This window comes from Oncorhynchus clarkii, unplaced genomic scaffold (assembly GCF_045791955.1).
Source record: "Oncorhynchus clarkii lewisi isolate Uvic-CL-2024 unplaced genomic scaffold, UVic_Ocla_1.0 unplaced_contig_545_pilon_pilon, whole genome shotgun sequence".
Lineage (NCBI taxonomy): Eukaryota > Metazoa > Chordata > Actinopteri > Salmoniformes > Salmonidae > Oncorhynchus > Oncorhynchus clarkii.
Window position 1 is genome coordinate 45,720 of NW_027260875.1, and position 144,179 is coordinate 189,898.

Sequence of the window (144,179 nt, forward strand, 5' to 3'; positions counted from 1 at the left end):
AGTCACTTTGCCTTTCTGACAAGTATAGATAGATAGACGTATAAGTGTACAATACATTAAGGACACCCCTCCCCCTTTTGCCCTCAGAACAGCCTCAATTCATCAGGGCATGGACTCTACAAGGTGTCGAAAGCGTTCCACAGGAATGCTGGCCCATGTTGACTCCACTGCTTCCCACAGTGGTGTCAAGTTGGCTGAATGTCCTTTGGGTGGTGGACCATTTTTGATACACAGGAAACTGTTGAGCATAAAAAACCCAGCAGCGTTGCAGTTCTAGATTTTTAAAAAGCGGTGTGCCTGGCACATACTACCATACCCCGTTCAAAGGCACTTAAATATTTAGTCTTGCCCATTCCCCCTCTGAATAACACACAATCCATGTCTCAACTGTCTCAATGTTTTGTCCATGATGTTGTGTACACTCAGTGTAGATTAAAAAACATGAGCTGGCGCACACCCAGAAAAAATAGTGTGTGTGGAGGTGCTGACTAACGGCGAATAAACTATAAACTATCAAAATAAAGAAAGTAGCACACTCCATGTATAAACTCCCAGCAATTGAATGGGGTTTTACCAGCGTTTCGGCATCACAGACCCTGAGGAAGGCACAGTGATGCCCAAACATTGGTAAATACCCATTAAATTGCTGGGAGTTTATATGTGCGACTTCCTTTATTTTGATAGTTTACACTCAGTATAGATAGACATAGATAGCAACATACTTAATATCCCAGAAAAAGGTTCAGGAACAGTATAGTTATCACGTGATAATGTCAGTCATTCTATCACATGGAGTTCTTTTCAAACAGTGCTATTCAGTCGGGGAAAATGTTTTGTTGGGGAGTAAATGTTTTTATTGGTTCTCTTCATTTTGAGATAAACATTTAAAGGATTGAAGGTTATGTTTTATGTGAAAATAAGAATTTGCAGATTTTAAGGTTGTGTCATTAGATTTGGGGTTGTCAGAAATTCTGGTGAAAAAAATGGGGTTCTCGCCGAAGAAGTTTGAATACCAGTTTTAAACCAAGAAACGGTGTGTTCAGCGCTCGTGTCAGTGAGGAGAAACACGGGACAACTACAGGGAAATGGTAGTTAAATGTCAAGTGCAGTACCATGTCTACGGATTGCGGTTTGTTTAAATCCCGGCCTTAGCTATTCAAGAGGACTAAACTACTACCTCAGCGTGGAAGGCTTTTGGAAAACCAGCCTCTTGACTGAACCCTGTGATTGAGCGGGTGACACTCCCGCCACGAGGAGCCATAGCTCCAGATAAGTGGGTGGGTGGGGGTAGGCTTCTCCTGGAGTCCCTCGCGGTGCTGAGTGTGTGAGTGTGAGGGAGTTGTCTCGGCTTGTCCCCACTTGTCTCCACTGCGTGCCTCGACATTCACTGGCCGCTCTAATCCAGGACCCCTGCTGCTGCGTTGCCTTTCAGCCCGGCCGTAATCCACTGGCTGCTATTGGCATCCCACTGAGATATTAAATCAGACACACGCAGTCCCAGAGTGTCTAACTGGGCTCTCCATTCTCCAAGCAGTGGCTGTGACACTGAAAGTTTAAACAAGCCACAGAGTAAATGCTCAGACACACCAATAGCATCTGCTGGCTCAGAGTACTTAGCACCTCTGAATGTAATTTGCGAAACGAGTGGGCACCAATTTTAACTTGTAGAATCGCGTGAAAAATGACGTCTACAGCAGGTGGTCCCTAAAACACAGCGGGCTGAACGATCTGAAGATAAACGGTAGATCCACATTTGGTGAGATGTGTGAGAGCCTTAAAAGCGCTCGGCTAACAGTTCTCTTTGGTTGTCTTACCTGGGTTAATTTCAGTGGTGCAGGTTCTAGTGGATTACAGTGAGCAATAAGAAATCAATCTCTACCTTTTTTGATGAGTGCAACAACTCCTTTTTTAACTTGAATGAGTCTGTTTGGACGTTCTACTCCTTTTTAACTTGAATGAGTCTGTTTGGTCGTTCTACTCCTTTTTAACTTGAATGAGTCTGTTTGGACGTTCTACTCCTTTTTAACTTGAATGAGTCTGTTTGGACGTTCTACTCCTTTTTAACTTGACTGAGTCTGTTTGGACGTTCTACTCCTTTTTAACTTGAATTAGTATGTTTGGACGTTCTACTCCTTTTTAACTTGAATGAGTCTGTTTGGACGTTCTACTCCTTTTTAACTTGAATGAGTCTGTTTGGACGTTCTACTCCTTTTTAACTTGACTGAGTCTGTTTGGACGTTCTACTCCTTTTTAACTTGAATGAGTCTGTTTGGTCGTTCTACTCCTTTTTAACTTGACTGAGTCTGTTTGGTCGTTCTACTCCTTTTTAACTTGACTGAGTCTGTTTGGACGTTTTACTCCTTTTTAACTTGAATGAGTCTGTTTGGACGTTCTACTCCTTTTTAACTTGACTGAGTCTGTTAGGACGTTCTACTCCTTTTTAACTTGACTGAGTCTGTTTGGTCGTTCTACTCCTTTTTAACTTGAATGAGTCTGTTTGGACGTTCTACTCCTTTTTAACTTGACTGAGTCTGTTTGGTCGTTCTACTCCTTTTTAACTTGAATGAGTCTGTTTGGACGAACTTGACTGAGTCTGTTTGGTCGTTCTACTCCTTTTTAACTTGAATTAGTCTGTTTGGTCGTTCTACTCCTTTTTAACTTGAATTAGTCTGTTTGGACGTTCTACTCCTTTTTAACTTGAATGAGTCTGTTTGGTCGTTCTACTCCTTTTTTAACTTGACTGAGTCCGTTTGGACGTTTTTTCTTGGTAAACCATTCTCAAGGTTCTAGCATCTGTTGGTACTTTCAACAACAGGAATGTGGTTTCTATTGATTTTGATATTTCGCTGTGTATAGGCTATTGTTGAATGATGAGCCTGATATTCTTTACCTCTTGCCTGTCATCTTGGGGAACCATGGCTCTTCCATTCACTTTAGTAGGAATTTATATTCTGGCCAAAATAAATCAGGACTGCTATATGATTTACATCCTACCAACATACATAATCTGGGGGAAATAAATCTCTTACATTCATTTTTAGTGTGCATTTCTTAGCTTGTCCCAAAAAAAGAAAGCCTTATAGTTCTATGTGGTTAAACCAAGCAACATGTCTCTTGGTTGGCTGTCTATGTGGTTATACCCAACAACATGTCTATTGGTTGGCTGTCTATGTGGTTATACCCAGCAACATGTATCTTGGTTGGCTGTCTATGTGGTTATACCCAACAACATGTCTCTTGGTTGGCTGTCTATGTGGTTATACCCAGCAACATGTCTCTTGGTTGGCTGTCTATGTGGTTATACCCAACAACATGTCTCTTGGTTGGCTGTCTATGTGGTTATACCCAACAACATGTCTCTTGGTTGGCTGTCTATGTGGTTATACCCAGCAACATGTCTCTTGGTTGGCTGTCTATGTGGTTATACCCAACAACATGTCTCTTGGTTGGCTGTCTATGTGGTTATACCCAGCAACATGTCTCTTGGTTGGCTGTCTATGTGGTTATACCCAACAACATGTTTCTTGGTTGGCTATCTATGTTGTTATACCCAACAACATGTCTCTTGGTTGGCTGTCTATGTGGTTATACCCAGCAACATGTCTCTTGGTTGGCTGTCTATGTGGTTATACCCAGCAACATGTCTCTTGGTTGGCTGTCTATGTGGTTATACCCAGCAACATGTCTCTTGGTTGGCTGTCTATGTGGTTATACCCAACAACATGTCTCTTGGTTGGCTGTCTATGTGGTTATACCCAGCAACATGTCTCTTGGTTGGCTGTCTATGATACAGGCCAGGGGCATGATGATCCATCCATCAGGACACGCCTTATTTTCCCACAGTGCAGCTGTCTGCCCTCAGAGGGTGAAGGGCGCCCTAGGGGCATGACTTCAGAGCTGCGGTGGTGGTGCAGGGAGGGTTCATATGGCATGAAACTCTGGATGTGGAGGGGTACCACATACTGCACAACACCATGCCCAGATGGAGTACTCACTACAGGAGTACTCACTCACTGGCCTCCTGGGCTTTTCAAGCATGACAGTCGAGGTTTTACTGAGAATGGTGAGACAAACAAAAAAATGTAGTCATCGGCAGTCCTGTGGGCGAAAACAGCTCGTTGATGAGAGGTCGAAGGAGAACGGCAAGAATCGCGCAAGCTAACAGGCGGGCCACAAACAGACAAATAATGGCGCAGTACAACAGTGGTGTGCAGAACGGCATCTTCAAACGCACAACTCGTCAGTCCTCGTCACGGATGGGCTATTACAGCAGACAACCACACCGGGTTCCACTCCTACCAGCTAAAAACAAGAAGCGGGCCACCAACACTGGATAATTGAGGAGTGGAAAAACATTGCCTGATCCGCCGAATCCCAGTTACTGTTGCGTCATGCTGACAGCAGAGTCAGGATTTTGCGTAAGCAGCGTGAGTCCCCGGCCCCATCCTGCCTGGTGTCAACGGTACAGGCTGGTGGCGGTGGTGTAATGGTGTGGGGAATGTTTTCCTGGCACATGTTAGGTCCCTTGATACCAATTGAGCAACATTTCCATGACCTGAAGAATTCAGGCTGTTCTGGAGGCAAAGGGGGGTCTGACCCAGTACTAGATTGGTGTACCTAATAAACTGAGTACATCTACAGTGCATAATGTATGCTTGCAGACTAAACCTTCATTGACACTCTTAGTTGACTGTCTAAGGCAAGCTTCCTAAAGGCTATGTTCCAACTAGCACGCTGTACTAGCAAAGCACACTACTAAAGTTCCCAATAGACTCCTCTACAGTTGAAGTTGGATGTTTACATACACTTAGGTTGGAGTCATTAAAACTTGTTTTTCAATCACTCCACAAATGTCTTGTTAACAAAATACAGTTTTGGCAAGTCGGTTAGGACATCTCCTTTGTGCATGACACAAATAATTCATCCAACAATTGTTACCAGACAGATTATTTCACTTATAATTCACTGTATCACAATTCCAGTGGGTCAGAAGTTAACATACACTAAGTTGACTGTGCCTTTAAATAGCTTGGAAAATTCCAGAAAATTGGCTTTAGAAGCTTCTGATAGGCTAATTGACATCATTTGAGTCAATTGGAGGTGTACCTGTGGATGTATTTCAAGGCCTACTATCAAACTCAATGCCTCTTTGCTTGACATCATGGGCAACTCAAAAGAAATCATCCAAGACCTCAGAAAAAAAATTGTAGACCTCCACAAGTCTGGTTCATCCTTGGGAGCAATTTCCAAACGCCTGAAGGTACCACATTCATCTGTACAAACAATAGCACGCAAGTATAAACACCATGGGACCACGCAGCCGTCATACCGCTCAGGAAGGAGATGCATTCTGTCTCCTAAAGATGAACGTACTTTGGTGTGAAAAGTGCAAATCAATCCCAGAACAACAGCAAAGGACCTTGTGAAGATGCTGGAGGAAACAGGTACAAAAGTATCTATATCCACAGTAAAACGAGTCCTATATCGACATAACCTGAAAGGCCGCTCAGCAAGGAAGAAGCCACTGCTCCAAAACCGCCATAAAAAGGTCAGACTACGGTTGGCAACTGCATATCGTACTTTTTGAAGAAATGTCCTCTGGTCTGATGAAACAAAAATAGAACTGTTTGCCCATAATGACCATCGTTATGTTTGGATGAAAAAGGGAGAGGCTTGCAAGCCGAAGAACACCATCCCAACCGTGAAGCACGGGGGTGGCAGCATCATGTTGTGGGGGTGCTTTGCTGCAGGAGGGACTGGTGCACTTCACAAAAATAGATGGCATCATTAGGCAGGAAAATTATGTGGATATATTGAAGCAACATCTCAAGACATCAGTTAAAGCTTGGTCGCAAATGGGTCTTCCAAATGGACAATGACCCCAAGCATACTTCCAAAGTTGTGGCAAAATGGTTTCAGCACAACAAAGTCAAGGTATTGGAGTGGCCATCACAAAGCCCTGACATCAACCCTATAGACAATTTGTGGAAAGAACTGAAAAAGTGTGTGCGAGCAAGGAGGCCTACAAACCTGACTCTGTTACACCAGCTCTGTCAGGAAGAATGGGCCAAAAATCACCCAAATTATTGTGGGAAGCCTGTGGAAGGCTACCCAAAACTTTGACCCAAATTAAACAATTTAAAGGCAATGCTACTAAATACAAATTCAGTGTATGTAAACTTCTGACCCACTGGGAATGTGATGAAAGAAATAAAAGCTGAAAGAAATAATTCTCTCTACTATAATTCTGACATTTCACATTCTTAAAATAAAGTGGTGATCCTAACTAACCTAAGACAGGGAATTTTTACTAGGATTAAATGTCAGCAATTGTGAAAAACTGAGTTTAAATATATTTGGTTAAGGTGTATGTAAACTTCCGACTTGAAATGTATGTGGACTTTTAGGGTGGACATTGGGACTGAGCCTTATTGTGTGACTGGACCAGAGAAAGACTGCAGCTCAGTGATGGGCTAGACCATTAAAGTACCCGTGTCAAACCTGTGGTTCCAAACCAGGAAGAGCTGTACAGCACCAACTGTTGCCTCACACAGCTGTCCAAGCTATCCACATCTGGCCAAGCATGCAGGCAGGACAAAACTATGCACAGCGCTAGGCAGAATGCTCTGTGTATACACACACTCACAACTACAAAAGCACACACAGACAAATGTGTGCACACACAGACACTAACAAGAGCATGCACACACACACACACACACTATTGAGGTGTGAGACCTTGGAATAGGATCACCACCACAGAGATACACAGCTGGACATCAGTGGATATCTGGCCTGTGGCCAGACTGACCGACTAACTGACTGCCTCACAGAGAGCAGCAATGAATACTGTAGTGAGTGGGAAAATCATTACCATGCTGGCTAACCATGCTGCTGTCTGATGAAAACCGCTAACCCTCAGGAGAACTGATCTCAGTCATCTCTCAGTCTGTCGCTCATCAGCTGATTGGTTACACAGAGTGTGTGTGTGTGTGTGTGTGTGTGTGTGTGTGTGTGTGTGTGTGTGTGTGTGTGTGTGTGTGTGTGTGTGTGTGTGTGTGTGTGTGTGTGTGTGTGTGTGTGTGTGTGTGTGTGTGTGTTAGAGGTCGACCGATTAATCGGAATGGCAGATTAATTAGGACCAATTTCAAGTTTTCATAACAATCAGAAATCGGTATTTTTGGACACCGATAAGTCAATTAAGAACACATTCTTTTTTTCAATGGCGGCCTAGGAACGGTGGGTTAACTGCAGAATGACAGATTTGTACCTTGTCAGCTCGGGGTTTCAAGAACCGTGGCTTTTGTGGAGCGATGGGTAACGCTGCATCGAGGGTGGCTGTTGTCGATATGTTCCTGGTTCGAGCCCAGGTAGGAGCGAGGAGAGGGATGGAAGCTATACTGTTACACTGGCAATACTAAAGTGCCTATAAGAACATCCAATAGTCAAAGGTATATGAAATACAAATGGTATAGAGAGAAATAGTCCTATAATTCCTATAATAACTACAACTTAAAACTTCTTACCTGGGAATATTGAAGACTCATGTTAAAAGGAACCACCAGCTTTCATATGTTCTCATGTTCTGAGCAAGGAACTGAAACGTTAGCTTTCTTACATGGCACATAATGCACTTTTACTTTCTTCTCCAACACTTTGTTTTTGCATTATTTAAACCAAATTGAACGTTTCATTATTTGTTTGAGGCTAAATTGATTTTATTGATGTATTATATCAAGTTAAAATAAGTGTTCATTCAGTATTGTTGTAATTGTCATTATTACAAATAAAAGTTTAAAATCGGCCGATTAATCGGTATCGGCTTTTTTTTTGGGTCCTCCAATAATCGGTATCGGCGTTGAAAAATCTAGTGTGTGTGTGTGTGTGTGTGTGTGTGTGTGTGTGTGTGTGCGTTTGTGTGTTCCTGTTTGGATGTGCATGCGTTCATGCGTATGTGTGTTTTTCTGTGTCTTCATGTGTGTGAACACATGCACGTGCCTGTGTCTATGTAGATGTGAAGAGCACCTGGAATATGGCCCTCACACATAGTCTCATAGTTCACAGCAGTATTATGGATGAAATAGTGGACAGGGGGCTTGGATGGGAGGCAACTCTCTAGGAGAGTCAATATCCCCTTCTCTTCCTGTTCTTCTTCCCCAAAACCTCCAGTGGGCCCCCAGCCAGACCTCCCTCCAGTGAGTCTCATATATGTATATATATATACACAGTAGGCTACACACACACACTTAAGAAACATATTCAAAAACACCAACCCCTTGAAAACATTCAAACTTTCATCCAGCCCCCAACCAACCCCCTCCAATCCAACCCCCCTCAGAAAGTAAGAGTGTGCCTGAGTTCATAATGTAATGTTTTATAATGATCAGGCCTCCTCATGGGTTGGTTAACTGTATTCTGCCTTGGCAGGCCTTCGCCCTTTTCCCCTGGCCTCATCTGGGACAATGGGAGGCAGCCAATCGGGAGAGGCTCTGTCCCAAACCTGCTCCCCAGCTCCAAATGTGCACACCATTAGGCGCAGGGACAGAGCAATTGCTTAATTGGAGGAAAATAGCCTCTTTATCCAGGCTTCTGCCCACACAGATCATCTGCTGCCCCATTGCCCAGTACAGTGTAGCTGTCCTGGTCTGCTATTGGTTTGGGTGCTTGGCCCTTGAGAGCAACTCTGAATTATGTTTTGTTAAATTGGGAACTGGCAACATAACAATGGTGATATTTCATGACAGTGCCGTTATTGGATCCCAGTGTTGTTTGTTCACCTGCTGTTATGAGAGAACATTGAGTCTTTAGGGTTTGCAATAGCATGTTTTTGTTTAAGGCTTTGAATATTGATAATGTATCACGGTAAACTGATGTAATGGTAGAAATAATACCGATAGTGTTCTGCTTCTGGTTCTGAATCTGACTCCATTCCATCATCGCGCAGAACTGAAATCCTTGACATGCCCCGCGCATATGGCTTCACTATTTGAGCCGACGCAACCCCACAAGGAGAGTAAGGCCTCGCTTGTCATGCGCGCTCTGAAAATGTGTTTCTGGGGGAATTCTACTTTTTGTTGGGTGTGACTGTCAAGCAGACATGTCGTGTCCCTATGAATATGAGGAATGACACGGTGTCTTTGTAAATCACAGACGCTGGCGATGCACGTAGGCCTACGCCATGGCCAGTGTATAAAGATATGACAGGCAGTCCAGGGAGAGCGGCGGCGGCTCTGGACAACGGAGCAGGGCTGGCGCACCACTGTGGACTCAGAAATTAGGTCAGTCCGCCCTGTCCTCCTTGAACTCTGCCCATTTCACATTTCACCGACTATCTCGGACACACAAGACCACATTTACAAACATCAAATATACCATACGGGAACGAACTGCCCGTGCAAATTATGTAACGCCTATATATCATCCAGTGTAACAATATCCCGACACACAGAGAAGGATAGAGGGAAGGATATAGGGGAGTTGTAGGCTGAAGGCAACGGGTTTACCTTGGGGGAAAATCCCGTGGATATGGCCGAGATGTCTTCGATGTATTCCCTCTCCGGCAACAAACTTTCCACTCCGTATGTTTGTGCAAAAGCCTCCCGATGACAATTTCCCCTTGCAATTCTGTAATGTTGTCCTCGTTCAAAGCACTAAAGGAAGCTGACACGTCTAAATACAATAGTATGTGTCGAGTGAGGCGGTCCGTTCCCAGACCATTGGTTTGAAAAAGAAAATGGAAAATGGAATAAAACGAAGACGATAAGACTCTTTCACAAGCAATACGAGATAATAGTATAGTGTTGATGTCAGTTACCGGGGATGAGATCATTTCTCGTCGCCAGAAACCCGTTCATTTTAGGCTAAACACCCTAAACTGTATCCATAGTCTAAACTGTTCCGTTTTGGAAAATTAAGATCACTGGTTGTAAAATGTGCATAAAAATTACGCGTTCGGTTTCGTCTTGGATTCAAAGTGCATCGCTTAATGGCAACGCTGGTCAATTAGGGTGTTCAATGGGTGGTCGTTCTCCAGGGAGTAGGCTATAGGAGGGGTGCGCTGGGAGATACAGAGCCGAGAGATGTCGCGGGGGGGGGGGGGGTCTTCTTCGCTCGTTATGTTTCCAGATGCCGACTCCCTGTGGTTACAAACGGAGGTGTTGTCCTTATAGCTTTATATTCTTCTATTTCTCCGTGTCTCTCACTCTCCCTCTTGCTCTTTTCTGTTCTCGCCTATTTAGTCCTCAAGGAGACGTGTTTGGTAAGGTGGTCTCCCCGCGTCCGTCTGAGAGGACCCGAGCCAGCCCGTGATCTCCCTCTCCTCGCGCGCAGCAGACTAGCCCCGGCTCTGCCAGCTCAGCGCATGCTTGCTGCTCCGCCCATCCACCATGGGCAGTCAGTTCTCGGCTCCTCTCAAAATAAGTCTCTTTCCTTCCCCGCGGAACATACCGTTTTCTTTAACCCGCTTTAACTCTTACAATGAACCATACAGAAAATCATAAGGGATATGTATGTGTTAGGAGACAATTGGTTTGCATGTTTTAACGCATCTGTGTTACTGGACACGTCTCTGTTTTCCCAAGTTTAAACAGGAAATTGCTGAGCTTCTTTAAAAAAAACTCCTTGCCACATATTTGGTGTTCATATTTAACCCGTTAACTTCTTTATATTCAACAAACGTGTTTCTAGTTGTTTTGGTGTCTTATAAGTGACATCTGCTTATTTTCTATTCATTCGCGTTCAGTTTATTAGAGATGATAGGAGAAAATAGTACTATTGTAAATATACCTATATAAATGTCTATCTTTTTGTCTATTGTTATTCAATTACTAAATTAATTTAGGAAATGACAGGGACCAATCAATGTACTTAGGCTACCTACCAAGTCAATGAATTCCTAATGCAATAGGTGGCACATACCTAGGCCCATAGCCCTAATAATTATTGCAGTGCACCATTAGGTATAGCCCACTTGTGTTGCTTAGGGAGAACTCCGATACACTGCCTCGGAGTACCAAAAACCCCAGAGCAATTATGGTGTTTCAGGTAAGTGCGTAACCAGTAACATTGTTTTACCTCATCCAACCACCAGAGGTCGTGTCAGTAACAGTAAATTGTGAATTTTGACTCTCCAATCTGGTCATGAGCTACAAAGTGAGCAGGCTTTTGTTCCAGCCCATCATTAATACGCCATATTATCTTGACGAGTAGTTAATAATAATACATGTTTAATTGTCATATGCAGTGAAATTGGTTGTTTTACAGGGTCATACATAGTGGTACAGCGCCCATGGAGCAAATTAGATTTAACTGCCTTGCTCAAGAGCACATTGACAGATTTCTGATTTTTCACCTTGTCGGCGTGGGTATTCGAACCAGCGATCTTTCGGTTACTCACCCAACACTCTAACCGCTAGGCTACCTGCCGCCCAGTTGTGTCTGGTGTTTTAGTGCTGGGTTGCACATATGTCTAGCTCTCCCAAGACTATGACTAATGATCAAGTCCAACATAACTTCATAATTGATCATGTAAATTGTGCATGATATTGGGTGAATACGTCTGTCTCCGGGAACATATGGGTTAATATGTCTGGGGCATACGTTAAGTAACGAGGAAGTTATGCAACACCTGTGTTGTGTACAGAACTCTTTGGACCTATAGTGGCTGGTACCCAAACATGTTACCTTCATAGGCAAATACACTCACACTAAAGTACACAAATACACTCACACTAAAGTACACAAATACACTCACACTAAAGTACACAAATACACTCACACTAAAGTACACAAATACACTCACACTAAAGTACACAAATACACTCACACTAAAGTACACAAATACACTCACACTAAAGTACACAAATACACTCACACTAAAGTACACAAATACACTCACACTAAAGTACACAAATACACTCACACTAAAGTGCACAAATACACTCACACTAAAGTACACAAATACACTCACACTAAAGTGCACAAATACACTCACACTAAAGTACACAAATACACTCACACTAAAGTACACAAATACACTCACACTAAAGTACACAAATACACTCACACTAAAGTACACAAATACACTCACACTAAAGTACACAAATACACTCACACTAAAGTACACAAATACACTCACACTAAAGTACACAAATACACTCACACTAAAGTACACAAATACACTCACACTAAAGTACACAAATACACTCACACTAAAGTACACAAATACACTCACACTAAAGTACACAAATACACTCACACTAAAGTACACAAATACACTCACACTAAAGTACACAAATACACTCACACTAAAGTACACAAATACACTCACACTAAAGTACACAAATAGACTCACACTAAAGTACACAAATACACTCAAACTAAAGTACACAAATAGACTCACACTAAAGTACACAAATACACTCACACTAAAGTACACAAATACACTCACACTAAAGTACACAAATACACTCACACTAAAGTACACAAATACACTCCCACTAAAGTACACAAATAAACATAGCCTATATTAATGTGTAAATAATTATTATTGATGAAAACAGCCATGCAAACAGGTTATTTAAGGTGAAGGGTAAGTCATGTGTAGCACCACAGCCACCAGACAGACAGTTATCACATAACTCTAAACATAATGGCAGGTCGACAACATTACTTGACTGTATAGCCTTTAAGTGTAGGTCTACGTGCATAAATCAGCTTGCATGAACCTGTTATATTAGAAACTTTAAAGTAGATATATGCAAAATACTTGTAACAGATTACATTATAACATATAACAATAGCCCCCAAGCAACATGTTCACGCACATATTATGTTCATGTTAGACTGAAGGGTATGAACATGACACTTAACTAATTTATTATATTCCTGTTCAACTGTGTTGCCTTCGTCCTTTTGTGGTATTATGCCAGTGTCCCTGGCTGTCCTTCGGGGCCTGTGTGTGTGTGTGTGTGTGTGTGTGTGTGTGTGTGTGTGTATGTGTGTGTGTGTGTATGTGTGTACTGGAGGAGAAGTGTAGCCCTATGAGCAATGATGACTGGTGCAAAAATATGTAATAACAGATTCATTGCCACCTTTACCGATGTACAGTATGTTAGATTTGTTGCAGAGGTTTTTTTTCCTGTAAAACGAATCCAGTTGTTCATTTGTTTTATGACTAGGAAGACTACTGAATAAACACTGTTGGGAATGCTCAGATTCAGGTGTGAAGGGCAGAATCAGAAATGAGACTCGAGGCATGGGTTTAGGCTCTTAATGGTTAACCATATTAGTGATGTAATAGGCTACTTTGCTTATAATTATGTGTATAGGCTATGCAACTAACAATGTTCTCTGACATAATGCAAAATGCTCTAATCTTTCCTGCCCTCCATTTATTACAGGTATGTTATTCAGACCATTCAGATCATATGGGCACAATATTAAAGTTACATAGGAATGTGGAATAGCCTCCCTAGATGATGTCTCTTTAGTAGCTGAAAATAGTTGTGTATTGTCAATGTCATCTGCAATACTGTGTATGTTGCATGGTGCATCACGCTGCAGGACATGCGCCAGGTCTTCCTTTTCCATGGCAGGATCTAACCTGACCACCCAGTGAGCTCCTTTAGCCTAGAAGCAAAACCAGCTGACTGCAGGCTTTCATTTTTTTTGTCAATGAATCTAGGTCCAGCCTATCTATGATGTCATATAAAGACTATTAATCGCTAATAGCATAGGAAAAGCAATAGCTGGGGCGTGTCAATAAGTAGCTAAATGATCCTGTGCTAAACTTGCGGAGTGCCTGCAGTTTTGGGAGAAAGATGGCGCTATACTATAACGCCGTAATAGCCTGGCATGCAACATTGTACACAGCAACAGCAGCAAGTGTAACAATTGTTGCAGCAGCGACTGATCAGCCGTGAAATTTACCAACATTGTAACATTGCTACACACGCTTATACTACACACATTTCCGGGTGCAAGGGTACTGCTCCCATTTTGTGGCTCGAGTTCTGTTCTGCTCGCACAGCACGCACCAACAAGGCAGGAGTGGCGATTAGGTAACTCTCCTCTCCTACACCCAAAATGGTGAACACATTCAGCTGTTCAATGTCAGCCTCTTTCTCTCGGCGCTGTTTCCCTTCGCTCCTCTCCCCACTCGAGTCCCCCACAGTTTGTTGCTGTTTTTGTGAGCCCTGCCAACTCGTCAGCTGATCCCGCTTGTTCGCTTCATAGTGAGAGGAGACCAGTACCCCTACATCAGACTGGTTTCCTCCGCTCTTTCGCTAACATTTTGAAAAACATCGTAGATTTAAAATAATTAAGTGACGCATGCAAAAAAAATAATGTTTTTCCTAATTTACGTGGAAAATCCTCACAAAATAGATAATGTCATAATAACTGTAGATTAGGCTACTAGGATTCGAGATATAGCATCAGTGATCGGTATCACTCAATGGAAACATTTCTACATTTGTGGCTATCATTTAATCAACCAGACTCGTGCCTCGCCCCCTCCAGTGTAGATTTAAATAATCCTTTGTTTACATGATGCAGTCCCTCTGTCCGCGGAAGGAGGCTTTTGGTAGTGCTGTGTGATTCCTACCAGCTGTTTCCCGCCTTGAAAGACATCCGATCAGCTGCAACTACACACATACACGTACATGCAGAAGGAAAGAGAGAGAGATTGAGAGCGCCGCACAACGAGGGAACCCTATCAGCTGGAAGTAGAGTAACGTTTAGAACTCAGACTGCTCTGCTACTACATAAGGAATTTTCCGAATTATGAAATTATTCTAGATTTATGAGCAAGGGAATTTGCACCTGAAACTGAAACATATTTTGTGCGTTAATTCATTTGAACCGGGGGACACACAACTGGAGAGGAAAGCATGGAGTATTTCATGGTACCAGCACAGAAGGTGCCCTCCTTGCAACATTTTAGGAAAACGGAGAAGGAAGTGATTGGGGGTCTTTGTAGGTGTGTGTGCACTTTTACTATTTCGCCTTATTGTATACGATAACAATTTGTTTATCTCTGCTGGTGGTGCGCATTTAGCGACTGTGGCGTGGCAACATGCTTGATTTGATCTGTATGTTATTGTGTACTGTACACGACCCACTGTCAAAGAGCGAGACAATTACCTTTATTGAATATCGATTAAGTACTCATATTAGGTAGAAGACGATTCAGTACATTCATATGTAACTTAATTTTACCGTTACTTTAGCTAAATCTAGACATTTAGTAGCTAACAAACATACCCCACGTGGTTACATGCACACCACGCTGCTGCTCTGTTCCGAGAGATCCCTGGCTATTTTGATATTTTCCCAACGGTTACGTTATGTTTTGGATAAGTATACTCATTTACATATGAGCAAGAGAGGTAGTACATGTATAACAAAGGTGTCGCACCTTTGTTATGAATGTTTCGTTCACGTCCTAGGGTGTACTGTTTGCCCAGTTCGTTGGGGAGCGCGCTGAAGTTATTGTGGGTAGTGCGGCCATGCTTGTGCTAAAGTGGTGAGGGATCTGTCGTAGTCTTCCCTCCAGTAACTTAACATTTCCGGATAATTTATGTAAAATTCACGGTGAAAGTTTAAGTAATCGCATTTGTGCAACGAAATCACAGTTTCGCTGGTATTCTTGGCCACATTTTGGTGCACTCTAGTACCGTATGCACTGCGTCTTTTCTCCCGCAGCTCAGCAATGCCGCCGCATGTAGAGGAAGCAGTCGCATTGTTGTAATGGCGGAGGACTTGATGAGTGGTTTTGAACGCAGCAGTGTGGCGGCGCGATGCATTCTAAAACAGATTGGACCGTATGAAATTGATTGTGTCGCCGCGAGGCATTCCGCAACCGATTGAGAAATTAGTAGTGGTCTTTTTATTAGGGGGTGTGTATAGTGGAAGGCCAGTCGATGCATTTGCAACCTTTAGTAGACAGGGAGGCGGAGATGAAGGATAAAGTGTGGTCTGCGCACGTGGTCTGGGACATGTAGTTCTATTTTCCAAGTGTGTAATTTTGCATAAAATTGTCCAAGCAACACTCAATTATAGTCTTTGATGTGCACACTTGGCCATAATACATTATCAAACATTATTTCTCACTTACAAATGTGTATTTATTATGATAATACTTGAATGTTTATTATGTTAATGTTGCTATAATTTGGGGACCCTGTTTAAAGCAACTCATCTAATATACTGTTCCTAGTCTGTCAAGCTATGGTGGTTGTATTTGTGACTGGGTTCGCTATTCGCTACCACCCAGTCGTGATTTGGCAGAGGCTGTGTTTGCTGGCTGGTTTCTGGGTTGTAAGGAAACAGCAGACACGGTCTCTCTCCCCATCTGTGTCTGCACAATTGTTCCCTGTGTTTGCTCTGAGGCAGCTGAGTCAGTACTGATAAGAGCCTTGCTACTAGAAAGCTTCCCATTAGATACAGAGGATGTGGAAGTTCAATTAGACATTTCCCATCCCAAATGGAATCTGTGTGGGAGCCATGCTGAACAAATCAGGATGACAAACGCTTTTATGGTTGGAATTCTCACAGGCTGTGTTCCGTGGGTGTTATAAGAAAACAGCATCAAAGCCTGTTCTGCACTTTCATGCTGTTTTCTCGAGGCACAGTCAACATGGTAGTAGGAAGCATGGCACATGACATGGTTGTTACTGTATTTTTAGCATTGAAATTGACCATCACAATGGTTCTGTTTTGAAAGCTCAACAAAGCTTTGTTTTCTGGCTTGTTTTGATAGTTCATACATAGCTGCGCTGTTGCTCACAGTAGGTTCATTCATGTTTTGAATTTATACTCCATTCAAAACTGACCAGTAGAGGTCAACTTGAAGATCTCGCTTGATATCTACTCTGTGGACCTTTGACCCCTATTGTGTAACCTTACGACCTCTTCTCTTCCTCCCCCCCAGCCTGGCGAACATTCCTCTGACCCCCGAGACGGCGCGCGACCAGGAGCGGCGAATCCGCCGGGAGATCGCCAACAGCAACGAGCGGCGGCGCATGCAGAGCATCAACTCCGGCTTCCAATCGCTCAAGACGCTCATCCCCCACAGCGACGGAGAGAAACTCAGCAAGGTGGGTCCGAGGGAGGAAAGGAAGGGAGAGAAACTCAGCAAGGTAGGTCAGACTTTGACTTGTTTATTAGACAATAACAAATTAAAACCGTGTAGCAAACTACAACATGCATTAATGAAATTATAAGAGGACACAATAAAGGCAGAAAGGTCCACCACACATTGTGGTCAAGGAAATGGAGGGGGAACATTTAGCAAGGTCAGATAGGAGGGAGTTGGAGAGCGAGATCATACAGACATGGAGATTGGGTTAGTAGGTTAGTCTAGAGAGATCAGACAGACAGGGATATTGGGTTAGTAGGTTAGTCTAGAAAGATCAGACAGACAGGGATATTGGGTTAGTAGGTTAGTCTAGAGAGATCAGACAGACATGGATATTGGGTTAGTAGGTTAGTCTAGAGCATGGGTGTCAAACTCTGGCCCGTGGGCCAAATTTGGCCCGCGGGGTAATTATATTTGGCCCGCGAGACAATACCAAATTACTACTAGAGCTGGCCCGCCGGTATTATACAGCACATTCACCACTAATACTACGAATCCCATAATGCTCTGCTGTTTTCGCGCGCCAATCAGGACAGGACCCAGAAACGCTCTCTCCTCTGTGACAGTAGTCATAGCAACATAGACGCTACAACTGTTAGTGAGCTAACCCTTCCCAAAAATGGCGAAAAGAAAGGCAGAAAACAGGAGCTTTCTGGACAAGTGGGAGGCAGAATATCTGTTTACATATGTAAAAGACAAACCTGTTTGTCTTGTTTGTGGAGTCAACGTGGCTGTAAGTAAGGAGTACAACATTAGACGACACTATGAAACGAAACACCATGACAAATACAAGGACCTGGACATGACTCAAAGGAGCCAGAAAGTAGAGGAGATGAAAAGAAGTTTGGTTTCACAACAGAATATGTTTAAAAAAGCCACATCACAAAGCGAGGCTGCTGTAAAGGCTAGTTATATAGTGGCAGCAGAGATCGCAAAATCAGCCCGGCCCTTTAATGAGGGAGAGTTCATGAAAAAGTGCAGCATGATGAAGGTTTGTGACCTCGTATGCCCAGAGAAAAAACAAGCATTTTCAAACGTGAGCCTGAGCAGGAACACAGTAGCTGATCGCACATGTGATCTTGCCACCAATCTGTATGACCAGCTGATGGAAAAGGGAAAAGATTTTGTTGCGTTCTCCCTCGCTGTGGATGAGAGCTGCGACGCATCTGATACTGCTCAGCTGTCAGTCTTCATCCGTGGAGTGGACTCAAATCTGTGTGTTACGGAGGAGCTATTAGGATTCAAATCAATGCATGGCACAACCACAGGAAAGGAAATCTTTGAGGAGGTTTCCAAATGTGTAACTGAAATAAAGCTGCCGTGGGATAAACTCGTTGGATTAACGACAGATGGTGCGCCAGCGATGTGCGGTAAAAAGAGTGGACTGGTGGGCATGGTTCGGGAGAAGATGCGGGAAGAGAACTGTGCAGGTGAGCTAACTGTTTACCACTGCATCATACATCAGGAAGCACTGTGTGCCAAAGCCCTAAAGATGGAACATGTTATGACCACAGTAACACAGGTAGTTAACATTATAAGAGCCAAAGGTCTAAATCACTGCCAGTTTAAATCTTTTCTGGAGGAGTGTGGTTCGGAATACGCAGACTGAGGTATCACACAGAGGTGAGATGGCTAAGCAGAGGAAAAGTACTGAACAGATGTTTCGAGCTGCGTGAGGAAATATGTCAATTCCTGGAAACCGAAGGGAAGGATACAGCAGAGCTCCGGGAGCAAATGTTCCTGTGTGAGCTGGCCTTTCTCTGTGACATCTCGAGCCATCTCGATGCGCTGAACCTGCAGCTTCAGGGGCGGGGGCGCATCATCACAGACATGTACGCTGCAGTGAGGGCCTTCAAAACTAAACTGTGCCTGTGGGAGAATCAGATGCTGCAAGGAAACCCTTGCCATTTTCCCTGCTGCCAATCCATAAAAGCGCAGATCTCTACCGCCGTGTTCCCATGCGCACAGTTTGCTGAAAAACTCAGTGTTCTCGCCGCTGAGTTTAGCCGGCGATTTGCCGACTTCGATGCCCAGAAATGCAAGTTTGAACTGCTTAGTAATCCCTTCGCAGTTGATGTGGAAAATGCACCAACCAACATCCAAATGGAGCTGATTGAACTCCAGTGCAACGACACGCTGAAGTCAAAGTATGATGCTGTGGGCGCCGCACAGTTTCCACGGTTCATCCCTGACACAATGCCTCAGCTCCGCACCCAAGATGCTCTCCATGTTCGGCAGCACTTATCTATGCGAGCAACTTTTCTCCTCGATGAAGATGACCAAAACAACTCACAGGAGACGTCTGACTGATGAACATCTTCGCTCGATACTGAGGATTTCTTCAGCTCAGAGCTTGAGCCCAGACATTGATGAACTAGCATCCAAGAAGAGATGCCAGGTATCTGGCTTGGGCACATCAGATTAGACCAGTGTGCAATAATTAACGTTTTCTTTATGCACTTTTTCTTGCTACAAGGCATGGGCTTGAATGGTTGATTGATTTATTATCATTTTATTTGTAAAATTATTAGCCAGTGGAAAAAGTTTATTTTGGTATTTAAATCAGAAGGCTGCAAATAGAAAAGAGGCATACAATTTTTATTTACATTTTATTTATTTAATAAATGAATGCCATTGATGTGTTTTTTAATTTGAAATTCGATTTTGCATGTCTCCACTATTAAATTATATATTGTATGGTAATAAGCGATGCTTGTTCCATATTCAATGACCTCTTACTTCTACCCCCTCCTTTTTCGAACATTCTGTTAAAAATCGCGCAACTTTTCAGCGTCCTGCTACTCATGCCAGGAATATAGTATATGCATATGATTAGTATGTGTGGATAGAAAACACTCTGAAGTTTCTAAAACTGGTTAAATCACGGCTGTGACTATAACAGATTGTGTGTTTCATTGAAAAACGCAAGAAAAACTGCTCTCTGAAAGCTAAAAATAATTTCCATAAGTCACTTCCACGAGTTGTTAAAAGAGGACAAAATTTCATATCGACCTGCATGCAATTCATACAAATTCCACACGATGTCGCCATTGTCGTCATTTTCAAATCCATCTATCTGGCATCCGTTTCTTCCAGTCTTCACCCGGATGTTGTTAATGAAGACATTGGTAGCCATTGATTTGCAAACGAGGAGCTATTGAATATACATCGCCCTGTAATCATTTTGATAGATTATAAACGTTTACTAATACCTAAAGTTGGATTACAAAAGGATTTCGAAGTGTTTTGTGAAAGTTTATCGTCGACTTTTTTAATTTTAAAAAATTACGCAGCGTTTAAAAACAATGTTTTTTTCTGAATGACACAGCTTCCATACAAAGCTATTTTGGGTATATATGGACCGATTTAAACGAAAAAAAGACCCAATAGTGATGTTTATGGGGCATATAGGAGTGCCAAGAAAGAAGCTCGTCAAAGGTAATGAATGTTTTATATTTTATTTCTGCGTTTTGGGTAGCGCCGGCTACCGCAAAATCTGTTGTTTACGTGTCGTGCTGGTATTTTGGGGGGTGCATGCTATCAGATAATAGCTTCTCATGCTTTCGCCGAAAAGCATTTTAAAAATCTGACTTGCTGGCTAGGTTCACAACGAGTGTAGCTTTAATTCAATACCCTGCTTGTGAATTTTGATCAAGGTTTGAGTTGTAACGAGTACATTTAGCATTTAGCGTAGCGCATTTGCATTTCCAGGTGCCTACTTGAGACGTCTGCGTCTCAAGTAGCATCAAGAAGTTAAAGCAAAACTTGTTTGGGTCCATATTAAAAGGTTAATTTGTTCAATGTTGGCCCGTGACTTTGTTCAGGTTTTACATTTTGGCCCACTGGGTATTTGAGTTTGACACCCCTGGTCTAGAGAGATCAGACAGACATGGATATTGGGTTAGTAGGTTAGTCTAGAGAGATCAGACAGACAGGGATATTGGGTTAGTAGGTTAGTCTAGAGAGATCAGACAGACAGGGAGATTGGGTTAGTAGGTTAAAGTCTAGAACAGTGGTTCCCAAACTTTTTATAGTCCCATACCCCTTCAAACAGTCAACCTCCAGCTGTTTAGCACCAGGGTCAGCACACTCTCAAATGTTTTTTTTCTCCATCATTGTAATAAGCCTGCCACACACACACACTATACAATGCGTTTATTAAACATAAGAATGTGGGAAGTGGCAAATAACTCTTATAGGACCAGAGAACAAATAATAATATAATAATAATCAATCATTTTGCTCTTTATTTGGCCATCTTACATATAAAATATTTTTTGTTCGTCGGAAATTGTGAATAACTCACCGCAGGTTAATGAGAAGGGTGTGCTTGAAGGATGCACATAATTCTGCAACGTTGGGTTGTAATAAGAGAGAGAGCCTTAAATAATTTTCCACACACAGTCTGTGCCTGTATTTAGTTTTCATGCTAGTAAGGGCCAAGAATCCACTCTCACATAGGTACGTGGTTGCAAAGGACATCAGTGTTTTAACAGAGCGACTCCTGGCTTGGTGATACTCTGAGCGCAGCCTAATCCAGAAATCTAGCAGTGGCTTCTGATTAAATTAAATTTTCATAGAACCGCTTGTTGCAATTTCGATGAGGCTCTCTTGTTCAGATATCAGTAAGTGGACTGGAGGAAGGGCATTAAAGGGATAACGAATCCAGTTGTTTGGGTCATCCGTTTCAGGAAAGTACCTGTGTAATTGTGCACCCAACTCACTCAGGTGCTTCGCGATATCACATTTGACATTGTCCGTAAGCTTGAGTTCATTTGCAAACAAAAAATCATACAATGATGGAAAGACCTGTGTGTTGTCCTTGTTAATGCAGACAGAGAAGATCTCCAACTTCTTAATCATAGCGTAATTTTTCTCCCGCACATTGATAGTTGCGGAGAGTCCCTGTAATCCTAGATTCAGATTATTCAGGTGAGAAAAGACATCACCTAGATAGGCCAGTCGTGTGAGAAACTCGTCATCATGCAAGCAGCCAGACAAGTGACTATTATGTTCAGTAAAGAAAACTTTAAGCTCGTCTCTCAATTTTAAAAAGTGTCAATACTTTGCCCCTTGATAAGCAGCGCACCTCTGTATGTTGTAAAAGCGTTACATGGTCGCTGCCCATATCTTTGCATAATGCAGAAAATACACAAGAGTTCGGGGGTCTTGCTTTAATGAAGTTAACCATTTTCACTGTAGTGTCCAAAACGTCTTTCAAGCTGTCAGGCATTCCCTTGGCAGCAAGAGCCTCTCGGGGGATGCTGCAATGTACCCAAGTGGCGTCGGGAGCAACTGCTTGCACACGCATTACCACTCCACTGTGTCTCCCTGTCATGGCTTTTGCTCCATCAGTACAGATACCAACACATCTTAGCCTAAGTCCATTAGATGTCACAAAGCTATTCAGTACTTTAAACACATCTTCTCCTGTTTTCCTGGTTTGCAGAAGAGGATGTCTTCCTTAATTGACTCCCCATAAATGTAACAGACCAGGAGCTGTGCCAGGCCCGCCACATCTGTTGACTCATCCAGCTGTAACGCATAGAATTCACTGTATGTATGCGAAGCAGTGATTGTTTCAAAACATCTGCCAGGTGCTTCGTGAAACAGTGTTGTTTGATGAAGACATTGTCTGTTTTTTTTGGCCTTTTCCCCCAGCATTGTCCCAGCCATATCCGCGGCAGCAGGAAGAATGAAGTCCTCTACAATAGTCTGGGGCTTGCCTGTCCTAGCGACTCTCACTCTCTTTTTTTGTTGTTGAATATTTACCCCTTTTTCTCCCCAATTTCGTGGTATCCAATTGTTGTAGTAGCTACTATCTTGTCTCATCGCTACAACTCCCGTACGGGCTCGGGAGAGACGAAGGTTGAAAGTCATGCGTCCTCCGATGCACAACCCAACCAGCAATTGCTTCTTAACACCTCCAACCTGGAAGCCAGCCGCACCAGAGGAAACATTGTGCACCTGGCAACCTTGGCTAGGGCGCACTGCGCCCGGCCCGCCACAGGAGTTGCTGGTGCGCGATGAGGCAAGGACATCCCTACCGACCAATCCCTCCCTAACCCGGACGACGCTAGGCCAATTGTGCGTCGCCCCACAGACCTCCCGGTCGCGGCCGGTTACGACAGAGCCTGGGCGCGAACCCAGGGACTCTGATGGCACAGCTGGCGCTGCAGTACAGCGCCCTTAACCACTGCACCACCCGGGAGGCCCGCCACTCTCACTCTCAGCTCACCATATAAGACTCTTCTAGCCCCTTCTAATTAATGGTATCAGTTGCGAAGCAGTGATTGCACACGCATTATACACGTCTTACTACTCAAAAGTTGTCTATTCTCGCTCAAAAAACTCCTGTGGCTTATTTGTCAAATTGACATGTTTTGTTTCTAAATAGATTGAGGGTTTCATCGAGTTGTGAGATACTTTATCACATATAACACACTGTGGCTGAGGAAAGGCACTACTCCCAATTTAAGTGAACCCCAAATCAATGTAGTTTGATGGTCCAATGTCCCTGTCTGTTGTTCGGTGCTTTCCCGGGTAAGGAGTCCGTAGCTTTTCATCTGCATCAGATTCACAACTGTCAGTGTCCATGCTAGCTGGGCTACAACAAATGTAGAATTACTGATGCTAGCATTGGATGTGCTCGTGGAAGCAGAACAACTTGTCGTCGACAGGTGCAGGTGTAGTACTGCTGGTAGTAGCAGTACTACCAGTAGAGCTGGTATGTGTCTCTATGGCCACAGGCCTTACTTTTTTTAAACCATTTATCAATTTTGGAGCAAACCTAATGAGCAGCAGCTACTTTTGGCTACATACGTACCGTTAGTTTAATTCCCGTGAGGGAGTAACGGTTAATGTGATTGGATGTTAATTATTTGACTAGGCTACCTGTATTTGACATTGTTTTGTTATTTCACTGATGGCTTAATTTTATTTTTGGCAGTGAAGCGAGGCTACTCAGACGAGAGAGAAAACCTCAGCTAAATGTATAGCCCCGGTGGAAAATGGGATGTTTGAAAATGCGGGGGGGAAAATTGTCAAAAATTGGTGAATCACATTTTTATTTGGCGTACCCCAGTTTGGGAATACCTGGTCTAGAGAGGTCAGACAGACAGACAGACAGGGAGATTAAGATAGTAGGTTCAAGTCTAGAGAGATCAGTCAGACAGAGAGATTAAGATACTAGGTTCAAGTCTAGGGAGATCGGTCAGGTATATTGGGATAGTAGGTTCAAGTCAAAAGATTAGTCACACAGACAGGGATATTGGGTTAGTGGGTTCGCCTAGAGAGATCAGACAGGGATAGTGAGACAGTAGGTTAAAGTTAGAGATCAGACAGACAGGGAGATTGGGTTAGTGGGTTCGTCTAGAGAGATCAGACAGGGATAGTGGGACAGCAGGTTACAGTCTATAGAGATCAGATAGACAGGGAGATTGGGTTAGTAGGTTCGTCTAGAGCACATATGTCAGAGTCAAGGCCCGCGGGCCACATCCGGCCCGCAAGAAGGTTTTTTACGGCCCCTGGGATGATCTTGATTTATTATTAGAACCGGCCCGCAGCAAGCCGGCAGCCCGCAGATCTTTTACACGCACCAATACTACATTTCCCACAATGCAAAGGTGACGCACCGAGCAGTAGGCTGCTTCATTTCAATATTTATTGGCACAGCAGTCGTCAGCATCACAGTAAAATTAACTTTCAGATACCCATCAAAAATGGCAAAACGGAAGGTGGATACTGAGAACCGGGGGTTTCAAACAAGGTGGGAGTCGGAGTATATGTTCACGAAGGTAGCTGGAAAACCTGTGTGTCTTCTGTGTGGAGAAAGTGTGGCGGTACTGAAAGAGTATAATCTGAGACGACATTATGAAACGAAACACGCGGACAAAAACAAGAATATGGACATGGAACAAAGGCTACAAAAGGCAGAGGAATTAAAACGAGGCCTCAAATCTCGACAGGCTCTGTTCAAAAAAGCCAAATCACAAGGCCAGGCTGCTGTCAAGGCCAGTTTTATTTTGGCAGAAGAGATCGCTAAATCAGCCCGGCCATTTACGGAGGGGGATTTCATCAAAAACTGCATGATTAAAGTTTGTGACGAAGTTTGCCCAGAAAAAAGGCAACTCTTTTTAAATGTGAGTCTGAGCAGAAACACCATTGCCGAGAGAGTAGACCAGTTGTCCATCAATCTAAAAGAGCAGCTTGTGAAAAAGGGAAAAGATTTTATTGCATATTCCTTGGCTGTGGATGAGAGCACCGACATTTCTGACATTGCCCAGTTGTCAATTTTCATCCGCGGAGTGGACTCCAACCTAAGCGTGACAGAGGAGTTTTTGGCTTTACGTCCTATGCATGGCACAACTACGGGGCATGATTTGTATGAAGAGGTGTCAAGATGCGTAAATGAGATGGAGCTGCCTTGGGAAAAACTTGTGGGTTTGACAACCGACGGAGCACCTGCGATGTGTGGACACAGGAGCGGACTGGTGGCGAAGATACGGGAAAAGATGCAAGAGGAAAACGCGACAGGTGAGCTGACAGCTTATCATTGTATCATACACCAGGAAGCGTTGTGCGGTAAAGCCTTGAAAATGGAGCATGTAATGAGCATCATCACGCGCACAGTTAACTTTATCAGAGCCAAAGGTTTGAATCACCGCCAGTTCAAGGCATTTCTGACGGAGTTAGAAACGGAGCATGGTGATTTGCCTTATCACACAGAGGTGCGATGGCTAAGCCAGGGAAAGGTGCTTCAAAGATGTTTCGAGCTTCGTGAGGAGATTTGTCTGTTCTTGGACAGCAAAGGGAAAGACACAACACAACTCCGAGACGAAATGTTTCTGTGTGAAATGGCTTTTCTGTGTGACATTACGAGTCATCTGAATGCAATAAACTTGCAGCTGCAGGGTCGGGATCGTGTCATCTCTGATATGTACAGTACAGTGAAGGCATTTAAAACCAAACTGACTCTGTGGGAGACGCAGATGCGGAAAGAAAATTTGAGCCACTTTCCCAGCTGCCAGACCATGAAAGAGAAGCTCTCTACCAGTGCGTTCCCGAGCACACAGTTGGCTGATAAAATAGGTATGCTTGCCGCTGACTTTCGACGCCGATTTGCTGACTTTGAAGCACAAAAAAGCAGGTTGGAACTGCTCGGTAACCCATTTGCTGTTGACGTGGAAAGCTCACCACCAAACCTCCAAATGGAGTTGATTGACCTCCAATGCAATGATGCACTGAGGGCAAAATATGCGGCAGTGGGTGCTGCGGAGTTCGCCCGTTTCCTCCCCGGCACAATGCCCCAGCTGCGCATCCAGGCTGCTCAAACGTTGTCTATGTTTGGCAGCACATACCTGTGTGAACAACTGTTTTCTTTGATGAACCTGAACAAAACTGCTGAACACCTCCACTCAATTCTGAGGATTTCTTCAGCTCAGAGCCTTACCCCGAACATTGATGAACTTGTGGAAAAGATGGGACACCACCAAGTATCACCCTCAACCTCAAACAAGTGAACATTACTGTGCAATCACATATTTAGAGTTTTTACTCAGTTCAAGTTTAAAAGTTAAAATTTAATATTTGTTTTCACTGCATGTTACTTCTCCTTAAACAAAGTGTTGTTTTTGATTAATAGATTTTTGCACTTTATTTTTTTGTATTTCAATCCAATTATATTTTAAAAATATTTCAGTTGAGTGGATGATAGAAAATTGCTATTATTGTTTTTTCTTTGAAGTAAATTTAGCCCACTTTTGCTAAAATAGAAAATATAGTCTACTGATGGTGCCTTGAATACCGGTTTCTTTCATTTAATGTTCATGTTATGGGGATATTTATATAAAGGAAATTTGTCTTTTGTGTCTGTTGAAAATTAAAGATTACTGACAGAGCCATAAGAAAATATTGCTTTATTTATCTGATCATATTGTAATATATTTGTTAGGTTTTCAGTAGGTTCAATTAGGTTCACTAGACTATATGCGTCATTTAAAAATTTTTCAATGAACATTCGAACAGTCCGGCCCTCGTCTTGTAGCTGATTTTTTTATTTGGCCCTCCGTCCATTTGACTTTGACACCCCTGGTCTAGAGAGATCAGACAGGGATAGTGGGACATTAGGTTAAAGTCTATAGAGATCAGTCAGACAGACGGGGATATTGCCATGTCTGTTCAACTCCCAGTACATATGATTCTAGATATGTACAGTGCTGCTTGAAAGAATGCGAACCCTACAGGCTGGTCATTTATTTTGCTATAAAATATTAAAATAAACATATTAACCCCATTTCGTAATACAGACATTCCAGGTAAATGACAGAAACAAAAAAAATATATATTTTCATTGTTTATTTAACAAAAGTGGTTTATTTAACAGAAACTCAGATTTGATGTGTGCTCAAATATGTAAGCCCCTTCAGTCAATAGTTATTAGCAGCGATAACTTGGAGTAACTGTCTCCTATAGCCAGTGATCAGTCTCTGACGTCTGTTTTGAGGGATTTTTGCCCACTCCTTCTTACAGAACTCAGCCAATTGAGTGAGGTTTGAGGGGTGTCTGGCATGACCTGTCCGCTTCAGGTCCTGCCACAGCATCTCGGTTGGATTTAGGTCAGGAATCCAAAACACAAATCTTCTTTCCCCTGAGCTATTATTTGGTAGATTTACTTTACTGCTTTGGATCTTTGTCTTGTTGGAAAACCCACTTTCGGCCCAGCTTTAGCTCCTTGACTGATGGCATGACGTTCTGTTCAAGAATCTCCTGGTTTACCTCAGAATTTATGGTTCCCTTAGTGATGTGGAGTCGTCCCGGTTCAGAGGAGTAAAAACAGCCCCAGATCTTGACATTCCCATCACCATGCTTGACGTTTGGATAAGGTTATTTTGGTGGTAGACAGTGTTGGGTTTTCGCCAAACATAGCAGTGTTGATTGTGACTCATCGGTCCAGAGAATAGACTTCCAGAAACCTTCAGGTTTCTCCAGGTGGTCTCTGGCAAAGTTAAGACGGGCAGTTTGGTTCTTTTTTGACAGCAGAGGCTTCTTCCTAGCAACCCTCCCATGAATGGCATTTGGATTCAGTGTTCTTCTTATTGTTGAAGCAGGCACATTTACCTGAGATGCAGCAAGGGAGGTCTGCAAATCTCTAGATGTTATATTTGGGTTGGTTTTTACCAGATTTATTATTGTTCTTGTGGCTCTTGGGGATATTTTGGAAGGGCGTCCACTTCAAGGCCGAGTTGCTGTGATGTTAAATGCTCTCCATTTGTAAACAGTGGACTGATGGAGCTCACGTCTTTTTGAGACGATTTTATAACCTTCCCCCGACTGATGTGCTCTCAATACCCACGTCCTGATGTCCTCTGAGATCTCCTTTCCTCTCAGCATGGCGTGCTTTGCCTTCACCTGGTTGGGTAACACCAAACTGACCAGGTTTCTTATCTCTATTTGTCAGAGTCCCGCCCAAACGCTTACCTAACGATCTCTCCTTTGATTGGGTCATTTGGTACCAAATTATTTTACCCACCTGATTCTACATACCTACTTGATTTAACCTTTAACTTGTGGTTCTCTTATTTTTACACCTGCACTAATTCCTTTTTAATGTTGTTTTTCTACTACAAGCATCATTTCCTCTACACCAACATATGGTTTTGGTAAATATAAACCTGTTATGTCAGATCAAACAGACTGGTTCTGATTAAATGAAGATTTGATGGTAAAAACTAAACACATCTGTAATTGAACAAGGGGCTCACTAACTTTCAAGCAGACCTGTAACACCTACTGATGGGTTGATAGACAAGTCTTCCCTTTGAAGTTGTACAGGCTCTTGTTGCTCCTACAGCACCAGTAAAGAGGCTCTTGTTGCTGCTACAGCACCAGTAAAGAGGCTCTTGTTGCTGCTACAGCACCAGTCAAGAGGTTCTAGTTGCTGCTACAGCACCAGTTAAGAGGTTCTTGTTGCTACTACAGCACCAGTCAAGAGGTTCTATTTGCTGCTACAGCACCAGTCAAGAGGCTCTTGTTGCTGCTACAGCACCAGTCAAGAGGTTCTATTTGCTGCTACAGCACCAGTCAAGAGGTTCTATTTGCTGCTACAGCACCAGTCAAGAGGTTCTATTTGCTGCTACAGCACCAGTCAAGAGGCTCTAGTTGCTGCTACAGCACCAGTCAAGAGGTTCTTGTTGCTGCTACAGCACCAGTCAAGAGGTTCTATTTGCTGCTACAGCACCAGTCAAGAGGCTCTTGTTGCTGCTACAGCACCAGTCAAGAGGTTCTATTTGCTGCTACAGCACCAGTCAAGAGGTTCTATTTGCTGCTACAGCACCAGTCAAGAGGCTCTTGTTGCTGCTACAGCACCAGTCAAGAGGTTCTATTTGCTGCTACAGCACCAGTCAAGAGGTTCTTGTTGCTGCTACAGCACCAGCCAAGAGGTTCTAGTTGCTGCTACAGCACCAGTCAAGAGGTTCTTGTTGCTGCTACAGCACCAGCCAAGAGGTTCTAGTTGCTGCTACAGCACCAGTCAAGAGGCTCTTGTTGCTGCTACAGCACCAGCCAAGAGGCTCTTGTTACTGCTATGTAACATTTTGTCGTAGTTATAACAGTTTTCACTCCTCTACAGGCGGCCATCTTGCAGCAGACAGCAGAGTACATCTTCGCTCTGGAGCAGGAGAAGACACGGCTACTGCAACAGAACAGCCAGCTCAAACGCTTCATTCAGGTGAGACACCGTCATCATTTGGTGTCACTACTACAACCCCCCCCCCCCCCCCCCCCCCCCCCATTAAGTTTAGATACGCAGTTGTTCCTTCCAGCACGTGGCTCTTTAGACACACTACTGTGCTCAGAATCATTACTTTGTTTTTTAACAATAGTAATCTGGCCTCAGTAGATGAGAAATGTTCTACTATTCTCAGCTCTTAAAATTCAGTTTACTTTCCTGTGTCCATTCCTTAGTTCATAGACTGTTCATCAAACACAATGGAAGGACTCACCCGTCGTAGTCCAAATCAACCCTATCTTAGTCCTCCATGACTTACTCTCCCTCCCTCTCTTGCTCCAAAAGGAGTTCAGCGGCTCCTCCCCAAAGAGGAGGCGCGGGGCGGAGGAGAAGGATGAAGGGATCGGTTCCCCAGACATTTTGGAGGAGGAGAAGACGGATGACCTGCGGAGGGAGATGGTGGAGCTGAGACAGCAGCTGGACAAGGAGCGCTCTGTCCGCATGATGCTGGAGGAGCATTTGAGACAGGAGGAGGTAGGAACAGAGACACACAACCACAAGTAATTGTCAGGAACCTCCGTATTCAGGGTTTGCACAGCGTGTTTGTTTGAAGTGATTGAAGTACTTGAATTTGGAGCTCAGAAAATCAAGTACTGGAAAACCTTGAGTTGAAAATCAGTCGTTTCCTCAATTTGGTCATTAAAAAGTCCCTGAAAATAGGCTATTTATAAACTCTCCTGCTCCAATATAATTATCCAATGATTTTTATTTCTGATCCGTTTCTGTGAGAGTTTCCCAGCGTTTCAATGGACGGGTGTTGGGCCAGTTTGTTGAGGTCAACAGCATATTGACTTCAACTTGGCGTTCCATGACAAAGGAAACAGGTTTTTGTTGTTGCTTTCTCGTTTGAAAAACATGACACAAAACTAGAGGTCGACCGACTATGATTTTTCAACGCCGATACCGATATTGGAGGACCAAAAAAGCCGATACTGATTAATCAGCCGATTAATCAGCCGATACACTGCTCAAAAAAATAAAGGGAACACTAAAATAACACATCCTAGATCTGAATTAATGAAATATTCTTATTAAATACTTTTTCTTTACATAGTTGAATGTGCTGACAACAAAATCACACAAAAATTATCAATGGATATCAAATTTATCAACCCATGGAGGTATGGATTTGGAGTCACACTCAAAATTAAAGTGGAAAACCACACTACAGGCTGATCCAACTTTGATGTAATGTCCTTAAAACAAGTCAAAATGAGGCTCCGTAGTGTGTGTGGCCTCCACGTGCCTGTATGACCTCCCTACAACGCCTGGGCATGCTCCTGATGAGGTGGCGGATGGTCTCCTGAGGGATCTCCTCCTCAACCTGGACTAAAGCATCCGCCAACTCCTGGACAGTCTGTGGTGCAACGTGGCGTTGGTGGATGGAGCGAGACATCATGTCCCAGATGTGCTCAATTGGATTCAGGTCTGGGGAACGGGCGGGCCAGTCCATAGCACCAATGCCTTCCTCTTGCAGGAACTGCTGACACACTCCAGCCACATGAGGTCTAGCATTGTCTTGCATTAGGAGGAACCCAGGGCCAACCGCACCAGCATATGGTCTCACAAGGGGTCTGAGGATCTCATCTCGGTACCTAATGGCAGTCAGGCTACCTCTGACGAGCACATGGAGGGCTGTGCGGCCCCCCAAAGAAATGCCACCCCACACCATGACTGACCCATCGCCAAACCGGTCATGCTGGAGGATGTTGCAGGCAGCAGAACGTTCTCCACGGCGTCTCCAGACTGTCACGTCTGTCACATGTGCTCAGTGTGAACCTGCTTTCATCTGTGAAGAGCACAGGGCGCCAGTGGTGAATTTGCCAATCTTGGTGTTCTCTGGCATCCCTAAGTCTAAATATTGCTGTTACAATTCTGGCAAGTTAATTATGGTCTTTGTTAGGAATAAATGGACTTCACAAGAGAAGTGACACAATCTCCCTAGTTCAAATGAAATTCATGTTAATTTGGCATCCCTAAGTCTAAATATTGCTGTTACATTGTACAATCTTCAATGTTATGTCATAATTATTTACAATTCTGGCTAGTTAATTATGGTCTTTGCTAGGAATAAATGGACTTCACACAGTTCGCAACGAGCCAGGCGGCCCAAACTGCTGCATAAACCCGGACTCTGCTTGCATGGAACGCAAGAGAAGTGACACAATTTCTCTAGTTAAAATGAAATTCATGTTAGCAGGCAATATTAACTAAATATGCAGGTTTAAAAATATATACTTGTGTATTGATTTTAAGGAAGGCATTGATATTTATGGTTAGGTACACATTGGTGCAACGACAGTGCTTTTTTCGCGAATGCGCTTGTTAAATCATCACCCATTTGGTGAAGTAGGCTGTGATTCGATGATAAATTAACAGGCACCGCATCGATTAGATGCAACGCAGGACAAGCTAGATAAACTAGTAATATCATCAACCATGTGTAGTTAGCTAGTGACTATGTTAAGATTGATTGTATTTTATAAGATACGTTTAATGCTAGCGAGCAACTTACCTTGGCTTCTTGCTGCACTCACGTAACAGGTAGTCAGCCTGTCACGCAGTGTCCTCTTGAGTGCAATGTAATTGGCCATAATCGGTGTCCAAAATGGCGAGGGTGAGATTAATGCTACTGTTAGCCTACATAGCGAGGGTGAGATTAATGCTACTGGTAGCCTACATGGACAGGGTGAGATTAGTGCTACTGGTAGTCTACATGGACAGGGTGAGATTAATGCTACTGGTAGTCTACACGGACAGGGTAAGATTAATGTTATTGTTAGCCTACATGGACAGGGTGAGATTAATGCTACTGGTAGCCTACATGGACAGGGTGAGATTAATGCTACTGGTAGTCTACATGGACAGGGTGAGATTAATGCTACGGGTAGTCTACATGGACAGGGTGAGATTAATGCTACTGGTAGCCTACCATGACAGGGTGAGATTAATGCTACTGGTAGCCTACACGGACAGGGTGAGATTAATGCTACTGTTAGCCTACACGGACAGGGTGAGATTAATGCTACTGTTAGCCTACATGGACAGGGTGAGATTAATGCTATAGTCTACATGGACAGGGTGAGATTAATGCCTACATGGACAGGGTGAGATTAATGCTACTGGTAGCCTTCATGGACAGGGTGAGATTAATGCTACTGGTAGCCTACACGGACAGGGTGAGATTAATGCTACTGTTAGCCTACACGGACAGGGTGAGATTAATGCTACTGTTAGCCTACATGGACAGGGAGATATTAATGCTACTGGTAGTCTACATGGACAGGGTGAGATTAATGCTACTGTTAGCCTACATGGACAGGGTGAGATTAATGCTACTGGTAGCCTACATGGACAGGGAGAGATTAATGCTACTGGTAGCCTACACGGACAGGGTGAGATTAATGCTACTGTTAGCCTACATGGACAAGGTGAGATTAATGCTACTGGTAGCCTACATGGACAGGGTGAGATTAATGCTACTGGTAGCCTACATGGACAGGGTGAGATTAATGCTACTGGTAGCCTACATGGACAGGGTGAGATTAATGCTACTGGTAGTCTACACGGACAGGGTGAGATTAATGCTACTGGTAGCCTACATGGACAGGGTGAGATTAATGCTACTGGTAGCCTACACGGACAGGGTGAGATTAATGCTACTGGTAGCCTACATGGTCAGGGTGAGATTAATGCTACTGGTAGCCTACACGGACAGGCTTTATCAGTGTGCTTGCATCGCCAACATCTCCGGTAGGCTGTCAAATTCAGTCTATTTGAATGCCAATGCATAGTACCATTGGGAAGGCCTATAAAATGCACCTCATGTTTTAGCATGATAGTACACAGCCTCATGTCCCAAGGATCTGTACACAATTTCTGGAAGCTGAAACTGTGCCAGTTCTTCTATGGCCCGCATACTCACCTCATACTCACCAGATGTGTCACCCATTGAGCATGTTTGGGATGCTCTGGGTGGACGTGTACGACAGCATGTTCCAATTCCCGCCAATATCTAGCAACTTCGCACAGCCATTGTAGAGGAGTGGGGCAACATTCCATAGGCCACAATCAACTGCCTGAGCAAGGAGATGTGTCACGCTGCATGAGGCAAATGGTGGTCACACCAGATACTGACTGGTTTTCTGATCCACGCCCCTTCTTTTTCCCCCAACATATTTATATCTGTATCCCCAATCATGTGAAATCCATAAGTTAGGGCCTAATTAATTTATCTCAGTTGACTGATTTCCTTATACTCAATAAAGTCTTTGTAATTGTTGCATGTTGCGTTTATATTTATGTTCAGTATATAAAGACCAATCCAAGGCTTTAATGACCATACTCATTAGCAATGTTGCGCAGAGATAATAGATATGACGGTGCATATTCAGTAATGGCCGTGTTATTGTCTCCAGTCTGAGTCCTACCTCTGTTAACCACTCAGGTCTGCTGTGTTGTGGTTGGTGGTACTCAGCCTGAACATGTGTTAGGAACTCACTCCGAGCAGCAGGAGAGAGCCAGCACCCCAGCCCACAGCCCACAGGTGAGAGAAAGAGACTGAGAGACATACAATCACACTCGCATATCAACACACACACTACTGATGTGACATACATTATTGTCTCCAGAGGCGTCAGGAAGACTCTAAATCGCCACAGTGGAAACGCATCAACACAGTACCCGTCTGAGAGTAACATATAGCTGAGCTCAGGGTTTACCGCGGTCAACAGCTCTGACACATTTACAGCCGACTCTCCATTACTGGCGCACAGATCACTACGTTTCAGTCACATCCTTGAGAGCCCGGGAATCATTCTAGTCCCATATTTTTGTTGTTATTGCTTTTTCCTGATTCTGTTTTGCTTTCAAAATCACACATTTTTTAATAGAAAAACTACACAACTGGATGTTGTAAGTCCACAATAATACTTAGACCACACCAGGAGACAACTTTTGAGGTGTGGAAAAAGAAAGGTTGATTTTGGGTTGTAGTTACCCTTTAATTGAGCTGCACACCAGCTAGAGACTGTTGTTTGGGTAGCAATGTCTCTGTAGCGCTCATTTGATGGCAGAGTTACAAAACAGACGTCCCCTCGATTGATGCAAATAATCATAATATAGGCCACTTTTTATGGTTCCCAAGGTTTTTGGGAACCATTTCTATCTACCAGAAGACGGTTGTCATTACATTAGCATCACCACTAGCGGCTACACGAAGTGGTAGACAAACGTGCGCACACAGACGGGCGTTCCTGTGCTATTGGAAGGAAAATACGAATCACTGATGCATTTTGTTCATTTTATATGGCCCTAGAAATCCCGTCTCTGCGGTGACGGTCTCTCCCTCCCTCACGGGGGCATCTCAGGTTGAATAGGGAACAGCATGATGACAGTGTCACTCAGGCTGGAGAGGAACATAGTAAGGTGTATGGTAGTTGTATTGTTGTTCACCAGAGGGCAGCAGAAGCCCCTAGGAAAGGGTTGTTGGGAAGATGAGTGCTGGTGTATTTTCATGTTATTAAATAATAACGCTGGGATATAATCTGTTGTTAGTCATCATGTGGCGTTTTAGGATGACTGAACCAAATGTCTTGCTCTTTCTAAAAATTCACTTTTCACTGAGTGCGAGTGTCAACCAGTGTGTTTTCGGGGATCGGTTTGGGCAAGGAGAGGTGCAGAATCACTCATCTTGATCCCATGAATACAGTGCATTCAGAAAGTATTCAGACCCCTTGACCGTTTCCACATTTTGTTAAGTTACAGCCTTATTCTAAAATGGATAAAATGTATTATTTTACTCATCAATCTACACACAATATCCAATATGGACATAACGAAAAAGGTTTTTAGACATTTTAGCAAATGTATTCAAAATAAACAACTGAAATATTATATTTACATAACTATTCAGACCCTTTACTCAGTGCTTTGTTGAAGCATGTGTTTTTTCTTTGTCATTGTGGGGTATTATGTGTAGAGGGGGGGGCAATGTAATCACTTTTAGAACACGGCTTTAACATAACAGAAATGTGGAAAAAGTCAAAGGGTCTGAATACACTGTAGTTATTTGGGATGCAAGGTGATTTGTAATTCTGTGTAGTCTGACTCTACTGTAGTCAATTTCTAACATGCGCAATGTATATCTGTGTGACCTCTTCATCCTCCTGTCCCTCCAGGTGCTGGCCCCCAGGTCGTCCCCCGCCCCCACCCACCACCCCACGGTCATCGTCCCAGCCCCCGCACCAGCCCCACCTCCCCATCACGTCACCGTGGTAACCATGGGCCCGGCCTCTGTCATCAACACAGCCTCCACGTCTCGCCAGAACCTGGACACCATTGTGCAGGTGAGCCAAAGAAGAACACTAGTGGAGAAATTGTAGTTGTATCAAACCCAGGGAGAAAAAACTGCGCTCTCTGAATTTATGCAACTGTTATCTTTGGTATGTTGCAGATAGATTTTTCTTCTGTCAGTTTGTAAAACACTTGGTAGTTCTATGGAAAGTGTCCATAAAAAGTGGCAATTGTCAGTGCATTTCCACATGTGAACACCAGATGGTGGTGTAGTCACTGCGTCTGCCACTGCTGTTTTTCACTCACTCTCTGCTTCCCTCCATATCTGTCTCTCCCTCCCTCCATCTCCAGGCCATCCAGCACATTGAGAGCATCCAGGAGAGGGTGGGGGAGGAGGAACAGCGCCGGGCGGTGATCGTCACCCAGGGACGCGCCCTCACAGACACAGCGGGGTCCGACACGGCGTCCGACAGCGAGTGGCCAGAGGACTGCTCACTGCCCTGAGGCCTCCCATCACACACAGGGGCCACGAGAGGGGGCCCTGTACAACACCCACAATACTCTGATTATATGGCCATTTATTAGGTTGGATAGACGGATCAGACTCACACACACACTGAACTAGGATAGTCTACTGTAACTGGATAATTACACATACACACTGAACTAGGATAGTCTACTGTAACTGGATAATTACACATACACACTTCTTTCTGTCTCCCTTTTCTGCTTTCTTTCTTTTTCTCAAACCGGACAAAAAACATCAGTAGAAAGGTGATGAGTTGACCTGACAGTTCAACATAGCTCAAGCGGCCAACAGCCTTCCAATCGGTCACGAAACACCCATTAAACCCACTCCCTCTCTGGGTCTAGCTCCTCCAGAGGGCTGCCTGAGGATGGAAGTGTCACACCCAGGTCCAGCCCGGTCCCTTGGCTCAGTTGTCCAATGGAGACTCTTTCTCACCTTCTCCAAAACAAACTAAGCAACTTCTGCCCAGCGAGCAGGAGAGCACGCCTGGACAGGACAGGTGTACCCCAACCAGCAGCACAGCCGTCCCAGGTGACCCCACACCCCCCATACTAGAGATAATTTCTACAAGAAATCCTCTACTTCCTGTATCTCTTCACCATATTTCTGCCCAGGGGAATCTCCCCTGAGCAATGAGACACTGAGCATTCAAAGACTCATTCTGAATCAGTTCCAACACACCTTTTGGCTCCCTAGTAAGAGAAAATGTTGTCGTTTTTCTGTTGTACTTTACAAAGAATTTGTAAGAGTTTGCGTTACAGGTTTTCATTTTGATCTTGTGTTGTGCTCGGGGGCTCTGGTCGATAAATCACAGGGATTGAACTGAAACGTGACCATATTGACGCAGCTAGAGGTCTGTTCATTTCAGTGGTGCTGTTAGGAGACAAAGCTAAAGCTAAGCTTACTATGGAAAGAGGAGGAGTGCACTTCCGGTTCCCTCTTTCTCTTTCTGTGCCATCACACTTTTTACTGGGCTGGGTTCCCAGTAGACATTTATATAGGTGACACTCTCCCCTAATTAGTAGTACAGATGAAAACCTGTAACAGCGATTCACCCTTTCGTGTGTTGCTTCTGACATTTTGGCATCTAGCTTGTTGAATAAGCTAATCGATGAGTACGTCTTGAGTTTTAAAAGCCTTTGTGTGTTTTTGCTGTTGTACACAGGGTAGGCTGGTGTATCCAGCTCCACGCTGTAATTAGGTGGGTTGTGTCCGGGGTTAGGAAAGCCCTGTATTTGGGACAGGCCTCTGTTTGATATTGTAGGAGAACACACACACCCCCCTGTGCAATTAATGGTCCCAGATCTGATAAAGCTCCTCCCATCATCTGATAAAGCTCCTCCCATCATTTGTCCTTGATTTTTGGAAACGTCTCTCTGATGTTTAGATCCTTAACTGCCAATGATATTGGTTAACTGTGCATTTCACTCTGTTTCCACTAATAGGAACACGCGTCCTGGGGGGGGGGTCAGGTATCTCTGGTATCACCATACTACTCGGCATCGTGATACTTGGCGTGGTATCACGTCATTAGTAAAATATTGATATTGTGACAACCCCACACTGAAAATAGGCACATTTTCTTGCGGTTTCCACAGATTTCTAGCGTGTCACCGTGCAAAACAAAAATGTTTTGGCTCCTTTGTGCCCTGACCAGTTAGCATCCCTGGCTATTGTCTGTTTTTATTGTATCATTCTCTCTGTAAAGTCTGTCTATGATGGTTCTGTTGAGCCCCGACCAGTTAGCATCCCTGGCTATTGTCTGTTTTTATTGTATCATTCTCTCTGTAAAGTCTGTCTATGATGGTTCTGTTGAGCCCCGACCAGTTAGCATCCCTGGCTATTGTCTGTTTTTATTGTATCATTCTCTCTGTAAAGTCTGTCTATGATGGTTCTGTTGTGCCCCAGATAGGACAGTGGTTTTACAGGGATCACAGACACTTTTTCAAAAGCCTGAGTTTTCCCAGGCTGACCTGATTGAAACCTTGTTGTTTTGGGGGTTCTCCTATCCCGTGGAGTGAGGGGGGAATGCAGACACACATGTACAGTCATGGTGGGTTCGAGAGACCCAGATTCTGTGCAGATTGTCAGATCCTTACAATACTTACAGAAATTGTTGAGAATAAGCCCACCTGGATTGCACCCAGGATAACACGCTGCCTGGGGTGTGTGGAGAGAGAGAGAGAGAGGGGCAGTGGTTTGCCATAACACAGCTTCTAATGTGCAGGGTAGGCAATGTGAGGCCAGCCTTAACACAACCCTGGAGTCAGAGCGAGAAAGAGGTAGAGGCTGGCCACACCTATATAGAGAACGCCTGAACACTGTTCAATAGGATTGATACTGTAAACCTTTATGTCCAGAACCTCCCAATATAAATACACACTTGGTGGCTTATGCTTTGTTTTAGTGTGCTGCGGTTTCCAAAAGGAGATGTGGATGCATTGTTTTTAGACATTCCAGAAGATTCCACCAGTACCTTTAACATCTCTAACTGGCACTTTTCAAGAGCAAAAATCAACGGTTTTGTCCGAGGTTATTTTTGGCCACAATACGGCCAATCGCAGAGGAATCGTTTTTAATGTAAAATGATTTGATGGCAAATTGTATTGATTTGTTGATTGTCCCTTATGTCTTCCCTTTGAGTGTAGAGGGAGTCCTTTTACTGCTGGTCAGATGAGACGCATCTCCCTCCTATCCTTCCTTCTTGGTATTTACAGTGGATTCACACTGGCCACGTTCAAGGCCACTTCATTGCAGTCGCATGCCAGAACCTCACAATGCCTGGATAGGTGTTTTTGTATCAGCTTACCACAAAATGACACCGCCAACTGATGGCGGACTGGAAAGTCAGTGAGGTGGCACGCAGCCATAGGTTGCTGCATGCACTGTGACTGTAATGTAGTCAGCCTGGAACGCAACCACTGTGTTCACCCAGGAAAAAAAACAACTTAGCCATGTTGAGTTCCATTATTTGGAAATGGTCTGTGATTCTTGAGGTGTGCCCTCTATAAACCTTATAATCTGGATCGATAGGGGCAGTCCTCTGATCCAGTCCTATTGATTGCTGAAGAAAATGTTGTTGTTTTTGTTTGGTTACGCTTTATGCTATGTCCGTAGTAGCCCCTTTCAGTACCTGTGTTCAAACATGTTCTCTGCTGATGCCAAGCACTGTCCCATAGATGTTTTGTGTATCTTCTATACGATATCTCTGTTAGATACATAACAGATTGCCTGTGAGGTGGGCAGGGGTCAGGGAGGGGGTCAGTGAATGGGGGGGGTTACGGTTCTAAAGCACTTACTGTACTATAAATGGGAGAGGGTTCCTCTTATTTTTCTGAAAGGGGGCCTCTCCTCGGCTGAAGCTCTTGATATGTTGTGAGACTAAAACCACACAGCTGTGTATTTCCCCTTTTCCCTGTGTCTGACCCGGTCATATACCCTGGGTGTATTCATTAGGCACCAAACGGAAGAAAATGGACTGAAACAGGGAGATACTACCTGACCTTGCCCAATAAGAAACAGTTGTTTTAATTTTCCATTGCTACGGTGTGCCCTAGTGAATACAACCCCTGTCCCATGTCTGTCTGTCCCTCATCTCTTTGTCTGTCTGTAGTCAACACAAGACTCTCATCCTGTCTTCCCTCTCCATCACTCACGCCCTCCACTCCTCCCCAGCTCCTCTTTATCTGTTGTCTTGTGTTTTGTTGGACAGTCAGTCCACACGGTCGTTGAGAAGCTATTATATTTAGAGGTTTTTTTAAGAAGAAACTTGTGGGTGGATAAAGAAGAGGCTTGTGCCTTTTGTAAAGACAGAATAATAAAGTTTGTACTTCATTTTTTACAAGTTGGTCTCGTTTCTGTTTATCACTATCACTTTGTGTAGCTAGCACATTAGCATTTAAGAGCAGTTTAACTGTTACATATCTGATTTTAAATGTATTACATTTTTACGGCAGTGCAATTTCTATGACACCGGTGATGTAACAGTGGGGCAAAAAAGTATTTAGTCAGCCACCAATTGTGCAAGTTCTCCCTCTTAAAAAGATGAGAGAGGCCTGTAATTTTGACAGACAAAATGAGGGAAAAAAATCTAGAAAATCACATTGTAGGATTTCTAATTTATTTGCAAATTATGGTGGAAAATAAGTATTTGGTTAATAACAAAAGTTTATCTCAATACTTTGTTATATACCCTTTGTTGGCAATGACAGAGGTCAAACGTTTTCTGTAAGTCTTCACAAGGTTTTCACACATTTGCTGGTATTTTGGCCCATTCCTCCATGCAGATCTCCTCTAGAGCAGTGATGTTTTGGGGCTGTTGCTGGGCGACTTTCAACTCCCTCCAAAGATTTTCTATGGGGTTGAGATCTGGAGACTGGCTAGGCCACTCCAGGACCTTGAAATGCTTCTTACGAAGCCACTCCTTCGTTGCCCGGGCGGTGTGTTTGGGATCATTGTCATGCTGAAAGACCCATCTTGCTGATGGAAGGAGGTTTTCACTCAAAATCTCACGATACATGGCCCCATTCATTCTTTCCTTTACACGGATCAGTCGTCCTGGTCCCTTTGCAGAAAAACAGCCCCAAAGCATGATGTTTCCACCCCCATGCTTCACAGTAGGTATGGTGTTCTTTGGATGCAACTCGGCATTCTTTGTCCTCCAAACACAACGAGTTGAGTTTTTACCAAAAAGTTATATTAGAGGAGATCTGCATGAAGGAATGGGCCAAAATACCAGCAACAGTGTGTGAAAACCTTGTGAAGACTTACAGAAAACGTTTGACCTCTGTCATTGCCAACAAAGGGTATATAACAAAGTATTGAGATAAACTTTTGTTATTGACCAAATACTTATTTTACACCATAATTTGCAAATAAATTCATTAAAAATCCTACACTGTGATTTTCTGGATTTTTTTCTCTCATTTTGTCTGTCATAGTTGAAGTGTACATATGATGAAAATTACAGGCCTCTCATCTTTTTAAGTGGGAAAACTTGCACAATTGTTGGCTGACTAAATACTTTTTTGCCCCAATGTATAGCAAAGGGTTAAAAAGGGTTGTGTTCTGTAGTCATGAAAGAGGTTTTATTGAACGTGGCCCAGGTTCTCGCTCTCCTTCCTTCCCTCCTGTTGGTTCACTCCAGCTCTCTGGTTTATGTACATGTGTCCCTTTTGTGATTGGTTGTCGTGCCAGAAGCCCCCTGGGCAGACCCACAGTCAGGCTGGTCTGGTGCTAAATAAAGATGGCCCACCGTCACCATCGGCGTCTGTGACAGTTTGCAGCACTAGTGACTCCAGTAGGTGGCATGTCACTGTCCTCTAGTACTTCAGTGTCTATGCAGTGTTCATTTTCAGTCTCTCTCTGTCTCATTCCCTCACTCGTTCTTTCTCGGCCTGTCTAGCTCACAGGTTCACACCAGATATGTGATCGCCATTCAAAAATGTCCCATTGGAATTCTGGAATGGTAAGTGTTCTGGTGCCCAGACCCACTCAGAATCATGCCCCCATGATGGTACTGCAGGGATAGTGACAGTCGCCATGTTATGACAGGCACTATCCATGCTGTCTGGGTGGAAATTAGCAGCTGTCAAATGGCAGATTTGATTGTCAAAAGAAAAGATTCTCAATGACGCCATTGTTTGCTCAAGCTATAATTTAAGCTCTAGAAGTTTCTGAATCTAGATGTTTCTGAAACTACAAGTTCTCAAACCAAGGGACACCTTTTGACATCAGTGCTCTGCAGGATTGGAGTCTATTTCAATTCAAGAAGTACACTGAAATTCCTATTCTCAATGTTTTTCAATTAGGAAAATGTGGAATTGGAATTTAGTTCACCTCCTGGAATTGAAAGGGAATTGGATCACAATCCTGGTGCTCTGTTATTCAGAGATATTCTAGGTAGGGCTAGGAGTTTTTCTTATCACTTGACCTAATTGGACCTCAACATGTACCTGGTCTGACTGGGCCCCAACATGTACCTGGCCTGATTGGGCCCCAACATGTACCTGGTCTGACTGGGCCCCAACATGTGCCTGGTCTGACTGGGCTCCAACATGTACCTTGTCTGATTGGGCCCCAACATGTACCTGGTCTGACTGGGCCCCAACATGTACCTGGTCTGACTGGGCCCCAACATGTACCTGGTCTGACTGGGCCCCAACATCTACCTGTTCTGCCTGGGCCCCAACATGTACCTGGTCTGACTGGGCCTCAACATGTACCTGGTCTGACTGGGCCCCAACATGTACCTGGTCTGACTGGGCCCCAACATGTACCTGTTCTGACTGGGCTCCAACATGTACCTGGTCTGACTGGGTCTCAACATGTACCTGGATTGCTAGGTCACATATTCAGGGAAACTCCTGGTCATTAGAATACACACAAAATACACACTGGTCTGAATACACACAAAACAATCAGCACATTCTAGACTGGGGTAGTGTCAAGTCAACACAGCAGGAGGTGGAGAATGTTCACAATGACTAAGGTTGTGTTTCTCTGCACAGATGTTGCTGGAGCATGCCAGAACTTACAATGCCTGGATAGGTATTTTATGTTCTAGCAATCTCGTGTGTGACGGCACAGTCTGACGTGGCACACAACCATTGGTTGATGCATGCAACATCTGAGCAGGGGAACACGACATAAATAAACATGATAGTACCAGACTGTGAAGTTGGAGCTAGTCTCTTGTGACAGACTTGACTTCAACTGTTTTATTCCATGGTGAGCAGAGGTCATCCATGAATGATCTCCACCTCCACCATTTTGTTTGCTTCTTTCCATGAATACTTATGTTCTTCCATCTAGGTGTTCCTTGGTCTTCCACGGTTTATTTTGTCCAGTGGTTTCCTTGTCAGGGACCAGGGTCTGGTGAAGATGGATGTTCCTAGTGGTCGATCCAGCCACATTATCTGCATTTTATTTGGATACAACAACAAAAATGTTTTTGTTTATATTTGGCCAATGTATCCCCAGAATGATCCATGGACGTGTTTGGTCTTGAAACAAACAAATAACATGAATTGATTGATTAGGTTCCGAGATTATGTTGCGGAGCACATGCACATGGTCGCGGAGGCACAGAATGTACAGACCATGTGTAAACGAGACAGATCTGAGTCTGGAGAACATGAACATCATACACACCGAGAGGTGAGAACAAAAGTCACCCATAAGAAGGACAGTATCCTGGCATAGATATGGCCCGAAGGGACATGGGGAAATGGCGAGTTTGTTGAGGTAGTTAAGTAGCTAGGTTCAGTCAATTAACCATGCTTAGCTCCTCTCCAGTCACGGCCATCCATGCAACCAGAGCCAGTCTTCTCTTTGGGGTCGGAGGTCATCCTCTCTGGATACTATATTTATGGAGGAACTGCAGGGAGGAACCCGAGTGTGCCTCTTAGAACAACCGGCACTATAGTGCACTGCAGGGCCAGGACAGGAACGTATCCTGCCTACATGAATGGCTAGACCCCTGTCTCTTCCCAACTCTACCCCCAGCCACAGACTCACAATGTTGTTCACCTGCTGCGGCTCGACACCAGTGAAGTAAGTAACTAACCACCTGTGGAGATCTACTTTACAACACACATCTGATGGGTGCTGTGTGTCTTTGTTTTAGGGGGAGAAACAACCTCTTCATTTTTGTGTAAATTATGGCATTAATGTAGTGTGGGATAGCCAGGGACTAAATTTCTATCAGCATGTTAAATGTGCAACCAGAGGGAAAAAAACTCTGGACCACCTTTACTCAACACATAGAGACACATACAAAGCTCTCACTCACCCTCCATTTGGCAAATCTGACCATAATTCTATCCTCCTGATTCCTGCTTACAAGCAAAAATTAAAGCAGGAAGCACCAGTGACTCAGTCAATACTAAGGTGGTCAGATGAAGCAGATGCTAAACTACATGGAACATGACATCACAGACTGGAACATGTTCCGGGATTCCTCCGATGGCATTGAGGAGTACACCACATCGGTCACTGGCTTTATCAATAAGTGCATCGAGGATGTCACCGCCACAGTGACTACGTACATACCCCAACCAGAAGCCATGGATTGCAGGCAACATCCCCACTGAGCTGAAGGCTAGAGCTGCCGCTTTCATGGAGCGGGACTCTAAACCGGAAGCTTATTAGAAATTCCGCTATGCCCTCCGACGAACCATCAATACAGGACTAAGATCGAATCATACTACACAGGCTCTGACGCTCGTCGGATGTCGGATGTCGGAGACCATGTGTGGGGTTGCTTCTCAGCCAAGGGAGTGGGCTCACTCACAATTTTACCTAAGAACACAACCATCAATAAAGAATGGTACCAGCACATCCTCTGAGAGCAACTTCTCCCAACCATCCAGGAACAGTTTGGTGACGAACAATGCCTTTTCCTGCATGATGGACCACCACTTAATCCCATTGAGAACTTGTGGTCAATCCTCAAGAGGCGGGTGGACAAACAAAAACCCACAAATTCTGACAAACTCCAAGCATTGATTATGCAAGAATGGGCTGCCATCAGTCAGGATGTGGCCCAGACGTTAATTGACAGCATGCCAGGGCGGATTGCAGAGGTCTTGAAAAAGAAGGGTCAACACTGCAAATATTGACTCTTTGCATCAACTTCATGTAATTGTCAATAAAAGCCTTTGACACTTGTGAAATGCTTGTAATTATACTTCAGTATTCCATAGTAACATCTGACAAAAATATCTAAAGACACTGAAGCAACAAACTTTGTGAAAATTAATATTTGTGTCATTCTTAAAACTTTTGGTCACAACTGTATGTTCACTTCGAGGAGGTCAGAGACCTTGCCGTTTGGTGCCAGAACAACAACCTCTCCCTCAACGTGATCAAGACAAAGGAGGTGTTTGTGGACTACAGAAAAAAAATGCCCCCATTCTCATCAACGGGGCTGCAGTGGAGCGGGTAGAGAGCTTCAAGTTCCTTGGTGTCCACATCACCAACAAACTAACATGGTCCAAGCACACCAAGACAGTCGCAAAGAGGGTACGACAAAGCTACTCCCCCTCAGGAGACTGAAAAGATTTGGCATGGGTCCTCAGAATCTCAAAAGGTTCTACAGCTGCACCATCGAGAGCATCCTGGTTGCATCAATGACAGGTATGGCAACTGCTCGGCCTTTGACCGCAAGGCACTACAGAGGGTAGTGTGAACGGCCAGTACATCACTGGGGCCAAGCTTCCTGCCATCCAGAGGAAGTCCCTAAAAATTGTCAAAGGCTCCAGCCACCCTAGTCATAGACTGTTCTCTCTGCTACTGCACGGCAAGCGGTACCGGAGCGCCACGTCTAGGTCCAAGAGGCTTCTAAACAGCTCCTACCCCCAAGCCATAAGACTCCTGAACACCTAATCAAATAGCTACCCAGACTATTTGCATTGCCCCCCCTCCCACCTTACACCGCTGCTACCCTCTGTTGTTATCATCTATGCATAGTCACTTTATAACTCTACCTACATTACCTCAACTAACCAGTTCCCCCGCACATTGACTTTGTTCCGGTACCCCCCTGTATATAGTCTCGTTATTGTTATTTTACTGCTGCTCTTTAATTACTTGTTACTTTTATTTCTTATTCTTATCTGTATTTTTTTTAACTGCATTGTTGGTTAGTGGCTTGTAAGTAAGCATTTCACTGTAAGTTGTTGTATTTGACACGTGACAAATAACATTTGATTTGATATGTTAGTTGTCTACTACCTCTGCCCAATGCCTGGTGGTGTTCAGAGTAGAGCACTCACACTCTGTAAGTCTCCGCTCTATTTAACAGGGAGGGTGAATGTGTACCCTATGTCCTCAAGAAAGAGATGTCCCTGTGTAAGACACGTTCATGCATTTCCTCCCGTGATACAACAAGTCCATGTAACCAGCACCAAACTACCATGGTCAAACTAAAGCCCACCATCTTCTCCAGTTTCAGAAGGCATTGTACTGTACAGTACAGAGCAAAAATGAAATCCATTTTCGGGCTTTAATCAATTTTTAAGTACCATTTTTTTTTTACCATATTTGAGGATTAATTTGCGGTTAGACATTAATTCCGACTGAGTTGTTGTAAGATTATTTTCACCACAGTGTCTGGTTCACTGTGATAAAATACTAAGCCCCCATCACGCTGTTTTGGAGAGCCAGGGTGACTGTGGTCTTGCTGTGGCAGCCAACACACACACACACACACACACACACAAACACACACACAGCCATAAACAAAGAAGACCCATACACACACACACACGCACACACAGTCAAGCTCTGTCACATTTATGATTGATAACCCCCAAACATGGCATCCAAATGGACATAATTCTTTATTTTTAACAGACCTAGAGTGAGTTCGACAGCTAATTTCAACGCCAGAATCAACCTCGTTAAATGAAAATGATTTATTGTGAATAGTTTGTGTAGTAAAAGTGATACAACTGTCACAGATACAGTACTTGCTAATTGCATTCTGTTGTTGACAAGGCGTTGCTGCTTGTTCTGTTTTCATGTTGATCAGATAATGGGTGTAATTTGTGAATACGGTTTATCGTAATTATTATTTTAATTATCCCTAAATCCTAAAAGATCATCATTTGCTCAGTGGGTATAGAATGTAAATGAGTTGATTTTACCACTCATTCAACCATATGAATGTATCAGCAGTCCCAGTTTGTACAGAATCTAATATTACATGCCATTTTAATCCATATACCATTGTATAATATAATTGAGAAATGATTTGACAAGGAAATGCTAAACCTCTGTCCCTATGTGTTGACCTCAGTGCCCAAACTGCCTGTCTATCTAAACGAGAGACAGTCAGCTGCCGCTACGCTCAAGGCCCCGTGTGGCAGCTCTGACGCCCGTGATGCCTGCCACACACACACCCTCCACCCAACGGCCCTCTCTCTTTCTCGCTCTGTCCCGCCCCCTGTGCTACCTCATACCCTTTGACTTTCTTACCTTGGTATATATAGTCAGTGAGGCTATCAGAGTTCTCCTGGCAGCCATCATGAAGGGTATAGTCTCAATCTGCTGCTTCTTCAGCCTGCTTGTCCTGGCCTTAGCAGGTAAGGGGCCTCACACCTCATCTACTGTTTTATATGTTTATGTGGATGTCGATATGAATAGATGTTGTATGGGTGTGTGTTTATAGGCTTATTAGTGCTTTTGGTCATTGGAAGACTACAGTGCTGGACTGTACATGTCCTGGGGTACAGCTCATGTATCAAATGTATGAGATGTGGCATGGTTGGGTTGGATGTCTTGGCTGTCTGCATGCTTTCATAGTCCAGTCAATTTACTGGCTTGTAGACACACACACTGGATCCATTTTTACTGATCCAACATACTTTATTTTTATTCAAACTGGGAAAGTCTGAGATCTCTATATCGATACTTCCAGACATTCTTTTCAGTGGACTAAACTGTCTTACTCTTCGGGCTTTTAGCAACTATGCAGATAGATTGTTCTGTCAGTCAGTGGTGTGGGTTTATAGGGACAGAGAAGGTACTGTAGAAATGTAGATTTTGTATATTTTTTAGTGTTGTAGTTTAAGCCAGGACGTGCAGGGGTCCTTCAAACAGTGGCGGTCACCTGGACGCAGGCATGAGCATAGACACCCGTGTCCCTCTCTCTCTACTACCCTGCAGCACTATTTAAAAAGGTTTCAAATTAAATGTGGTAGAATGCTGGGTTCAATCAGGACATAATATTTTAAGGTCTCATCTTTTTAGAAAAACACATTTTAAAATGGTGCCAACTTGGCACATCTTGTTGTCTCTTGTTATTTTTACTGTGTGTGCATATATTTCTTATTTAAACCTCATCGAGATCTTTATTGGTCATACACACACACACACACACAGTCGGTGTGACTTTAATAAACCAGAAGCTTTTGGCGTGGTGACGGTGTGTCAGCTGTCCTAAAGCATGGCACCAGCTGATGGAACGTCTCAGACTGTACTAGAGAGAAGAACTTGTATTCCCTCACTGTATCACTCTCTCGCTTTCTTTGATTCTTTTCTCTCTCTCTCTTTCCCTTTCTTGGAATGTCTCTCCCTCCCCTCTCTGTCCTTGCTGACAAGTAGATGTTGTAGGGACATGTTTGATACTTGTATCTATTGACTGATTAGCTTTACATTTTACTGGATGATTCATATATAATACATACTTGTATTTTCAAGTGATTCCATGTATTGTCCATAGCTTTATCTGCCTTTGTGATTAAATAAAATGCCCAGATTACATCCAGATCAGTCTCTCTCCAGAAATGTGGTGGAGGGATCTCTCTAAAGTAAAACCGTTTCTTCCTGTTACCCTTGTCTGTCCTTGGGCTCCGCTCAGCACCAGGGCAACATGCTTTCCTATCCCAATCCCAGCCTGCTGTCAGATGTCTAGGATTGGAAGGCAGGCGTCCCGTAACCGGACACCGTCCACTATAGGTCCCCCATCCCTCCCCCCGGCCCCCTTCCACCCCTCCCCAGACCCAGCACTACCCTTTAGCCACATTGCCTTCACAGCTGCTGTCACCCCAATGACAATTTATTCCCAGCAGCTGGCCTTATAGGGACATGCATTATCGAGTCAGGCGGGGCCGGAGGAGGGAGGAGGCCGGAGCAGGAGCACACAGACCCTGCTAGAGGTTCTGACTAGAGGGACTACAGCTACGGCTGAAAGTTAATTTTCGTAACAGGTTAGGAGAATTTATACAGCAGGTTAGGAGAATTAGCGTGGCAGGTTAGGAGACTTAGGTTAAGGTTAGGAAAAGGGTTAGGGTTAGTTAAAATGGTCTCCTAACCTGCTACTGAAAGTAACTTCCGGTTGTAGCTATACTCCCTCTAGTCACAACCCCTGCTAGCTTAGCTTGGGCCTAGTCTGGTCCAGCAGCGTGGGTGGCTAGCTATGTAGCGTTGAATAGCAAAGCAAGGTGGCTAATGCTAGCAGAGGAGGCTGGTGGGACGAGCTATAGGAGGGGTTCATTGTAATGGCTGGAAAGGGAATGTCTGTGTTTGATACCGTTCCATTTATCCCATTCCAGCTATTACAATGAGCCCGTTCTCCTATAGCTAGGTTTGTTAGTGTGTAACACTGATTCCATGGAGCGCTACTGTAGGGTGATGTTGTTGTTCCTGTGGATGGCTTGTTCATATGAGTGGAGAAGGACTGACAGGAAGTTCCCCTGGGCTAATGAGGTTAGCATTAGCCTACTTTAGGCTCATGTTAGCATCGCCTAGATTACACTGTAAATCTGAACTGTGGGGATGTTGTCCGTATTTAACTAAATGGTTGCCAGTAAATGTTGTTTCCTTGGTATGCATGAGGTCCTTCAAAGCCCATGGAAACAGTAGTGGTAACCACTAAGAGTATTGTACTGTAGCGGAAGTGTTGGAGTGATACACTGGTTAAGAGATTGGAGCGTCCAGATGGAAATTCCACACTGTCATGTTCAGTTAGGCTATTGTATGTCATCAGCAAATTATATTACTGCAATGATTATAAATGACATGGCTCCTTTAATTGGATTCATCACTGCTACAAAGGGATACTTGTTATCCTGACAATGTTAATGGCTATTTCTACAGGCCACCTGTTTAACCAGGAGTGGTGCTCAGACACTGTTCTGCTCATTCAGACCAGGGTTGGTCTTCCTGTTGTGCTAACTGGACAATTTTCTCTTCTCTTACTTAAAGCAGAATCCTGATTTTGGATGATTTCTGCATTGAAGTCAGTGGGAGATAAGTGTTAACAGTTGATTGCTGTATTGTCCTGTGTTCCTGACTGTTTACACTAGAAGCCATAATACTTGCTGGATCGAATCCCTGAGCTGACAAGGTAAAAATCTGTTGTTCTGCCCCTGAGCAAGTTCCCCTGGCGTGGGTGACGTGGATGTCGATTAAGGCAGCCCCTCGCTCCTCTCTGATTCAGAGGGGTTGGGTTAAATGCTGAAGAAACATTTCAGTTGAAGTCATTCATTTGTACAACTGACCAGGTCTCCCCCTTTCCTTTCCCTACTAATCAGAGAAGTAACACGAAACAGAATGCTTTTGGCCCGACCTGAAGTATGAGGAGATATGGGGTGACACGGGCAATCTTTCCCTCTGTGTCCCCCATTGATGGCAAGCAGTAGGCCCGGGGGCCCGGGGCATCCCTCCAGTGCTGGCAGTGGGGACACCCGACCCCCTCCTCCCCCTCTTGGACAAGCCCCTCAGTCCCCTCAGCCTCAAGGTCGGTCACCTGGTGAGTCTCTGTGGATCAGTGACAGGACTGCTGGGAGAGTAGAGTCAGATCAACACCCCAGCGTAAAGTGCCCCCCCCCTCCCCATCCCGTGTCACTCCACTGTGTCCTCAGACTGATCCTCATGGTCCTCGCCCCCCTTCTGTGGAATTACCACCCGGACATGCCCTCCATCGGCCAGCTCCTAGCATCCAGAACCACGTCACCAAGAGTGCTTACACTGTGGCCTGTGACATTGGCCAGCGTAGCCTTTAAGCCATGAAATCCTTTTAAGATTTATCCCTAAAAACATCCCCGGTCCAGGAGTCCTTCGAACGTTCTTTAGCTGTAAAATGGCATGAACTCTGTGTCTCCATTTTTGACACACGTTGACAATTGGTTTGCCCTTCGTCTGGAGTCTATGTATGGGTTTGTACATATGGAGAGAGCTTGTGTACCCTGTGTATTGGACTTTAAATGTGTTTTAAGGTATGTACATGAGTATGAGTGTGATGATTCCTGACATATGAGTGTGAATGTTTCCTGATCATGTGACCTGACCAGGAAGAACACAGATTAGATTACCTGGTTCTCCAAGATGGCTGTATCACAACTATCATGAGGCTAGACGGGTCCTTATTCTGAATCAAGATGTTGGGGGGTGACAGAGGGCTGTTTGGAATGCACTCAGAGCGGCCAAAACACTCTCATAATCACTCCTGCATCCATTTAGTGAAGTAAGCCAACTGGTCTCCGGCACGGAGGGCTGTCTGAGACTGAACAGGAATGTAAACCTAAGACAGTGAAAACAACCAGTAGTAAGTAGTGTGTTCCCAACATGGCAGTTTTACCTGATACTGGCTTGTTGCTTGGCGACCACACTTACAGCTACTGATAGGATATGGGACTTGTCTTCTTCTTTACCAGTATCAGACCACCACTACAACCAACATACCCCAAGGACCATTACATTCTGTTGCAACAATTAGAAGGGGGTTATAGGGTCAGAAAATCCGCTCCATGTTCAGAAAGTTGCTCATAGAAATAGGAAGTAAAGAGCAGGCCTAATTCTCACCTTGAAGCGAGCGCCCACTCTGTGTATTACATTTCTATTTGACAAGAACTCCTGAACGTTGCATCCCTATGTGTAAGACATTTTGGTTCAATGCATTCGGTTCTACAACTGACCAGTTAACCCCTTTCCCTTATTTGGAATGCATCATTGAGTGTCATGTGGTTTGTCAGCGGCCTCTTGAGTAGCTGCTTCAGACTTGTTAACACCTCCCTAATCATCCTCACCCTCTAGCCTACATATAGCCTATTATATAGAGCTGTAGAAAATAGATCCTCACCCTCAAGCCTACATATAGCACAGAATAATATAGAGCTGTAGAAAATAGATCCTCACCCTCTAGCCTACATATAGCCCAGCATAATATAGAGATGTAGAAAATAGATCCTCACCCTCAAACCTACATACGCTGAGTGTAAGAAACCTTAGGAACACCTTCCTAATATTGAGTTGCACCCCCTTTTGCCCTCACAACAGCATCATTTCATCTGGGCATGGACTCACACAGGGAACTGTTGAGCGTGGAAAACCCAGCAGTGTTGTAGTTCTTGACACACTCAAACTGGTTCGCCTGGCACCTACTGCCATTCCCCAGTCAAAGGCACCAGTGGAGGCTGCTGAGGGGAGGACGGCTCATGATAATGGCTGGAATGGGGCAAATGGAGTGGCATCAAACACATGGAAACATGTGTTTGACAACATTCCACTTACTCCACTCGAGCCATTACCAAGAGCCCGTCCTCCCCAATTAAGGTGCCACCAACCTCCTGTGAAAGACAATTACATATTTTGTCTTGCCCATTCACCCTCTGAATGACACACATACACAATCCATGTCTCAATTGTCTCAGGCTTAAAAATGATTCTTTAACCTGTCTCCTCCCCTTAAATTTACACTGATTGTAAGCATTTCATTGTTAGTCTACACCTGCTGTTTATGAAGCATGTGACAATAACAACTTGATTTGATTGATGTGGATTTAACAAGTGACCTCAGTAAGGGATCATAGCTTTCACCTGGTCAGTCTATGTCATGGAAAGAGCAGGTGTTCCTAATGTCTTGTACACTTAGTGTATAGCCCAGCATAATATAGAGCTGTAGAAAATAGATCGAACCCTACCCAGAATATAGAGCTTTAGAAAATACATCTGGACTTAACACCTCCCCTACTAATCATCCACACCCTCTAGCCTACATCCAGCATGGAGCTGTAGAATATAGATCAGAGAGAGAGGACTTCTTGCCTGTTGTCTCTGGATGTCGTTACTGTAGTTTGCATCAGCCCCCGTACCTCTGCACTCTCTAAATTAACCCCCCAAGGCGCCAGGCGAACCTTCTGATATGAACCCCAGGACGTCTGTCACCCGGACCATGTGTCTGTCCTAGTTGAGCCTGTTGCCAGGCAACCATAGTTCAGTTTGGAGAAACATTCCGACAGGCAACAGGCAGCACTTCCAGTCAGAATGCTGCGGGTAGAGCTGCCGATGATGGTGTAGGCTCTGGGCTTTTGGGGACGGGTGAGACACGTCCTGATGTTCTTCAGGCTTTAGTGGCCAGGGCTGGGGGAAGTTCTGTGTCATGCCTCAACTTTAGCAGTTTATTATCTCACTGATGCGCCCCAACAGAAGGAAATGTTACAATATTCCTGATACTGGTGGCAGATTCATCTCTCTCTCAATCAATACTGTGAAAGTACCAGTTCTGAGCCCTGTTATTCCCTGCTATGGCTGCATGCTCCATTTTTATGGGGGGCATATCAAGTACTGTAGAGGAGGTTCATGAAGTTCATAAACTTAGTTGGTCCAAGGGTCACTGGGGGACAGATAACAGAGAATAAAGAGAATCTAACCTTTAAAGCACTGGCAGTCATTTCAATAGTGCATGCAGCATACAATACAGTATATTTGTATAGTGTACCAACAGTATGTATGTAATAAATTACAGTACATTTGTATTGTGTAACAAAAGTATGCAATACATTACAGTATATTCTCTAGTACTCTCAGGTATGTAAAGATTGCACATACAGTGCCTTGCAAAAGTTTTCACCCCCTTGGTGTTTTTCCTATATTGTTGCATTACAACCTGTAATTTAAATGGATTTTTATTTGGATTTCGTGTAATGGACATAGACAAAATAGTCCAAATGGGTGAAGTGAAATGAAAAAACATAACTTGTTTCAGAAAAAAAAAGAAAAATCAAAAAGGGAAAAGGGGTGCAGGCCAATGAATTCACCCCCTTTTCTATGAAGCCCCTAAATAAGATCTGGTGCAACCTATTACCTTCAGAAGTCACATACAGTGCCTTGCGAAAGTATTCGGCCCCCTTGAACTTTGCGACCTTTTGCCACATTTCAGGCTTCAAACATAAAGATATAAAACTGTATTTTTTTGTGAAGAATCAACAACAAGTGGGACACAATCATGAAGTGGAACGACATTTATTGGATATTTCAAACTTTTTTAACAAATCAAAAACTGAAAAATTGGGCGTGCAAAATTATTCAGCCCCTTTACTTTCAGTGCAGCAAACTCTCTCCAGAAGTTCAGTGAGGATCTCTGAATGATCCAATGTTGACCTAAATGACTAATGATGATAAATACAATCCACCTGTGTGTAATCAAGTCTCCGTATAAATGCACCTGCACTGTGATAGTCTCAGAGGTCCGTTAAAAGCGCAGAGAGCATCATGAAGAACAAGGAACACACCAGGCAGGTCCGAGATACTGTTGTGAAGAAGTTTAAAGCTGGATTTGGATACAAAAAGATTTCCCAAGCTTTAAACATCCCAAGGAGCACTGTGCAAGCGATGATATTGAAATGGAAGGAGTATCAGACCACTGCAAATCTACCAAGACCTGGCCGTCCTCTAAACTTTCAGCTCATACAAGGAGAAGACTGATCAGAGATGCAGCCAAGAGGCCCATGATCACTCTGGATAAACTGCAGAGATCTACAGCTGAGGTGGGAGACTCTGTCCATAGGACAACAATCAGTCGTATATTGCACAAATCTGGCCTTTATGGAAGAGTGGCAAGAAGAAAGCAATTTCTTAAAGATATCCATAAAAAGTGTTGTTTAAAGTTTGCCACAAGCCACCTGGGAGACACACCAAACATGTGGAAGAAGGTGCTCTGGTCAGATGAAACCAAAATTGAACTTTTTGGCAACAATGCAAAACGTTATGTTTGGCGTAAAAGCAACACAGCTGAACACACCATCCCCACTGTCAAACATGGTGGTGGCAGCATCATGGTTTGGGCCTGCTTTTCTTCAGCAGGGACAGTGAAGATGGTTAAAATTGATGGGAAGATGGATGGAGCCAAATACAGGACCATTCTGGAAGAAAACCTGATGGAGTCTGCAAAAGACCTGAGACTGGGACGGAGATTTGTCTTCCAACAAGACAATGATCCAAAACATAAAGCAAAATCTACAATGGAATGGTTCAAAAATAAACATATCCAGGTGTTAGAATGGCCAAGTCAAAGTCCAGACCTGAATCCAATCGAGAATCTGTGGAAAGAACTGAAAACTGCTGTTCACAAATGCTCTCCATCCAACCTCACTGAGCTCGAGCTGTTTTGCAAGGAGGAATGGGAAAAAATGTCAGTCTCTCGATGTGCAAAACTGATAGAGACATACCCCAAGCGACTTACAGCTGTAATCGCAGCAAAAGGTGGCGCTACAAAGTATTAACTTAAGGGGGCTGAATAATTTTGCACGCCCAATTTTTCAGTTTTTGATTTGTTAAAAAAGTTTGAAATATCCAATAAATGTCGTTCCACTTCATGATTGTGTCCCACTTGTTGTTGATTCTTCACAAAAAAATACAGTTTTATATCTTTATGTTTGAAGCCTGAAATGTGGCAAAAGGTCGCAAAGTTCAAGGGGGCCGAATACTTTCGCAAGGCACTGTAATTCATTAAATAAAGTCCACCTGTGTGCAATCTAAGTGTCAAATGATCTGTCACATGATCTCAGTATATATACACCTGTTCGGAAAAGGCCCTAGAGTCTGCAACACCACTAAGCAAGGGGCACCACCAAGCAAGCGGCACCATGAAGACCAAGGAGCTCTCCAAACAGGTCAGGGACAAAGTTGTGGAGAAGTACAGATCAGAGTTGGGTTATAAAAAAATATCTGAAACTTTGAACATCCCACAGAGCACCATTACATCCATTATTAAAAAATGGAAAGAATATGGCACCACAACAAACCTGCCAAGAGACTCACGGACCAGGCAAGGAGGGCATTAATCAGAGGCAACAAAGATCCCAAAGATAACCCTGAAGAAGCTGCAAAGCTCCACAGCGGAGATTGGAGTATCTGTCCATAGGACCACTTTAAGCCGTACACTCCACAGAGCTGGGCTTTAAGGAAGAGTGGCCAGAAAAAAGCCATTCCTTAAAGAAAAAAATAAGCAAACGCATTTGGTGTTTGACAAATGGCATGTGGGAGACTCCCTAAACATATGGAAGAAGGTACTCTGGTCAGATGAGACTAAAAGTAAGCTTTTTTTGCTATCAAGGAAAACGCTATGTCTGGCACAAACCCAACACCTCTCATCACCCCAGGAACATCATCCCCACAGTGAAGCATGGTGGTGGCAGCGTCATGCGTTGGGGATGTTTTTCATCGGCAGGGACTGGGAAACTGGTCAGAATTGAAGGAATAATGGATGGCGCTAAATAGAGGGAAACCTGTTTCAGTCTTCCAGAGATTTGAGACTGGGACGGAGGTTCACCTTCCAGCAGGTCAATGACCCTAAGCATACTGCTAAAGCAACACTCAAGTGGTTTATGGGGAAACATTTAAATGTCTTGGAATGGCCTAGTCAAAGCCCAGACCTCAATCCAATTGAGAATCTGTGGAATGACTTAAAGATTGCTGTACACCAGCGGAACCCATCCAACTTGAAGGAGCTGGAGCAGTTTTGCCTTGAAGAATGGGCCAAAATCCCAGTGGCTAGATGTGCCAAGCTTAGAGAGACATACCCCAAGAGACTTGCAGCTGTATTTGCTGCAAAAGGTGGCTCTACAAAGTATTGACTTTGGGGGGTGAATAGTTTTGCAAGCTCAAGTTTTCAGTTTTTTTGTCACATTTCTTATTTATTTCACAATAAAAAATATTATGCATCTTCAAAGTGGTAGGCATGTTGTGTAAATAAAATTATACAACCCCCCCAAAATCTAGTGTGTGTGTGTGTGTGTGTGTGTGTGTGTGTGTGTGTGTGTGTGTGTGTGTGTGTGTGTGTGTGTGTGTGTGTGTGTGCGTGCGTGCGTGCGTGCGTGCGTGCGTGCGTGCGTGCGTGCGTGCGTGCGTGCGTGCGTGCGTGTGTGCGCGTGCGTGCGTGCGTGCGTGTGCTATAGTGCGTGTCTGAGTGTGTGCTCTCATACACATCTAATATCAGTGTACAACCTCCAGATTAAGTTATGCTGTGCTTGCTGCACCACCAGGGAGCAGAGGTCAATTAAATTAGCGTTGACATGATTAGCCCGCTACGTCTTTAAACCCTGCGGATTTACTCTGGGCCACGGGGAGTTTCAGGCAACCTTTACACCGGGCCAGGGGATTTCCATCAGAGAGGAGCAGCATCACTATCTAAAATACACTCTCATTACCAAGAGATCATTATTAACCACACTATTCATCTCCATGGATGGAATACTCTGATCCACACATGACTGTCAAACCCATGTGACACTGATCTAGTGTCATCGATAACAGAGACAAGTCATTCTGTGAATGATCATTATAGACTGTAAAATTAGTGAAGTTAGGCCCAACTCCTATTCCAAAAAAGTTAAGGAAAAAAATAAGAACATCTATTTAATATAGAGTTTCTGTGGTTCATTCCCGGGCTTCTAACAAAAATGGCTGACATGTAGCTGACAACAACACATCCCAGGGTCAGGGGTCAGGGGAGCATGGCTGGACACAGAGGCTTGTGCAGGGCATGGTCAGTTGCTGGGTGGTAGCAACAGGTGCTAAAGTGGTTGATGCTGGTACCCCCTGTGGCCAGAAATAGCCCTACAATGGGTCAGGGGATGGAAGGAGGAGGGGGGCAGAGAATTATCCACTCTATTTTAAGACCTAGAGTGTTAGCCAGTCTGGAGACTCACAGACATCCCCAGGCCTCACCGATCTTCATTCACTGTAACTTGCCTCTGTACCAGACCACGTTAACAGATCTCTGTACCAGACCACTTTAACAGGCCTCTGTACCAGACCACTTTAACAGATCTCTGTACCAGACCACTTTAACAGATCTCTGTACCAGACCACTTTAACAGATCTCTGTACCAGACCACTTTAACAGATCTCTGTACCAGACCACTTTAACAGATCTCTGTACCAGACCACTTTAACAGGCCTCAACCAGACCACTTTAACAGATCTCTGTACCAGACCACTTTAACAGATCTCTGTACCAGACCACTTTAACAGATCTCTGTACCAGACCACTTTAACAGATCTCTGTACCAGACCATGTTAACAGGCCTCAACCAGACCACTTTAACAGATCTCTGTACCAGACCACTTTAACAGATCTCTGTACCAGACCACTTTAACAGATCTCTGTACCAGACCACTTTAACAGATCTCTGTACCAGACCATGTTAACAGGCCTCAACCAGACCACTTTAACAGATCTCTGTACCAGACCACTTTAACAGATCTCTGTACCAGACCACTTTAACAGATCTCTGTACCAGGTGTCAGACTATCAAAGACACTCTTTATGCAGATACAATACACTATTGTTGTTGAAGCTGTTGAAAGGCACTATTTTGTCCTATCCTCCCTTTGTTCCATCCTGCTAACCTTTGGTTGTTGGTTGTTCTTGGGCCGTGCTGAGAGCAACATTGTGCAGTCTTTATTTTTAGCAGGTTGACTCCACTATCATGGGCAGTGAAGAAGTAAGCCTTAACCAGGCAGCATGTGTCATCACTACCATGGCGCTGCCACCAGCAGCCTACCGGCGCTGAAAGGAGCATCTGTCTAGCATTCATTTTAAGTCTGAGCAGTAGAATATGCTCATAACAATTATTTGCTGTGGCGTGTTGTAGCATTCACTATCCTCTCCCTTCTTACTCTGGCACAAGACAGTTTCAAGGCCCCCCGTAATCACTTCCCTTGGTTAGAGTTGACACAATGCTACAGTGTCTGTCTTTACCATTCAACAGTTGACACTGGTGGAGAGCGTAGGGAGGCGGAGTCAAAGCAGCAGGAGGCCTGTGTCTATAGGAGGAGTGTGTTTGTATGTTTAACATGGGACGCCTGTTCCTCTGGGTTTTATGTGGTATAATGTGGTAGTAGCTCTTTCCTGAAGTCAAATGACTTAGTGGCCTCATGGGTGGAATGTTATTCATATTTTTCATAATTTCATAATTAATAAACATTTTTTTTTCTACTTAGAAAATCCGGTGTTTGTATTTCACACGGTTTTGTTATATTTCAGTCTACTGTGAAGTATATAAAGTGTACTATTGGGATGCAAACTCAAAATGGAATACATTTCAACTCTGTATCTGACATGGTACAGGTGCTTCTTATTTTTAGCCCGTAGCCATGTGTGTGAGGTGGATAGTTTTGTAGATGTGTTTAAGACTGCCAAGAAACACTCTGTGTGACCCTGATTTAGCCCACTGCACTAAAAGCTTAACGGATGTTTGCCGTTTTTAATGTCTGCTCAGTGTAAACACAGTTCCATCCGTACCTTCTAACAGCAGATGTACTCTACGACTCCCAATCAGAGCTGATGCTGTTGAGTATGTTCATTTGAAAATGAAAATCATCAACAGTCTAAATGTCAATAAAATATGCTAACTGCAGGAGCTAGTTAACAAATAACTCCGATGCCCAGTGGCCACTACGTCGTTGTTCTGGGTCATTTGATGCAGCTTTCTTTTGAGACTTGGCCAATAATCTTGTGGATTGAGTCCAAGTCTTGCAACTAGAGTCAGAGGTCCAGGCCTTTGGCCTCAACACCATGCCCACCAGGAAGGCTCAGTCCTCCCATGGTTGGTATCATGACTCGGGGTTGTGTTCATTAGGCACCAAACAGAAAAAGTGGACAAAAAAAGGTACTTCCTTGTCCAATAAGAAACACTCATTTTCATTTTCTGTTGCAGAATGTTTTGAAACGGATAACGCTGCATGCCCTAATGAACAAGACCCTGGTGTAGCCAAGGAACAGTCCAGTTAGCCAGAGGATCTCTTTAGCGCCTGGGGGCATGTGGGCAGTGTTGGGGGTGAGGTGTTGAATGATAGGGGTGAGGCGGATTTCCCCCCCCACCCCAGCTAAGTGGAGAGGGGAGTTTAGAAGGTCACGTATCCTCATCCTGGCTGGTTTCTTCTGGAACTTTAAACCTGAGATCCAGCTGGTCGACTGCCCCGGGGATCCTACATGGCTTAGATGTTCTACTTTCATTCCAAGTATTTCTGTTAAAGATCACTGGACTGTGGAAGTCACTTGATAGCTTAAATCTGTTGTTATTCAAGATATGTGTTAGAATGATGTTAAATGTGAGAAATACTGATTTGTGATTGAATGGTTTCAATTACAGACATGAAGACGCAAATGTGATAGTCTGTGTTCTGGTATTAATTGATTTCCATATGATTCATTATTCATGTAGATCGTGTGCATTTTTCTATGTCTCAAATCAAATGTACACCCAACTGAGGAAAATTAAAACAACTAAATATAGTGTTGTTTATGTTTTTGCTCAATTAAATGAGCACAAGGAGCAGTCATTATGGCTGAAGTAAAGTTGTGTTGCCTTGACACTCAAGGCAGGTTATAAAGCTCTATACTGTGTAATGACACTCCTATTACATATGTTGTAATATATGTATTTCAGATTGTGTCCATCTGTAATATGTACTAGACGGGATCATGTTCCCGGAATGTCACAATCCTTTAAAAGGGATACTCTGTGTGCTCCACATGTACAGTGATGACATAAAATCCCCTCTCACATATAGGGCTGAATTTCTATTCAAATGACCAAACTTGACCAACAGCAGACTCCTGAACAGGTAATCAAATGGCTACCCGGACTATTTGCATTGTGTGCCCTCCCCCCAACCCCTCTTTTACACTGCTACTACTCTCTGTTTATCATATATGCATAGCCACTTTAACTATACATTCATGTACATACTACTTCAATTAGCCCGACCAACCGTTGCTCCCGCACATTGGCTACCCGCACTATCTGCATTGTGTCCCGCCACCCACCCATTACCCGCCAAACCCTCTTTTACGCTACTGCTACTCTCTGTTCATCATATATGCATAGTCATTTAAACCATACCTACAATACATCTACATACTACCTCAATCAGCCTGACTAACCAGTGCCTGTATGTAGCCTCGCTACTGTTATAAACTCGCTACTGTTATAGCCTCGCTACTGTATATAGCCTCACTACTGTATGTAGCCTCGCTACTGTTATAAACTCGCTACTGTTATAGCCTCGCTACTGTATATAGCCTCACTACTGTATATAGCCTCGCTACTGTTATAGCCTCGCTACTGTATATAGCCTCACTACTGTATATAGCCTCACTACTGTATATAGCCTCACTACTGTTATAGCCTCGCTAATGTATATAGCCTCGCTACTGTATATAGCCTCACTACTGTATATAGCCTCACTACTGTATATAGCCTCGCTACTGTTATAGCCTCACTACTGTATGTAGCCTCGCTACTGTATATAGCCTCACAACTGTATATAGCCTCACTACTGTATATAGCCTCACTACTGTATATAGCCTCGCTACTGTTATAGCCTCGCTACTGTATATAGCCTCACTACTGTATATAGCCTCACTACTGTATATAGCCTCACTACTGTTATAGCCTCGCTACTGTATATAGCCTCGCTACTGTATATAGCCTCACTACTGTATATAGCCTCACTACTGTATATAGCCTCGCTACTGTATATAGCCTCACTACTGTATGTAGCCTCGCTACTGTATATAGCCTCACTACTGTATATAGCCTCACTACTGTATATAGCCTTGCTACTGTATATAGCCTCGCTACTGTATATAGCCTCGCTACTGTTATAGCCTCGCTACTGTATATAACCTCGCTACTGTATATAGCCTCACTACTGTATATAGCCTCACTACTGTATATAGCCTCACTACTGTATATTGCCTCGCTACTGTTATAGCCTCGCTACTGTATATAGCCTCACTACTGTATATAGCCTCGCTACTGTATATAGCCTCACTACTGTATATAGCCTCACTACTGTATATAGCCTCGCTACTGTATATAGCCTCGCTACTGTTATAGCCTCGCTACTGTATATAACCTCGCTACTGTATATAGCCTCACTACTGTATATAGCCTCACTACTGTATATAGCCTCACTACTGTATATAGCCTCTCTACTGTACATAGCCTCGCTACTGTATATAGCCTCGCTACTGTATATAGCCTCGCTACTGTTATAGCCTCGCTACTGTATATAACCTCGCTACTGTATATAGCCTCGCTACTGTATATAGCCTCACTACTGTATATAGCCTCACTACTGTATATTGCCTCGCTACTGTTATAGCCTCGCTACTGTATATAGCCTCACTAATGTATATAGCCTCACTACTGTATATAGCCTCGCTACTGTATATAGCCTCGCTACTGTTATAGCCTCGCTACTGTATATAACCTCGCTACTGTATATAGCCTCACTACTGTATATAGCCTCACTACTGTATATAGCCTCACTACTGTATATAGCCTCGCTACTGAATATAGCCTCGCTACTGAATATAGCCTCGCTGCTGTATATAGCCTCGTTACTGTATATAGCCTCACTACAGTTATAGCCTCACTACAGTTATAGCCTCGCTACTGTTATAACCTCGCTACTGTTATAACCTCGCTACTGTATATAGCCTCGCTACTGTAATAGCCTCGCTACTGTAATAGCCTCGCTACTGTATATAGCCTCGCTACCTCGCTACTGTATAGTCTCGCTAGTAATCTCGCTACTGTATATAACCTCGCTACTGTTATAGCCTCGTTACTGTATATAGCCTCGCTACTGTATATAGCCTCGCTACTGTTATAGCCTCACTACTGTTATAGCCTCGCTACTGTATATAGCCTCACTACTGTATATAGCCTCGCTACTGTATATAGCCTCACTACTGTATATAGCCTCTCTACTGTTATAGCCTCACTACTATTATAGCCTCACTACTGTTATAGCCTCACTTCTGTATATAGCCTCGTTACTGTATATAGCCTCGCTACTGTTATAGCCTCACTACTGTATATAGCCTCACTACTGTATATAGCCTCTCTACTGTATATAGCCTCGCTACTGTAATAGCCTCTCTACTGTATATAGCCTCACTACTGTATATAGCCTCTCTACTGTATATAGCCTCACTACTGTATATAGCCTCACTACTGTATATAGCCTCGCTACTGTATATAGTCTCACTAATGTATATAGCCTCGCTACTGTATATAGCCTCGTTACTGTATATAACCTCGCTACTGTTATAGCCTCTCTACTGTATATAGCCTCGCTACTTTTATAGATTCGCTACTGTTATAGCCTCACTACTGTTATAGCCTCACTACTGTTATAGCCTCACTACTGTATATAGCCTCACTACTGTTATAGCCTCACTACTGTATATAGCCTCACTACTGTATATAGCCTCACTACTGTTATAGCCTCGCTACTGTAATAGCCTCTCTACTGTATATAGCCTCACTACTGTATATAGCCTCTCTACTGTATATAGCCTCACTACTGTATATAGCCTCACTACTGTATATAGCCTCACTAATGTATATAGCCTCGCTACTGTATATAGCCTCGTTACTGTATATAACCTCGCTACTGTTATAGCCTCTCTACTGTATATAGCCTCGCTACTTTTATAGATTCGCTTCTGTTATAGCCTCACTACTGTTATAGCCTCACTACTGTTATAGCCTCACTACTGTATATAGCCTCACTACTGTTATAGCCTCACTACTGTATATAGCCTCACTACTGTATATAGCCTCACTACTGTTATAGCCTCACTACTGTTATAGCCTCACTACTGTTATAGCCTCACTACTGTTATAGCCTCTCTACTGTTATAGCCTCACTACTGTATATAGCCTCACTACTGTATATAGCCTCACTACTGTATATAGCCTCACTACTGTTATAGCCTCACTACTGTATATAGCCTCACTACTGTATATAGCCTCACTACTGTATATAGCCTCGCTACTGTTATAGCCTCACTACTGTTATAGCCTCACTGCTGTTATAGCCTCACTACTGTTATAGCCTCACTACTGTTATAGCCTCACTATTGTTATAGCCTCACTACTGTTATAGCCTCTCTACTGTTATAGCCTCACTACTGTATATAGCCTCACTACTGTATATAGCCTCACTACTGTTATAGCCTCACTACTGTATATAGCCTCACTACTGTATATAGCCTCACTACTGTATATAGCCTCACTACTGTATATAGCCTCTCTACTGTATATAGCCTCACTACTGTATATAGCCTCACTACTGTATATAGCCTCACTACTGTATATACACTCACTACTGTATATAGCCTCTCTACTGTATATAGCCTCTCTACTGTATACACACTCTACTCACACTCACACTCTACACTACTGTTATTTTTCATTCTTTTTTACTGTTTTTATTTATCTATTGTTCACCTAATACCTTCTTTTTTTTACTTAGATATTGCTCTGTTGGTTAGAGGATGTAAGTCAGCTGTTGTATTCAGCATTTCACTCTAAGGTGAACCTGTTGTATTCGGCGCACGTGACAAATACACTTTGATTTGATTTGACCAACAGCTGTACAAAAATAGTCTCTCCTCTTTGACCAAGTCTGACTTATGGGACCAGTTTTGTGGTCCAGTTATTGATGAGGTCTTCTCTGAGCCTCTGCCCCACATCGGTCACCACCAGCCGTGTGATTTGTGACAATTACACAAGCAACCTGGCATGACCTCCATTCTCCAGGCCCACGCCCCTCCTCGTAGTTTAGTTTCCAGCTCAGATGACAAAACCATGCCAAGAGCAATATTACTAGATTTTATTTATTTTGATCCTTGGTTCAGCTTGATCTGGACAGACATCTCCAACATTATACCTCCCAGGGCCAGAGCTTTGGAACATTTTCTGCTCTACGTTTGTGGGCGAACATTTGGTGGTGACTGGACTGAGGGGGAAGTACAGAGGAATGCATGTGGTCTGATCATGTTTGAAGGGAAGAGAACTTGATGTCTGGCTTTTTCACGTTCATTCTGACAACATTTTTAGGAGGTACAATTTTGGTAACCATGACTGATTGACATGTGAAAATGAACAGTACTGGCTGACAGAATGTCAGTTATGACTTTGTGTTATTTAGGTGATTCAGTTAAAAATAACAATAAATATCTTCTCTGTTTACTGTCTAGGTAAATCCTTTGTTAATATGTTCAGTTATGAAGGAGAAACAATGCAGTAGAGAATTTGCATCCATTGTTCTGTTCCTATAGTTTAGGGTGTAGTTTGTTCTAAGCCATATAGTTAAGGGTGTGGTCTGTTCTAGCCATATAGTTTAGGGTGTGGTCTGTTCCAGCCATATAGATTAGGGCGCAGTTTGTTCTAGCCATATAGTTTAGGGTGTGGTCTGTTCTAGCCATATAGTTTAGGGTGTGGTCTGTTCTATCCATATGGTTTAGGGTGCAGTTTGTTCTGTCCATATAGTTTAGGGTGTAGCTTGTTCTATCCATATAGTTTAGGGTGTGGTCTGTTCTATCCATATAGTTTAGGGTGTGGTCTGTTCTATCCATATAGTTTAGGGTGTGGTCTGTTCTATCCATATAGTTTAGGGTGTAGCTTGTTCTATCCATATAGTTTAGGGTGCAGTTTGTTCTATCCATATAGTTTAGGGTGTAGTTTGTTCTGTCCATATAGTTTAGGGTGTAGTTTGTTCTATCCATATAGTTTAGGATGTAGTTTGTTCTATCCATATAGTTTAGGGTGTAGCTTGTTCTGTCCATATAGTTTAGGGTGTAGCTTGTTCTATCCATATAGTTTAGGGTGCAGTTTGTTCTGTCCATATAGTTTAGGGTGTAGCTTGTTCTGTCCATATAGTTTAGGGTGTAGTTTGTTCTATCCATATAGTTTAGGGTGTAGCTTGTTCTATCCATATAGTTTAGGGTGTAGTTTGTTCTATCCATATAGTTTAGGGTGTAGTTTGTTCTGTCCATATAGTTTAGGGTGTAGTTTGTTCTATCCATATAGTTTAGGGTGCAGTTTGTTCTGTTCGTATAGTTTAGGGTGTAGCTTGTTCTGTCCATATAGTTTAGGGTGTAGTTTGTTCTATCCATATAGTTTAGTGTGTAGTTTGTTCTATCCATATAGTTTAGGGTGTAGCTTGTTCTGTCCATATAGTTTAGGGTGCAGTCTGTTCTGTCCATATAGTTTAGGGTGCAGTCTGTTCTGTTCATATAGTTTAGGGTGTGGTTTTCGGTATAAATTAGCTTTACACTTCGTCTTAGACACTGAGCAATTCAGAACATAAAAATGCCATCCACTGTAACTGTTTTACTGGAGGCCTATGTGTCAAGCAGCCAAGGGTGGATAGGTACTGGACTACGCCACGTAGATGTGTGTATGAGTACTCCAGCATGGCCACCTATCACCTGGGTGTCTTCCAACTTCTGAAACTTGTGAATGACTTTATAAATTTAAATACCTCGAATAAGAGTCAAATACCGATCTCCCCGTGATAGGACCAACAACGAAGGCAGCATCCGAGTTTCACGACCCCCTGGGTGTAGCAGTATGAATCAGGGTGATATCCCAGTTGCCCATAAATATAGCTCTGCTCTGTAGCTGTAGTCATAGAAATATAATTACATCCCTCCCGGGTGGCGCTGTGATCTCTGTGCCACCAGAGATTCTGGGTTCGAGTCCAGGCTCTGCCGCAGCCGGCCGCGACCGGGAGGCTCATGGGGCGATGCACAATTGGACCAGCGTCGTCCGGGTTAGGGAGGGTTTGGCTGGCACTAGCAACACCTGTGGCGGGCCGGGTGCAGTGCATGCTGACCAGGTCGCTAGGTGTACGGTGTTTCCTCCGACACGTTGGTGCGGCTGGCTTCCGGGTTGGATGTGCGTTGTGTCAAGAAGCAGTGCGGCTTGGTTGGGTTGTTTCGGAGGACGCATGGCTCTCGACCTTCACCTCTCCCGAGTCTGTACTGGCGTTGCAGCGATGAGACAAGACAGTAACTACTAACAATTGGATACCACGAAAAAGGGTAAAAAATAAATCAAATAAAAATGACTAGAACAGTCAAAGCCCCTCCGACCACCTAAGTATGGGTACATTCAATATGGCTGACATGGTATTACTCCTGTGGGTACAGTCAATATGGCCACTGGTCCACCCATCACAGAATATTGACTTGAATGGGAAAACCTGTTCTAGTAGTTATATTTCTATGGCTGTAGTGCTGCTGTGTAACCTGATCTGGTTGTGGGCCCCTAGTGGCCCCTGTACGGTACAGTCAGGGGCCATAAAATGATGGTTGTTCCTGGGTAATGGGCACACAAGGACAGTCCTAACAGGCTGATAAGTCTACAACAGAGGGTTATATTTGGAGGAGGTGAAGCAGAGGGGTAGAGAAAGTCTGACGTGTTCTCCCCTCTTTATGACAATGAGGTTGTTAGGGTGTGGAGCAGAGAGAGAGAGTGCGTGTGTGCACACTCCTGTCCCAGGTTGTTATGAAACTGGGGTTTCCCCCACTACACACACAAACACTATCTATGGTGTTATTGTGAAACCATGGCTACGTGAAACAAACCTGTATTTTCAGCAGTCCGTCTAATTAAAGAACTGATCATACTGTAGTAGCAGCTGTGATCACATGCAATAAATAACATAGATATTCAAATGTTGAGATCACGCACGCACGCACGCATACACACACACACACACGCACGCACATAATGCTAGAATGCTAATGAATGGGGACACTTCTAAATGTAACTCTCCTGGAGGAATTGTTCATCCCACAGCCATGTAACTGGATATAAATATCTCTCATTCAACATCCCCTCTTCTCTCCACTTACAGTATGTCTCTGGGCCCGGGAGACAGATAGACAGGAATATCTCTGGGCCTGGGAGACAGATAGACAGGAATCTCTCTAGGCCTGGGAGACAGATAGACAGGAATCTCTCTGGTTCTGGGAGACGGATAGACTGGTATCTCTCTTGGCCTGGGAGACGGATAGAAAGGAATCTCTCTGGTTCTGGGAGACGGATAAACAGGAATCTCTCTGGGCCTGGGAGACAGATAGACAGGAATCTCTCTGGGCCTGGGAGACAGATAGACAGGAATCTCTCTGGGCCTGGGAGACAGATAGACAGGAATCTCTCTGGGCCTGGGAGACAGATAGACCGGTATCTCTCTGGGCCTGGGAGACGGATAGACAGGAATCTCTCTGGGCCTGGGAGACGGATAGACAGGAATCTCTCTGGGCCTGGGAGACAGATAGACCGGTATCTCTCTGGGCCTGGGAGACAGATAGACCGGTATCTCTCTGGGCCTGGGAGACAGATAGACCGGTATCTCTCTGGGCCTGGGAGACAGATAGACCGGTATCTCTCTGGGCCTGGGAGACAGATAGACAGGAATATCTATGAATATCCTGCCTGCAGCTTCTATGAGAGGACTGTATGGTAGCTACGCAGCCTGTGGCTGAGTTTGAGGAAAGGTGCTTGCAGTACAACTGATATTGGCCACTTTAATAAATGGAGCACTAGTCACTTTAACACTAGTCACTTTAAGAAATGGAGCACTAGTCACTTTAATAATGCCACTTTAATAAATGGAACATTAGTCACTTTAATAATGCCACTTTAAGAATGTTTACATATCTCGCATTACTCATCTCATATGTACGGTTATCCTTCACTATCTATTGCATCTTAGCTGCTCTGTCACTGCTCATCTATATATTTTATACTCGGTCACTGCTCATCTATATATTTTATACTCTGTCACTGCTCATCTATATATTTTATACTCTGTCACTGCTCATCTATATATTTTATACTCTGTCACTGCTCATCTATATATTTTATACTCTGTCACTGCTCATCTATATATTTTATACTCTGTCACTGCTCATCTATATATGTTATACTCTGTCACTGCTCATCTATATATTTTATACTCTGTCACTGCTCATCTATATATTTTATACTCTGTCACTGCTCATCTATATATTTTATACTCTGTCACTGCTCATCTATATATTTTATACTCTGTCACTGCTCATCTATATATTTTATACTCTGTCACTGCTCATCTATATATTTTATACTCTGTCACTGCTCATCTATATATTTTATACTCTGTCACTGCTCATCTATATATTTTATACTCTGTCACTGCTCATCTATATATTTTATACTCTGTCACTGCTCATCTATATATTTTATACTCTGTCACTGCTCATCTATATATTTTATACTCTGTCACTGCTCATCTATATATTTTATACTCTGTCACTGCTCATCTATATATTTTATACTCTGTCACTGCTCATCTATATATTTTATACTCTGTCACTGCTCATCTATATATTTTATACTCTGTCACTGCTCATCTATATATTTTATACTCTGTCACTGCTCATCTATATATTTTATACTCTGTCACTGCTCATCTATATATTTTATACTCTGTCACTGCTCATCTATATATTTTATACTCTGTCACTGCTCATCTATATATTTTATACTCTGTCACTGCTCATCTATATATTTTATACTCTGTCACTGCTCATCTATATATTTTATACTCTGTCACTGCTCATCTATATATTTTATACTCTGTCACTGCTCATCTATATATTTTATACTCTGTCACTGCTCATCTATATATTTTATACTCTGTCACTGCTCATCTATATATTTTATACTCTGTCACTGCTCATCTATATATTTTATACTCTGTCACTGCTCATCTATATATTTTATACTCTGTCACTGCTCATCTATATATTTTATACTCTGTCACTGCTCATCTATATATTTTATACTCTGTCACTGCTCATCTATATATTTTATACTCTGTCACTGCTCATCTATATATTTTATACTCTGTCACTGCTCATCTATATATTTTATACTCTGTCACTGCTCATCTATATATTTTATACTCTGTCACTGCTCATCTATATATTTTATACTCTGTCACTGCTCATCTATATATTTTATACTCTGTCACTGCTCATCTATATATTTTATACTCTGTCACTGCTCATCTATATATTTTATACTCTGTCACTGCTCATCTATATATTTTATACTCTGTCACTGCTCATCTATATATTTTATACTCTGTCACTGCTCATCTATATATTTTATACTCTGTCACTGCTCATCTATATATTTTATACTCTGTCACTGCTCATCTATATATTTTATACTCTGTCACTGCTCATCTATATATTTTATACTCTGTCACTGCTCATCTATATATTTTATACTCTGTCACTGCTCATCTATATATTTTATACTCTGTCACTGCTCATCTATATATTTTATACTCTGTCACTGCTCATCTATATATTTTATACTCTGTCACTGCTCATCTATATATGTTATACTCTGTCACTGCTCATCTATATATTTTATACTCTGTCACTGCTCATCTATATATTTTATACTCTGTCACTGCTCATCTATATATTTTATACTCTGTCACTGCTCATCTATATATTTTATACTCTGTCACTGCTCATCTATATATTTTATACTCTGTCACTGCTCATCTATATATTTTATACTCTGTCACTGCTCATCTATATATTTTATACTCTGTCACTGCTCATCTATATATGTTATACTCTGTCACTGCTCATCTATATATTTTATACTCTGTCACTGCTCATCTATATATTTTATACTCTGTCACTGCTCATCTATATATTTTATACTCTGTCACTGCTCATCTATATATTTTATACTCTGTCACTGCTCATCTATATATTTTATACTCTGTCACTGCTCATCTATATATTTTATACTCTGTCACTGCTCATCTATATATTTTATACTCTGTCACTGCTCATCTATATATTTTATACTCTGTCACTGCTCATCTATATATGTTATACTCTGTCACTGCTCATCTATATATTTTATACTCTGTCACTGCTCATCTATATATTTTATACTCTGTCACTGCTCATCTATATATGTTATACTCTGTCACTGCTCATCTATATATTTTATACTCTGTCACTGCTCATCTATATATTTTATACTCTGTCACTGCTCATCTATATATTTTATACTCTGTCACTGCTCATCTATATATTTTATACTCTGTCACTGCTCATCTATATATGTTATACTCTGTCACTGCTCATCTATATATTTTATACTCTGTCACTGCTCATCTATATATGTTATACTCTGTCACTGCTCATCTATATATTTTATACTCTGTCACTGCTCATCTATATATTTTATACTCTGTCACTGCTCATCTATATATTTTATACTCTGTCACTGCTCATCTATATATTTTATACTCTGTCACTGCTCATCTATATATTTTATACTCTGTCACTGCTCATCTATATATTTTATACTCTGTCACTGCTCATCTATATATTTTATACTTATATATTCTCATCCCATTCCTTTATTCGATTGTGTGTATTAGGTTTAGTTGTGGAATTTGTTAGATATTAGGTTTAGTTGTGGAATTTGTTAGATATTTGGTTTAGTTGTGGAATTATTAGATTTGACCTGTTAGATACCGCTGCACTGTTGGATCTAGAAGCAGAAGAATTTCTACACTCACAATAACATCTGCTAACCATGTGTATGTGACCAATAACATCTGCTAACCATGTGTATGTGACCAATAACATCTGCTAACCATGTGTAATGTGACCAATAACATCTGCTAACCATGTGTATGTGACCAATAACATCTGCTAACCATGTGTAATGTGACCAATAACATCTGCTAACCATGTGTATGTGACCAATAACATCTGCTAACCATGTGTATGTGACCAATAACATCTGCTAACCATGTGTAATGTGACCAATAACATCTGCTAACCATGTGTATGTGACCAATAACATCTGCTAACCATGTGTATGTGACCAATAACATCTGCTAACCATGTGTATGTGACCAATAACATCTGCTAACCATGTGTGTATGTGACCAATAACATCTGCTAACCATGTGTATGTGACCAATAACATCTGCTAACCATGTGTATGTGACCAATAACATCTGCTAACCATGTGTATGTGACCAATAACATCTGCTAACCATGTGTATGTGACCAATAACATCTGCTAACCATGTGTGTATGTGACCAATAACATCTGCTAACCATGTGTATGTGACCAATAACATCTGCTAACCATGTGCATGTGACCAATAACATTGGCTAACCATGTGTATGTGACCAATAACATCTGCTAACCATGTGTATGTGACCAAAACATTTGATTTGATTTTGATTGGATTTGACATCACACAGGGTTGTTTTCCTCAGTTTATACAACAGAACATATCACTTCTATTCATCCTCTGGCTTTGTTATTCACATACTGTGTGGTGCCACTGACTGACTTTTCACAGTTGTTCATTTCGTAGTTGTTGTTTCTATGCTTTAGAATCCATTGGTCATTTTATTTTTTAGATTGACACCCATCCCTGTAGACCCCAGCAATAGAGAGAGAGATTGAGACAGCGCGTTGACTGATTGAAATGACCCTTGATGTAGCATGGTGGTAATTGGCCACTGTAGAGCCTCTACTGGAACGTTAACGACACAACAGTCAGCACCTCTCTCTCTGTCAATTCAGTTACATTTAAAGGGCTTTATTGGCATGGGAAACATATGTTTACATTGCCAAAGCAAGTGAAATAGATAATAAACAGTCACACACACATGTTTTGTCCTAAAACAGGATTTACAATCTCAGGAAGTAGTGCACTATGTACGGAATAGGGAACCATTTGGGAGGCAGCAGCCATAGAGGGGGGTCATACCAGTAAATTATGCCACTTTTGGGCTGTGATTGCAAATGTTTTAGCACATACGAACCTTTCCCATTTCCCCCCTACCAGCCTCATCTGTCATGCCAGTTAATCCAGTCCAATGTGCAAAGATTCACTAGCAGAGACTGACTTCAGATCTGCTGTTTCTCTCCACAGAGGAGGAGGTGGAGGATGTCCTGAGCCACATCCTGAGAGACAGATCACACATCGACGAGACACTGAGGCTGGCCTCTGAGGAGAACGCAGCAGAAAACTATCATGGTAAATAATAGGTGAAATATATTACTGAGGCTTAGAGTTGTTCCTGGTCAGGTCACGTGGTAAAGAAAAACTCCTGTCCCTAAATATCAAGTATGATCACATCTTAATAGGCTGTGTAGAGCTTTAGATATTGTTGACGTTATCAAATGTCATTGTTGAGCATTAGCATTATTACAAAGATATTGTGAGATACAAGAAGACATGCAGTAGAGCACTTTGCAGATATTCGCAATACATTTTTGCACCTGGTGTGACATGGGACATGTACCAAATAGCACCATATTCCCTGTGTAGTGCACTTCCTTTGAGCAGGGCCCATATGGCTTTGATCAAAAGTAGTGCACTAAATAGGGAATAGGATGCCATTCGGGATGCAGATTAGGTTCTGAATTTGTCGTGTCTATTAATTACCTGTCATATACCAGTAGTGTTATTACAGAGAAAAATGAATATTTCTGTTTCGATAAATGTCCTCAGTATGTTCCCTGTCCTGCTCTGATGTGTCATTATACTAATCTATGGGTTAATGAAGCACATCATAGAAAGTAATGATGGGTGATCCTCTATGGGTCTGTGGGTACTTGCCTGTGTATGTCTGCGTTCCAAATTACACCCTAGTCCGTATATAGTGCACTACTTTTCACCAGGCTCATAGGTCTCTGGTAAAAAAGTAGTGCACTATATAATGAATAGGGTGGTTTTTGGCACGCACACTATAGCTTTAGTTAGAGAAAGAAACACGTGGTGCCAGAGCCTTAATGGACCTCTTCTCCATTAGCGCTAATGGGTAACATCGTTAGTGTTAACGAGTCCCAAATCTTCTGTTTTTAATCTGTTTTCCTTTTATCTCCTCTCGCTCTCTCTCCCTCTCTCTCTCTCCCCTCTCTCTCTCTCCCCTCTCTCTCTCTCCATCCCCCTCTCTCTCTCTCCCCTCTCTCTCTCCCCTCTCTCTCGCTCCCCCTCTCTCTCTCCATCCCCCTCTCTCTCTCTCTCTCTCTCTCTCTCTCTCTCCCTCTCTCTCCCTCTCTCTCTCTCCCTCCCTCTCTCTCTCCCCTCACTCTCTCCCTCCCTCTCTCCTCCCCTCTCTCTCTCTCCCTCCCACTCTCCCTCCCTCTCTCTCTCTCTCCCTCTCTCTCCATCCCTCTCTCTCTCTCTGAACTCTCCAACTCATTCTCATTCTATAATGACTTGTTTGTCATTTAATCTAACATTTTCTTACCGTTCTTCCTCTCCTGTTTAACTGAAACTCCTGTACTCTACCTCTGTCTCCTTTCTTTCCTCTACACTCCTTATCATCTTATTACGTTTCCTTCTCTTACCTGTGTCTTACCTTCTCTTACCCGTGTCTTATCTTCTCTCACCATTCTACCTTTCTTCTTACATGAACCAACTCTACCTCCCTCCCTCTATCTCATTCCATCTACATTCCTTCTTACCATGGACACCAGGGTTCAAATACTTTGACTCTTGGGGGTGCCCAATACCACACTTAAAATATATAGACTCTTGGGGTTGCCCGAAGCCACTTGGGGGTGCCCGACATTGATCTTTTTGAGAATTATGGGGGGGCTTACATTGATATTTAAATTCATATGGTGGTCCTAATTGTTATGGGGGGGCTGACATTGATATTTAAATTCATATGGTGGTCCTAATTGTTATGGGGGGGCTGACATTGATATTTAAATTCATATGGTGGTCCTAATTGTTATGGAGGGGCTTACATTGATATTTAAATTCATATGGTGGTCCTAATTGTTATGGGGGGGTGCCCAGCCTCTCCTCTCCCCCGCTGTAATTTGAACCCTGTTCTTACCATCCTCCCCTCATTCTCTTTCTCTCCCCCTCCAGCTGCTATTCAGAAGTTACGTAAGATCTACCACTCAGCCATCAAGCCCATGGAACAGGCCTATAAGTACAACGAGCTCAGAGCACATGAGATCTCAGGTACAGGGAGGGCTTTGCTTAGCACACTGTTTCAGGTTGTTAGTGTGTGTTGGCTTGATCTCAGATCTGTTTGTGCTATCATGTCACCTTTTCATTTATTAGTTGACATGATAGCACAAACAGATCTGGGATCAGGCTAAGTGTGTGTGTGTGTGTGTGGTTTCCTTGTTTGGGTTGACATGGTGACTGAGTGTAGGCATGTTCAACTTTTTTGTTTTTGTTTTAAAGATTGTTTAAAGCTTTAAAAGTTAAGTACCTTAATATAGCTCTTGTTGCAGTATTGTTACAGATGTTACTAAGCAGTTATTATAACCCATGTTGTGCATTATAATGCATTATGCATAGCCCATAAGGCGTTAGAAAAGGCATTATAATGCATTATAAACAGGATATTCATAGGAGGTGTTAATGTTATTTTTGATAACATGTCTTCGGGGGGATGACTTTCCCTCCTTCCTTGGTCAACCTGTGCAGACCCAACTGCACTTCCCCATCTTGAAGCAAAGCTCGCCCTCTTGTGGCCTGGCATGGTCTTTAACCTTCATACAAATACTGAACCTCCTGACATAATCAGAATAAAAGGTTTTATAGGAAGTGCTAAGCCATCCCAGAATACTCAGATACGGTGTTAAAAAGGTTTAGATGGAGCCAGGTGTTATCGAAGCAATGGTTTGTTCCCTTGACTGAGAAATTCCTTGAAGATGTTGCTTTGTCTCTCTCTCTTTACTGTAATTTGACTAACTGTCACATAATGAATTGAACTGTGTGGAGTGCAGTGCACAGGAAGGAACACATACTGAATTGAACTGTGTGGAGTGCAGTGCAGAGGAAGGAACACATAATGAATTGAACTGTGTGGAGTGCAGTGCACAGGAAGGAACACATAATGAATTGAACTGTGTGGAGTGCAGTGCACAGGAAGGAACACATAATGAATTGAACTGTGTGGAGTGCAGTGCACAGGAAGGAACACATAATGAATTGAACTGTGTGGAGTGCAGTGCACAGGAAGGAACACATACTGAATTGAACTGTGTGGAGTGCAGTGCAGAGGAAGGAACACATACTGAATTGAACTGTGTGGAGTGCAGTGCACAGGAAGGAACACATAATGAATTGAACTGTGTGGAGTGCAGTGCACAGGAAGGAACACATAATGAATTGAACTGTGTGGAGTGCAGTGCACAGGAAGGAATGATTGATCTGGATCCCACAGACCCCCCCCCCCCCCCCCCCCCCCCCCCCCCCGCCACCACCTGTTGTCCAGTAACCTTCAACTTCATCCATTATAGATCTGCATGTTTGACACTTCCAGTTAAACATCATCATGCCCCGACATCTCTCCTTCCCTCTCACTTTCCCTCTCTCATCCCCACCTCATCCCTACCTCATCCCCACCTCATCCCCACCTCACCTAACAGGCGGACGAACACTGGGGGATGGGAACACAGGTTGGTATAGTGGGGGGACCTTTGCCGAAGCATGGCACTGGCTGAAGTGCTCACCCCCCTCTTTCACACTCCCGGGACCCCAGCCATTGGTCCTTGGTATGGACCAGTTTGCTTGTTTGGCGCAAACAAATGATCCTGTATGTCACATCAGTTGTGACATAGGCATTTTCATTCACATCACTTTGAACTGCTGTAAACTTGAGCAGAAATCATTTGCATTTCAAAGAACTACTGTAATGGAAAATGAAAGTAATGTACGAGGTCATTTTATGAATCTGATTATATGACTGAACGTTCACAAAACAATTGAGGGACATATTTCCCCTTGATACTAAGTAAATACAGTATACCATTCTAACTCAGTCTCTTAATTCTATACTAATCAATTAAAAAGGGGAGATCCTCAATCTGCAGTTACACATGAAAGGATTCCCTGAGGTCTGGTCCATTACAATTGGGATGCTTAAAGGCACTACCCCATTGGATCAAAGATGTAAAGAGTCCTACAGCATTCAAACATGCCTTTAGTGTCAACAACCGGCATGCACATGTCTGGGGGAGGGTCGGGGTTCAGTTGGTGCAATGGGGGGGGGGGGGGGGGGGGGGGGGGGTGCATGTGCAGCACTGGCTTAAGCAAAATAAGCAGGTAAGGGTGGGAAAGGGTGCTTCTGACAATGAACAAATACTAGGGCACAAGGTTGTAAAAAGCACCATCAGTATTAAATCCTATACAACCTGGGGAAAGTTCTATACTAAAGATCTGATCAACTTTCAGACTCTCTCTGTAATTCTGACATGCAGAGATACAGACAACAACATCTGGTCGCTTTTAAGGGCTTGTTTTTCTGCTTGGCGATGAACAGTCACCAGACCTTCTCCAGTCTATGGCAGCAGAACAGCTTCAGGTAGAATACAGGGAATTGGACTGCGATGATACACGTGCCAAGGAATGAATCAGGCCTCAATATTATCAAGTGACTGCAAAGAAATACATAGATTTTCTGGAATCTTTTAAAAGACAGACTAACGTTCTGTTTTGTCAGCATGGCGGAAGACATATGAAGGTTGTGCTCATCTTTAATCAGGCATTATGTTATTTTGATAAATGCATTTGTAGTTTTGAGTGTTTCATATCGTTTTTCTGAATGTAATTACTGTTTTGAATCGGAAACTCGTTTTTGAAAATGCATTTAAAATGCAGTTCTATATCTTGTGTTCACCGTTCTGACAATCTGACAATGTTATTCCAAGAAATGCTTTCAAGAGGTTTAGAAAAACTGTGATTGGATGGCGTCATGGGTATAATTGGTCATCACTGGAATCTTATAGTACCCCCCAATTTCTTTACTTTTTTCCCATGTTTTGGGAAGGGATCACCATTACCTGGCTTTCCAAACAAGGTGCATGAGTTGAGGAGCGAACTGAGGTAAAGAGGAGTGGATGGAAAATAGCAACACTCCTTGCTGAATAGCAACACTCCTATGTTTTGGACTAAACTTTTCCATCCACTGTGAGTGGCAGAATAGTTTCGCAACACATTCGACAGACAGTGGGTTCATTTTTCTACAAAACGTCCTGCTTTTTAGTCTCTTTTTTCCCTTTTTTTATTATCATTTTTTACACTTTTTTAGTCTTTTTACTTCTGACTGAATTACAAATAGATCTACACAGACAGGACATCCTGACCCTGACCAGCCCAACAAACACTATGTCCACTCACACTCACCCTTTCATGTGCCTGTTCTGTCTGTGTTGCTGTTCTGTCTGTCATGTTGCTGTTCTGTCTGTGTTCCTGTTCTGTCTGTCATGTTGCTGTTCTGTCTGTGTTCCAGTTCTGTCTGTCATGTTGCTGTTCTGTCTGTGTTCCTGTTCTGTCTGTCATGTTGCTGTTCTGTCTGTCATGTGCCTATTCTGTCTGTGTTCCTGTTATGTCTGTCATGTTGCTGTTCTGTCTGTGTTCCTGTTCTGTCTGTCATGTTGCTGTTCTGTCTGTCATGTTGCTGTTCTGTCTGTGTTCCTGTTCTGTCTGTCATGTTGCTGTTCTGTCTGTCATGTTCCTGTTCTGTCTGTCATGTTGCTGTTCTGTCTGTCATGTGCCTATTCTCAAATCAAATCAAATTTATTTATATAGCCCTTCGTACATCAGCTGATATCTCAAAGTGCTGTACAGAAACCCAGCCTAAAACCCCAAACAGCAAGCAATGCAGGTGTAGAAGCACGGTGGCTAGGAAAAACTCCCTAGAAAGGCCAAAACCTAGGAAGAAACCTAGAGAGGAACCAGGCTATGTGGGGTGGCCAGTCCTCTTCTGGCTGTGCCGGGTGGAGATTATAACAAAACATGGTCAAGATGTTCAAATGTTCATAAATGACCAGCATGGTCGAATAATAATAAGGCAGAATAGTTGAAACTGGAGCAGCAGCTGTTCTGTCTGTGTTCCTGTTCTGTCTGTCATGTTGCTGTTCTGTCTGTCATGTTGCTGTTCTGTCTGTCATGTTGCTGTTCTGTCTGTGTTCCTGTTCTGTCTGTCATGTTCCTGTTCTGTCTGTCATGTTCCTGTTCTGTCTGTCATGTTGCTGTTCTGTCTGTCACGTTGCTGTTCTGTCTGTGTTCCTGTTCTGTCTGTAATGTTGCTGTTCTGTCTGTCATGTTGCTGTTCTGTCTGTGTTCCTGTTCTGTCTGTCATGTGCCTGTTCTGTCTGTCATGTTGCTGTTCTGTCTGTTATGTTGCTGTTCTGTCTGTCATGTGCCTGTTCTGTCTGTGTTCCTGTTCTGTCTGTCATGTTCCTGTTCTGTCTGTCATGTTGCTGTTCTGTCTGTCATGTTGCTGTTCTGTCTGTCATGTTCCTGTTCTGTCTGTCTGTGTTCCTGTTCTGTCTGTCATGTTGCTGTTCTGTCTGTGTTCCTGTTATGTCTGTCATGTTCCTGTTCTGTCTGTCATGTTCCAGTTCTGTCTGTCATGTTGCTGTTCTGTCTGTCATGTTCCTGTTCTGTCTGTCATGTTGCTGTTCTGTCTGTCATGTTGCTGTTCTGTCTGTGTTCCTGTTCTGTCTGTCATGTTCCTGTTCTGTCTGTCATGTTGCTGTTCTGTCTGTCATGTTGCTGTTCTGTCTGTGTTCCTGTTCTGTCTGTCATGTTCCTGTTCTGTCTGTCAGTTCTGTCTGTCATGTTGCTGTTCTGTCTGTTCTGTCTGTCATGTTGCTGTTCTGTCTGTCATGTTGCTGTTCTGTCTGTGTTCCTGTTCTGTCTGTCATGTTCCTGTTCTGTCTGTCATGTTGCTGTTCTGTCTGTCATGTTGCTGTTCTGTCTGTCATGTTGCTGTTCTGTCTGTGTTCCTGTTCTGTCTGTCATGTTCCTGTTCTGTCTGTCATGTTGCTGTTCTGTCTGTCATGTTGCTGTTCTGTCTGTGTTCCTGTTCTGTCTGTCATGTTCCTGTTCTGTCTGTCATGTTCCTGTTCTGTCTGTCATGTTGCTGTTCTGTCTGTCATGTTGCTGTTCTGTCTGTCATGTTGCTGTTCTGTCTGTGTTCCTGTTCTGTCTGTCATGTTCCTGTTCTGTCTGTCATGTTCCTGTTCTGTCTGTCATGTTGCTGTTCTGTCTGTCACGTTGCTTTTCTGTCTGTGTTCCTGTTCTGTCTGTCATGTTGCTGTTCTGTCTGTCATGTTGCTGTTCTGTTTGTCATGTTGCTGTTCTGTCTGTCATGTTGCTGTTCTGTCTGTCATGTTGCTGTTCTGTCTGTCATGTTCCTGTTCTGTCTGTGTTCCTGTTCTGTCTGTCATGTTGCTGTTCTGTCTGTCATGTGCCTGTTCTGTCTGTCATGTTGCTGTTCTGTCTGTCATGTTGCTGTTCTGTCTGTCATGTTGCTGTTCTGTCTGTCATGTTGCTGTTCTGCTTCTTTCTTCCATGTTGCTCCTCTGTGTTTGTCTGAGATCATTGGCAGTATGCTGCTGCTAAGATATATTTAGTTTTTTGTCCAGTAACTAGGCTGTCTTACTATGTTTAGTGAATCCTCTGCCCAGCACAAACTTGGGATGCATCTGCACCCTACACCCTATATAGTGCACTACTGAGGACAAAGTACAATACACTGACTGCACAAAACATTAAGAACACCTTCCTAATATTGAGATGCACCTCATTTTGCTCTCAGAACAGCCTTAATTCATCAGGGCATGGACTCTACAAGGTGTCGAAAGCGTTCCACAGGGTTGCTGGCCCATGTGGACTCCAATGCTTCCCACAGTTGTGTCAAGTTGGCTGGATGTCCATTGGTTGGTGGACCATTTGTGATACACATGGGAAACTGTTGAGTGTGAAAAACCCTGCAGCGTTGCAGTTCTTCACACACTCAAATCGGTGTGCTTGGCACTTACTGCCATACTCTGTTCAAAGGCACTTAAATATTTTGTCTTGTTTATTCACCCTCTGAATAGCACGCATACACAATCTATGTCTCAATTGTCTCAAGGCTTAAAAATCCTCCTTTAACCTGTCTCCTCCCCTTCATCTATACTGATTGAAGTGGATTTAACAAGTGGCATCAATAAGGGATCCTAGCTTTCACCTGGATTCACCTGGTCAGTTTCTCTCATGGAAAGAGCAGGTGTTCCTAATGTTTTGTCCACTCAGTGCATGCCTGCGCTCTGTGCCAGACATAGAAATGGGAATGCCACAATGCAGGGCATGTCTAACATTCTGTATAGAAATTGCATCACCATCAAACTAATGAAAGCAACTCCGGTGAAGAACTACAATTTCTATAGTTGCACGTGGTCTAGCTTTGCTGTCATATGCTACTTTAATGTCTGTCACCTACAAGCATGTGCACCATGCAGCCTGTGGTTGAGGAAGCATCAAGCCTGCATCCCATTGGCCATTGCACTGGTTCCTGACCCCTACAGTTGAGAAACAGGTTCTCAGACACAGAGAGGTCTGGAACCTTTGCAATACATGCTGGAATTTCTACGTTGTCAGCTGGCCAGCTTAGAACAACTCAAGTTTTCGTTGACCATCTTAAGAACATCGACTTACTTTCAGGGAAGCATCTCATTCTCTTTATTTGAGTGTAATTGTAGGTAACAGTATGCCAGCGGTTGTTTCCATTTGAATACACTCTCGGTGAACAGGCTGTTGTGATTTATCAGATTAGGTTTCAGACGTACTGGAGTGGCTCTATGTCTCTGGTCTTCCATGTCGTCATGAGTGCAGTGAACCTCCACGGCTCTATAACCAGCATCACCACCTCCTCTCTCTACCTGACAGATGGGGAGATCACCTCCAAGCCCATGGTGTTGTTCCTTGGGCCCTGGAGTGTAGGCAAGTCCTCCATGATCAACTACCTGCTTGGCCTGAAGGACAGCCCCTACCAGCTGTACACAGGTAAGCCCCTTCAAACTTCAGCTGGTTTCTGATATACATGTTTTTTCACCTGGTTTCTGGTGCACCTGTTTTTTCACCTGGTTTCTGATGTACCTGTTTTTCATATCAAATCAATATATTTGTCACATGTGCAGAATACAACAGGTGTAGTAGATCTTACTGTGAAATACTTACTTACAAGCCCTTAACCAACAATGCAGTTTTAAGAAAATATAGTTAAGAAAATATTTAGTAAATAAAGTATTTTTTAAAGTTACACAATAAAATATAAATAACGAGGCTATATACAGGAGGTACCAGTACCGAGTCAATGTGCGGTTAGTTGAGGTAATTGACGTCATTTAGGTTTTTCACCTGGTTTCTGATGTACTTAACTCTTCACTCTACCTACTTACTCCTCCTCTTCTGTTCTATCATCTTCTCTCATTCTTCTCTGCATCTTCTCCTCTTTCCTGTTCCCCTTTTCCATCCCCCTCTCTCACATCTTTCTCCCGTCTTTCTCTCCCTCTGTATGCCAGGTGCTGAGCCCACTACCTCTGAGTTCACTGTGATCATGCACGGCGAGAAGACCCGCTCCATAGAGGGTATCGTCATGGCGGCCGACAGCTCGCGCTCCTTCTCGCCCCTGGAGAAGTTTGGGCAGAGCTTTCTTGAGAAGCTGATTGGCATTGAGATGCCCCACAAGCTGCTGGAGCGCGTCACCTTCGTGGACACGCCTGGAATCATTGAGAACCGCAAGCAGCAGGAGAGAGGTAAGGCACACAGAGAGCAGGAGAGAGGTAAGGCACACAGAGAGCAGGAGAGAGGTAAGGCACACAGAGAGCAGGAGAGAGGTAAGGCACACAGAGAGCAGGAGAGAGGTAAGGCACACAGAGAGCAGGAGAGAGGTAAGGCACACAGAGAGCAGGAGAGAGGTAAGGCACACAGAGAGCAGGAGAGAGGTAAGGCACACAGAGAGCAGGAGAGCTGAAGATCTTGTAGCAAATTCAGGCAGCAGCACGACCGGGGCTCAAACACAAGTCATTGCGACTGTCAGTCCAACAGCTTTGCCATGGCTGTTTTTCTAAGTTTCATCGCTACAGTATCTTCAGTTCAAATTCACATGAACATGAAATCACCTCTTATCATCAGATAGACCGAGGAATTTTAAGACAGTGGTGACCCCTAAAAACCTGTCAACCTCTAAGATTTATGTTACACAATTAGACCTATACATCTATCTACATCAATAAATAATAATCAGTGTTATGTAATAATAATCTACATTCATAAGATTCTTAAGATGTAAGTCGCTCTGGATAAGAGCGTCTGATAAATGCCTAAAATAGAAAAATTGACATTTAGAATCAATCTAGCCTCATTTGTGTTAAATGGCATGCAACCGTGACTCCTGACTGTCGAAGACATTGGTGTTAAATGGCATGCAACCGTGACTCCTGACTGTCGAAGACATTGGTGTTAAATGGAATGCAACCATGACTCCTGACTGTCGAAGACATTGGTGTTAAATGGAATGCAACCATGACTCCTGACTGTTCAAGACATTGGTGTTAAATGGAATGCAACCATGACTCCTGACTGTTCAAGACATTGATGTTTAAATGACCCTGTTTCTACCTCCTCCCTCCAGGCTATCCCTTCAACGATGTGTGCCAGTGGTTCATCGATCGTGCCGACCTCATCTTTGTGACCTTTGACCCCACCAAGCTGGACGTGGGCCTGGAGCTGGAGATGCTCTTCCGCCAGCTGAAGGGCCGTGAGTCCCAGATCCGCATCATCCTCAACAAGGCAGACAACCTGGCCACCCAGGACTTGATGCGTGTCTATGGTGCCCTCTTCTGGTCGCTAGCACCCCTCATCAACGTCACAGAGCCCCCAAGGGTCTACGTCAGCTCTTTCTGGCCTTTCGACTACGCACCCGACACCAGTCGCGAGCTGTTTAAGCGCGAGGAGATCTCCCTCTTGGAAGACCTCAACCAGGTAATTGAGAACCGCATGGAGAACAAGATCGCCTTCATCCGCCAGCATGCCATCCGGGTGCGCATCCATGCACTTCTGGTGGACCGCTACGTTCAGACCTTCAAGGACAAGATGAGCTACTTCAGTGACCCGGACCTGGTGTTCAAGGAGATCGTGGACGACCCGGACAAGTTCTTCATCTTCAAGTCCATCCTGGCCAAGACCAACGTGAGCAAGTTCGACCTGCCCAACCGTGAAGCCTACCAGGACTTCTTCGGTGTGAATCCGATTGGCAGTTTCAAGTCCCTGTCCGCCCAGTGCTCCTACTCAGGCGGCTGCCTGCTGGACAAGATCGAGAAGGCCATCACCAGTGAGCTGCCTGGTCTTCTAAGCAGCATCAACCCAGGCAAGGCCCCCCCCGGCCTGTCCTCCTGCGAGGCCACTGGATGCGGAGACAAGCCTAAGAACCGCTATCGGAAAAACTGATAGAATACGAGAGAGAGGAGGAGGGAAGAGAAGAAAGGAAGAAGAGGAGGTGTGAAGGAGTGATAAAGGAAAAAGCGGAACGGTGACATTTGTCAGACCCCCGGTCTTGTCAGAAGCCTGTAATGTTGTTGTTTGAGGAGACAGAGAAGGGAAGGGTTCATTTAGAGGGTTGTTTCTCAGGAGAACAAGAGGTGGTGGTGTGTTGAGGGTTTGGGGAGAGGAAGAGATGGAGGGAGGAAGGGTTTGTGTGTATGATTTGGCAGCTGAGAATAATAGTTGCTTGGAGAGATGAGAAGATTACAGAATAACTCATCTCCCTCCTCTCTCCCTTGCACAACCACAATGAACTGTCTGTGATTGCAGGAAAAATATGTAAAATTGTATAAAAATACAAAATGGTGAGACTGAAACAGTCGACCACCAGCTCCCTTGTATGTGAATAAAATGGGAAATTGGAAACAGGAGTTGCCAATTTGTTTTACAAAATCTTATTTGAAAAATGCATTGCAGCAGGTCTCAATTCTCTGCAACGTTCTTTGTCTTTCTTTTTGAAGTCTGGGTTCAGTCCTTTCCACAGACATTAGATCTGGATCAGTTTTCTCTCCTATGAAGGCATTATAAGCTCAGCCTTTAGGTGTAATAACACTGTCAAGATACCTTTTAACACTGCATGTTAGATGACAGATGGTATTTATTTAATAACAGATGATATCATAGGTGCATGTATTTACATTTCTCAATGTTCCCTTAAACAACTGACAAACCTTATGGTGCAGTCCCAACAAACTCTATGTACGGTGCTGTAAGATGGTCCACTCTCTTGGCCATCTTTGTTTTATATGCTTCTTCTCGCTCTCAGGTTGTTGACAGCCTGTGATATGAGCAGAGACGAATGAGGAAGCGAGACATCCTACTCCCTTATTTTTTCTGGTTCATATGCAGTCCATGAACTAAGTAGACCAGACCCAGCTGTTATCACATTGGTGTCTATGGGAGAACACCCCTTAAGCAGACCGGAACTGTGACCATTTTTTTCCATGGTAAAAGGCCTGAGTGGGACATCTTCATTTATCCACCATCTTTGATATGAGCAGTGTCTTGAATGCAGATGTCAGGGTCATGATCTTCACATCCTATTGGTGGTAGGGTGGGGTGATGGGGTGGGGGTTTGGGTGTACTCTGATTCACTTCTTAACTATGCTTACTTTGCTGTTGTTTGAGTATATACATTTGCTGGCTTAGTTGCCAGGTCTGTTTGTGCTTTAGCCCTTCTATCATATCGCATGACAAAGTACAAACAGAGAAGAGTTGGCTAAAGCACAAACAAGTCTGGCAACCCATCCATGAATCTTCCATTGTCTGATAGGAATTCAATATTGTATTTCAAAGTTTTCTTTCTCCTTTAAAATGATACGCTTGCCAGCTGTTTAGCTGAATGACCAACAGGATATAAAAGGGAAACAGGTTACATGAATGATGGAGAACCTTCTCATGGTGTGACAGTAAATAAACCAAATGATGTGTGTTTGAGTGTGACATGTATGTCTTTATCCATTTCTTCTGCAGGTTAGCGAGCCATTTACAGGTCTGGTAATAATCATGTATCTTTCATCCCCACTGTACATAGTTCAACATTACACGAGTAGCCAATCATTACAAAACATAGATTGTTACACAGTTATATATTTATTACACAGTATAATGACACATTGCAACACACACAAACTAGTGCCAAGAGGTTGTATTGGGTTTTCTGAGAAAGATTGTTGAGTAACTCCCTCTCAGAGGATGCATCCTTTAGTTCAAATTTAATTTATTGCCTTCATGCGCTCTAGAACAGTGGGACTTCCTCTGCTCTTTAGGGAGGGGTAAAGAAGAGAAGTAGAAGGGAGGAGTGAACAGATTCATGACTATTGGCAGCCCTTTGACCCCTGACCTCTGTGAGAGTTGAGGGCTGTGGGTAGAAGTCACCCAAAGGCTCAGATCTAGGATCAGCTTACCCTCACCTAACCTTAACCATCAGGGGGAAGAATGCAACACTGACCTCAGATCAGGGTCTAGGTGCACCTTCATCCTACTCTAAGCTGAGGCTGCTGAGCTGAACTCCAGACCTGAGGTCACTCCTCTCCTGCTACAGCCAGGTGGGGATCAACTGGGGTCTATTCAGTGATGTGAAACATTCTAAATGTTGTTGATCGAAGTAGAATGAATAGAGCTGATATGACTCCCTGTTCTATCTGACAGGCAATCAGATTTGTTCTACTCAAAACTTTTCTATCAGATTTGTTCTACTCAAAACATTTCCATCAGATTTGTTCTACTCAAAACATTTCCATCAGATTTGTGCTACTCAAAACATTTCCATCAGATTTGTTCTACTCAAAACATTTCTATCAGATTTGTTCTACTCAAAACATTTCTATCTGAACGTTCTGGAACATTACATCCTCTTGAACAGGCCTCTGATGCTGCATGGGAGGTGCATGGCTCACGAACAACATTAGAATGAGTAATTGGTGTCCTCAACTCTAAAGTTTGTAGTAGCAAAAATAATTTTGGGTGCCGGGTTCAAAAGGCAAAATACACTGGACAAAAGGAAAAATCTGCACTCACTGAAATATTCTTTAAGTTTGAATGTATTTTTTTAGCAGCAGAGCGTTTTGGCAACAGCCTTCGTCTGAACAATATCCTTTTATTCTCCACTAACATTAGACGTCCAATCCCTTCTGTTAACAAACTAGTCACTTATCCTCACCCTCTCTTCCTAACCTTCACTGACCATTGTTGATCAACAGGGCCTTACAATGTTTTATTGCAAAAAAGGGAAAAAAGGAAGAAAAAAATCTGTGAGAATTTTACTGCAGTGATAAAAAATGGATTCCCCTAAATAAAGCATGTGTACAATACTGTGCCTCTGTCCGCTCTGCTCTCCATGCACTGTGTTCCACACGTTTGGTTTGGCGTTTGTAGACCTCGTAGTTAACTGTAGTTACAGGGCATGTCCAGCAGAGAGAGATATGTGGTACAGTAGCCTACAGACCACATGGTTCAGTACAGTATTCTACTGTACACACGGTTCAGTACAGTATTCTACTGTACACATGGTTCAGTACAGTATTCTACTGTACACACGGTTCAGTACAGTATCCTACTGTACACATGGTTCAGTACAGTATTCTACTGTACACACGGTTCAGTACAGTATTCTACAGTACACATGGTTCAGTAGAGTATTCTACTGTACACACGGTTCAGTACAGTATTCTACTGTACACATGGTTCAGTAGAGTATTCTACTGTACACACGGTTCAGTACAGTATTCTACTGTCAGTACAGTATTCTACTGTACACACGGTTCAGTACAGTATTCTACTGTACACACAGTACAGTATCCTACTGTACACATCAGTACAGTATCCTACTGTACACATGGTTCAGTACAGTATTCTACTGTACACACGGTTCAGTACAGTATTCTACAGTACACATGGTTCAGTACAGTATTCTACTGTACACACGGTTTAGTACAGTATTCTACTGTACACACGGTTCAGTACAGTATTCTACTGTACACACGGTTCAGTACAGTATTCTACTGTACACACGGTTCAGTATAGCATTCTACTGTACACACGGTTCCGTACAGTATTCTACTGTACACACGGTTCAGTACAGTATTCTACTGTACACACTGTTCAGTACAGTATTCTACTGTACACACGGTTCAGTACAGTATTCTACAGTACACACGGTTCAGTACAGTATCCTACTGTGCACACGGTTCAGTACAGTATCCTACTGTACACATGGTTCAGTACAGTATTCTACTGTACACACGGTTCAGTACAGTATTCTACTGTACACACGGTTCAGTACAGTATTCTACTGTACACACGGTTCAGTACAGTATCCTACTGTACACATGGTTCAGTACAGTATTCTACTGTACACACGGTTCAGTACAGTATTCTACAGTACACATGGTTCAGTAGAGTATTCTACTGTACACACGGTTCAGTACAGTATTCTACTGTACACATGGTTCAGTACAGTATTCTACTGTACACACGGTTCAGTACAGTATTCTACTGTACACATGGTTCAGTACAGTATTCTACTGTACACACGGTTCAGTACAGTATTCTACTGTACACATGGTTCAGTACAGTATCCTACTGTACACACGGTTCAGTACAGTATCCTACTGTACACATGGTTCAGTACAGTATTCTACTGTACACACGGTTCAGTACAGTATTCTACAGTACACATGGTTCAGTACAGTATTCTACTGTACACACGGTTTAGTACAGTATTCTACTGTACACACGGTTCAGTACAGTATTCTACTGTACACACGGTTCAGTACAGTATTCTACTGTACACACGGTTCAGTATAGCATTCTACTGTACACACGGTTCCGTACAGTATTCTACTGTACACACGGTTCAGTACAGTATTCTACTGTACACACGGTTCAGTACAGTATTCTACTGTACACACGGTTCAGTACAGTATTCTACAGTACACACGGTTCAGTACAGTATCCTACTGTGCACATGGTTCAGTACAGTATCCTACTGTACACATGGTTCAGTACAGTATTCTACTGTACACATGGTTCAGTACAGTATTCTACTGTACACATGGTTCAGTACAGTATTCTACAGTACACATGGTTCAGTACAGTATTCTACTGTACACATGGTTCAGTACAGTATTCTACAGTACACATGGTTCAGTACAGTATTCTACTGTACACATGGTTCAGTACAGTATTCTACTGTACACATGGTTCAGTACAGTATTCTACAGTACACATGGTTCAGTACAGTATTCTACAGTACACATGGTTCAGTACAATATCCTACTGTACACATGGTTCAGTACAGTATCCTACTGTACACATGGTTCAGTACAGTATCCTACAGTACACATGACTCAGTACAGTATCCTACACACACATGACTCAGTACAGTAGCCTACAGTACACATGGTTCAGTACAATATCCTACTGTACACATTATTCAGTACAGTAGCCTACAGTACACATGATTCAGTACAGTATCCTACAGTACACATGACTCAGTACAGTAGCCTACAGTACACATGGTTCAGTACAGTATCTTACAGTACACATAACTCAGTACAGTAGCCTACAGTACACATGATTCAATACAGTAGCCTACAGTACACATCGTTCAGTACAGTATTCTACTGTATACATGGTTCAGTACAGTATCCTACTGTACACATGGTTCAGTGCAGTATCCTACTGTACACATGATTCAGTACAATAGCTGACAGTACACATGACTCAGTACAGTAGGCTACAGTACACATGGTTCAGTACAGTATCTTACAGTACACATGACTCAGTACAGTAGCCTACAGTACACATAATTCAGTACAGTAGCCTGTAGTACACAATGTAGGCTACATGATTCAGTACAGTAGCCTACAGTACACATGATTCAGTACAATAGCTGACAGTACACATGATTCAGTACAATAGCTGAGAGTACACATGATTCAGTACAATAGCCTACAGAACACATGATTCAGTACAGTAGCCTACAGTACACATACATCAGTACAGTAGCCTACAGTACACATAATTCAGTACAATAGCTGACAGTTCACATGATTCAGTACAATAGCTGACAGTACACATGAATCAGTACAATAGCCTACAGAACACATGGTTCAGTACAGTATCCTACTGTACACATGGTTCAGTACAGTATTCTACTGTACACATGGTTCAGTACAGTATTCTACAGTACACATGGTTCAGTACAGTATCCTACTGTACACATGGTTCAGTACAGTATCCTACTGTACACATGGTTCAGTACAGTATCCTACAGTACACATGACTCAGTACAGTATCCTACAGTACACATGACTCAGTACAGTAGCCTACAGTACACATGGTTCAGTACAATATCCTACTGTACACATTATTCAGTACAGTAGCCTACAGTACACATGATTCAGTACAGTATCCTACAGTACACATGACTCAGTACAGTAGCCTACAGTACACATGGTTCAGTACAGTATCTTACAGTATACATAACTCAGTACAGTAGCCTACAGTACACATGATTCAATACAGTAGCCTACAGTACACATCATTCAGTACAGTATTCTACTGTATACATGGTTCAGTACAGTATCCTACTGTACACATGGTTCAGTGCAGTATCCTACTGTACACATGATTACACATGACTCAGTACAGTAGGCTACAGTACACATGGTTCAGTACAGTATCTTACAGTACACATGACTCAGTACAGTAGCCTACAGTACACATAATTCAGTACAGTAGCCTGTAGTACACAATGTAGGCTACATAAATCAGTACAGTAGCCTACAGTACACATAATTCAGTACAATAGCTGACAGTTCACATGATTCAGTACAATAGCTGACAGTACACATGATTCAGTACAGTAGCCTACAGTACACATAATTCAGTACAGTAGCCTACAGTACACATGATTCAGTACAATAGCCTACAGAACACATGATTCAGTACAGTAACCTACAGTACACATAAATCAGTACAGTAGCCTACAGTACACATAATTCAGTACAATAGCTGACAGTTCACATGATTCAGTACAATAGCTGACAGTTCACATGATTCAGTACAATAGCTGACAGTACATAATGTATCTGCATGATTCAGTTTCAGCATGTCTACATTGTGCATATATTCTGCTTAGCCTGATGGTGAGATCATAGCTCCCCACTTTGAAAGAGAGGTAAAGCCCAATGACTTGAACACAGGTATATTTACACAACAGTAGTTTTGTTCACTGTTCTCTGATGAAAGGGAAAGTGAAAGGGGATACAAGTGTCAAGGTGCCTTCTGGTTGTAGTTGTTGTTTACGTTTACTGTGGTAACTAAGAGACACACAATGCATGCAGACACACACACATACATATTCATAGTTCTTCACATCTCAAGTCACCTCCAGATTGAGTTCTCTCAAGTCCTGACTCTCTCTCTCCCTCCCCTTCCTCTTCCTCCCTCATCTGTCGTTCTCCTTCATCTCCTCTCCCTGGAATGTGTAATACTCTGACGTCTGAGAATGTCTGAACTCATTACTGGTGTGAACATGCTGGACAGGCTGAGGATTTTCCTCTCGTTCTGTTAGGAGGGGATAACCTGCATGCCTGTCTGTCTGTGTGTGTCTGGCTACCTAACTGCCTGTACATGTGTGTATGTGTCTCTGCGTGCATGTGTGTGTGTCTGGCTACCTGACTGCCTGTACATGTGTGTATGTGTCTCTGCGTGCATGTGTGTGTGTGCGTACTTGTACCTGCATCCATGTGTGATCTCTCTACCACATTTACATGTTATTATACATTAGCCAAGTGTGTCTGTAAGCACTCTCTCTAATCCTCATCCATCTCCAAGCTTTATCTTGGCCGGGTCGCAGTTGTAAATGAGAACTTGTTCTCAACTGGCCTACCTGGTTAAAGGTGAAATAAAAACTAAATAAAGCCTGACCAGGTTCAGGTGAGCTCTAAAGGTGTCCTCCTCTGTTCTGTTTAATATAATCCACCCTCTTCCTCTCTGATATCCTCAACCCTACAGGGCTACAGACTGGAAAGACCAAACAGGAGACAGTAATCCCACTGCCAGCCTGATCTCTCAACCTGACATACACACACGAACAAATTAATGCACGCACACACACACACACACAAACTAATAAATTAATGTGCGCGCGTGCGCACACACACACACACACACACACACACACACACGCACACACACACACACACACACACACACACACACACACACACACACACACACACACACACACACACACACACACACACACACACACACACACACACACACACACACACACACACACACACACACACACACCATTTGAGTCATCAGTCTACAGTGAAGGGCTGACTCAGCAGGGGTTTTACTGGAGTGTGAGGTGAGTGTGTGTCACATACTGCAACTTCAATCATTAAGGGCTCAATCATTAAGGGCTCAATCATTAAGGGCTCAATCATTAAGGGCTCAATCATTGAGGAATCTGTAACGCATGATCTTTACAGATTTAATAGAGCCCTGCATTTAGGGTGGGTGTACATTAGTGGGGATATTTAGAATACATCTCCTGAGATGGAAGATAACTCAGGAGAAGTGGTTGTGAATAAACCAGGGCATAATACAGTCATATTAACCACATCCAAAAATGGCACCTATTCCCTTTGTAGTACATTATGTTTGATCCCGGCCCATAGGGCTCTGGTTAAAAGTAGTGCACTTTATAGGGAATATGGTGCCCTTTGGGGCATACATTTCATGTTGGTTATAGCATATTCCATGGGTGCAACTTTGGTTTTTGTGGGGGGGGGGGGGGGGGGGGCATAATTTGTAATCCAGTCGGATTAACACTCCAAACAGCCTACCCGACCAATTGGAGGTGTCCACATGGTCCTAAAGCACACCGTTGCCTCGTTTCGTATCACATTCCAATGATAGAACTGGGGGGGACAAAACTGCATCCCCAGTGAAAGTTGCACCCATGGCATATTAAGTGTTTGCAGGTGAGAGTTATCTTCTTAATAATAAAGAGGAGCGACCCATGTTGTGATGTGAGACAGAGCTGGTAGCAGCAACGGCCTATCCCTGGCTGTCAGATGTCCCTCCGTTGTTTGCTGTGTTAGTTTGCCTAGAGATTCTTTATATAGCCGTGGCTGAAAGCCTGGCACCCTTCTCTTCTGTCTCTATGTTTGGGATACAGTGCTTGACAACAAAGCGCAGGGCAGGTTATTTGTCGTTCCCACGAATCCAACCGGAAGGAGCAGGAAGTTACTCAAAACTGGACTTCCCTTCGCACGTCAAGCGGATGGCCTCAATATTCCTTTGATGGAAAAAGGTAATCAAATGTCATACTTGAGTAAAAGTAAAGAAATGACTCAAGTAAAAGTCACCCAGTAAAGTACTACTTGAGTAAACGTATTTGGTTTTACATATACTTAAGTATCAAAAGTAAATGTAATTGCTAAAATATACTTAAGTATCGAAATTAAAAGGCATTTGTATAAATGATTTCAAATTACCTATATTAAGCAAACCAGACCCAACAATTGTTTTTAATTATTTTTATTTTACAGATAGCCAGGGTAGTGGCGATATTAGCATGTAAATCTTGGTGGGGCAAACCTTTAATTGTTTTTTACATGCATGCCAGCAAAGTCACAACACAACGCTAAACAATACATTCATTGCACTATAATGGTGTCAAGCGGTGCCCACAAACTGTTAGGGCCTACATAAAGCTATCCCAACAGCAGAACTTTCTTTTCAGCACCATGGAGTGAATTCTTACCACCGCTACACCTGGCTATCAGCGGAGCCTTGTCTGGCAGCGAAACAATTCATTCAGCCTCGTTTATTGCCTTTTTAAAAAACATAGCTGATACGGCTGACATGCTTAAACAAATGTGGTTTTAAGATCTACAAACTATGGCGTAAGGCATGGGTGTCAAACTCTGGCCCGTGGGCCAAATTTGGCCCGCGGGGTAATTATATTTGGCCCGCGAGACAATACCAAATTACTACTAGAGCTGGCCCGCCGGTATTATACAGCGCATTCACCACTAATACTACGAATCCCATAATGCTCTGCTGTTTTCGCGCGCCAATCAGGACAGGACCCAGAAACGCTCTCTCCTCTGTGACAGTAGTCATAGCAACATAGACGCTACAACTGTCAGCGTGCTAACCCTTCCCAAAAATGGCGAAAAGAAAGGCAGAAAACAGGAGCTTTCTGGACAAGTGGGAGGCAGAATATCTGTTTACATTTGTAAAAGACAAACCTGTTTGTCTTGTTTGTGGAGTCAACGTGGCTGTAAGTAAGGAGTACAACATTAGACGACACTATGAAACGAAACACCATGACAAATACAAGGACCTGGACATGACTCAAAGGAGCCAGAAAGTAGAGGAGATGAAAATAAGTTTGGTTTCACAACAGAATATGTTTAAAAAAGCCACATCACAAAGCGAGGCTGCTGTAAAGGCTAGTTATATAGTGGCAGCAGAGATCGCAAAATCAGCCCGGCCCTTTAATGAGGGAGAGTTCATGAAAAAGTGCATGATGAAGGTTTGTGACCTCGTATGCCCAGAGAAAAAACAAGCATTTTCAAACGTGAGCCTGAGCAGGAACACAGTAGCTGATCGCACATGTGATCTTGCCACCAATCTGTATGACCAGCTGATGGAAAAGGGAAAAGATTTTGTTGCGTTCTCCCTCGCTGTGGATGAGAGCTGCGACGCATCTGATACTGTTCAGCTGTCAGTCTTCATCCGTGGAGTGGACTCAAATCTGTGTGTTACGGAGGAGCTATTAGGATTCAAATCAATGCATGGCACAACCACAGGAAAGGAAATCTTTGAGGAGGTTTCCAAATGTGTAACTGAAATAAAGCTGCCGTGGGATAAACTCATTGGATTAACGACAGATGGTGCGCCAGCGATGTGCGGTAAAAAGAGTGGACTGGTGGGCATGGTTCGGGAGAAGATGCGGGAAGAGAACTGTGCAGGTGAGCTAACTGTTTACCACTGCATCATACATCAGGAAGCACTGTGTGCCAAAGCCCTAAAGATGGAACATGTTATGACCACAGTAACACAGGTAGTTAACTTTATAAGAGCCAAAGGTCTAAATCACTGCCAGTTTAAATCTTTTCTGGAGGAGTGTGGTTCGGAATACGCAGACGTGCCGTATCACACAGAGGTGAGATGGCTAAGCAGAGGAAAAGTACTGAACAGATGTTTCGAGCTGCGTGAGGAAATATGTCAATTCCTGGAAACCAAAGGGAAGGATACAGCAGAGCTCCGGGAGCAAAAGTTCCTGTGTGAGCTGGCCTTTCTCTGTGACATCTCGAGCCATCTCGATGCGCTGAACCTGCAGCTTCATAGGCGGGGGCGCATCATCACAGACATGTACGCTGCAGTGAGGGCCTTCAAAACTAAACTGTGCCTGTGGGAGAATCAGATGCTGCAAGGAAACCCTTGCCATTTTCCCTGCTGCCAATCCATAAAAGCGCAGATCTCTACCGCCGTGTTCCCATGCGCACAGTTTGCTGAAAAACTCAGTGTTCTCGCCGCTGAGTTTAGCCGGCGATTTGCCGACTTCGATGCCCAGAAATGCAAGTTTGAACTGCTTAGTAATCCCTTCGCAGTTGATGTGGAAAATGCATCAACCAACATCCAAATGGAGCTGATTGAACTCCAGTGCAACGACACGCTGAAGTCAAAGTATGATGCTGTGGGCGCCGCACAGTTTCCACGGTTCATCCCTGACACAATGCCTCAGCTCCGCACCCAAGCTGCTCAGATGCTCTCCATGTTCGGCAGCACTTATCTATGCGAGCAACTTTTCTCCTCGATGAAGATGACCAAAACAACTCACAGGAGACGTCTGACTGATGAACATCTTCGCTCGATACTGAGGATTTCTTCAGCTCAGAGCTTGAGCCCAGACATTGATGAACTAGCATCCAAGAAGAGATGCCAGGTATCTGGCTTGGGCACATCAGATTAGACCAGTGTGCAATAATTAACGTTTTCTTTATGCACTTTTTCTTGCTACAAGGCATGGGCTTGAATGGTTGATTGATTTATTATCATTTTATTTGTAAAATTATTAGCCAGTGGAAAAAGTTTATTTTGGTATTTAAATCAGAAGGCTGCAAATAGAAAAGAGGCATACAATTTTTATTTACATTTTATTTATTTAATAAATGAATGCCATTGATGTGTTTTTTAATTTGAAATTCGATTTTGCATGTCTCCACTATTAAATTATATATTGTATGGTAATAAGCGATGCTTGTTCCATATTCAATGTTAAAGCAAAACTTGTTTGGGTCCATATTAAAAGGTTCATTTGTTCAATGTTGGCCCGTGACTTTGTTCAGGTTTTACATTTTGGCCCACTGGGTATTTGAGTTTGACACCCCTGGCGTAAGGGAACGATGAGCGGATAAGAGGTCATCCTTATTTCCGATTAAGACATTAATGAGCGAGCTAAGATGAACGTAGTCAATATAACTATTTGTTCATCACTTTTTAAATGTATTCAGAACATGGGCAGCTCTTATAGTATTCTCCCTGTACACCAAATCAGAACAGTAGGATAAGTACAGGGGATATATAAGCAGACAATGAAAGCTCTTACAATACTTGATGATGACATTTCTCTAAAACAGGTTATAGGCTACATGTGCACCACCAAGTCAGAACAGTAGGCTAAAGTTATGAGGGGGAAATAGACCAAATAATTAAGGTGAGGCACATGGGCTACGAACAGCTTACTAAATAACATACACTTAGTATTACTTTATTGGCTACAGTATACATTGCTCCTTGGCATATTACATCACTTATGCAGCAACATACAATACATTTTTGGACTCACCGTTGTGCTGTGCTCACTTGAACAGGAAGGTGGTGCGGCAGTCCTTCTTGTGGGCAAATCTTGGCATGAAACTTTGTCATCAAAGTCTGGCATTCTCTGGATTCATGACAACTGCTTTCAAGACAACTGGGAACTCTGAAAAAACAAGGTTGAATCATAATGTCAGTGATCTTCAGATTGGAGCTCTAGAAAGAAGCCCGAGTTCCCGACTTGGAATTCCGAGCTGGATGACAGTTCAAACCTTTTTTTCCCAGTCGGAGCTGTATTTTTTCAGAGTTCCCAGTTGTCTTGAACTCACTGAAGTCTGATATTTCTCAGTTCAGAGTTCCCAGTTGTCTTGAACTCACTGAAGTCTGATATTTCCCAGTTCAGCGTTTCCAGTTGTTTTGAAGGCGGCAGAAGTCATGCTGGATTGACCGCATGGTCAATGCATTCAACCTTTTCTGGCCCATGGTGTTGAATGTGAATGTTTATCCTTTTAAGTTTGGAAAATACCCTTAAACCCAGACTTGGACCACAAGCAGGCAGGGGAATAGCAGGCAGAGGAATAGCAGGCAGGGGAATAGCAGGCAGGAAGGAGAATAGCAGGCAGGGGAATAGCAGGCAGAGGAATAGCAGGCAGGGGAATAGCAGGCAGGGGAATAGCAGGCAGGGGAATAGCAGGCAGAGGAATAGCAGGCAGGGGAATAGCAGGCAGGGGAATAGCAGGCAGGGGAATAGCAGGAAGGGGAATAGCAGGAAGGAGAATAGCAGGAAGGGGAATAGCAGGAAGGAGAATAGCAGGCAGGGGAATAGCAGGCAGGGGAATAGCAGGCAGGGGAATAGCAGGCAGAGGAATAGCAGGCAGGGGAATAGCAGGCAGAGGAATAGCAGGCAGGGGAATAGCAGGCAGGGGAATAGCAGGCAGGGGAATAGCAGGAAGGAATAGCAGGAAGGGTAATAGCAGGAAGGAGAATAGCAGGCAGGGGAATAGCAGGAAGGAGAATAGCAGGCAGGGGAATAGCAGGCAGGGGAATAGCAGGCAGGGGAATAGCAGGCAGGGGAATAGCAGGCAGGGGAATAGCAGGAAGGAGAATAGCAGGCAGGGGAATAGCAGGCAGGGGAATAGCAGGCAGGGGAATAGCAGGCAGAGGAATAGCAGGCAGGGGAATAGCAGGCAGAGGAATAGCAGGCAGGGGAATAGCAGGCAGGGGAATAGCAGGCAGGGGAATAGCAGGAAGGATAATAGCAGGAAGGGGAATAGCAGGAAGGAGAATAGCAGGCAGGGGAATAGCAGGAAGGAGAATAGCAGGCAGGGGAATAGCAGGCAGGGGAATAGCAGGCAGGGGAATAGCAGGCAGGGGAATAGCAGGCAGGGGAATAGCAGGCAGGGGAATAGCAGGCAGGGGAATAGCAGGCAGGAGAATAGCAGGAAGGGGAATAGCAGGCAGAGGAATAGCAGGAAGGGAATAGCAGGCAGGGGAATAGCAGGCAGGGGAATAGCAGGCAGGGGAATAGCAGGCAGGGGAATAGCAGGCAGGGGAATAGCAGGCAGGGGAATAGCAGGAAGGAGAATAGCAGGCAGGGGAATAGCAGGCAGGGGAATAGCAGGCAGGGGAATAGCAGGCAGGGGAATAGCAGGCAGGGGAATAGCAGGCAGGGGAATAGCAGGCAGGGGAATAGCAGGCAGGGGAATAGCAGGCAGGGGAATAGCAGGCAGGAGAATAGCAGGAAGGGGAATAGCAGGCAGAGGAATAGCAGGAAGGAGAATAGCAGGCAGGGGAATAGCAGGCAGGGGAATAGCAGGCAGGGGAATAGCAGGCAGGGGAATAGCAGGCAGGGGAATAGCAGGCAGAGGAATAGCAGGAAGGAGAATAGCAGGCAGGGGAATAGCAGGCAGGGGAATAGCAGGCAGGGGAATAGCAGGCAGGGGAATAGCAGGCAGGGGAATAGCAGGCAGGGGAATAGCAGGCAGGGGAAGCGAAATACTAATTGCTTTGCAACGCTTGCAGTTGCCACTGATTCCTTCCAACCCACTCATTGTTGAATTTGCAATTTCCAACTTGTTGTGTAATGTTTATGTCCAATGGCCGATGACCACCAATACGTTTTATCTAGAATTTCTCTTCATATGACAATGATTGAAAACGATTTGCCAGTGTCAATGTGATTCATGATGATGACTACTTGTCTTACTTGCTAGCTAAGATTTTGAAAGTATGATGTTGACATGTACAATCAAAGCTACGGTAGATATAATGTGATTTGACGTAATTTTATCTGTGGCCAACGACCTTGAGCCTTTTTGGATGGGCACTTCTATGTAAATCTATGGCAGCACCCAAGGGGCTTGAACTTTCTAGCTCTCCCTGTAGATTTTGCAGTGATGTAGTGTCCCCATGAGTGACGGAACACTGAGCCAATCATGGTACAACTATAGAAGATTACTAACCCCTACACTCTGTATTTTCCGCTGGCTGCCCCTCCACCACAAAAAGCATTGAACCAGGCTGAAACACCTGCAAATGTGTTTTTACATTGTTTGCAAACTGATATGTGTCACACAGTAATGCTAAAATAACATGCGAAACAGGCAGGGCTCAAACCAGGTGGGACTCTGCCCCACCAGCCCTGAATGATGGGTCGCCACTGAGCCAGGGGCATTCTCCAACACTTAGACACCATGTACAAACAAAGCATTTGTGTTTAGTGAGTCTGCCAGATCAGAGGCAGTAGGGATGACTAGGGATGTTCTCTGTTTAGTGCCAGTCAGAGGCAGTGTCAGATCAGAGGCAGTATGGATGACTAGGGATGTTCTCTGTTTAGTGAGTCTGCCAGATCAGAGGCAGTAGGGATGACTAGGGATGTTCTCTGTTTAGTGAGTCTGAGTCTGTCAGATCAGAGGCAGTAGGGATGACTAGGGATGTTCTCTGTTTAGTGAGTCTGCCAGATCAGAGGCAGTAGGGATGACTAGGGATGTTCTCTGTTTAGTGAGTCTGCCAGATCAGAGGCAGTAGGGATGACTAGGGATGTTCTCTGTTTAGTGAGTCTGTCAGATCAGAGGCAGTAGGGATGACTAGGGATGTTCTCTGTTTAGTGAGTCTGCCAGATCAGAGGCAGTAGGGATGACTAGGGATGTTCTCTGTTTAGTGAGTCTGCCAGATCAGAGGCAGTAGGGATGACTAGGGATGTTCTCTGTGCCAGATCAGAGGCAGTAGTGAGTCTGCCAGATCAGAGGCAGTAGGGATGACTAGGGATGTTCTCTGTTTAGTGAGTCTGCCTGATCAGAGGCAGTAGGGATGACTAGGGATGTTCTCTGTTTAGTGAGTCTGTCAGATCAGAGGCAGTAGGGATGACTAGGGATGTTCTCTGTTTAGTGAGTCTGTCAGATCAGAGGCAGTAGGGATGACTAGGGATGTTCTCTGTTTAGTGAGTCTGTCAGATCAGCGGCAGTAGGGATGACTAGGTTCTCTTGATAAGTGTGTGAATTGGACCATCTTCCTTCCTGCTAAACATTCTAAATGTAATGAGTACTTTTGGGTGTCAGGGAACATGTAAAAGGTACATGATATTCTTCAGGATTGTAGTAAAGTTGTCAAAAATATTAGTAGAACCTCAAAAACGGCTTCAGTAGTTCTTTAAAGTACTTTACTTAAGTAATTTACACCACTGCAATATTCAACTGTAAAGTTCACTCCTAGACTACAGTTGAAGCCTACATACAGTAGCCTATACAAACCTTCCAATGTCACTTTCTAAGTCTATAATGAATGCATGGGGAGGAGTGCATAATAAATAGAGAATAAATAGAGCAATAGAAATGACAGGTGATATTAATAGATTTAGTGGGCTAACATTTCCCATGACATTTGATTGTAATAGTTTGTTCCCAATATTGAAGACTGGGGACATGGCACCGTTAATAATATCATAAGGGAGATGTTCTCTCTGGGGGTTGCTGCTGTCTTTGTTCAAGGCTGCACCCCGCCCTAGCACGCCTCCATACTCACTTTGTCATGGTTCCACGAATACCCCCCACACTACGGATAAAAACACCGGTGGTCTCGGTAACATCGGTGGTAGTGAGTGAAAAGCCCACATCTCTTCGAGAATGTGGCTGGCGAGGTGAGGGCGTGCTCCGACGCGCTCTGACGCGCTCACTGCGGGTAAAAAAGAAAAGGACACCCCACCTATCCCTGAATACGTGCTCGCCACCCTCCAGTCTTTCCCTTTCTCGCTTTTGCGTGCACGCACCTAAACACGTCCGCCCCCCTGTCACTACTCTCGTCCCTCTCTGACCCACAGTCAGTCGCACACATTTATACACAGGCGGGTGGACGGCGGGTTCTGAAATCTCCGTGAAGATGGTGGTACCGGGGCCGTTTTTTTTTAACTGTGCTTAGATAGCTCACATAACGCTTTACAGCGGTATCCATTGTGCCTCTTCTGGAAAGAAAGACCGACGAATGGCCAGACAACGGGGAATAGAAGAACATCTCAAAGGGATAGAGAGGATCGGACGGGAAGTGCGTTTAAATAGCTAAACCCGCAAATCTGCCTTGAATACAATTGAAGTATTTGGACAGAAGAAACAGACGTCTGCTTCTTCATGCAATTGTGTTAAAGTGGGGGATCAAGGAGCCGCTTGTCTGTTCAGGGAGGACTCGGTGTCCGGGGGATACGGGGAGGGGAGAAAGCTGGTAATTATCCCATATTCTCCACTTGCTATTCGTCTGCGACTCAATGGGAAGAATAGTGGCGTGGGAAAAGTTTCCATCAAACGAGCAAAGGAGGACGGAAAGGGGCTGCATACAACCAAGACTGGCTTCCGCCGTGGCCCTGTATGGATGGCAGACTGAAGTTTACTGACAATTCAATTGCCGGTCACTCGTGGAATTATGGGAGAAATCAGTGCCAGTTATCAGGAAATTAAAATAAATGTTATGTTGACTTGACTGTTCTTGTATTATCAAAACAATATTTACGCAACACAGACTGAGCATGGGCTGGATCCAATAAAGTAGGTATTTGCGCGTGTAGGCTTACACTTGATCTCCAATTCAATTGTAGGTCTACTACATTTTGCAGCTTTTTGCTCTGCCAACTTGTCCTCTTAAAATTGCCCACTTCTGTCAGCGTGGATCCCCGGGAATTGGAGGCGCAGCTTTGGAAATTCCGGAGAGGGACCTCAGGAAAGGACGGGGCTCCATCCATGGAAATACTTACGAATAGGCCTTTTCCCAATCACAGCAAGAGCATGTGGGTAAAGAAGGATAATGGGCATTAGACGTCAGTGTATGTTTTCTCTTTCTTGTTTATGGGAAGACATTTCCGCCTTAAATATCAATGTCAAACAATAGTTCCGTAACTGTGGCTTTTCTTGCAATGCCTTTACAACGCCGGCGCGTGGGTTTATTTGGGGAATACGGGATAAAGTTCTATACACACTAAGTGTTTACGCGTGAAGTTTGAAATTATTATTTTTCTCATATATCACTGTAAATTGGAAGCAATTTCTGAATGCGTTGTAGTCTACTTGCTTAAAAGCATTACCATGTAATATATAACATATAAGAGAGGACAGGCAGGAGGCTACAGTTCTGTAGAGACAAATATAAATGCAGACGGGATCTAAAATTGATAGAGGATTATTTTGACAGTGCATGTACAAAGAATGGCTATGCAGGCAGCCAAGTAGTGAGAGCATGAAGGAATTTGATCCAGGTTTCAGTTGTCATTATCTGAAGAATTTGTCCCAATATACCAGTAGTCTACAGTCGGCTATTTAGTCAGGGGAGAGCCTTGGAAATACTACTGAAATGCTACTGAATACTACTAAAGTAGTATTACACAACTAGGTTTCTACAGTCAACATAATTATGTTATGTAAGATTTTGACTTCTCCCCAAATCTTTTTAAATGAGTCAAAAACAGTTGTCAGTACTTGGACTGGAACAGAATGAACTGTGCCGACACAAGTGCGTCAAAACAGAGGGGAAGGTATAAGAATGCGAGTATTGACGTCATGAGGGGCAATAATTAACAGATCAAAATTCAGTACAGGCTAACTGTCAGACTTTTTCTCTGGAGATGTTTTCTGTTAGTGCATAATTTATTTGTTCTAGTCTAGAGGGTACCACACTCAATACATTCATAGCCTACATTGCCTTGCAAATAGCAATTCGCTCTATTGTTGTCGAATTTCTGTGAGATTAAAAAGCAACATGGCATCCCCCCAACATCAGCAGCTGCTGCCTCACAACACAGAGGTGAGCTGTGACTCAAGCGGCGAGGGCAGCGTCTCCGTGAGGATCAGCAGTAGTGTCAAACACAAGCACGGAGGAGGAGCCGGGGCGCTGGGTGGCATGGGAGGAGGCTTCATGGGGAGTGGGTCCAAACACTGCAAGTACAGCATCTCCTCTAGCTGCAGCTCGGGAGAGTCCGGGGTCCTCAGGCCTGTGGTTAAGGGGCTGCGAACCCAGAGGAAGATGCCCCAGCTGTTCGAAAGGTCTGCTGGGCACTTCTGGGACCCAAAGTTTGACTCTCCCATCCTGGAGGAGGCATGCAGGGAGAGGTGCTTTCCCCAGACCCAGCGGAGGTTCCGCTACGTCCTCTTCTACCTGTTCGCCGCCAGCCTCCTCTGGGGGGTGTACTTCAGTGCCAACCCCGACCGGTGTGACCGAACTGCCTTCCTCGTCCCCACCGCCTGCTTCCTCCTCTTCTGCCTCCTCCTCTTCCTTTTGACGTTCACAAGGATCTACGTCCGCTGCTACAACCAGGCGTCGCTGCTGCTCATCGTGGTGACCTTTGCCCTCACCCTGGCACCCCAGATCCAGACAGCCGGCTTCAGGGACCTGGAGACCCTCCCTCCTGAGGATGTGGTGGAGGATGTGGGGGACTTCAGTGGCATGGAGCCCAGAAATGTGACCTTCAACCGGGACATACCCACGGGCAGCGCCTGCCTATCTCCAGTAGGGACCTTCTCCCTGGGCATGGAGGTGCTGCTGCTACTCTACAGCGTCCTCCACGTCCGACTCTATGCCTCGGTGCTACTGGGACTTCTCTACTCTGTGCTCTTCGAGTCTCTGGGATGGCTTCACCTCACCCAGGCTGCTGGGGATGGTTGGATCCAGGCCATGGAGGGGTCTGACTGGGACACTCTACGCTGGCTGGGGCCAGCCAAAGCTTTGCTCCACCTGTGCGCCCATGCCATCGGCATCCACCTTTTCATCATGTCTGAGGTGCGATCACGAAGTACCTTCCTCAAGGTGGGCCAGGCCATCATGCACGGCAAGGACCTGGAGGTGGAGAAGGCGCTGAAAGAACGCATGATCCACTCGGTGATGCCTCGGAGGGTGGCCGACGACCTGATGAAGCAGGGCGACGAGGAAGGCTTGGCGGGCGGGAGCTCGGCCAAGCGCTACTCCAGCAGCGGCGCGGCGGCCGTCATCTCCAGTCCCAAGAACAACAAGAGGAATAAGACCTCAATCCCGAGAGGCCAGATCATCTTCAGACCCTTCAACATGAAGCGCATGGAGCCCGTCAGCATCCTCTTCGCGGATATCGTAGGCTTCACCAAGATGTCTGCCAACAAGTCGGCCCACGCCTTGGTGGGGCTCCTCAATGACCTCTTTGGACGTTTTGACCGGCTGTGTGAGCTGACGTGCTGTGAGAAGATAAGCACCCTCGGGGACTGCTACTACTGCGTGGCAGGCTGCCCTGAACCTCGGGCTGACCATGCCTACTGCTGCGTAGAGATGGGGCTGGGCATGATCCAAGCCATCGAACAGTTCTGCCAGGAGAAGAGCGAGATGGTTAACATGAGGGTGGGCGTCCACACGGGCACTGTCCTGTGCGGTATCCTCGGGATGAAGCGATTTAAGTTCGACGTGTGGTCCAACGACGTGAACCTGGCCAATTTGATGGAGCAACTGGGCGTGGCCGGGAAGGTGCACCTATCAGAGGCCACCGCCAACTTTTTGGATGACCGGTACCAGCGGGAGAACGGACGGGTCACTGAGAGGGTTGGACAGAGCGTGGTGGCGGACCAGCTGAAAGGTACGTGACCAGCTGGTTGCAAGGCGGGGATTGCACATCTGTGGGAATGGGTTGTGATTTATGTGATTGCTTTCAGTGGTGGAAAAAGTACCCAATTGTCATACTTGAGTAAAAGTAAAGATACCTTAATAGAAAATTACTCAAGTCACCCAGTAAAATACTACTTGAGTAAGTCTAAAAGTATTTGGTTTTAAATATACTTAAGTATCAAAAGTAAGTAATTGCTAAAATATACTTAAGTATCAAAAGTAAAAGTATAAATCATTTCACATTCTATATATTAAGCAAACCAGACAGCACATTTTCTTATTTTTTAAATTTACGGCTAGCCAGGGGAACATACTAACACTCAGACATTTACAAATGACGCATGTGTGTTAGGTGAGTCCGCCAGATCAGAGTCAGTAGGAATGACCCTGGATTTTCTCTTGGTAAGTGAGTGAATTGGACAGTTTCACTGTCCTGCTAAGTATTCAAAATGTAACAAGTACTTTTTGGGTGTCAGCGAAACTGTACAGACTAAAAACTAAATAATTTTAAAACATGTATGTAGTGAAGTATAAGTTGTCACAAATGTTATTGGTGAAGCACAGAAACCCCAAAAAACGACTTAAGTAGTACTCGAAAGTACTTTTTCTTAAGTTTTCCAGTATTGCCTGGCTGTCAGGAGTTAAGCACAGATTGAGATGTTTTAGTGATGGCTAAATGTAACATGATATCCAGTCTTGTGTATTTGTTTTAGCATGGCATGGAGAGAGTCAGAAGCAGTATTGATATTGATCTCTCTATGCAGTGGAACATTTTAACATATGCTGGGACTTTTCTTGTTCTGCCTTACTGACGGCCTCTCTATCAAATAAAATGTTATTTGTCACATGCGCCGAATACATCAGGTGTAGCCTTTACCATGAAATGCTGACTTACAAGCCCTTATTAACCAACAATGCAGTTTAAGAAATAGAGTTAAGAAAATATTTACTGAATAAACTAAAGTAAAAAAATGTAATCAAAAGGTAACACAAGGAAATGACATAACAACAACGAGTCAATGTACAGGGGGTACCGGTACCGAGTCAATGTGCAGGGGGTACCGGTACCGAGTCAACGTGCAGGGGGTACCGGTACCGAGTCAACGTGCAGGGGGTACCGGTACCGAGTCAACGTGCAGGGGGTACCGGTACCGAGTCAACGTGCAGGGGGTACCGGTACCGAGTCAACGTGCAGGGGGTACCGGTACCGAGTCAACGTGCAGGGGGTACCGGTACCGAGTCAATGTACAGGGGGTACCGGTACCGAGGCAATGTGCAGGGGGTACCGGTACCGAGTCAATGTGCAAGGGGTACCGGTACCGAGTCAATGTGCAGGGGGTACCGGTACCGAGTCAATGTGCAGGGGGTACCGGTACCGAGTCAACGTGCAGGGGGTACCGGTACCGAGTCAACGTGCAGGGGGTACCGGTACCGAGTCAACGTGCAGGGGGTACCGGTACCGAGTCAACGTGCAGGGGGTACCGGTACCGAGTCAATGTGCACGTGCAGGAGGTACCGGTACCGAGTCAATGTGCAGGGGGTACAGGTTAGTCGAGGTCATTTGGCGGTAGGGGTAAAGTGACTATGCATGGATAATAAAAGGCGAGTAGCAGCAGTGTAGAACAAAGGTGTGGGGGGGTCAATGTAAATAGTCTGGGTGACCATTTGATTAATTGTAATCTATCGGTCCTCTACTGATGCAGCAAGGTCACCTAACGGCAGTTTCGCAACACAGGCAGCAGTAATAAGGACGTTACGGCTGTTCATTTTCACTTAGTAAACCTATGTGGTTTTAATGAAAACACCTTTATGCTGTGTTGTTTATGTGCTGCAGTACGGTGCACCCATTTCTGTTCTGAATGAGAGCTTTATACAGGGCCAGTCGGGACACTACATCAAAGGTGATTGGTGGTTCCCTCTTTGTTGTCCGTGATTGCGAGACACGTGGGGCCTGGCACTGGTCAAGGTCAGCACCTGTTTCACAGTGTCATATGTCATACGCTGGGGACATCAGGGACAGGGGGGTTCAGTCTGTTGGGAGGTGCCCTTTGTGGCTGACTGGGTGTTGGTTTTATCTGACACTGAACCACAAACAGACTGTTGTACCCCTCTGTCTCCCGTCCTCCCCCTTATTTCTGTTCCCTGTTCAGTTATACTGCCTGCCTGCCACCCAGACGTCGTCCTCAATGTGACCCTGTTCTCTTACCCTGGCTCTGAACCTCCAAGGGATTGTCTTACCTTAGTGAGACAATTTCCTTAGGGGGAGACACTATAGACCCAAACTGTTACAGACCTATATCTATCCTACCCGGCCTTTCTAAAGTCTTCGAATACCACTGTACCTTCTCCGCTATGCAATCTGGTTTCCACGAGGGTCATGGGTGCACCTCAGCCACATTCAAGGTCCTAAACGATATCATAACCACCATCGATAAAAGACAAGACTGTGCAGCCGTCTTCATCGACTTGGCCAAGGCATTCGACTCTGTCAAACACCCCATTATTTTCAGCAGACTCAACAGCCTTGGTTTGTCAAGTAACTGCCTCGCCCGGTTCACTAACTACTTGTCAGATAGAGTTCAGTGTGTCAAATCATAGGGCCTGTTGTCCGGTCCTCTGACAGTCTCTATGGGGGTGCCACAGGCTTCAGTTTTCGGGCTGATTCTTTTCTCTGTATACATCAATGATGTCGATCTTGCTGCTGGTGATTCTCTGATCCACCTCTACGAAGACGACACCATTCTGTATACTTCTGGCCCCTCTTTGGACACTGTGTTAACTAACCTCCAGACGAGCTTCAATGCCATACAACTCTCCTTCCATGGCCTCCAACTACTCTTAAATGTAAGTGAAACTAAATGCATGCTCTTCAACCGATCGCTGCCCACACCTGCCCACCCGTCTAGCATCACTACACTGGACAGTTCTGACTTACAATATGTGAACAACTACAAATACCTAGATGTCTGGTTAGACTGTAAACTCTCCTTCCAGACTCACGTTAAGCATCTCCAATCCAAATTTAAATCTAGAATCGGATTCCTATTCCACAACAAAGCATCCTTCACTCATGATGCCAAACATACCCTCGTAAAACTGACTATCCTACCGATCCTTGACTTCGGCAATGTCATTTACAAAATAGCCTCCAACACTCTACTCAGCAAATTGGATGTAGTCAATCACAGTGCCATCTGTTTTGTCACCAAAGCCCCATATATACTACCCACCACTGCGACCTGTATGCTCTTGTTGACTGGCCCTCGCTTCAAATTCATCGCCAAAACCACTGGCTCCAGGTCATCTATAAGTCTTTGCTAGGTAAAGCCACGCCTTATCTCAGCTCACTGGTCACCATAGCAGCACCCACCCGTAGCAGGTATATTTCACGGGTCATCCCCGAAGCCAACTCGTCCTTTGGCCGCCTTTCCTTCCAGTTCTCTGCTGCCAATGACTGGAACGAATTGCAAAAATCACTGAAGCTGGAGTCTTATATCTCCCTCACTAAATGTAAGCATCGGCTGTCAGAGCAGCTTACCGATCATTGCACCTGTACACAGCCCATCTGTAAATAGCCCACCCAACTACCTCATTCCCATATTGTTTTTTATTTTTTTGCTACATTGCTACTTGCACATTCATCTTCTGCACTATCCATCACTCCAGTGTTTAATTACTAAATTGTAATTATTTCGCCACTATGGCCTATTTATTACCTCCCTAATCTTACTACATTTGCACACACTGTATATAGATTTTTCTATTGGGTTATTGACTGTACGTTTGTTTATTCCATGTGTAACTGTTGTTTGTGTCGCACTGCTTTGCTTTATCTTGGCCAGGTCGCAGTTGTAAATGAGAACTTGTTCTCAACTGGCCTACCTGGTTAAATAAAGGTGAAATAGAAATAAATAAATAAGTGCAACTATTTATGTAACAGCTTTTCTTTATAAATGGAGATGTCAGCAATTTACAGTGCATCTGCTCCGCCTCGTTTCAGCCTCTCTCTCCGTCTCCATTATCTCTCTCTCTCTCTCCGTTTCCTTTTCACGCTCTCTATTCCTCACACTGTCCCGCTCTCCCTGCTAAATCACATAACCCCAGAGAGACCAGTAATTCACTTGTATTTGATGCATTTATGCAAATACCTCTGATGGAACTAAAACTCTGGCTTAATGGCTCTTTTCATCACCTGGAGAATCAGTACATTATCACCTAGCAGTATGAAGTTATGGTGCCAAACGTAGCTGTGTTTGAAAGGCTGAGGGATTGAACCGCCACTAAAATGAAAATCCCCTTTATTCTGCTTCGCTCTCCAGCCATAGCAGTATCAGAGGCTCACACCACACAACTGTCATTGTGGGCAATGATAGGACCTACCATGTTTTGATTCAGTGAGATTGTTGTTGGTGTGTCGTGGAGTCATGTATATCATGAATATGTGGAACTACCAGTATTATTTTACCTTGATTTAACTTTGCAAGTCAGTTAAGAACAAATTCTTATTTTCAATGATGGCCTAGGAACAGTGGGTTAACTGCCTGTTCAGGGGCAGAACGACAGATTTGTGCGTTGTCAGCTCGGGGATTCGATTTTGCAACCTTTCGGTCCAACGCTCTAACCACTAGGCTACGCTTCCGCCCCATACTCTACCAGTATACTCTACCAGTATACTCTGCAGTGTATAGTCAGGGTTTTCAGGTCAAAAGGACGAGTCACCTCGCTCATTCCCACGACCCTGCGTCCCACATGCAAGGGGAAAGTCCCCTTCACAGCTAGTAGGTAGATGCTGTGCTGGCTGACTTGTGTGTCACATTTCATCATTTTTAGAAGCTGGGCGAGGAACTCTGCAGAACGAAACATTGGGGCCTTCACATATATACATTAGGGGAAAGTCCTTTCCCAGCTCGTAGGTAGATGCTGGTTTGGCTGACCTGGGTAGTAAAGAAATGAACAATGTCATGCAGTACATCACATGATTCCGAGCTTCTGGCTGAGACACTGCAGAAAGAAATACTGAGATTCTTATTCCAACTTTAATAGTGACAACGTTTTGGTATAAGGAAGGACTATATATCGTGCATGCCTTTTTTGTGTCTCTAGGCCTATGTTGGATCACAGTGGAGCCAACCAGGGTAAATGCCTGTGTGTGATTCCAGAGCATGAAGACAATCTGAGCATTGTCATAGCATTATAACAGCATGGCAGCGGCTGGTGGCGGGGGCTGGTGGCGGCGGGCTGGTGGCGGGGGGCTGGTGGCGGGGGCTGACGGCGGGCTGGTGGCGGGGGCTGACGCCTCAGCAGGTGCAGCTGGTCAGCTGTAAATGATGGATGATGGCGGGAAGGAATGAAGATTCTTCTCTGTCAGAGACACCACCGCTCCCGTTTGTCAGGCAGCCCCTGGAGTGTCTTTAGTAGGCCACACACACACACACACACACCAGCAGGCGTGAAAAAGACCTGAAACCCAACGATGGTTGAATTTTTTATGGAGTGGTCGGGCCCGTTATGCTCTCTCCATCTGAGGGAAAATGGTGTCTTTTAACGGGTCCCCAGGCGCCTGTCCAAGACCGTCTGTGTAGTGTTGGTTTCCCTTCTCCAATCTCTCCCTCCCTCCCTTCATCTATCTCTCATCCATCTCTCTCTCTCTCCCTCCCTTCCTTCATCTATCTCTCATCCATCTGTCCCTCTCCATTCTTACTACCTCTGCTTTTCTCTCCCTCCCCCCTCTCTCACTCCCCCCCCCCCCCACCTCCCCTCTCTCCTTCTTCCTCATCCTCTCACCGATACTGTCTGTTAGGGCCATTTCACACTGCATCTTTGATGTGCGGGCGTGTTGCTCTATGTGTGACTTTACCATCATTCCATTTCTCAACACCATGACTCATGGTTACAGTCAGGTCATTGTAACATTGCGTAGTGAGAACAAACCTTCAAGATTTGTGTACTTTAGTCAGCATATATAGTGTGCCAAGTTGCCTGCCTCGGTCTATACACTGCACAGCTATAGCAGCAGTCTCTGTCTATACACTGCACAGCTATAGCAGCAGTCTCTGTCTATACATTGCACAGCTATAGCAGCAGTCTCTGTCTATACATTGCACAGCTATAGCAGCAGTCTCTGTCTATACACTGCACAGCTATAGCAGCAGTCTCTGTCTATACACTGCACAACTCTAGCAGCAGTCTCTGTCTACACTGCACAGCTATGCAGCAGTCTCTGTCTATACACTGAACAACTCTAGCAGCAGTCTCTGTCTATACATTGCACAGCTATAGCAGCAGTCTCTGTCTATACACTGCACAACTCTAGCAGCAGTCTCTGTCTATACATTGCACAGCTATAGCAGCAGTCTCTGTCTATACACTGCACAGCTATAGCAGCAGTCTCTGTCTATACACTGCACAGCTATAGCAGCAGTCTCTGTCTATACACTGCACAGCTATAGCAGCAGTCTCTGTCTATACATTGCACAGCTATAGCAGCAGTCTCTGTCTATACATTGCACAGCTATAGCAGCAGTCTCTGTCTATACACTGCACAACTCTAGCAGCAGTCTCTGTCTATACACTGCACAGCTATAGCAGCAGTCTCTGTCTATACACTGCACAGCTATAGCAGCAGTCTCTGTCTACACTGCACAACTCTAGCAGCAGTCTCTGTCTACACTGCACAACTCTAGCAGCAGTCTCTGTCTATACACTGCACAGCTATAGCAGCAGTCTCTGTCTATACACTGCACAGCTATAGCAGCAGTCTCTGTCTATACATTGCACAGCTATAGCAGCAGTCTCTGTCTATACACTGCACAGCTATAGCAGCAGTCTCTGTCTATACACTGCACAACTCTAGCAGCAGTCTCTGTCTATACACTGCACAGCTATAGCAGCAGTCTCTGTCTATACACTGCACAGCTATAGCAGCAGTCTCTGTCTATACACTGCACAACTCTAGCAGCAGTCTCTGTCTATACACTGCACAACTCTAGCAGCAGTCTCTGTCTATACACTGCACAGCTATAGCAGCAGTCTCTGTCTATACACTGCACAGCTATAGCAGCAGTCTCTGTCTATACATTGCACAGCTATAGCAGCAGTCTCTGTCTATACACTGCACAGCTATAGCAGCAGTCTCTGTCTATACACTGCACAGCTATAGCAGCAGTCTCTGTCTATACACTGCACAGCTATAGCAGCAGTCTCTGTCTATACATTGCACAGCTATAGCAGCAGTCTCTGTCTATACACTGCACAGCTATAGCAGCAGTCTCTGTCTATACATTGCACAGCTATAGCAGCAGTCTCTGTCTATACATTGCACAGCTATAGCAGCAGTCTCTGTCTATACACTGCACAGCTATAGCAGCAGTCTCTGTCTATACATTGCACAGCTATAGCAGCAGTCTCTGTCTATACACTGCACAGCTATAGCAGCAGTCTCTGTCTATACATTGCACAGCTATAGCAGCAGTCTCTGTCTATACACTGCACAGCTATAGCAGCAGTCTCTGTCTATACATTGCACAGCTATAGCAGCAGTCTCTGTCTATACATTGCACAGCTATAGCAGCAGTCTCTGTCTATACACTGCACAGCTATAGCAGCAGTCTCTGTCTATACATTGCACAGCTATAGCAGCAGTCTCTGTCTATACACTGCACAGCTATAGCAGCAGTCTCTGTCTATACACTGCACAGCTATAGCAGCAGTCTCTGTCTATACACTGCACAGCTATAGCAGCAGTCTCTGTCTATACATTGCACAGCTATAGCAGCAGTTTCTGTCTATACATTGCACAGCTATAGCAGCAGTCTCTGTCTATACACTGCACAGCTATAGCAGCAGTCTTCAGCCAAGGAGTCAGCGTGTTATGAGCTTGCCAGGTGAGTAATAAGGCTATATTTCCATTTTAGTCATTTAGCAGACATTTTTATCCAGAGTGACTTACAGGAACAATTAGGGGTCAAGGGCACAATGACAGATTTGTCACCTAGTCGGCTCGTGAATTCTAAATAGCAACCTTTCGGTTACTGGCCCAACGCCCTTAACCAATAGGCTACCATAAGTGCCCTTTACTTAACGGCCAGAGGAAGAAATGATTTACAGCGCAACATTTCTCGCTCGTTAATTAGATTCACGAGGACGAACGCGTCTGCCCTCACCACTCTCCCTTTTTTTCCCGCCTCAGGTTAAATGTGCCGTTTCCACTCCTCTGACTCCGCCCTCCTCCCCCTCTTCGCTCCTCCCCCTCCTCCCCCTCTCCTCCCTTCCCTCCATGATGTATTCAGTTCACTTCCCAAGATGTATCCTGTCCTTGTACATTTTCTTGGCCCGCTGAGAGAGCTAGCTGTCAGGAGGAGAGAGTTGTGCTTGTTCGCTGTGAAAAATCTTCCCCACTGTCTTAGCGTACATAAGCTACAGTAAGTCATGGTGGGAGGGTGTGGATTCTGGCAGGGTCGGAGCTCTTTGCTCGCCCAGCTGTGGGAGTAAATGGCTTTGACCCAGACACTAATTGTTGTGCCACTGCCCTCCCTCCGTGGTCTTGATGTTCTTTTGAGTTAGTTAATGTCTCACTCTTGGTGTTCAGGGCCTTCAACGCATTTTAACAGGCCAAGATTGTATTCAAGCCTTTTTTTAAATCTATAACTGGGTCTTTTTCCCCTTTGGCACTGCTAAGCCAGGCCGAGCTGTAGGCCTACTGGGCTGGACTGGTTATGCATACATCATAATTGCTGGAACTGTGCTGGAAAGCACAATGTGAAAATAAAATATCCAAGCCAACCAGTTCAGGACGGCTCTATAGTCTAAAGTGTGAATCAGGCTTTTCATTACACACATGCTTAAACACACTCGTGTCTGACCTACAGTACCAGTCAAAAGTTTGGACAAACCTCCTCATTCAACGGTTTTTCTTTATTTTTTATTATTTTCTACATTATAGAATTATAATGAAGATATCAAAACTATGAAATAACACATATGGAATCATGTAGTAACCAAAAAAGTGTTAAACAAATCTAAATATATTTTAGATTTTTCAAAGTAGCCACCCATTGCCTTGATGACAGCTTTGCACACTCTTGGCATTTTCTCAACCAGCTTCACCTGGAATGTTTTTCCAACAGTCTTGAAGGAGTTCCCACATATGCTGAGCACTTATTGGCTGCTTTTCCTTCACTTTGTGGTCCAATTCATCCCAAACCATCTCAATTGAGTTGAGGTTGGGTGATTGTGGAGGCCAGGTCATCTGATGCAGGACTCCATCACTCTCATTATTGGTCAATTAGTCCTTACACAGCCTGGAGGTGTGTTGGGTCATTGTCCTGTTGAAAAACACATTATATAGTCCCACTAAGCACAAACCAGATGGGATGGCGTCTCGCTGCATAATGCTGTGGTCGCCATGCTGGTTAAGTGTGCTTGGAATTCTAAATAAATCACTGACAGTGTCACCAGCAAAGCACCATCACAAGTCCTCCCCCATGCTTCATGGTGGGAACCACACATGCAGAGATCATCTGTTCACCTGCTCTGCGTCTCATAAGGACAAAGTGGTTAAAACCAAAAATCTCAAATTTCCACCGGTTTAACACAGGTTTAATGTCCATTGCTCATGTTTCTTGGCCCAAGAAACTTGGTCCTTTAGTAGTTTTTTTTTGCAGCAATTCGACCTCGAAGGCCTGATTCATGCAGTATGCAGTCTCCTCTGAACAGTTGATTTTGAGATGTGTCTGTTACTTGAACTCTGTCAAGCATTTATTTAGGCTGCAATTTCTGAGGCTGGTAACTCTAATGAACTTATCTGGGTCTTCCTTTCCTGTGGCGGTCCTCATGAGAGCCAGTTTCATCATAGTGCTTGATGTTTTTTGCGACTGCACTTGAAGAAACTTGCATGAAAGTAATGATAGACTGTCATTTCTCTTTGATTATTTGAGCTAGTCTTGCCATAATATGGACTTGGTCTTTTACCAAATAGGTCTATCTTCTGTATACCACTCCTACCTTGTCACACCACAACTGATTGGTTCAAACACATTAAGAAGGAAAGAAATTCCACAAATTAACTTTTAAGAAGGCACACCTGTTAATTGAAATGTATTCCAGGTGCATACCTCATGAAGCTGGTTGAGAGAATGCCAAGAATGTGCAAAGCTGTCATCAAGGCAAAGGGTGGCTACTTTGAAGAATCACAGATATAAAATCTATACACTTTTTTGGTTACTACATGATTCCATATGTGTTATTTCATAGTTTTGATGTCTTCACTATTATTCTACAATGTAGAAAATTTTACAAATAAAGAAACAACCTTGAATGAGTAGGCGTGCCCAAACTTTCGACTGGTACTGTAACTGTTTACAATTTATTGTTGTGGTTGTAGCCTCTGGCTGAGTGCCAAATAGTTAAATGTCACAGGTGCATCCTGTTAAGGATGAGCTAGCCAGTCCCTAAGTGACGCTCTAATAATAGCCATTCTGCATCTGCTTGTGTCTGTCTACATGGTGCTAATAAGTCATTTTGACATTGTTTTTAAGTCTTACATTTCCTTCACTAAAATTGCTGACTGTATGCAGAATGCCTTGTGAGTTAGTTGAGATGTGAATACAGTCTTAGCCGAGGAAGCCTAGGCTTAAACAGTGAAGATGACAGGTCTGACTCTGAATCGTTGGGGAAGTGGCTGTGTCTGAAGGAACGCAGTATCGTCTGTACTGCTGATTAGATTTAAAAGGGGCCTCAGGTAGTCTAAGAGCGTTGGGCCTGTGGTAGAATTACAACATTATGTTAATCACATTACTTTTATATTAAAATGTATTCCTATATTAGTACATCCACACTGTCTGTTTTAGAACTGTCGTGGCTGTGTGAACTGAGACGAGCCTCTGAGATTTAACGCTGACAGTCGATTTACGATGGCTTGGTGATAAGACAACATTCCATTGACGTGAACGTTCGGTTAAGGCAGCCTCCTGCACCTCTCTGATTCAGAGGGGTTAAATGCGGAAGATACATTTTGGTTGAAGTCATTCAGTTGTACAACTGACCAGGTATCCCCCTTTTCCCTTCTATCCCTGACAAGAGCAGTCAGTGAGCACCTCTTCAGAAGTGGCTTTTTGATCTCTGCGTACCTCTCTCCCCCTGTCTCTGTGTGGTCCCAACGGTCGGTATATCTGTCTAGTCTAGTGTCTGTCTGTCTGCCAGCTTGTCTATCCGTCCGCCCGTCCGTCTGCAATGTTTGCCCGGCCCCCTGTTGTCCCTATCTCAGTGGAAATGGGAGCTATTTTGGGCTCTCACCCTGCAAATTACCTGGCTGTGTCCATCCTGTCTTGGTGACTAATTCAGAGCGATGGCACCTGCAGAACATCACGCTATAGTTGGAGCTAAATGTCAGCATCGTAGAAATAGAGTTACTAGAATGGGCACCCCATTTCAAGTCAATGAGACCATGATAGGTGGACTAGTAATTCTATTTCTACAGTTTGTATGGCTCTCTTTAGTCTGTTTTAGATGACAGAATTCAGGTGACAGAATTCCAGCGCTCGGACAAGAGCTGGTTATGCTGCTTTGAAGTGAATGGATCATATTATTATATCATATTCTTGTTGAATGTCAGAACCCTGACTGTCACGACGTTCGGCGTTCGAAGTCACCGGCCTTCTAGCCATCGCTGATCATCTTTTCATTTTCCTTTGGTTTTGTCTTGTATCACACCTGGTCCCATCAATTACAATCCCATCTTGTGGGTGAATTACATGTTGTGTATTTACCCCTCTGTTCCCCCTCATGTCCTTGTGGGTGATTGTTTATTGTAGTGTTTGTGCACGTCTGTCCTGGTGTGTATTTACCCCTCTGTTCCCCCTCATGTCCTTGTGGGTGATTGTTTATTGTAGTGTTTGTGCTGGTGTGTATTTACGTCTTGTGGGTGATTGTTTATTGTAGTGTTTGTGCACGTCTGTCCTGGTGTGTGTTGGGTTATGGACCCATTTATTATATTATTCTGTTTCCCGGTGGGTTTTTGTTAATAAACTGCGGCGTTGGAAACACAGTTATTTCTCCTGGTCTGACTTCTCTGCCGCCAGTTAAACACCTCTTCCATTGACCTTATCCAACTGTACTGCTGAGCTCAGTGGTGTACTGCTTCTGCTAGGGAGCTGGGGCGGAGACCTGGGTTCAAATACTATTCACCCCTTCCACTGACCTTCTCCAACTGTACTGCTTCTACTAGGGAGCTGGGGCGGAGACCTGGGTTCAAATACTATTCACCCCTTCCACTGACCTTCTCCAACTGTACTGCTGAGCTCAGTGGTGTACTGCTTCTACTAGGGAGCTGGGGCGGAGACCTGGGTTCAAATACTATTCACCCCTTCCACTGACCTTCTCCAACTGTACTGCTGAGCTCAGTGGTGTACTGCTTCTGCTAGGGAGCTGGGGCGGAGACCTGGGTTCAAATACTATTCAAAATATTTCAAATACTTTGAGTGTTTGCTTTAGCCTGCCTGGAGTGTTAAATGGGTGGAGTTTGCGGTTTTGGATGTATTCCTTTGGTTCTATTTAGCCAGGCAAGCTCAATCAAACACAGCAAAAATGATTTCAAATAGTTTTTGAACATAGATCTGCTGGGGGAGCGTTGGATCACATCACTCTCCTCCTCTCTAGGGACATGTTAAATTAAACAGGACTGGGTAATCTTATCTACTCGAAAGTGATTCATGTTAGTAATGCTCACTTGTTACATCCTCCACACAGGCCTTGGTTGGGTCTGGCACTCTATTCCCTATATAGTGCACTGCTTTTGACCAGGGCCCATAGGGGTTTAGTCCAAATTAGTGCACTATATAAGGAATCCGCTGCCATTTGGGACGCAGACCTGGCGTTCAACACGTATTTCTCACTAAAACCCAAAACACATCAGGTCTTTGCTAATACATGTTTATCATTAGACATGTTATTGATTCTCTATAATAGGGCTGTCATGTTGGTGTAATTTATGAAGCTTTGATGTGTTCTGAGAGGGAAAAGAGGCTTTGGGGATTAGATATCACAGAGAATCGACTAGAAGACGGAGGCTTAAGACACTCAATTTGTATTCTTGTCTGTGTTATTAATCTCTCTCTATACGGTCAGGCACACCCCGTTCACTGCTTGGTGATTGGGTAATTGATGAGCTCCATTGGAATTGATCTTGTTGGAAAGAGTGGGACCCTGGTAACTGCAAATAGTCAAGATGATGAATGTTCATGCATCCCCGCACACCAAACGGGTTGTTATTCAATTCAACCCCAGAACAGGTAACTGTTATCGGTGAAGGCACACACACGTAGACACACACACACACACCGCCCAAGCACAATGCTACAGTAGTCTATAGTGATCCACACTACACAGTTCTCTGCCTGCTTGTGATTCAAACAATCCTATTTACATTTTGAAGATTACTAATGCTGTGACCTTGACAAGGAGAAATGATGCTAGCTCGGAGGTCGTTCTCAGAGAGCCCAGAGGGCGAAATGGAGCGAGGGAGGAAAAACAGGGAGGGAGGTAGAAATAGATGGAATGAGAATTGGAGCACGGCCTATTAGCAATGTATTGCTGCAGGCTGCTATGAGGCTGTCCCAGCCGAGTCCTCTGGGTCGCCGGGCAGAATATAGCAGAACCACATCTATGATCTGGCTGAGGTACTCTAACAGGGTTTCATAGTAAGGTCCAGTTAAACTGTAACCCTGTTACAGAAACTTGAGCATTGATTGTGTGTGTCTTTGTGTGTGTGCCCACGTATATTCATGCCTATACGGGCCCTCTTTGCAACCCCGTTCAGAGCTTGAACAGGGCTGTTCCTGTCCTGAAGTCATTTTAGTTAAGCCTCAGAGCTCAAATCACTACATAGTAGTGGGTGGGTAAGCTGTGGAGGCAGCTGCAGGGATGGTTTGTAAGACTAAGGGTAAATAGATCCCGGGGATTACCATTATGTTGCATACTGCGAGTGGCGGCGGGAGAAGGGTGTGCTTTCATCTAAAGCCTGGGGAGACTGGGGACAACGTAACTGCACACTGTAGAGTGAAGACAGAGGGCTGGAGGGGACAGGAGACTGTAGAGTGAAGACAGACAGGCTGTAGGGCTGGAGGGGACAGGACAGGAGACAGGAGACTGTAGAGTGAAGACAGACAGGCTGCAGGACAGGAGACTCTAGAGTGAAGACAGACAGGCTGCAGGACTGGAGGGGGCAGGAGACTGTAGAGTGAAGACCGACAGGCTGGAGGGGACAGGAGACTGTAGAGTGAAGACAGACAGGCTGCAGGGCTGGAGGGGACAGGAGACTGTAGAGTGAAGATACACAGGCTGTAGGGGACAGGACAGGGGACAGGAGACTGTAGAGTGAAGACAGGCTGCAGGGCTGGAGAGGACAGGAGACTGTAGAGTGAAGACAGACAGGCTGGAGGGGACAGGAGACTGTAGAGTGAAGACAGACAGGCTGCAGGACTGGAGGGGACAGGAGACTGTAGAGTGAAGACAGACAGGCTGCAGGACTGGAGGGGACAGGAGACTGTAGAGTGAAGACAGACAGGCTGGAGGGGCAGGAGGGGACAGGATACTGTAGAGTGAAGACAGGCTGCAGGGCTGGAGAGGACAGGAGACTGTAGAGTGAAGACAGACAGGCTGGAGGGGACAGGAGACTGTAGAGTGAAGACAGACAGGCTGCAGGGCTGGAGGGGACAGGAGACTGTAGAGTGAAGACATACAGGCTGTAGGGCTGGAGGGGACAGGACAGGGGACAGGAGACTGTAGAGTGAAGACAGACAGGCTGGAGGGGACAGGAGACTGTAGAGTGAAGACAGACAGGCTGGAGGGGACAGGAGACTGTAGAGTGAAGACAGACAGGCTGGAGGGGACAGGAGACTGTAGAGTGAAGACAGACAGGCTGGAGGGGACAGGAGACTGTAGAGTGAAGACAGACAGGCTGGAGGGGACAGGAGACTGTAGAGTGAAGACAGACAGGCTGGAGGGGACAGGAGACTGTAGAGTGAAGACAGACAGGCTGGAGGGGACAGGAGACTGTAGAGTGAAGACAGACAGGCTGGAGGGGACAGGACAGGGCACAGGAGACTGTAGAGTGAAGACAGACAGGCTGGAGGGCTGGAGGGGACAGGAGACTGTAGAGTGAAGACAGACAGGCTATAGGGCTGGAGGGGACAGGACAGGGGACAGGAGACTGTAGAGTGAAGACAGACAGGCTGGAGGGGTCAGGACAGGGTAAAGTACTCCACGGGCCAGAGCTAAATGCTCAATTTCATTTATGTGAAACCTTCTGTACATTGCAGATAGAAATAGAATGAATAGAGCTGACACGATCCCCTATTCTACATAACAGGCAATAACATCTGTTCTACACCATACATTTCTATCTGAATGTTGTATAACGGTGCATCCTCCTGAACAGATCAAATCAAATTGTATTAGTCACATGCGCAGAATACAACAGGTGTAAGTAGACCTTACAGTGAAATGCTTACTTATGAGCCCTTAACCAACAATGCAGTTTAAAAAATACGGATAAGAATTAGAAATAAAAGTAACAATTAATTAAAGAGCAGCAGTAAAATAACAATAGCGAGACAATATACAGGGGGATACTGGTATAGAGTCAATGTGCGGGGTCACCGGTTAGTTGAGGTAATATGTACATGTAGGTGGAGTTATTAAAGTGACTATCCATAGATGATAACAACAGACGGTAGCAGCGGTGTAAAAGGGGGGTGGGGCAATGCAAATAGTCTGGGTAGCCATTTGATTAGGTGTTCAGGAGTCTTATGGCTTGGGGTTAGGAGCTGTTTAGAAGTCGCTTGCCATGTGGTTAGCAGAGAGAACAGTCTATGACTAGGGTGGCTGGAGTCTTTGACCATTTTTAGGGACTTCCTCTGACACCGCCTGGTATAGAGGTCCTGGATGGCAGGAAGCTTGGCCCCAGTGATGTACTGGGCCGTTCGCACTACCCTCTGTAGTGCCTTGCGTTTAGAGGCCGAGCAGTTGCCATACCAGGCAGTGATGCAACCAGTCAGGATGCTCTTGATGGTGCAGCTGTAGAAACTTTTGAGGATCTGAGGACCCATGCCAAATCTTTGCACGACTGCCTTGGTGTGCTTGTACCATGTTAGTTTGTTGGTGATGTGGACACCAAGGAACTTGACGCTCTCAACCTGCTCCACTCCAGCCCCGTCGATGAGAATGGGTCCACAATCATCTCCTTTGTCTTGATCACGTTGAGGGAGAGGTTGTTGTCCTGGTACCACAGGGCCAGGTCTCTGACCTCCTCCCTATAGGCAGTCTCATCTTTGTAGGTGATCAGGCCTGCTACTGTTGTGTCATCTGCAAACTTAATGATGGTGTTGGAGTTGTGCCTGGTTGTACAGTCATGAGTGAACAGGGAGTACAGGAGGGGATTGAGCACGCACCCCTGAGGGGCCCCCGTGTTGAGGATCAGCATGGCGGATGTGTCGTTACCTACCCTTACCACCTGGTGGCGGCCCATCAGGAAGTCCAGGATCCATTTGCAGAGGGAGGTGTTTAGTCCCAGGGTCCTTAGCTTATTGGTGAGCTTTGAGCATTCTCACATAGGTGTTCCTTTTGTCCAGGTGGGAAAAGGCAGTGTGGAGTGCAATAGAGATTGCATCATCTGTGGATCTGTTGTGGTGGTATGCATATTGGAGTGGTTCTCAGGTTTCTGGGATGATGGTGTTGATGTGAGCCATGACCAGCCTTTCAAAGTACTTCATGGCTACAGACGTGAGTGCTACGGGCCGGTAGTCATTTAGGCAGGTTACCTTAGTGTTCTTGGGCACAGGCACTATGGTGGTCTGCTTAAAACATGTTGGTATTACAGACTCGGACAAGGAGAGGTTGAAAATGTCAGTGAAGACACTTGCCAGTTGGTCAGCGCATGCTCGCAGTACATGTCCTGGTAATCCGTCTTTCCCTGCTGCCTTGTGAATGTTGACCTGTTTAAAGATCTTACTCACATCGGCTAGCGGGATCACACAGTCTTCCAGAACAGCTGGTGCTCTCATGCATGTTTCAGTGTTATTTGCCTCGAAGTGAGCATATAAGTAGTTTAGCTAGTCTGGTAGGCTTGTGTCACTGGGCAGCTCTCGGCTGTGCTTCCCTTTGTGGTCTGTAATGGTTTGTGAGCCTTGCCACATCCGACGGGCATCAGAGCCGGTGTAGTACGATTCGATCTTAGGCCTGTATTGATGCTTTGCCTGTTGGATGGTTCGTCGAAGGGCATAGCGGGATTTCTTATAAGCTTCCGGGTTAGGCAAGAGCTGCAGCTCCATGAAAGCGGCAGCTCTAGCCTTTATCTCAGTGCGGATGTTGCCTGTAATCCATGGCTTCTGGTTGGGATATGTATGTACGGTCACTGTGAGGACGACGTCATCGATGCACTTATTGATGAAGCCAATGACTGATGTGGTGTACTCCTCAATGCCATTGGAGTAATCGCGGAACATATTCCAGTCTGTGCTATCAAAACAGTCCTGTAGCACTGTACCACTTTTTTTATTGACTGAGTCACTGGTGCTTCCTGCTTTAATTTTTGCTTGTAAGCATGAATCAGGAGGAAAGAATTATGGTCAGATTTGCCAAATGGAGGGCGAGTGAGAGCAAATTAATTACTTAAAAATCATACCATTTGATTTTCTGTATTTTTGTTTTAGATTCCGTCTCTCACAGTTGAAGTGTACCTATGATAAAAATTACAGACCTCTACATGCTTTGTAAGTAGGAAAACCTGCAAAATCGTCAGTGTATCAAATATTTGTTCTCCCCACTGTAGTCCTCCGCCCCTTGCCTTACCAGACGCTGCTGTTCTATCCAGCCAGCTCCATGTTGATAATGTCGTCGTTCAGCCACGACTCCGTGAAGCATAAGATATTACAGTTTTGAATGTCCTGTTGGTAGTTTAATCTTCCGCGTAGGTCAGCGACAGTAAATTGTTCACGTCGGGCTCATCAGACTCGTTAAAGGAAAAAAAGGATTCTGCCAGTTCGTAGTGAGTAATCGCAGTCCTGATGTCCAGAAGTAATTTTTGGTCTTAAAAGATGGTAGAGGTAACATTACAATAAGTTTAAAAAAAGTTACAAATAAACAAACAAAAAACACAAACGGTTGGGGACATGTAAAACGTCTGCCTTCTTCTCTATTTAACAGGCCCCTGCTGTATTGTAGCTTCCAACTAGTTAGCCCGACACCCAGCAGTACAGCACACATCCCTGTAGACTGACATCTGTGACATCATTAGCTTTATCTGCTAGGCCTTGTTCATTGGCCGTTTTGAACCCAAGTGAAACTGGTAAGGTTCTACCTGACCTTGTCTCTTCACAATACAGATATTTATTTTCTGCTGCAAAGGGTTTTGCTACAGAGTTCCTTGCTAAACAGGACCCAGTATTCAGCAAAATGACCTGTGTCATACTGGGTGAATTTGGCAAGCAAATGTACAGCAAGGTTATTGTAGAATTGTGATATGGTAATTAGAGTTTTATAGTGCCAGTCAATCAATTATGCTATGTCATAGGCTACAGTACAATGCCACTGCTCAGCAATATCAGACCAGGCCTATTACCGTTTCATGCTGTGTGGTTGCTCAAGCAAGGCTTGCATATGTTCACGGGTGTGTGTGTGTGCATGCGTGTTAGAAATCCCTAACTGGATCCACAGTAGAGGATAGCTGTCTCTCCAGTGGAGTGTCTGGTCTCTATCCTGTCCACAGAGGGAGCCCTGAGGGAGGGTCAAGGAGAGAGAGAGAGAATCAGAGCACTGTTGTCTGTCTGTTATAGGAACATAAACACTTCATAACCTCCGACCCACTGTTTACCAGTAATGTCTGCAATAAACATGGCTGTCTTTAGAGTTATATTGGCAATGTAGGCTGTTGTTGTTCTTGTCAGAAGGCGTCAACATTAAGGCTATGTGTACACCTGATGATAGTAAGCTGCAAACGCAAAGCTGTGTATAAGAGCATAAAGTGGACAAATAATCCTCAAAATCTACTTTGAATAATACTAGGTTTTAGTCAGAAACCTTGGTTTAAACCACTTGAATAAAACCAAGTTTAAACACTGGAACTCTGCTTTTCACATTCTGTTTTCCAGCATGGATTCCGTCAGCTACTGTGTAACCAGGCCAGCTCTTTGCAGTTCGGTCAGTGAGAGACAACTGACCATTTAGTGTTATTGGATAATTAGCTGAGTGTTAATGGATGTCTCTGACCTTGTCTGGCTGTCTGCCTGCTCAGTTAATAGCAAGGTCAGTGCCAGTGGTCAAGCATCCTGGATGTGAGTTAGAGTGGGCAGGAAGGGTACAGGCGGGGAGAGGGGGGTAGACGGGCACTAGCCTGGGGTCAGGGGTTACCGTACCAGCTGCTCTGCTGCTTTGGCTGCTGCTTACAGATCACACTGCCAGCCCAGCCCCCTCTCTTCAGCAAGGCCACCATCACTGGAAACGTCATGCTGTGTTCCCTTGTGTCCCCATCATGTTATTCATGTGATCTTGTTTAAGTTGTCGTTATTTAGTAGAGGACATGCTGTAGGCACCAGAATGTGTCTGTGTGTCTTTAATGCATTTCTCATCCTTCCCTTTCTGCTATTTCATGGATTGGATCCTCTTGGTTTGCTTACCATCAGTGACCTGTAGGCTCTGTTGGTCCTCCATCAGCAGTGGGGACTGCTGAATCAGATTTTCACCAGGATATAGACATGTTGTATCCCTTAACTTTAATGTAGCGATTTCTGATTATCACCAGCATATAAACATGTTGTATCTCTTAACCTTAACGAACCAATTTCTGATTTTCACCAGGATATAGACATGTTGTATCTCTTAACCTTAACGAACCAATTTCTGATTTTCACCAGGATATAGACATGTTGTATCCCTTAACCTTAATGGAGCAGTTTCTGATTTTGGACTCATAGTAAGCCTGTTTCTAAAAACTTCCACTAATTAATATTCTCCATTGAGTGTTTAGTGAGCTGCTTTTTAGTCCAGGAGTAAAAAGCCTAATCTGGGTCCAGGAAACCAATCTAATGTCTATGATCAACATATCAAAGACATACTGTACTCTACTGTACTGCAGTGCGCAGTATGGGGGTGGAATGTAGCTCTGGCTCTACACGTTTCATCTGCTCCATTGGTTTACATTCACCTGGAGTGCGGCACTAATGCAGTGCAGCCATGCAGTGCTCTGTTGTCGTGGGTACGAGGGAGATATTTAGGTTTACTGTAATTAGGCTATAAATCAGTGGGCTGACTGAGCGGGGTTGTTACAGTAGAGATGACCTTAGGGTTACAACAGAGGAGGTATAGGATCCATAGGGACTTTATTGTCCCCAAGTGATGATGTCAGGGTTGGAACACTGGAGATAGGAACCTAGTTACAGTATATCGTTTAATTTATTAGATCATTAAAAGTAGTAGGCTGCTCCAGCTGGAGGCAACATTACAGCTAGTGAACAGCGGAGAGAGGACAGTAGTGTCCCTTAGTGATGATGTCAGGATTGGAACAGTGGAGATAGGATGATAGTGTCCCTTAGTGATGATGTCAGGGTTGGAACAGTGGAGATAGGATTGTACCCTTAGTGATGATGTCAGGGTTGGAACAGTGGAGATAGGATTGTACCCTTAGTTATGATGCCAGGGTTGGAACAGTGGATATAGGATTGTACCCTTAGTGATGATGTCAGGGTTGGAACAGTGGAGATAGGATTGTACCCTTAGTGATGATGTCAGGGTTGGAACAGTGGAGATAGGATTGTACCCTTAGTGATGATATCAGGGTTGGAACAGTGGAGATAGGATTGTACCCTTAGTGATGATGTCAGGGTTGGAACAGTGGAGATAGGATTGTACCCTTAGTTATGATGTCAGGGTTGGAACAGTGGAGATAGGATTGTACCCTTAGTTATGATGTCAGAGTTGGAACAGTGGAGACATGATTGTACCCTTAGTGATGATATCAGGGTTGGAACAGTGGAGATAGGATTGTACCCTTAGTGATGATGTCAGGGTTGGAACAGTGGATATAGGATTGTACCCTTAGTGATGATGTCAGGGTTGGAACAGTGGAGATAGGATGATAGTGTCCCTTAGTGATAATCTCACTAGGGTTCTTCTCTCCATCCTCTGATAGTGTCCCTTAGTTATGATGTCAGGGTTGGAACAGTGGAGATAGGATGATAGTGTCCCTTAGTGATGATGTCAGGGTTGGAACAGTGGAGATAGGATGATAGTGTCCCTTAGTGATAATCTCACTAGGGTTCTTCTCTCCATCCTCTGATAGTGTCCCTTAGTTATGATGTCAGGGTTGGAACAGTGGAGATAGGATGATACTGTCCCTTAGTGATAATCTCACTAGGGTTCTTCTCTCCATCCTCTGATAGTGTACCTTAGTTATGATGTCAGGGTTGGAACAGTGGAGATAGGATGATAGTGTCCCTTAGTGATGATCTCACTAGGGTTCTTCTCTCTATCCTCTCTACAGTGAGAAAGGCTGACACACAGATCCACATTGTTGTTGAAAAGGAGAAGGACAGAGGGTGTTTTTACTTCCTAAGCTACTGACTTTGAGCAGCTTTCTCTATGTGCAGTTGGACAGTAGCAATATTCTAACAGTTCATAGCCACCATAAAAGGCCGCGTTCAGCAGCTGAAAGTCTGTGGCCAGAGCCTTACACATCCTTCTATCACCCTGTTAGCACAGCAAACCAATACCTCATTTTATTTTTAACCTTTATTTTAACTAGGCAAGTCAGTTAAAATCTAATTATTTACAATGACGGCCTACCCCGGCCAAACCAGGAAGATGCTGGGCCAATTTTGCACCGCCCTATGAGACTCCCAATCACGGCCAGATGTGATGCAGCCTGGATTCAAACCAGGTACTGCAGTGACACATCTTGCATTGAGATGCAGTGTCTTAGACCACTGCGCCACTTGGGAGCAGTGACTGAACACCATAGAATGCTTCAAATGATCTCTGCTCATTACTGTCTGTGAAGCTCATATTGCTTCCACTTGAGAGCGAGTCAGAGATGCCCGCTGTGTTGATTCAGCTGGCAGAGACTCAGAGATGCCCGTCAAAATGCCAGCCTTCAGCAGAACAGAACACATTGGGGAGAAGGGCAATCCCCATGGCAGTGCCACGGCAACGCAAACCATCCTTCTGCCCAGAGGTCCCAGTGAAGGTAATAATCGCCATGGCAACAACAACCAGCGGATGGCTGACGAGGGTCAGCTGGAGTCTGCGTGTCTGGAGTGTCTCTTAGGAATGGATGGTTAGGCTGTGTAGTGTGTGTAGGACTGTGGGGGGATATACATGTTAGTCATAACAGCTGACATTGGCCAATATAACTGGTATCTGAAGCTCAAATGTGCAGAAGACGTGCACAAATATGCAGTCTGTCTCCCTTTCCTTCTTTTCCTTTTTTCTCTAACAAACGTGCGGGTCAAACGTACAGGTCAGATGTACACACACTCACTTACTCTCCTCTCTCTCTCTCTCTCTCTCTCTCTCTCTCGCTCTCTCTCGCTCTCTCTCGCTCTCTCTCGCTCTCTCTCTCACTCTCTCTCTCTCTGATCGTTAGTGTGCTCTGCGGGGAGCGTGTGTGATAAATTGATGTGTGAATTATGAATGAGATCAGAACATGAAGAGGAGCCAGGCAGATCGTTAGTGTGCTCTGCGGGGAGCGTGTGTGATAAATTGATGTGTGAATTATGAATGAGATCAGTCCACCCAGTCCACCCACATACCTGAAACCTGCTCAAAGAGCCATCAGTGCTACCACAGATTCCCATCTGTGTGTGTGTGTGTTGTAGTGTGTGATTCCAGTTTTGTCAGCTATATAAACCATAATCCTCTCTGTTGTTTTGCGCTAAAACTCTTTCCTGCATCAAAGGAATTGAAGCTCATATACTGTAGAGTTTCGTCAACTAGTTGACTGGTTTATATCTCATAACCCTCCAGGTCCTGTCTTTATATCCCATAACCCTCCAGGTCCTGTCTTTATATCCCATAACCCTCCAGATCCTGTCTTTATATCCCATAACCCTCCAGATCCTGTCTTTATATCCCATAACCCTCCAGGTTCTGTCTTTATATCCAATAACCCTCCAGGTCCTGTCTTTATATCCCATAACCCTCCAGGTCCTGTCTTTATATCCCATAAACCCTCCAGGTCCTGTCTTTATATCCCATAAACCCTCCAGGTCCTGTCTTTATATCCCATAAACCCTCCAGGTCCTGTCTTTATATCCCATAAACCCTACAGGTCCTGTCTTTATATCTCATTAGCCTCCAGGTCCTGTCTTTATATCCCATAACCCTCCAGGTCCTGTCTTTATATCCCATAAACCCTCCAGGTCCTGTCTTTATATCCCATAAACCCTCCAGGTCCTGTCTTTATATCCCATAAACCCTCCAGGTCCTGTCTTTATATCCCATAAACCCTCCAGGTCCTGTCTTTATATCCCATAACCCTCCAGGTTCTGTCTTTATATCCCATAACCCTCCAGGTCCTGTCTTTATATCCCATAAACCCTCCAGGTCCTGTCTTTATATCCCATAACCCTCCAGGTCCTGTCTTTAAATCCCATAAACCCTCCAGGTCCTGTCTTTTATAGCCTTTTATACAGCCACCCTATGTTTCCATCCATATTATAACCGGTCTACTAATCCAATACTGTAAATATCACATAGTCTGTTAATGTTTTGTTATAACGTTACTGAAGTTGATTGTAAGCATGATTGTGAGTTGCTTTGGCTAAAAGTGTCTTGGTCTCCTCCTCCTCTCCCAGGCTCTGGTCTCCTCCTCCTCCTCCTCTCCTAGGCTCTGGTCTCCTCCTCCTCCTCTCCTAGGCTCTGGTCTCCTCCTCCTCCTCTCCTAGGCTCTGGTCTCCTCCTCCTCCTCTCCTAGGCTCTGGTTTCCTCCTCCTCTCCCAGGCTCTGGTCTCCTTCTCCTCCTCCTCTCCCAGCCCCTGGTCTCCTCCTCCTCCTTCTCTCCCAGCCCCTGGTCTCCTCCTCCTCCTTCTCCACCAGGCCCTGGTCTCCTCCTCCTCCTTCTCCTCCTCTCCCAGGCCCTGGTCTCCTCCTCCTCTCCCAGGCCCTGGTCTCCTCCTCCTCTCCTAGGCTCTGGTCTCCTCCTCCTCTCCCAGGCTCTGGTCTCCTTCTCCTCCTCTCCCATCCCCTGGTCTCCTCCTCCTCCTTCTCCCCCAGCACCTGGTCTCCTCCTCCTCCTTCTCCCCAAGCACCTGGTCTCCTCCTCCTCCTTCTCCCCCAGCACCTGGTCTCCCTCTCTTCCTTCTCCTCCTCTCCCAGGCCCTGGTCTCCTCCTCCTCTCCCAGGCCCTGGTCTCCTCCTCCTCTCCCAGGCCCTGGTCTCCTCCTCCTCTCCCAGGCTCTGGTCTCCTTCTCCTCATCCTCTCCCAGGCTCTGGTCTCCTTCTCCTCCTCCTCTCCCAGGCTCTGGTCTCCTTCTCCTCCTCCTCCTCTCACAGGCTCTGGTCTCCTCCTCCTCCTCTCCCAGGCTCTGCTCTCCTTCTCCACCTCTTCTCCCATCCCCTGGTCTCCTCCTCCTCCTTCTCCCCCAGCACCTGGTCTCCTCCTCCTCCTTCTCCCCAAGCACCTGGTCTCCTCCTCCTCCTTCTCCCCCAGCACCTGGTCTCCTCCTCCTCCTCCTCTCCCAGCCCCTGGTCTCCCTCCTCCTTCTCCTCCTCTCCCAGGCCCTGGTCTCCTCCTCCTCTCCCAGGCTCTGGTCTCCTCCTCCTCTCCCAGGCTCTGGTCTCCTCCTCCTCTCCTAGGCTCTGGTCTCCTCCTCCTCTCCCAGGCTCTGGTCTCCTCCTCCTCCTCTCCCAGGCTCTGGTCTCCTCCTCCTCTCCCAGGCTCTGGTCTCCTCCTCCTCTCCTAGGCTCTGGTCTCCTCCTCCTCTCCCAGGCCTTCTCCTCCACCTCCTCTCCCAGCCCCTGGTCTCCTTCTCCTCCTTCTCCCCCAGGCCCTGGTCTCCTCCTCCTTCTCCTCCTCTCCCAGGCCCTGGTCTTCTCCTCCTCTCCCAGGCTCTGGTCTCCTCCTCCTCTCCCAGCCCCTGGTCTCCTCCTCCTCCCCCAGGCCCTGGTCTCCTCCTCCTCCTCCTTCTCCCCCAGGCCCTGGTCTCCTCCTCCTCCTCCTCTCCCAGGCCCTGGTCTCCTCCTCCTCCTTCTCCTCCTCTTCCAGGCCCTGGTTTCCTCCTCCTCTCCCAGGCCCTGGTCTCCTCCTCCTCTCCCAGGCCCTGGTCTCCTCCTCCTCTCCCAGGCTCTGGTCTCCTTCTCCTCCTCCTCTCCCAGGCTCTGGTCTCCTTCTCCTCCTCCTCTCCCAGGCTCTGGTCTCCTCCTCCTCCTCCTCTCCCAGGCTCTGGTCTCCTCCTCCTCTCCCAGGCTCTGGTCTCCTCCTCCTCCTCTCCCAGGCTCTGGTCTCCTCCTCCTCCTTCTCTCCCAGGCTCTGGTCTCCTTCTCCTCCTCCTCTCCCAGGCTCTGGTCTCCTCCTCCTCCTCTCCCAGGCTTTGGTATCTGGCTCTCTAATAACTGCCCACTGCTTCTGTTGCCTCATGTTTTATGGCCCTAGGAGTTCCCACAGTCCCAGTGCTCCCAGGACACGTGTGTGTGTGTGTGTGTGTGTGTGTGTGTGCATCTCTCTCCTCTCTATTCCCCAAATCCCTTTGAAAATGCCAGGCATTTCTTCTTTGATGTCATTCAGCTGTATCCTTCTTATCTGGCCATTGTAACGTTGGTTTCCGGCATGCTCGCCTGTCCTCCATCGACAGATTGATTTATCCAATCACATCCGCTGGTTTTTAAAGGGACGGTCAATATAACCGTGAACAGATCTTAAGGACCCCCTATCACTCTGATGGGAAATGTAAGTCGACCGTCTGCCAGTGACTCAATGTGACTGAGGTTTGGGTCTTTGCCATGGAAACATGCATGCACACGTGTGCAGTTAAACACAAACACCATCTCTCTCACTCTATATATGCATGTATGGACAGTAGACACGCACATTATGCATTCACACACGCTCTTCTGCATTCTCATCTCTGAGGGATTTGCTGTCTAAGGGCTTTCAAAAGGGTTCGTGTGGGGACACGGATGAGGTGAGAGGAGCTTACAGCACCGTGTAGAGAGAGACGGCGTTAGATCACACACACTCTCACCAGGCCAAGTAGAGCTGATGCCGTATAGTGTTGAATAAGAGCAGTATATTAGCATCCCTAACGCCTTGGTGTACATACATTTTAATAATCCACCCACATGACAACGCTTCTCGGGATGAGATAGGAAAGAGGGAGGGAGGAAGGGCAGGCCGTGGCCACAAAACGCTGAGCGAGCAGGGGTGTGGTCCAGCACTCGTAGGGGAGGAGAGGAGCCAGAAAGTGTTGTTGATGGCATGTATCACTGTTTACCAGCAGCAGCAAAATAAAAAGCTGATTCAGTAGAATTGATAAATGGAGCCCTAAGACACTATGTAGGTCTGTGTCCCAAATGGCACACTATTCACTATGTAGTGCACTAACCATTGACCATGCCCCAGAGGGCTCTGTCAAAAGTAGGGCACCATAAAGGGAATAGGATACCATTTGGGACATACACACACAAACTAGAAGTTTTGGGTCCTTTCCATCTCAATTTCCTCTGGAACAAATCAAACCTCATTTAATGGCTTCTAAAATCCTCTGTAGAAAATGTTGGTTAAGTTTGATGTTTTATTAATGGAATCTAGATTGATTTCCTGACCTGGGTTGAGTGAGGCTGAATTTGATGTGTAGTCCAAACTCTTAGCAAGGCCTGTCGAAGGTTTTTCCTTTTAGATCATAGTGACCGCACGCACGCACGCACGCACACACACACACACCCACACACACACCTGTATACACACACACACACACACACACACACACACACACACACACACACACACACACACACACACACACACACACACACACACACACACACACACACACACACCTGTATACCTACACACACACACACACACACCCACACACACGCACACGCACACAGAGATTGACCTGAGGAAAAATAAAGACTGGGTGCAGGAAAGAAGAAAGTTAAAGATGTTGGAGTAATGTCAACAGAAAGGAGACAGAAAGGAAGAGAGATTGACTGTGAGGAAAAAGAAAGATGGTATGTAGGAAGAAAGGGAGAGTTAGATTTTGGAGGATATTGTCATCTGAAAAACCCATGATAACCACATGGAATAAGACACAGAAAGATGAGGGGCAGGGAGAGAGAAAGAGATTAAACGAGGGAAGAAAGAAAGATGATGCGTACAGAAGAAAGGAGAGAGAGAGTTAAAGATTTGGTAATGATCTGAACTGGGGATATTGTTGATTTGGTAATGATCTCAACTGGGGATATTGTTGATTTGGTAATGATCTCAACTGGGGATATTGTTGATTTGGTAATGATCTGAACTGGGGATATTGTTGATTTGAAATTCCCCTGATATATAAGGAGAGAAGGATCGTAAGAGAGGGGGAGGAGGACAGCGGTATGGACAGGAAGAGGTGGAGAGAGATTGACCGAGAGGAGAAAGAATGATGAAGTGAAGAGAGGAAGGTGAGGTAAAGATTTTGGATGATGTCAACTGAGGGTGTTATTTATTGAAAGGCCCATGACAGATGAAGGAGAGTGGGATAGAGAGATGGAATAGGACATGGTAAGAGGTGGAGAAAGATTTAGAGAGCGAGAGATTGATAGAGAGTAGAGGGAAATATATTGCAGGATGGAGAGCGGCAGAGCTAAAGATTTTGGAATGATGTCAACTGCAACCATTTTTTCCATAATCACTAGAGAGAGGTATATCAGAGAAGGAATCAGACAGAGAGCGAGAGGTGGAGAGAGGCAGAAAGTGGGAGAGGACAAAGAGAGGAGAGGGAGAGGTAAAGATTTTGGAATGATGTCAACTTGGGCCATTGTTTCCATAATCACTAGAGAGAGGTATATCAGAGAAGGAATCAGACAGAGAGCGAGAGGTGGAGAGAGGCAGAAAGTGGGATAGGACAAAGAGAGGAGAGGGAGAGTTAAAGATTTTGGAATGATGTCAACTTGGGCCGTTGTTGTTTGGAAGAGCGATGATGGCTAGGGAGCGGCGCCAGCAACTTGGTCAGAACAGAGGCAGGAATGGCCTGCAACGTGGTCAGAACAGAGACCGTAGCAGGAATGGCCTGCAACTTGGTCAGAACAGAGACCGTAACAGGAATGGCCTGCAACTTGGTCAGAACAGAGACCGTAGCAGGAATGGCCTGCAACTTGGTCAGAACAGAGACCGTAGCAGGAATGGCCTGCAACTTGGTCAGAACAGAGACCGTAGCAGGAATGGCCTGCAACTTGGTCAGAACAGAGACCGTAGCAGGAATGGCCTGCAACTTGGTCAGAACAGAGACCGTAGCAGGAATGGCCTGCAACTTGGTCAGAACAGAGACCGTAACAGGAATGGCCTGCAACGTGGTCAGAACAGAGACCGTAGCAGGAATGGCCTGCAACTTGGTCAGAACAGAGACCGTAACAGGAATGGCCTGCAACGTGGTCAGAACAGAGACCGTAGCAGGAATGGCCTGCAACGTGGTCAGAACAGAGACCGTAGCAGGAATGGCCTGCAACTTGGTCAGAACAGAGACCGTAGCAGGAATGGCCTGCAACTTGGTCAGAACAGAGACCGTAGCAGGAATGGCCTGCAACTTGGTCAGAACAGAGACCGTAGCAGGAATGGCCTGCAACGTGGTCAGAACAGAGACCGTAACAGGAATGGCCTGCAACTTCAATGCACTGTTCAAATATGGCTGTGTTTGCTACAATTCTGACCATGGCTCATTCTAAATCTGACTTTCCTCAGTTCCTCGCATCCTCTCTCCTCGTCAAAAACCACATTGTAGGAGGTCCAAGGTCCTTCCCTCGGGTTCTCTTCTCCAATGAATTTTGATAAGGAGACCAGAGAGAGAGAGGCAGCGAGGATCAAGGGAAGACGTATTGGGAAAGAGCCCTGTGTACTGGATGGACAGAATGAGAGCAGGAGCGATGGTCAGGGAGAGAGAGGAAGAGAGCAGAAGGAGGATAAGTTCAGTGAAGTCCACAGCCTGTTGTTTGTCTGTGACCACAGCGTGTGTTTGTGAAGTGGTTTTTAAACAGAGCTGTCCTAGTTTACGCTAGAGAGCTCCAGCATCCCCAGTCTCTCTGTGGTGTTTAGTAAACAAATACACTGACAAGACCCAGCTGGTGGTATGGTGTTCTGTTACTTCACTGAGTGGAAACATCAGGAGGCTAGTTGCATCGGGAGACTAGTTGCATCGGGAGACTAGTTGCATCGGGAGACTAGTTGCATCGGGATCGGGAGGCTAGTTGCATCGGGAGGCTAGTTGCATCGGGAGGCTAGTTGCATCGGGAGGCTAGTTGCATCGGGAGGCTAGTTGCATCGGGAGGCTAGTTGCATCGGGAGGCTAGTTGCATCGGGAGGCTAGTTGCATCGGGAGGCTAGTTGCATCGGGAGGCTAGTTGCATCGGGAGGCTAGTTGCATCGGGAGCACAGCAGCCTCATAATGTGGATGTGGTTCCAGCCACTTGGAGTCATTGAGGTTCACAAACACTGAACGATGGACTCGCTGTCAAATCTGTCGTTGTGTCTGTGTGTGTGTGTGTGTGTGTGTGTGTGTGTGTGTGTGTGTGTGTGTGTGTGTGTGTGTGTGTGTGTGTGTGTGTGTGTGTGTGTGTGTGTGTGTGTGTGTGTGTGTGTGTGTGTGTGTGTGTGCGTGCGCGTGTGCGTTTGGCACCATTTTGACAAGGAGAGAGGATGCAAGAAAATGGGCTCCTATCTCTGTCTTCACCTCTACATCATTACACACATGCTCCTATCTCTGTCTTCACCTCTACATCATTACACACACGCTCCTATCTCTGTCTTCACCTCTACATCATCACACACACACACGCTCCTATCTCTGTCTTCACCTCTACATCATCACACACACACACACACTCCTATCTCTGTCTTCACCTCTACATCATCACACACACACACACACTCCTATCTCTGTCTTCACCTCTACGTCATCACACACACACACGCTCCTATCTCTGTCTTCACCACTACGTCATCACACACACACACGCTCCTATCTCTGTCTTCACCTCTACGTCATCACACACACACACGCTCCTATCTCTGACTTCACCTCTACATCATCACACACACGCTCCTATCTCTGTCTTCACCTCTACATCATCACACACACGCTCCTATCTCTGTCTTCACCTCTACATCATCACACACACGCTCCTATCTCTGTCTTCACCTCTACGTCATCACACACACACACGCTCCTATCTCTGTCTTCACCTCTACATCATCACACACACGCTCCTATCTCTGTCTTCACGGCGAATAGGAGCCCACTTTCTTGCATCCTCTCTCATTGCCAAAATGCATTGGTGAAAAGGCCTGAGGTTGAGGCACCATGGACCTTCTCCTCACACAAGGTTGGAATGGAAGTGAGGACAGAGGATGCAAGGAATCAGGAAAGATGAGTGTGTTCCTGGCTGAGATCTATTGTACCTGAGATCTCTTGTGTTGAGCATTTCCCCTGCCACTACAGTGACATTGCTTAGACCCAGCCCAAAATCTCTGTTTAATCACATTACAGAGTGGGCATCTCTCCAATCTACGTGGAGGGAGGACACACACTCGCTGATCCACGGACACGTGCACACACGCTAAAATACATCCATACACATACTGAATACAATGCACGTATATAGTACACTTACCTATAGTATGGGAACCCACCCACACACACCTTTAACCCTCTATATGTAGAAAGAAACACACTCTTTGTTAACAGCCATGTAGTTCATATGAACTCACAGCTCACACTACCCCCCCATGGTAAATGACAGTCTCTATCCACTAACCATACATTATTCAGAGAGCAGTCTGCTGTGTGTAAAAACACCTTGCAACCCGCTGTTCTGTGTTCACTTCCTTTTAAACACTGCCTGACATTCTGACAGTGGGGTGCTTGTTCATTCTGTCGGGGTTTGAGACATTTTGGAAGAATTGTTCCTCTCAGGATTCCTCCTTTAAAAGATTTTAGAAAGGTTTTTCTGAAATGCCTGAGAAATGTCCGTGGCTCAGCGGAAATGGTTCAGCAGTGGTTGGGAAGGTCGTCGCTTTTGTCCTTGGTTTACACGCACACACACACACACACACACACACACACACACACACACACACACACACACACACACACACACACACACACATACATACATACATACATACATACATACATATATATATATATATATATATATATATATATATATATATATATATATATATATATATATATATATATATATATATATATATATATTTGACAACACCATCTGACATTTACTACCAGAACAGAATAGTGTATAACTCTGCTGGTGCTCCCATGAAATATGTATAAACCTCTTGTAACTCCTCTTGGCCGTCAGATTATGACAAAACAAAGGAAATTAATTCATATCTAAATAATAGAGAGCCTAAAGTACAGTATATGGAGAACAGTTTTTATATCTTGTCCAGAGCGACTTACAGTAGCAATTAGGGTTAAATGCCTTGCTCAAGGGCATATCGGTTTTTCATATAGTCAGTTCGGGGATTTGAACCAGTAACGCTCTTAACCGCTAGGCTACCTGCCGACCCTTCATAGCCTACACCTCTTTCCCTTAGTCTTTCCCTCTCCCTCTGCCTCTCTTCTCCTTCTCTCTTTCTCTTTCTCTCTCTCTATCCTTTCCATTCCCTCTGAATTTCCTCTCCCTTGCCCCATCCCCCCTCTCTCCTCCCCTCTTTCCCTCTACCTCTCCCCCTCTCTTTCTTTCTCTCTCTCTTTCTCTCTCCCCATCCTCTCCCCTCCTTCTGAATTTCCTCCCCTCCCCTCCCTCTCTCTCCCCCACCTCTACTTCCCATCTCTCTCTCTCTTTCTCTCCTCTCTCTCCCCTGTCCCTCTTTTTCTTCCCCTCTTTCCCTCTCTGTCTCTTTTTTCCTTTCTCTACATCTCACTCCCATCTATCTCTCCCCCTCTCTCTGTCTCTCTCCCCCTCTCTCTGTCTCTCTCTCCCTCTCTCTCTCTCTCCCTCCCTCGCCCCCTCTTTCTTTGTAGTTTTTTTGTGTTTTGTGTCCTTACTTATTTTCTTGATTCTTTCCTTGGTCTTTTCTTTAAATTTGTATTTTCCATGGTTAAGAGGGTTAACACACTGTTAGTTTAGCGGTACCCAGTGTTTTTCCAAATTTAGGGAGGAAGAGGACAGAGTTTTAGTTTCCTGGGGTTTGAACAGTGTGGTGTGCCTAGCGTGCAGGAGATGCTGTCATTACGGCATGGATTCAGGTGTGTTCCTGAGAATGGAGTTAAGGTGGAGGAGGTTCTGCTCGCGGTCAGCGAACAGGTAGGAGCTGAATTTCACATCCAGAAGGAACCATGCTGTGATTGTGTTCATGAAAATAGTCAATTTGATGGGTAGGCTGATTGCTAGTGGAATATTTGTAAGGGATGTGTTGGTGCCGATTCCTCCTCTTTCAACTCCTTCAACGAGGGTGGTAGTTTCTAATCTGCCTCTGTTTATTACGGATGATGAAATCCGGAAAGAGCTGAGTTGTTTTGGTAAGTTTTCTAGCGGTTTTGGTGTCGGCAGGTCTTTAGGCAGATACCATTGACATTGTGGACGTCAGCGCCTCTTCACCCACGTGGGTAAAACAAAGCACAAATTAAAAGGTGTGAATCTCGGAGCATCGTAGCACCATTAGGTGCAGAAACTCCACTTACCCAGTTGCGGCTCACTTTTTGGAAGCGAACCACTCGATTTCGTCCCTACGTTATATCGGCATCGAACATGTCACCCTCCCTAGGAGAGGCGGTGACCTCAACAATTTATTGTTAAAACGGGAGATTGCCTGGATCTTTAATTTAAAGACCCTTTTCCCCTTCGGTCTCAACGTAGACTTTGTCCTGAAGTCATTCTTGTGATTGTTGTGATTTTGCTGTTGTAAATGTTTGTAGGCTTATGCAGCCACATTGTATCTATGATCGTATGCTGTTGTAAATGTTTGTAGGCTTATGCAGCCACATTGTATCTATGATCGTATGCTGTTGTACATGTTTGTAGGCTTATGCAGCCACATTGTATCTATGATCGTTTGCTGTTGTACATGTTTGTAGGCTTATGCAGCCACATTGTATCTATGATCGTTTGCTGTTGTACATGTTTGTAGGCTTATGCAGCCACATTGTATCTATGATCGTTTGCTGTTGTACATGTTTGTAGGCTTATACAGCCACATTGTATCTATGATCGTATGCTGTTGTACATGTTTGTAGGCTCATGCAGCCACATTGTATCTATGATCGTTTGCTGTTGTACATGTTTTTTGAATGTTCTTTTATATATCTCAGAATGAACCAATGATATCAGGCCACACCTGGCCATGATTACAGATGTCTGTGTGTGACCTTTGACACTATATGAACTAGTGACCCGCAGTGTTTGTCATTATACCCTGATGAAGACAGCTTGTCTGTCCAAACATTGGATATTAGGTTATTAGAGTGTGCGGCTCTACTTTTCCTTTTCAAATGTAGGCCTCCAAGAACAGCTCAAATAAGCAAAGAGAAACGACAGTCCATCATTACTATAAGACATGAAGGTCAGTCAATCTGGAAAATATAGAGACCTTGGAACGTTTCTTCAAGTGCGGTTACAAAAACCATCAAGCACTATGATAAAACTGTCTCTCATGAGGACCGCCACAGGAAATGAAGACCCAGAGTTACCTCTGCTGCAGAGGATACGTTCATTAGCGTTACCAGCCTCCAAAATTGCAGCCCAAATCAATACATCAGAGTTCAACGGTTGAGGCTGACGTCCTTCAGGTTCTTGGCAAAGTTGGGATTGCTGCCTTGTAGAGGTGGACCTGGTTATAAAGGCTGTTCAAGTCCAGGGTGGAGTGGTGGGCCAGGGTGGAGTGGTGGACCGGGGTGGAGTGGTGGGACGGGGTGGAGTGGTGGGCCGGGGTGGAGTGGTGGGCCGGGGTGGAGTGGTGGGCCGGGGTGGAGTGGTGGGCCAGGGTGGAGTGGTGGGACAGGGTGGAGTGGTGGGACAGGGTGGAGTGGTGGGACAGGTAGACATTAGGTTTTGAGGCGCAGTCATGCTTGCATTCATCTGCTGTATGGTGGCAGGGTGAAGTTTTTTGTTGTTGTAGCAGGCTGGAGATAACCACTTGTGTGTTGGGTAAAGTGGAAGAAGCTTTTTCAATCACTTCCTTGAGTGCTGTGGCCGCCCTTTCCTGCTGGGCCCTCAGCTCATTTACAGTGCCTTGCGAAAGTATTCGGCCCCCTTGAACTTTGCGACCTTTTGCCACATTTCAGGCTTCAAACATAAAGATATAAAACTGTTTTTTGGGGGAAGAATCAACAACAAGTGGGACACAATCATGAAGTGGAACGACATTTATTGGATATTTCAAACTTTTTTAACAAATCAAAAACTGAAAAATTGGGCGTGCAAAATTATTCAGCCCCTTTACTTTCAGTGCAGCAAACTCTCTCCAGAAGTTCAGTGAGGATCTCTGAATGATCCAATGTTGACCTAAATGACTAATGATGATAAATACAATCCACCTGTGTGTAATCAAGTCTCAGTATAAATGCACCTGCACTGTGATAGTCTCAGAGGTCCGTTAAAAGCGCAGAGAGCATCATGAAGAACAAGGAACACACCAGGCAGGTCCGAGATACTGTTGTGAAGAAGTTTAAAGCCGGATTTGGATACAAAAATATTTCCCAAGCTTTAAACATCCCAAGGAGCACTGTGCAAGCGATAATATTGAAATGGAAGGAGTATCAGACCACTGCAAATCTACCAAGACCTGGCCGTCCCTCTAAACTTTCAGCTCATACAAGGAGAAGACTGATCAGAGATGCAGCCAAGAGGCCCATGATCACTCTGGATGAACTGCAGAGATCTACAGCTGAGGTGGGAGACTCTGTCCATAGGACAACAATCAGTCGTATATTGCACAAATCTGGCCTTTATGGAAGAGTGGCAAGAAGAAAGCCATTTCTTAAAGATATCCATAAAACGTGTTGTTTAAAGTTTGCCACAAGCCACCTGGGAGACAAGCCAAACATGTGGAAGAAGGTGCTCTGGTCAGATGAAACCAAAATTGAACTTTTTGGCAACAATGCAAGACGTTATGTTTGTCGTAAAAGCAACACAGCTCATCACCCTGAACACACCATCCCCACTGTCAAACATGGTGGTGGCAGCATCATGGTTTGGGCCTGCTTTTCTTCAGCAGGGACAGGGAAGATGGTTAAAATTGATGGGAAGATGGATGGAGCCAAATACAGGACCATTCTGGAAGAAAACCTGATGGAGTCTGCAAAAGACCTGAGACTGGGACAGAGATTTGTCTTCCAACAAGAGAATGATCCAAAACATAAAGCAAAATCTACAATGGAATGGTTCAAAAATAAACATATCCAGGTGTTAGAATGGCCAAGTCAAAGTCCAGACCTGAATCCAATCGAGAATCTGTGGAAAGAACTGAAAACTGCTGTTCACAAATGCTCTCCATCCAACCTCACTGAGCTCGAGCTGTTTTGCAAGGAGGAATGGGAAAAAAATTCAGTCTCTCGATGTGCAAAACTGATAGAGACATACCCCAAGCGACTTACAGCTGTAATCGCAGCAAAAGGTGGCGCTACAAAGTATTAACTTAAGGGGGCTGAATAATTTTGCACACCCAATTTTTCAGTTTTTGATTTGTTAAAAAAGTTTGAAATATCCAATAAATGTCATTCCACTTCATGATTGTGTCCCACTTGTTGTTGATTCTTCACAAAAAAATACAGTTTTATATCTTTATGTTTGAAGCCTGAAATGTGGCAAAAGGTCGCAAAGTTCAAGGGGGCCGAATACTTTCGCAAGGCACTGTACGCCTGTGTGAATTATGATGTGGCGGGTGGACCCTAGTCTGTCCTCTGACAACAGCTCCAGGGCATGCCTAGTGTTTGGGCACCAGTGTTTAGCCACTTTGTGTTTGTGTGTCGTCGTCCCCCCTTCTCTTGAAGTCTTGCAACACTTAATGAGCCAGTCACCCAGACAGGTTGCCTCCTGCCCCTGGCCCTCATGCTGTCTCCTGTTCTGTCACACACAGGATGTGCTTCCTGGGAACGGAGGGGGTTATTGGCAGGGGGTAGTGAGTCATCGTTGGTTGCTACTTGTGAAGCGTTGGCACTGCCAACTGGTATCCGAACACTTAGGGTTGAGTGCTAGTGGTACCACCTGTTCGCCTGCCTGCCTGCTCTGTGCTCCTCTACCTGTCCTGTCTCAACCTGGCATGGAACCAGAGGGTCATGCCCACAGGGGGCACAATGGCACGTTTCCCCTTCAGATTTTTACAGTTTATTATTTTTTATCCAATGTTAAATTAATTACACAACTTTTAATTACCCACGTTTTATCAGAATTCTTTATAAAAAGATCAGTAAGGTACACTGACTGGACCAGGCAAAGAGCCCCCCCTTCTCCTTGCATGTGCAGTAGCCTATTGTCAGTGGAGTGACACATACAGCGTTTGGTTTGATTTGAGTTATGTAGCTTATTGATTCCTCCCTGATTAATATATTAAACACTAATGGTTTGGTTCTCTGTAATACTAGCCACCTAACAATTTTATGAAGTTGGCTTAGAAAAGCAAGCAATTACTAAATGTACTGAATTTAGCACAGATGCTGAGAAGCATATTTTGTTTCTTTACAATAATAACCACCAGTCAGGATGATACAGACGGCTCAAGAGGTATGCTTAGATATGCAGAGAAATTGTTGGTTTAAATGTAATCTGGTACCTTTTGATAATCTCATGATATTTGTGTATTAATTATGATGCCATGATATGTGCTTTTATTGAGGATGCCTGTTATGATCCCATGTAGGGGAGAGTGGGGTAAGTTTAGACATTTTTTTCCATTCACCATCACTCTGTCAAGGGAAATATCCATTATACTGAACAAAAATATAAACTCAACATGGAACAATTTCAAACATTTCAAAGTTACAGTCCATGTAAGGAAATCAGTCAATTGAAATAAATTCCTTAGGCCCTAATCTATAGAGTTGACATGACTGGGCAGGGGCGCAGCCATGGGTATGCCTGGGAGGGCATAGGTCTACACACTTGGAAGCCAGGCCCAGCCAATCAGAATGAGTTTTTCCCCACAAAAGAGATTCATTACAGACAAGAATATGTTAAGTTGAACTGCGGGACAATGGTGTGTGTAATCAGTAATCAGTAGGGTAAGTGAGTGTTTTGCATGCATGAATGTGATAATGCAGGGTGTTGAAAGGTGCCAAAGCAAACAAACAAAAAGGCCACCAAGAACCACAACACAATCTACAAAGGTGTCTGCATGGAGAGAGTCTCCTCCATGAATGTGGAAGAGGTCTATTTATCCTGGGAGACACCTGGCCCAGGTGTTTCCCATGAAGCTGACGACCCTCCCAACTCCGCCCACCGGCATCCTAATAAGGAAACAAGAACAAAGACAGAATACGGCAGACAGAGTGGGAGGGTCGTCACACTAAACACAATTCAATACAATCACAATAGTTTTTTTGTCTTTTAATAACTTGAAGCTTCTTTTAACACAGGTTTAACACCTAACAAACACTTTTACAAACCTTTTTTTAAATATGCCCTGTTACCTCGTATCCCAGCGATTATGCCCTGGAAGAAAACACTTCCATTATCTCAACTTGCCATTGGCTCACCTTACCCCATGGCCTGTGGCTCACCTTACCCCATGGCCTTTGGCTCACCTTACCCCATGGCCTTTGGCTCAACTTACCCCATGGCCATTGGCTCAACTTACCCCATGGCCTTTGGCTCACCTTACCCCATGGCCGTTGGCTCACCTTACCCCATGGCCTTTGGCTCACCTTACCCCATGGCCTTTGGCTCACCTTACCCCATGGCCTTTGGCTCACCTTACCCCATGGCCTTTGGCTCACCTTACCCCATGGCCTTTGGCTCACCTTACCCCATGGCCTTTGGCTCACCTTACCCCATGGCCTTTGGCTCAACTTACCCCATGGCCTTTGGCTCACCTTACCCCATGGCCTTTGGCTCAACTTACCCCATGGCCTTTGGCTCACCTTACCCCATGGCCTTTGGCTCACCTTACCTCATGGCCTTTGGCTCACCTTACCCCATGGCCTTTGGCTCACCTTACCCCATGGCGTTTGGCTCACCTTACCCCATGGCCTTTGGCTCACCTTACCCCATGGCCTTTGGCTCACCTTACCCCATGGCCTTTGGCTCACCTTACCCCATGGCCTTTGGCTCACCTTACCCCATGGCCTTTGGCTCACCTTACCCCATGGCCTTTGGCTCACCTTACCCCATGGCCTTTGGCTCACCTTACCCCATGGCCTTTGGCTCACCTTACCCCATGGCCTTTGGCTCACCTTACCCCATGGCCTTTGGCTCACCTTACCCCATGGCCTTTGGCTCAACTTACCCAATGGCCTTTGGCTCACCTTATGGCCTTTGGCTCACCTTACCCCATGGCCTTTGGCTCACCTTACCCCATGGCCTTTGGCTCACCTTACCCCATGGCCTTTGGCTCACCTTACCCCATGGCCTTTGGCTCACCTTACCCCATGGCCTTTGGCTCACCTTACCCCATGGCCTTTGGCTCAACTTACCCCATGGCCTTTGGCTCACCTTACCCCATGGCCTTTGGCTCACCTTACCCCATGGCCTTTGGCTCAACTTACCCCAAGGCGAACATTTTGACTATATTATCCCACACAGCTACAAGGGTGCACTTTAATGCT

At 44.6% G+C, this 144,179-nt stretch overlaps 4 protein-coding genes across 6 annotated transcripts; all 4 read left to right on the forward strand.

Annotated features, from left to right (window-relative positions):
* Positions 1-14,854: 14,854 nt before the first annotated feature.
* On the forward strand, positions 14,855-36,875 carry LOC139402037 (transcription factor AP-4-like). 3 transcript variants are annotated; one of them, XM_071146088.1, is made up of 7 exons: positions 14,855-14,980; positions 16,934-17,141; positions 29,769-29,867; positions 30,213-30,401; positions 34,375-34,473; positions 36,107-36,274; positions 36,573-36,875. In XM_071146088.1, the coding sequence occupies exons 1-7, from the start codon at positions 14,892-14,894 to the stop codon at positions 36,723-36,725; spliced, it is 1,005 nt and encodes a 334-aa protein (XP_071002189.1). In that variant the 5' UTR covers positions 14,855-14,891; the 3' UTR covers positions 36,726-36,875. The 3 variants fall into 3 exon arrangements, with proteins under 3 accessions (XP_071002189.1, XP_071002190.1, XP_071002191.1); XM_071146089.1 differs by having other exon boundaries at positions 34,405-34,473; XM_071146090.1 differs by having other exon boundaries at positions 16,934-17,099.
* Positions 36,876-47,739: 10,864 nt separating this feature from the next.
* LOC139402035 (sarcalumenin-like) lies at positions 47,740-86,188 on the forward strand. Its single transcript, XM_071146086.1, has 6 exons — positions 47,740-47,837; positions 73,339-73,443; positions 75,295-75,390; positions 82,102-82,218; positions 82,737-82,970; positions 83,849-86,188. The coding sequence occupies exons 1-6, from the start codon at positions 47,780-47,782 to the stop codon at positions 84,661-84,663; spliced, it is 1,425 nt and encodes a 474-aa protein (XP_071002187.1). The 5' UTR covers positions 47,740-47,779; the 3' UTR covers positions 84,664-86,188.
* Positions 86,189-101,892: 15,704 nt separating this feature from the next.
* On the forward strand, positions 101,893-105,189 carry LOC139402036 (adenylate cyclase type 9-like). Its single transcript, XM_071146087.1, has one exon. The coding sequence runs from the start codon at positions 103,348-103,350 to the stop codon at positions 105,187-105,189; it is 1,842 nt and encodes a 613-aa protein (XP_071002188.1). The 5' UTR covers positions 101,893-103,347.
* A 28,190-nt stretch (positions 105,190-133,379) lies between these two features.
* On the forward strand, positions 133,380-134,025 carry LOC139402038 (uncharacterized protein DDB_G0284459-like; the record flags this gene model as incomplete). The annotated part of the gene is made up of 1 exon (XM_071146091.1): positions 133,380-134,025. A coding segment is annotated over exon 1 (646 nt), but the record flags the coding sequence as incomplete, so codon positions are not given.
* Positions 134,026-144,179: the final 10,154 nt, after the last annotated feature.

Excerpts from the sequence above, each read along its gene's own strand:
- LOC139402037 (XM_071146088.1), top strand. The coding sequence starts at position 14,892 with ATGGAGTATTTCATGGTACCAGCACAGAAGGTGCCCTCCTTGCAACAT. Across the intron at positions 17,142-29,768 it reads AGGGAGAGAAACTCAGCAAG|GCGGCCATCTTGCAGCAGAC; the intron begins GTAGGTCAGACT and ends ACTCCTCTACAG. Across the intron at positions 29,868-30,212 it reads AGCTCAAACGCTTCATTCAG|GAGTTCAGCGGCTCCTCCCC; the intron begins GTGAGACACCGT and ends TTGCTCCAAAAG.
- LOC139402035 (XM_071146086.1), top strand. The coding sequence starts at position 47,780 with ATGAAGGGTATAGTCTCAATCTGCTGCTTCTTCAGCCTGCTTGTCCTG. Across the intron at positions 47,838-73,338 it reads GCTTGTCCTGGCCTTAGCAG|AGGAGGAGGTGGAGGATGTC; the intron begins GTAAGGGGCCTC and ends TTCTCTCCACAG. Across the intron at positions 75,391-82,101 it reads CAGAGCACATGAGATCTCAG|ATGGGGAGATCACCTCCAAG; the intron begins GTACAGGGAGGG and ends TCTACCTGACAG.
- LOC139402036 (XM_071146087.1), top strand. The coding sequence starts at position 103,348 with ATGGCATCCCCCCAACATCAGCAGCTGCTGCCTCACAACACAGAGGTG.